Source organism: Harpia harpyja, chromosome 3, assembly GCF_026419915.1.
Source record: "Harpia harpyja isolate bHarHar1 chromosome 3, bHarHar1 primary haplotype, whole genome shotgun sequence".
NCBI lineage: Eukaryota > Metazoa > Chordata > Aves > Accipitriformes > Accipitridae > Harpia > Harpia harpyja.
Window position 1 is genome coordinate 15,260,334 of NC_068942.1, and position 144,179 is coordinate 15,404,512.

The window sequence follows — 144,179 nt, forward strand, 5'->3', positions numbered from 1 at the left end:
TTCCTGAGAGATTTTGCTGCATGTAAGTATGAGTCTCTAGGAAAATGGTGTGTAAGCAGAGGTCCCAAGAGCAGGGCGTGCAATTAAGATCGATTTGCTTATCCCAGGCTTTGACACTGTGTTATTTCTGTGCGCGTGATGACTGTTTCTGCGGGAGGAGGTGTTCAAGGAGATCACTCCTTGAGGGACAGCGGGGGCCAGGAGCTGGGGTCAGTCAGGAGTGCAGATGAGTCCTGTTTTTTGGGGGGAGAGCTTTAACGTGGGCTGGGGAGACTGCGGAAACTCCTGTGCCTGGAGGAAGGCTGGATGTGGCCCTGACGAGGGGAGGATGGATGCTCTGGACAGTCAGTGACCCCAGTGCTTGAAACCATGGTGGTTCATTAATAGGCGATTGCTCTGGTGGGACTCCTGCTATGGCAATCCCATCACCACGCAATTCCGTAAGGGTAAGCGTGCCTCGTGCCCGAGCAACTAGCAGAGAACAGTTGCAGCATGCTACGCTTTCCAAAGCCTTCTGAGAAACCTTTCGCATGCATCCTATTTCCTCTAGCCCCCTGATGAAGTGGCAGAAACCAAAATCTGATTCAAAGCTTCGGTTCGCTTGCCTTAATAGACCGGGGTTTGAGACGAGCTCGCATGCCACGCTGCTCATTGCATTTGACAGTCCAGACTTGCACCTCCAGGACAAGAAGGGCTGCAGCCTGCAGCCACTCTCATGATTTCACTCCAGTTAATAATGTCTGTCTCTGTCTGGGAGGCTTTTTTTGCATGGAAAAGTTAGGAAACACTTTGAGCAACATGATTTTCCCAGATACTATATTCATTATTTTCTCATCAATGTAATAGGCAGATTCTCCTGTGATATGACAGGAGCATTAACAGAGATTACAGCTGAACAATCCCCTTTTACGAGAACAGGCCCTTTATCACTGTCTCCTACCCCCTTCTACAATATTCTGTGGTTTTGACAGAAACTCAGTTTCTGAAATCTTACGGAACTGTATTAAATACCACTGCTGTGATTTCTTTTCACTGTGCATTCGGCTTCCTCTTTCTTATTCTGAAAAGAGAAGCCTCAATTCTGATACAGGATCTGCATAACATGAACAGCAAAGGGAGCAGCAAAGCATCTGGGAGAGGCTTTTACAGGTTTTTCCTCACATTATTCCCTCCTCCTCCTGCTTGAGATTCTCCAGGTGCTCTTCCACTTGCCATCGAATAAACAATCCTCGTGAAACTTAAAATCTGCTCTAAAAGCAAGGGCCTTTGGGCTAAATTAAAGTGTTAAATATGCTACCACAGCTCTGCTTAACTTCACTCAGAGTTGATTGTATAGATCTAAAGATAAAATTTCTTTTTCAACCTATATATATTTGAGACAGCACCAACATGCATTCTAAAAGGGGAAAAAAAGCTGAGGTTTTCATGTTATAAACAGTTTTTGGGAGCATTGCCTGAGAAATTTGCTTTTGTGCTCCACATATAGATGCTACCATATTAAAAAAGATGTTGCCATATATGTAATGTTCCTGGAAACATGACACAAAAGAAAAGTCAGGCAGGTGCCACCTATAATTTTTTCAGTCATTTTGAATCTTTGGAAATACCCAGATATTTGTGTTTTTTACCTCTGCTATTTCATCTTGTAAATAGACCTGTTTAAAACACAGTAAAACACAGGACTGAAAGTGTCTGAATGAAGGAAAAAACTCCTACTCAACTTCCCCCACTCCCATTTCTCCCAATTTCCACTTACATTTCAAAATCAAAACCTTCCTCTACCTCAGATCCCAAAGTTGGACGTGTTGAATTTTCCACACTTTGATTCATTTTCTTCTGTTTTAAGAAGAAGAAGAAGAAGAAAAAAAATGCCATGTTCTTGGTGGAGAGGTACAGAGTGGATATTATCTAAACTTCTAGTGAATCACAGCTGACAGTGTTGCTATTTCTAGGCCAGAGAATCACTCTTTGAACAAAATGCAATCGCTGTGTCTTTTCAACCTGCGCTTCAGCAGAGTGAAACAGCAGGATTCCCGTACTGTATAATAACTGTCAGAAACAATTTCTGCTCTGTAAGTGAGGTGAAGCAAAATGTCAAAATATTTGAATACATTTCATTGAGGATATCTTCTTTTAAATTAGTGAAGGCTAGAGGAAGAGAATCCTATTCTCTCGCATAATAAATATGCATGGAACAGTGGGGCCAAGTGAATTCTAATAAAGCTGGGTCCTCGCTCGTTAATGTGTTAGAGAACCACAACAATAAAACACAATAATTATTAGTTAAAGAAATGCCAGCATTGGCCTTTTACCAACACTCCTGAACATATAAATCGCAATAAATTTAGACTGTCTGAAGGCGCTGCGTTAATTACCATATTTTATAAAATGCCTTGGGTAGAGGGGAGCAATCACAGCAACCGAGAAGGATCCCAGCCCGAGTGCATATATCTTGTTATTAGTACAACTGCATTCCTTGGAAATCATTAGCTAACCCATGTCATCTTTACTCACACCCAGAGAAGAACAGTAAGGAAAGTTTACTAGCAACACCTGATAGTTTTGTAGGGTTTTCCATCCCTGTGGATGCCAAAACACCTGATGAAGAAAATGCTTGAGATTTTGCAAAAGCCTAGACTTGAGATACTTTCAATAATATTATCTTGAATTTGCAAACAATTCTTTTGTGCTCCCACTTAGTGCTTGCAAACACAGGCTGGAGAAGGCTGCACGGGTTAACAGGTCTTGTGCCCAGTGACAAGCAGCCATGAGAAGGATTTATGTCCAAGAGGATGGGTGAACAGATCACCTAATTCACGTGTCCCAAGAGCTGCCAGTCACAAAAGCCTTTCAGACAATTTAATACCAGATTCAAGAAAGCTGCAAAATGCCACAAGAAGAGAGCAGTGATGGTGAAAGATCTGTGAAGTCCTGCAATAGTGAGGGAGTTACATGGGAGCATCTCAGCAACTCTAAGATGTGGATCACTCTTCTATGCCATAGACAAGTCAGCTCCTTGTTTTTCTAGAGTCCCTGCCAATACGATGTGGTGCACCAAAGCACTAGGATCATGGATGTATCCAGCACATTTAATCTCTAGCTACAGCTGGTCCAAGATGATTTGGAGTAACGTGGAAAAAAACTGCCAAAAGCCACCTGTACATTGAGGAAAGGAAAAAATATACCCAGCCCCTGCAGGTCACCTGTGGAAACCAAAATGTCACACTAATGTTAAGTAAGAAAAAAGGCCAGTGAAATGTATATTTGTACAGGTATAATTCTAGCAAGAGGAATATGAATGCCCATAAAAACCCCCTCCCTTCAGTTTCCTGAATGAGTATTCTTGGTGACTGTATTGAAATGCTGAAGTGGCTCCATCATTAAGGTGGCAAGCAGAAATAATGAGCGCAATTTATAATGAGATAGGCACACCCCCCCACACACACCCACCCACCCACCCCCCCACACACAAAGGTAGGAATTCTCTGTGTCAGGGAAAAAAAGACTGGCCCTGGATTGATTTAGGATTCATTACTTCACAGAGCTCATTATGTCATATTATGAGATAAGAGTTCAGCCCTATTTATTGTTTTACTGCCATAACCCACTAAAGCATTGTTTTTTTCATTGATGCTAAAATAAAGCCCTTCTATAATAATTTTTTAACTTATTGTTTTTAAAAAAGTATTAATTTGAGTATTTAATATCAATGGACTGCTATCTAAAACACTGATCTTTCCATAAATTCCTACTCTGTTTGACATTTCATCCTTTGCCTATTTAGGACCCCTGGAAAAATCTCTCAGGAGGTGATCAGACACTGCTAATGAACAGGTTAATTCATATTACCATACTGTTTTGCAATGGAAACCAGAAATCTTTTTGTTAAAATTATACATTTACAGAAAAATGAAAAATAACTACGTTGTGTGGTTTTCTGCTGAAACTAGTATCAGTCAATAGCCTTGTTTTGAAATGTTGATCAAATTGGTTGCATTCCCAACCTCTGATAGTGAAGGAGATTAAATCTAGTAAATGCCTATCTAGATGCCCAGCTATCGGAAGGCATTTTGACAGCAGTCCAGTGCGTAATGACAGATTACAGCATATTACCTGTGCTGAACACACTCCCAGTTACACCAGTTCTACCAAAAAGCATTACTGTTAATACAGGGGATTTTGCATCTATCCAATGCATTTCTTCTGCAGACAAAAAGAGAATTGTGATTACACTTGTTTTTTACACTCTTAAGATGCCCAGGTGATTTTATTTTGAAGGCAAGTGATAGCAAATAAATATTGTTGTTTTCTTCCAGATAAAAACTTCCTCATTTGTGAGGATTCTGCTTGTTGATGTGATTGCTGGGCTGTATTATTTAAAATAATGTAGCTGGAGATTACAGGTTTCTCTGGTAATACTGGGATAAAATTACAAACCATTTCGGCAGTGTTCAGAGGAAGATAATGGCAACCCTTGGTAATGTACAGCGGTCTGCCAAAATTGCTGAAAAGAAAGAGGAAATTTCATCTAATCCACATAAATTGAGTGTGGGGAATATCAGGCACTCTGGAAAATGCTTGTTTTAGTTCTGGTGTGTGGCAGGTAGCTATCCAAGACGAAATATACATCTCAGCTCATCTAACCATAGCAAATGCAGGATTGGTCTCAATTGTGTGTTTGCAAGTATTTTGAGTAAATTTAATAATCATCATCGCCTTGTTTTCTTCATAGTTTCTTTCTGTTCCCTGCTCAGCCTAATCTCTCTCTTCTTCTTGTGTTTTCTCAACCTGGGAATCAAGGGTTTGTCACTAATATAGTTTAATATCTCCTTCATTACCCATTTTTTATTCTCTTCTCCATCCCATTAAAACTCTGGCTAATTAAAACCTCTTGTATATAATATCCCTTGCTATGGACTTCTTGGTAATTGTTCCTTTACCTGCTTACACTGTATGCACCCTGTAGCCATACATGCACCCCGCCCACATGCAGGGTGAAAACATTTGTACAAATTTTAATTAGTAAAAATTTGTAATTAATTAACATCTTCTTTTATTTGAAGATTACACAGGTGTTAGTGGTTCTGTTGTAAATTTCCTTTCTGGTCAATAGCAATGAACAACTTTAAATAAAAATTTGGCTTTCAGTTTTTAACTAGTTTCAGGCACACATACACAAGGGTAACACTTTGCTTTTGGAAGAACCAATACGGCATGTATTCAGATGGCTTACATTCATTGAATAGTATATTTTTAAGTGTATGAAAGAACATGCTCCTTGGTAAGCATTAGGGAGCACACCATTTGCAGTTCAGATGTCAGTATTTTTTGCCGTTACTGTGGCACCAAAGAATAGGCAGTGTTACAATAAGCCTTCCAAAAGCTTAAAATGTTTTGTTTTTCACTTATTTAAAAATGTTGATGGGATTCTGTTTGCCTTTTCCAGAAAAGGCTCTACCAAGGAGGAAATCAACCATATAAACATTTGGAAAGGTAAATATTTTGACAGTCATAACCTTTCCTTATGCTCTTACAAGAAAAAAGTATTACAGACTTGAATGTGGGAGTACAATACACAGTGGAATAAAGATGATTTTGAACAAAGATATAAAGGAGGAGGTACCGTAGGACTGCTGTTGCCTTTCGTGTAGGCTCCCAGTGTCATAAACCCCAAGTCCCTCTCAGAAGCCAAAGCAAGAGCTGATGAATATAATTGACCCTATCACAATTAAAATTTCCTGGCTGATGTGATGTAGAAGGTTTGGATCAAATCTATTGAAGCAGGATAGCAGGTTTGGATCAATGCTCTTTCATATTACTGTAACAGTTGAGCATCAAAATTCCTGTAAATATTTCTTGTGCAGTTGCCACAAATTGTCTGTGTAAACCACAAACAAATAGCTTTAAAATAATTTAAATCATGAAATCAGGTGCCTTCTCTAAGTTTCTCCCTCATCCTAATCTTTTTTCTTTCATTCTTCCCCACAACTGTCTGTGTTTCCTTCATCTCTTTTCCTTCAATCTTTATCTAAACATGTTTGGTTTTGAATGCCAGTCGTACCTCAGGTCTGTGGTCTCCATAGGGCCGTTCATTTAAGCGACAAATGGAGTGCAATGCATGGAAATGGAACTGTAGCTACTGGATCTATAAACTAATTGGAAAACATGTCATGTTGCTTCTTGGGAGAAGACTGGGATGAATAGCAACGAGTGGCAAAGTGAGGCCTTTGTTTTGGGGAAGATAATATTTTGCCTGTCTGGGACAGCAAAATCTTGAGGTGGTTGTGTGATAAGGGGCAGATGAGCTTTCCTTCAAAACTATCTCAGGTTCCTTGTTCAGCACCCACACGCGTGGGCTGTGCATGAGAACACGTGCATGTGAAAGGCTGTGACTGCACTAGCCTGAGAATGATTGTGGTGAGAACCTTCAGAGGACAGTAAACATATGCCAAAAGTTGTGTTGGTTTCCCAGCAGACCCTTTCGGTTTTTAACTTACTTCCTCATGGAAGGATCCCATGCCTTTGTGCATTTGCTTTGTAGGTCAGCAGAACTAACCACAACACACTACTTTCTCATTTCCACGAAGAAACATGGGGTTTTTCCTTTTTACTGAAGTCTTTCAAATAATCAGAATACTCTAGTGATTTGCAGTATGACCAGAAAAACTGCTTTGGAGATTAAGTACTTAAGTGTTCTGGTTAGTGATAGGATTCTGCAGCCACCTGGTTCCTGTATTCCGGTATATGCAGTCACCTAAAGACTACCAGAAAGGGCAGAAAGCAACAGCCAGCTTTCTGAAAAGTCCTAAGTTCAAAATCTGTTTTGCCAGGGGAATGTCATATTTCTGGTGAGTTGTATTTGTCATATATGTCATGTATCCACTGAGTCAAATGTCGTATTTCCAAGGATTGTGCTCTTACAGAAGACCTGGGGTTTGTCCTGACTCCCCAGAAGCATGAGCAAACCCTTTTCAAAACTTCAGCTGTAAGAGGGGCCCAAAGTGGAGCCAGGTACAAGAGTGATTCCTGTCACTTGTGTAAGTTTTAACTTATTGAGATGCAAAAGACAGCAGAGAAGGCAAACAAATTCCTCCTTCTAGATGGAGGGTTTTCTCTGTCTGACACAGATACACAAAGAATCCCAATTCAAAAATTTGTAAACTGCACAAAGACATATTTCCCTAATTGTGATGCATATTTAACTAGGAAAAAAAAAATGTTGCTGATGAAATTTATCCCTAATACAGATATTTTGAAGAGCAGAGAAAGTAGGAAGAAGTGGTAACTAAACAGAACTATCAGGAATGGCAAAAGGCAAATTAGCTATGAAACTGAGAATAAAAATGTTTATAGAATCTGAAACTGAATATACAGTAGAGCAGTACCTGAAGTAAAAAGAAAGTCTCAGACCCTTTCAGAAGGATTTTGTTACAGACATAATTCAGGAAAGAATGAATTCATTTAAGGCACTTCCTTAATCATAAGATTCTGTCTTACAGGAGAAATGAGACCTAAAAAAATAATTAGGGGCATGGAGTGAATTCATTTACAAGGGGAAAGATAACTAGTTATCTTTGGTAGGTGATGATTAAGAGTAGGAGAGGGATGCATAATAAGAATTTACAAATATTAGAGGCATAAATATACAAAAAGCAGATTATGAATATGCAGCGAAGTGTTTTTAAATCCAAGGACCAATGTTTGGGCTGTAGGTGACTTATTTGCTAAGGGAAAAAACACATGATATAAAGCCTTTTTCTAGGTAGGTTACTGGTTCAAATCTGTTCCTGGCATGACATGACTTTACAATCTAAAGACTATTTAGGATTCTGCTTGAAATAAATTTACTCCTGTTGCAGGAGAAAGTGTCTTCATTACAAAGGCTGAAGGCTGGACCAGCACTGCTGCTCGTTGTCTCGACAGAGCAGCAAATGGCACACGCAACCTCTTCCAGCACGGTGAAAGTGGAGTTTATTGGTGTGGGAAGTGGAGGGAGCCTTGCACCCTCCTCATGCACTTGCACCTTTACTGACTGCAAAAGAACTTTGTCCCACAGGAGCGTCAGGATCTCATTTGTGATACACTGGGCAGGTAGTTAGTGAAACAGAATGTGATTTTATGGACCCAGATTTCTGCAAAAAATTGCACACATATTAAAGCCAATGGGAAAGGTTTTGTAGGAACAGATTTTCATTTATTGCACTGACATATAGAGTTATGGATATGAAATTTCAGACAGATGAAAAAATTTATTATGTTCCTCTCTAATATAATCCTAAAGTCTAAGCATAACAGGAGTTTTGTGTTCCCCACTGACACCCAGACCAGGACTAGGATTTATCAAAAGGGTCTCTACTTACGGACTGATCCATCTGCTGCATTGGCCAATGCCAGCATGACAAAGAAACACCGCAAGCCAGTACTGTCCTCACTCGCCTCACTAGCCACGAAACAAAACTCTCAAATCTACAAAGCTCTAACCTGTTTTGTTGTGTAATCACAGCTGAATTGCATATATAGCCATATGCATACATACTGTATCACCTATATGGAGATCTAGAAGAAAGGCTAAGAAAATAATAAACAGCAGTAGCAGGTAGTCTGAATGCTTCTAGCAACACGTGTAAGTGAATTAACATGCTCTTTCAAAGCAGACTGGTAAACACTCCCTGTAGCAGAAGTAAAAGCTGCTTTTTAAGATATCTCATATTTGATAAAGGCAGTCTGCTGTGTAGACCCATACTAATCCAGGTGACATGAAATATCTTTCTCAGAAATGCTGCACATCAATTTGATTTAGAAGGGAGAGAACAAATAAGTAATTTGCTAAATCTGAGAGAGGTTTGTAACGTTTTCTTCCGTTGCACTAGAACACACATTGCATTAGGAACTCTTTCAAGTAGGTATTGTTTCAATGTGAAAGGTTACTGAAACTTAGAGTTTCAGAGAAAATGGATTTGATAATAATTAAATACATTCCAAGTAGGGATAAGCTTATCTCCTCTAAGAAATATAGTAGTATATTTAATTTCCCAGTTCTCAGGTTCCTTTCCAGACCATAACATGCATGCTCCTTCTAAGCAGCAATCTCCACTGGTTTGGGTTTTACTGTCTTTAATCAAGCAAATCCACTCCCTGCATCAATTAAGATCTGAAGAATTAGCACTTAGTGTCATAAAAGTATGTATTTTAATTTCATCTACAATGCATAAATTGATGACATAAGGCAATCTGCTCCCCTCATCTTCTGCCCCTCTCCCGCTCCCTCCATCCTCCCATCTGAGTAATATGGTTCAGAGCAGGAAAGGTTAGGATTTCAATACCTGTGCGAATGAAATCTTTTTTTAGTGTGATACAAGGTCTCCTTTTCTCATGATTTGAAAAATCAGAATAGATTTTTTCCTGTCTCCTCCTTCACCATAGTTAGCTCTTCTCAGTGTAAAATGTGATCTATCCATGTTTGAATTATCTTTATTATAGATAACAAAAGGTTTTTAAAGGGAAGATGGAAAAATACAGGGATCCTTGACTGCTACTGGTCCTCTAAGCACAGATTTTCTGGAATTCCCCTGAAATGCCATAGGGAGTTTGGGGGGGGTTGGTTTTTTGGTTGGTTTTTTTTGTTTTGGTTTTTTTTATCTTTCCACGAGTTACAGAGTTCAGGGAATGGGGAGGCATTATCCTCTGTCCCACCTGTAAGTGAGTGACTGTATCTGCTGGCCATGTGGGTTGAAATGAAGCTTCTTCATACTTCTTTTTCAGATCAGTCATTACTGTTTGGAGACTCTCTTTTGTTGCCAGATGCAGTTCTAATATCTATCTTACTAGCTGGTTTTCCTCTGCAAAGGTGGCAGTGAACATGCGTTGATGGTATAAAATGGCATACCTGCCCTGACTTGAAAAGAAGTTGCTTTACACCGGCTGAAGATTTACTGAAGAACAGCTTCTCTGCTGGTTTGGGGGAGGCTGGATGGCTGATAACAACCAGAAACAGAAATGTCATTACTCGTTTTGCTCTCCATTTTATCAGCATAATAATGCTTGTACTGTTCAAGGCTTCTCTTTCAGTCCTTTGCTGTCAATACATTTCAAACCCAGCATCTAGCGCTACAAGCCAATTAAATCCCAAATTCACTTGTCAGAGCATTCCCTCTATGTGTCTGCCATGTTCTGGAGCCAAGTTCTTCAGTTTCTTGGGTTTAGTCCAAGAGGAAACGTTAACAATAAATAACTATGAAGAACTGTATGCTGGGAATTAAAACAATATCTATTAAAGGCACTCCATGAAAATGATCTTGAAATGCATGATGTGAAAATTAAATAAAACCTGTAAGAATATTAAAGCTCCGAGGAAAAAAATGGAATGACTGCTGAGAAAAACTGAAAATGAGGTGCCCAGTGTTTTTAAACTGTTCAGATTTTTGGCAACTTGCACAGTAAGTAAATGCTTTGAATCAGAAAAATTCCAAACAACTTTCAATTGCCTTTAAGCATATTTTGGACTCAGTTCTCGGTGTGGACAAATGTCACGGAGGAGAAGAAATCTGGCTCAAAACTATGAAGTATGAATATTGAAAAAAACTTAAATATGCACAATATGTGACTTTTTATTATATTTTTAACAACATTTCAAGGTTGGATACATAATTCATGGCATTTTGGATATCTTGAGAGAAAGTACAGTGTTGTAAAATTTCTGGATCAGCATCTCTTGGCTCGGCAACGGACCCATGCCTCTGAAACTTTTTCAGTTCCCTTAAAACTGTTCTGAATGTAAAAATTCCAATGCTATGATCCAAAGCCCACTGAAAAAAATTAGAATTCTGCTTATCCCAAAATGTGCTCTGAATCTGCCTGCATTGTGTAAGGAAAGGGATTCATTCCTTATGTGGAACGGGCTATTTAGAAATATAAGGCAACAAAACAGCATGCGAGTCAGTAATTTCCTCCTTCAGAAAGTAGCAATCATCTTGCGGAAGGGACCACACTCTTTCAGAGGGTTTATTTGTTGGTGGTGGTTTTTTTCATCATGGCAGCAGTCGCAACGAAGGGGGGGGGCAGGCACCTTTGCATCCGCATCGCGCCGAGCCCCATTTTTAAGGCGAAGTTTGGTCAACCGTGTCCTGAAGCCACAGGGGGCTCCCACGCTGCCCTCGCATGTGGCTCGCGTGGCGTTGGCGGTGCTCGTACCTCTGTCTGAGACTCCTTCTCAAAGCATCTAGAAGGAAATAAACCTCAGTGCTAGTGAAGTCCTGTGTTCCCCCCCCCCCCCCCGGGTGGTTTGAATCTGTTTGTTTTTTGCTGTTGGAAAGGAAAGCCGAGTGGTATGGTTGTATACAGCTCCCAGTCGCCGCGGCGCTAGGGTCAACCTGAGCTAAAACACGAGTGGCCTCTCCAGGCTCGCCCAGCCAACAGTCATCCCGAAGCCAACCGAAAACGGAGCCCCGTGCAAACACTTGAGCCGCAACCCCTTTCATCCGCGCTGAAAGGCTTTCGGCGCGGTGTCAGCCAGCGTCTCCCGGTCCCGCCAGCGCCAGGCGAGTCTGTGGTCGTGCCGGGGCTGGCCGGCTCTCCAGGGCACTTCACCCCTCTCCCCATCAGCCTCTGAAAGCGCGGGGTCCCCGTGCCTGGGGCACCCGCCGCCCGCCTCCCCGCAGGGGCCGCCGGGGTTGCTCTTCATCACGGTCTGCTCGACAGTTGTCTCTCGACTGGAGATGCTCAGGGAGGCCCTTCAGCGCGAGACCCAGCCACGGGATAAAAGCCGCACAGTAAATAATAGCTGTTATTCTCAATCCTCTACACACAGAGTTTAAGGCAGAAAAGAAAAGAAGAAAGGGAGAGCGAGTGCTGTGAAAATAAGTAGTGTACTGCGTGCTTAAGACTTTTTAAAAAAATGCTCTAGAAATGAAAAGAAGGAGTAGGTAGTGTCCTCACGCTCAGGAATGAAATATTCTTTTAATAACTGTTTTCCTCATCTGCTCTTACAGCAGTTTCAGAGCCTTGTGGTCTTGCTGTTTTTCACATATTGCCGGTAGACTAAGATGAAACCCAGTCAAGTCCTCCCAAAGCCTCTTCCTTCCTTCACATAACCCCAGAACCAAGCCAGGACCTTGGAGGACTTCTGGGCCACCACGTCCCTCCCTTGGCGCTCCCTGTTCTCCCCAACAGACCAATTTACAGCTGGACAATATTATAAACATCTGCCCCAGAGGTTCTTTAATCCAGACCTTGAAGGCAACTGGACCCTCTGGATCTACAGTTCCTCACAATGTGCCTTACTTCTTTCTTGTATTGTGACGATAAGTAGCTGCAACATTCTCCAGGGCTCAGTTCTGCACGTTGTCCCCTTGCAAAGCAGGTCACCAAGAGAACAAGCCTGTCTGGGGCAAGAAGGAGATCACCTGTACCAAGACAGTTTGCTCGACTCTCTTCTAAATAACCTTCTCCCATAAGTACTGTTAGCGCTAGGGAGTGCCAAATTAAGAGCAATGTGAAATCTTTGCAAATGGTGACTAAATGATGGAGACAATAACAATGTAAATAACTTGGTAATTTAAATAGCTGGTTTATAAATAAACCAGAGTCAATATATATTCCTGCTGGTGTCTAAAGAAATTAGACCAGTAAATTCCTGTGAATCACAATAAGGAACATATTTTGTGCATTTAAAATAAATCTCAAAGCTGCATGATGAAGTACTTTTAATTATTGTAGAGTGGTACAGGCAGCAGCTTTATATATTATATCACACCAATCAATAACAAAAGAAGTGCTTTGCAGTAACTGATGTTGTACTTTTGCAAGAAAATAAGTTGTAGTTCAAAAGAAAAAGTCGAATGCTAACCTTAATTTGTCCTTGCTAGTCCTTTTATTTGACATGTATCTTAAAATTCAGTTGGTTACCTCATGAAGGATCACTGTGCTTAGAAGAATGTGGTGTACCTTAAACTGGGTAAAAGTTTGGTGGGTTTTGAATTTTAGTTGTAGCTGATAAGGAAAAAAATGCAGAAATACTTTTCTTTGACTTTATATCAACATGTATGAAAGCAGAGATAATTTCTCTAAACATTCTTTTTATTTAAAAAAATATGAAAGAAACTCTGCAAGGTGGGCACTTGAGAATGGTATTTTATTTTAAAAGAAATGAAAAAATGCTCACAGTAGGCAAAATCCCCAAATGGAGCCTGTAGCCCGTTGCATTCAGCAGGTAGCCTGGATGGTTAGCATAATAGTAAAACTCCAACAGTGACACTTGAAGCAAAACTTTATGCATTTTTAAAGACAGATTAAAAAACCCTCTGAATTTGATTCTTGCATTCTTGTTTTCAGACATGCCACTGGAAAAATAAGCCAATATATAGTCCTAGTAACTAATGTTAGCAGCCTGGACTTACCTCTGAACAAGTCTGTGCAGCGTGAACGCTTAAGAGATATTGGTCCCATCCAAGGTCACTGTAGATCCGTTTTTCAGAAAACCCACCTTGCTTATAGGTGGCTTCATGTTTAGATAACTACATCTGTCCTTCTGCGACCCTTTAGGTTCATTCTTTCGCTTTGCAGTCATTCCTCAAGCAAGTTTTGTACTCCTCATTACCTGAGCAAATACAGATTATGCTATTAGAAAGGAATAGCATCCTCTGAAAATGGTTTAGTGTCCAAGAAACTCACAGGAACACCTAGTTAACGTTACAGCTGACCACACTCAGGCGAACTGGGCGTACGCTTGGGGGTACTGGCACAGCTTGATCCAGACAGTGAGAAGGTGGCTCATCTCCAGACCTGCAGCTATGATGCTAAACTGCCTTAGCTTTCCTTCTCTTAGCTTGCTTAGCTTGTGATATTGGTGTGTATTTTGTCCTGGAAATGGCCACTATTAGCTATTCATTGCGCCATTTCACACCTTGGGTCTCTCTCAAGCTCCAGCTGTGGCTGTGGATTACTTCAAACTCATCGGAAATGGGCATTGGCTCAAGACAGCTTCAAAGACATTTTCTCCACTTAAACACCATAGAATATTTTGGCACCTGCTTTCTAATTTTCGTTGTGTTTAGCACATCTGGCAGGGTCGTTGCCCTCATAACAGCTGACATTTCAATGGCACCTCTGTGCCAAGGTATCCAAGGCATCCAAGGCATCCAGCAAACTTTGCAGAGAACATCCCGCTGCCCCTGGGGCAGCAGTTATCAGTGATTCCTCAACGGCACCAGGCAGTGTCCAGCCTGCGCTGCAAGGAAGGCTGGGGATGGGCGGAATGAAATATGCAATTTTAAATTGACACCAGGGCGAACATTATCCTGGGAGGAAGTCCTTGATAATTTTAATGTCTGTAGCAATTCAGGAAAAAGCCTCTCTATTAGCTCTCATTCCAGTGTAGCATCTTCTCAATGCTGCACTGAATAGCAAACGGCTGTGAGGAGGTGTCCTCTGCCCAGCCTCTCCATCCCAGCTCTGCCCCTGCTGCCCCTTTCCTCCCACAGGGCTCTGTGTGCCCTGGCACAGTCCTCCCAGGGATGGGGAAGGGGTCACCCATGGAAAAAGGGTAATAGGTGGCCCAAATATTCAGATACTTGCTCCGAATTTCTCTCTGTCCCCTGTGTCTATATTAAAATGCGCTGCCCAGGTCGGGGTGGGGGGGCAGTGATTTCTCATGAGAGGGACAGCAGCAAGGCAGCACTTTGCCCAAGAACAGCTTGGGTTTTGGCCGTTCCTGCGGGAAGGAAGAGCATTGATTTCAGAAGATGTATAGGGACGTCCACAGGAGCACCTTCCCAGCCCAGTGCATCAGTCCTCACTGTCTGATAGGGACGGATGCACCGCTTCCAAGTGAAAGAGAATTATCTCCTGAACAATGGTGCTTGCTGCAGCTCTCTTCCTTTGCCTACACAGCCTGCCAGCCAAATTCCTCACAGGATGACTCTGTTTGGTTGACAAGAGTCACTGTGATCACAGTCCAAGGCGACATGTTCACCATTCGCAGGAAGCCATGGGTTAAAGTACAATTGACCTTCAAAGCCCACCAGTCCCGGCAGCGCTTCGCTGAAGTGAAATGCAAGGCTAATTTATGAATGGGGCAACTCATCATAAGCATTTTAATGAATCAACGATGTGCCCATTCATTATTTTTCCATTTCCGAGTGTTAATAAACAGCCTGGTGATAATTAACTGAAATTCTACCTTTATAGAAAAGTGGCACTTCATAAATATCAAATTGTGTTATTAACGTACATATCTGCTGGGTTTCCATGAATATATAAATTCGGCAATTACCTCTGGAACTGTTTGTTAAAACGTAAAAGCAGGTTAGTGAAGAAGAGGAAAGTCATACAGCAATTAAAATTTGAGAAACAAACAAAACGTCCTCTTGATTCAAAAATTCAATGACAGTAAACAGGGCAATGCAATCAGGAAGGAAAGCCCTGCCCTAATCAGCAGAGGTGATTTTTCACATAACTTGAGATGTGCCTGAGCGAGCGTTGGTGAAACCTGCCTGCAATCAGCCGAGCGAGGATTTAAGGCACTGAGCATCCGAAATTCCTGCCCAAGGAAGCGGAGCCTGGAGTCGCACGACTATATCAGAAGGTCAGCTCTCTTTTAGAGAACAAACAGAAGCCCCCAAATTTTTGAGCCTTCCTAGAAAATTACCCTGCAAAAAAAAAATGAACTGACCTTTACCAGGGCTGGGCTTTGCACATCGCTGGGAGAGGTGTGAGCTGCTTCTTTCATCTCAATGAGATGCTAATTCTTGTACTGTCTTTCTGCAGGGAGACACCAGGTCCCACCGGAGTGGGAGGCTGTGGGAGCGGGATGGAAGTGGGGAGCGGGACCCTCCTTCAGCACGTGGGGCATCCCCGAGTGACTGGGAAAAAGGAGGAGGCGAATTTTCCCTGAATTTTGATGAGTTGCAGGGCAGAAGGGAAAGAGCTCTTGTCTCCTCGGATTGTGACTGCCATCCTGGTCTGTCGTCTCTTGGAAACTAAGCAAGAGCAGATGCTTGGAACAAGACTTCAGAAGAAAACGGAGAATACAGGAATTGGTGCAGGCTACCGGAAAGACAAGGGCAGCCGCCTGTACTCTCCAGCCCGCATTGAACCGGAGCTGTGCCTGGACCGGAGGGCACTGGCAACTCTGGAGCCAGAGCATCCCTGCGGTGGCCTCAGCTGCGCCGGCGGAGGTTGTGGCAGCACTGACTTGGTTCGGCTGAGCCCGCCGCAGCACGGTGCCTGGCTAGCCGCTTGGGTGTGACACCGAGACGCCATGCCCGTGCCCTTGGTTTGGTTGGTTCAGCATCTCCCTCATCGAGTGGGGTGGTGGGGGACACCTACAAAACTAGCGGCTAGTGGCTAGTGACTCTGGGGCAGGGGGGTGGCACAGACACGTCGGACTAGAGGATTAGGGCTAGTTTTTAACATGTGTTGCTCCTTCACATTGCAAAGAGATGCCATGCCCTCCCTGGGGACAGTGTTCCTTTACTGAGGGGAAAACCTGGACTCTCCCACTCCCTGATGACCAGAGGTACCTGAGGGATGAGGAATAGCGCTGAGACAGGAAAGGGGGGAAGAGAGATTTCTGTTTTTTCAGACACGCTGCGTAGCTTACCTTGCTATTTCAGCTGCAAACCCAAATTCTGACTCTGGGGCGCGGGGCGGTGAGTGCAGGGACTCCCTCCCGCTTCATACTTATGCGCACAAACTGAGCAGCACCGTGCTACGGCCAGACAACTACTACTGAGCACTCGCCCGTGTGCAGCAGTTTTCCACCAGCCTGGGCGACGAGATTATCTTGCCCACAGCAGGTGACAGTGTTGATTCATGGCTCAGCCAGCCGCGGTTGCTTAGCTATGCAGCTGCCATCCCCCGGCTTCCCACATCTCCATACAGTTCCTGAAGCCAAGACTACTCCAGCAAGGGAATGCACTGGGCCTAGAAAGGCAACTTCCTTTGATGAGGACCTTTCAAACCTCTTTGACCTGACCTCACTGACAAAAGAGCCCTTCAAAGAAGATGAACTGTTTCATGTGGCAGCAATTTCTCATGTCAATCAAAAAGATTTTTTTTCTTACAGCAACAACTCTCTATCCTTTCCCCACAAAATTATTCATTTTAATACAGCTATCCTCCTCTCTACAGCGAACACCCTTGGGTAGCATCTTCCACTGTCTCACAGACACACTCTTCAATTCGTATTTCCATATTTTATTTTCTTTAAAAAGGGGGGGAAAGGGAATGAATTGAGCTTTCTTTGATTAAGATTCTTCTTTTGCATTTTTAAAACACACATCTTCTAAAGAGCAAGTTCCTGTATGAGACCTGGTGGTCTTCTGAATATATTTTAAGAAATAGATGCTCAACTTCCTTTCTTTTTTTTTTTTTTTTTTAATGATACATTGTTTGACCTCTTGGCCTCAAATTTTTAACTCAGTTTTCTGCCTTAAAATATTGCTGCAGCAGTATTTGAACTTCTATGACATTGGGACATACAAGTCAAACAAATATTTCTGATGTTGAAGTAACTATTAAACTTCAGTGTGGATCCATAACCTTGAACCATATTTTAGCCAGGAAGCAAATAATATGGATGCACAACTCAGAGGAAGCCATAAAAGCTGCTTTAAAATGGCCTACAATAGATTTTCAGCACATAAAATTGTCCTGCATTGAAAGTCCATTTTCTCACATTCCTCCCAGGCTCAGAGGAAGCCTCAGCCTCCTCTGTGACTCTGATAACCTCTACATCTTTGGAAAGGAGAGATTTCCTTCCCAATGATATAAAGCATCTGTCCCGATCCTTGTGCAGGAAATACAAAAGAAATGCTCGAGTAGGTTAGTTTAGAAGAAAAGCCTTAATCTGTTTAGAGGTTTGGAACATCTCAAGAGCTTCAGTAGAGATGGATGGATGGTCAGGGAGTCAATGAGGTGGTCAAATACACATGCATGATTTACTCATATTGTCATTGCTCCAGGACTTTTCCTCGCAGTTCCACGCTCCACCATATGGCCATCATTACCCCAAATGTGTGATATGCCTGTGTGTTGAACATGTTCATAAACAAAGCTGCACGTAATGCCTACAGTCATGACTATATAGCCATTTCCACCTTGTCACCTGCTTCTAATTTTGTTTCTCTTTACCTCCTCCTTTGTAACTGTCAGTGTTTTCTCAATTCTGTAATTATTTATTTATCCATTTATTTGGAAAATGAGCTGGCTTAGGCATTTTTTAAACTTTAAAAAACCCCAACACCTTTTAAAATGAGACCAAACTTGTCAAAACAAACAGAAACTGGACATTTTTGAGAAAGAGGATGTGTAGGAGAGCAAAATGTGCTTCCTGTCAGCTGGTGGAAATTAGCTGTGATTTGAAAAAATGGGAAGGTTTTTTTTTTTAAATGTCCTTTTTTCGCACGCTCTCTGCATTTAATAATGTGCTGTGATCACAGCCTAGCGGTTCTGTGGGAATGCCTAGTGTAGGAGTATGTAAATCACACCCTGCTTTTTCTCAATGATTATTGGAGTTGTATGGAAAGCTTTCCGCTAAGCTGCCAGAGAGATGCTTGTCACTGCCTGTGTCCAAGCTTTATCCATACAACTCAGGAAATTTATCCATATAACTCAGGAAATTTTACATTAAATGAGGCAGAAAGTTCGATCTTGGGTTGTACCTCCTGAACAGCCCCAGGTGCCCTGGTGCTAACAGATCTAGGTACATGGCAGAATAGCAGAATTCCTGTCATTTTAAAGAAATACAAAAAAATCCATAGGAATTCTTTTAGAAGATTATTAACGTAGCAAAATTAAAGGTTCAAAGGCAGGAGGAAAAGGGTAGAAGTGGCAGCTGAACTCTAATTCTGGTCTCTGAATTAGGCTTTTAATTACGCCATCAAGCAGTCCTGCGCAGAATCCCAGGTTGCTGTGAACGCTGAAACCTGCTGGTTATTTCTCGCACCTTATCTGCCTCAGTTATCCCTGGACACCGTGGGATGAAAGAGTGGGAGCCTCCCGACTCTGCAGGTTGCAGTTAAAATGAAGAATACAGATACGAGCTGTACACGGCTGGCCTGAGCTGTACACACAGCTAGCTGCAGTTTTTACAGAGGGCAGCATTACTTTTTCCATGGCATACCAATGGCTGATGGAAACTGAGGCTGCGTTTTAGTTGTTGGTCTTTATTTATGTGGTCTTTATATTATGCCAGAATGTAGCTAACCTGCATATTTCTTTAAAGGGAAAATGAGCACTGAAAGAAGCTGTAGCTGAGGCCTTTGTTCACAGCTGTTTGTTGTAGCTCTTCTTTGAAAAAGTAGATACAGGACAGGAATTCCAATCCAGTTTTCCAGTTTTGCAAGGGAAAAAAAAAGACTTAAACCTGTACTGCCTGCGATTCCACCCATCCCATCCCTCATCATTTCTTTAATCTGCTGATGACTGATGTAAACAAGTTTTACCAACTGCAGCTCTCAGATATGTGAGTTTATTAGAAACTGTGAAAAGCAGCATCTGCAAAGGGAAGAGGCATCCAAGGAAAGGCTGTGCTGGAGATTTCCTCAGGGAGGAGCTCAGCAGCAGGAGCCTGAGCCCAGCAGTTATCTGTGGGGTTTGGTTGCCAGCTGGCCAAGCAGGAGGTGCTCACTGGCCAGCCGGTCGGCACCCTCATCCCTTCAGACCAGGCAGGGTGCACGCTGCTGCTCGGGTGGCACGGGGGACGGATGGCGGAGAGATGACAGCGCTGGGGGAGGCGGAGGGTGAGGGGATGAGGGGAGGATGCTGTGGGAAGGTATCGAGGCCATAGGGAACACAGTGAGGATTTGGGATGGTTGGTGGGGAGGAGGAGAGGAGGAGGAATATAGGACACAGTTTCATAGCAAAGTAGGCTTCGTTAATGATGCGGCTCTCAGAACTGCTTGTTTTCTAACTTGCAAAGAGTCTGTCAACTGCTGCCTTTTTTTCTCTCTTAGACTTTTCTCCTCATTACTGTGTTCTTTTCTTTATTGCCATCCCATGCTGTGACTTTGATTCTCTGCTCTGAGTCACAACATATCCACTGCCACTTTATATTTTGAAATGCCTTCACATCAGCATTAATATAAGAATGTATTTTGGCATAATAATTGTATCCAGTTATTGACCACATAATCAATAGTGTGGAGTTGGTAGAACCTTTGCTGCCATTTAAATCCAATCATTAACCAAAGCAATAAAACCCTAAATGTATAGATCTGTAAACGGTCCTAACAGTTGCTTTATCCTAAAGGGAAAAACGGGACTCGGAGTTGGGTTTTTTTTTCCTCCCAGTCATATATAAAGCTGCCAGATAAGATGATTTCATCCTTTTGTTCATCTCTCAAGCAATCCCAGGATTAGGCACAAATTACCGCAAGTGTCAGGCCGTGCTCCTGGGAGGCTGCGGGCAGCCGCGGAGGGGACTGCAGGCCACGTCACGCCTGGATTGCACCGGCAGAGTGATCTGGGAACCGCGGTCACACGTTGCAGCCCGCGGACGTTTCCGTGAGCCTCGCGCTTGCTCTCGAAGCAAAAATCAAGTTGTCAAAGGCTGCGTCTGTGCTGCTAAATAAAGCAGGGCTAGAGAGCAAGCTTGACTGCTGGCCATCCCGGCTACTTAGCTGTTAGCTCGCACCTCGGCGTGGTCTTGATACGTGCCGGCTTCTCTCCCTCAGGGAGCGCCAGGACGCGGCTGGCCCCTGCGCTGGGCTGTGGCCGTCAGCGAGGGCACACCAGCTGTGGGTGCCTCCGTCCCGCGGGCGCCCAGGATGCCTTCTGCAGTGCCGCTGCCCCGGCAGTCGCAGTACAGAGCCTGGGCGTCCTGCCGGGAACGCTCCACCGTCACGGGCTGCAGACTCTCATGATTCAGCGCGAAATACAGCCATGGCAAAGCCGGAATGCCACGTTTATATCCCAGGCCTGGAGGAGCATCCCACAGGGCCCAAGGGAGAGCCAGAGCCTAGTGCCATGCAGCTGGTTAGCCTGCGCCTTTTTGAGCCACAGAGCCAGAGAACAGCTCCTGGAGCCGTTTAATTTAGCGGTACAGATACAGCTGCTGTGACTAGGAGTGTAAACATGTCAGATGGAGGATGCTTCTGCAAGGACGTATGAACTGGTGTGAGGTGATGCGCTGAGCCCTCTCATCCCATTTGCAAAGGTGCTTGAGCCTTGTATTTTTTTTAAGCTAGATCAGCCTTTCAGTACTGAATTTTGATGTCTTAAATGAACTTAATTTTCAGACACTGTTAACGCTCAGCATTATGGAAACTGAGACCTTTTATAGAGCCTTACGCCAGGCATCTAGAAACTGAGGAGCTTCAACTCACTGGTTACTTTTGAAACTCCTGGCCTGAATTTCTGGCTCACTTGCTCTCTTCTCTTCCTATGTGATACATCATTATGATATGTAAGAATTTCTCACTGCTGTACTTTCTCCAAGAGCCTGACTCAGTTCTTGCTCATTCCAGTTTAAAGGAGAATTACTCCCACTAATGGTAAAGGGGTTTCATCGACATAAAGTTTCAGTACCAACGCACATGAAATTAGAAGCAGACGGCCAGAGTTTCAGAGGTTGAGAAGAAATCACGCTGGCACTGGTACTCACCTGCCTGTACTCGTTGTCAAACTGATGGCAAGACAGCGCAATATTGTTTTGCACTCTTTGCAGGGTGTATTGGCTATGACGGACGTGTGCACATCCTTAAAACACCTCCGTGCCTCTGAGACTACTTGTTTGTGTGGAGTGCTTTAGGAAGGTTGTGTTTTTAAAAGGCTGATTAGAGATATTTGAGAAAAGAGAAGACAATGCACTGCTTTGGTTCCTTTAAGTCTTCTCTTTATATAACAGAGACAAAATTGTTTCTGTTTAGCAAAGCCAGCCTTGCACTGTGAGCATCGCACCCACAGTTCAGGCTCTGTGACCTCAACCCCTCAGCTGAGATCTTGTCCTGATTCCCGGCTCTCCCTCCTCCTCCCCTCCTTTCCCCACCTCTAGGGTCAGCTGAGCGAAAGTTACACCACAGCCCAGCAGAAAGGAAAAGAGGAGGAGAAGCCCTCAGAGATCAGCTGCATGAGGGCAGTTCATAGCTGCATCCCAGGCAGAGCAGCTCCCAAATCCCCCTCTCAGGTGTCTCTCTCACCTCTCCTCGTTTGGCCTCTCACCCCGGGGCTGCATGAGTTTTTCACAATTCATCTGAGGCTTTTATAGTCAAAGGGTCAAATCTATAACTCAGATGCTCATTTAATGTACTATGTAAATGTAACCTGCAAGTATAATGGAGAAGCTCGAAGTCTGGACCCTGATCTGAAACATTTTGTACGTGTGCTTTTAAAACCATAAGCAGACCACAAGCGGTCCTCCCCTACTGGTTCACAGATCTTTTTGAAATCTGACTGTAGCATCTGCTGGCAATGTTGTCTACATATATGTAAGCTTTGTTTTTCATGCATATTCATGCAGTAGGTCATTTATACACAGCATAAACAATAACAGACCAAGGACTATGTCTGATGGACCCCAACAGGACTAGGCTGAAAAGAAGATTTAGTGCTTCTAGTAACAATATTTTGTTGGCAATTTGACAGCTTTGACCTAAGCCAAGTGACAGCGTTAGGTGATACACAGTATGCTGACAACTTATTACATAAAGTATCATGGTTGGCTGTCAAAAGCTTTCTTGGAAACCAGAAATATAGCTCTGGCCAATTTTTATGGCAGTGAAAATGTGTTCAGTAATTTCTACCAAGGCAGTTGTTGAGTGGGGAGGCTGAAAGACAGGACTGATGGAGAGTTATTTGATAACAACAACAACAAGTTGTCCACCTGCAATCAGGCAGGTTTATCCACATGGTTTTGTAACCTTCTTGGCAGTGACTCAGACATTCCAGTACAGTCCGGAAAACTCCTGTTTCTTTCTGGGGAAAAACACAATCCCAGCAAAAATAACGTGCTACCTATTTCCTTTTTAATCTCAAAATGCATTGGGAAGGAGTAGCAGTGCATGGGAATAATAAAGCAATGCCAGTTGGATTCTGTGCTTCAGAAATACAGGGCACTGCATTTTATGCCTTCAAACTGTGAGGACTCCGAGGGCCAGCGGGCATTGCTCGCTCTTGTATGGCCCTGGGAAGCTTCAGGGCATTAGCAGAGCCAAGGATTTGGCAGACCCACAGGTCTGCTTCTTCAATAATGATTTGGAAATACAAAAATCACAGTTCTTCGTATTCTTTTTCTGAAGGTTTGCTTGCAATAATAAAGATACGATTCTTAGACTATGATGTCATGCAGTTTTGTGAGGAGAAGGATTGATATGACAGGAATGGTCACTTTTGGGCAGCAAAAGCCCTCAGTGGCTTTCCTGAGCATCCCTCCCTTTGCCCCTGTTAAGGGAAGGGATCAGCACATGTCCAAGTAGCTGGAAGGACATGCAGTGTTTTGAGAGAGGCAGAGAGCTGCACTGCAGAGTGTAAGTCAGCAGGCACATGACTCACATACTCATCAGCTCAGGTATCCTACCAGGTCTGCTCAGATCTGGGCTGCTGCTTTTTGATGTGGCTTTTGCTACAGTGGTTGCATTCTCTGAGTTACAGAGGTTCCCATATAATTTTAAATGCAAATCAAGCATAGCATAATAGACGTGCGCTCTTATTTACAAAGCTTAATCTTGTTTTGACCAATACAGCAATTGCTCTTGTAGAAAAAGGACATTAGCCTAGGGAGTTAATTTAAATTAGTGCAATTTAGGCTGGGGAAAAACCCAGGAGGATCCACTGTCCGGGGATGCATCAACAGGCAGCTGGCCCCCAGCTTTGGTCCCCTGGGTTTGATAACTCTGCTTCAACCCGGCTTATGGGATGCGGTGGGGAAGCAAAGCAACATGACCCCCAACTGAAGGGAAGGCACTGCGGTTATCGGCGACGGCCTTGCCTTTATGTGATGCCGACCCATCTCGGTATAGCCTTATAAAATGAACCGGTGCGACGAGTGAAGCAACCACAGGCAAACGTTTTTAACCGCCTGCACGTGATCAGACACACAGACCCCTTCTTCTGGCATGTCTAGCACAGTCTTAATTAAGAAAGTCAGGAGCTGGAGTTGAAAATACAGTATCACATTTCCCTTAATGTGCTAATTGATGGTTTCCTACAGTCAGCGCCGACAAAAATCTTCCCTTCCTCCAAGTTCAAAGTAACTGTTGAAGATACAGATGGGCTGTATCTACACCTTTCCCCTCACAGGGAAAAGTGCTTTAGATGATTAAGGATTTAAACTGTATTGTGAGCGAGAACCTTAGCCATTTTAAGGAATAAGGGTTTCCTTAGAAACTGGGAAAAGTAGTTTAGGAGCAGACGTTTATGAGGGCGAATATGTACACCATCAATTAACACCTTGTTTCTTTCACAAGTTCAGTTATATTTACAACACTGCTATGAAGCAGTGAAAGCAGACAGTTTTGTATGTGCATCAGGGCTGTGAAAGATAGACTCTGTGCTACCAGACAAACAGGGATTCACACCATATGGCTGGTTCAGGAGTTTTGACCGATTTAGAGCAAATGCATAGTAATTTCCCACCGGGGCCGGGTTAGGATGAATATTAATACAGATCAGAAATGACAAACAGAGAAATGGACAACAATTGTCCCCAGATTACACACCACCACCACCACCCCCCAGCCTTACAATAGGTTTTAAAGCTGTTTTCTTGGCAAAGTCAGAGATTTGCACCTGATTTCCATGGTACTATACTTACATCAGGTCTCCGTAAAATCCCACCAAATGTTTCCAGCTCCAAGTGGCAGATCATCGGCTGCAATTTGATATCCAGAAGAGTTCATAAGGCTGAACATGTTTAAAAAGCAGCCAAACAAGCCAAGAGCTCAACGGTTAACAATGTTGAGGAGGCTGTAGACACCAAGCTTGGCACTGACAAACGCTGCTGTCATTCCTACCTTTAGCGCCAGTTTTATCCAAAGAAGGTTTTAGATCAAACGCAGTGCTGGAATACCAGCACATTGCACATACATATCCTGAGAGGCTGCAGTACTAATACATTACAAATAACATAGCAGTTCAGCTGACAAGCACAAGAGTAAACTATTGTGGACCCAGCTGGCATAAAATTAACCCTGGTTTTATCTTGCTTTCACTGAAGGAGATTTATTCCCCTTCTTTGCAAGAAGATAATTTAGAAGATAGTTTATAATTGCCTACAAGAGTCTCCTCAATTCAATTTCTGATCAGCTTGTGTAGTGGAAATAATGAATAATTAGTTTTGAGCCAAAACTTGAGTTCTGTGTTTGGTGCTAAAAATGGATGTTTTGAGTTGTAGTCCTCCACCTCTCATTTCAGAGATGCAGCACCGCATTCAGCTCCATGGAAAGCAAAGGTGCCACCACTTAAAGCACTGTTCCTCAGCTTCTAGCAGAAAGCCCTTTTGGAGATGATGACTGAATGGGGTTGTATCCCAACAGCCGGGTAGATCCGATCTGAGTACTCACCACCTGCAGAAACATAACAGTGTAAGCCCCAGCTACGCTTAGGATATGTTGATACTCTCTATGGACAGATTCTGTTTTCATCTGACAAACTGTAACTGTGTGAGTGGAAATTTTTCATTCAATGGCTTATTTCAGGATGGTCGAGCTGAAAGAATTCAATTCAAAATGACTCAGCTGATTCTGAGGACAGGTTAATAGAATGACTGTTTTCCTATGTTAAAAAAATTCATTTATTTGAGGAACTCTCTCATGCAAATGCTCTGGAGCAGTGCCTTCAAATTTGGCAGGATGCTTGACTTTTCTATACAAGATTTGTTTTTTTGCAGTTATTCTGAATATTCTCATGCATAGGTCTTTCAAAAGCTGCAATTAATACATGCCCTCTAGTATATGAGTCTGGTTTTTTTTAAACTGAATTATTAAGCATGTTGATATGGGGATTTTCTTGTGACTTCTTAATTTTCTTTTTTATTCATTCTCTATTTGGGTTTTGGGTACCACTGAGCTAGAGTATTTGTGTTGTATGTATTTTGCTTCCAAAGAGAATATATGAAGGAGCATTAAGTTATGAATTCAAAACTTAGGTAATACCCTAGCTTAATTTTCCCTTGCCCACCCAATGTACATAACAAATTGGGTGAAGACGACCAACTATCTCAGCAACTATGTGCAGTTTAGTTTCCTCTCCCTTGTTTGGCATGCTTTATTTTCTATATGTTGTTGTATTTTCTAAATGCTGTTCACATTCTCGTCCAAAGGCAAATTTTCTGATTTTCTCATGGCTTGCAAGATGTTCCTCATGGGTCTATCTTCATGTTCCAAACACAAACTTAATTTTTGCAACACTTGGCATCAAAGAAGACTGAAAAGACTACCACAGCCTGGAAACCATCTCTTCTTGAGATCCACTGCTTCATCACTACCCACCACTTCCACAGCAGAAGAGGCAGAAGTCATCCAGAGACTTGCCTTTTTTTGTTTTACACAAGCTTGTTTCAAAATCTGTTGGCTGACTGTAGCATCAGTCTTGTGGCAAAAATGCAGCCATGTAAGTAATGCTTACTGCAGGTAAATATGAGGAATTCAAATTCAGGGTTTTTCAAACAATCTCAGCTGTTGCATAACCTATTTTCCAGAGTTTGATTTTCCCGCCTTTGAAATAGTCTCATTCAATGGTTGTGCAACAGGTAGACTGTTTATCCATTAACAAAAGAAGAAAACACAACAGACCTTAACTCCATGTCCTCAGAAAAAATGTCTGCACCAGCTTTAAATGCCAAAATGAAAGGCAATTCTGAGAGACTTACAATAAGATATGGAAGAAAAAAAACCAACCATGACCAGGCTGCGGTTTCTTTTGAGCTACTGCAAAATTGCTCCTTGAAAATAAATGCATGTAAAGGGCCTCTTCCAGAATGGGATCTATGCAACTGCATCTTCTGACCTTTTGCAAACTTGAGACCTCAGCCTGTGCAAAATACAGTAGGCTTAAAAATCTGAGCAGCCTATCACAGTCCGGCTGAGACAGACTCCGTGAACTGCAGGACTTGCGTTTCATCAGCGAGGCCGGTGTTCACCTCCTGAATGTTTCAATCAGCCCTCTGGCAGATGTGCTCCCATACAAGCCTGCACGCTCAGCCCCGCCATGGCTTCCAGCATTGTTTGGCAGCACCGCGGCAGAAGCGAGACAAAGATAAATGGAAGTGTGAAAGCTATATTTACACAGCATTTAAACACACTGTATACTGGAGATTGAAGGGCTTGCTGATAGGTGACACTGCGGGTTTCAATAGCGAGCACATCTAGTAGAGCCCTTATGCCTCACTCAGGTCATGCGGCTCCCATGACTTTACCTAAGGGTTGTTGTTTTGCCTGGAAAACAGGTTTTTTGTAGGTAAAATCCAGAAAAAAAGTGCAGTTTGATCCCCGATCAAACAGCAAAGCAGCAACATTGCTCTCCCAGAAATGTTCTTCAACTATTCAAAGATCATCCAATCTAAAGAGGAAATAAATACGAAAAGGAGCATACACAGGAAGCACAGATCCAGCAAAAATAGTTACTTTAAAAATACATTGATTTTGCTTCATAAGCCAAAAGCATGAAGCAAGAATAGAAGCATTACATTAATTTTTCATTATTTGCCATTTAAATAACATCCCCATTTGGCATACCTTTAGACATTAGTCTTACACTTCATAGAGTGTTAATATTAAAGGTGGAAGAACATGAAGCTGCAAGTATTTGTAACAAAACAGATTTTCACTGAGATAGGTCTTTTTTTGAATTCACATAACATTGGCAAAACTGGAGTAAATTTACGATATTTTGAAAGCTGTCAATCCATTTTTATCATAGGATAACTTTGGAATTTTATGTTGAAGACTGGCATAAAGGAGATATCAAGAGATATTACAAGATATGTCTTTAATCAACAATATTTTGTACATAGATATAAAGAAATTGCCACACTTACCATGTCTCCTTTCAAGAAATCCTTTGGTTCTGTTGTGAGTCACTGATGAAGAATACAGAGTATGAATGGCAATAAAAAAAGTGGTATAAAATAATAAATAACTTTTCATTGTAAAAGATTGTTTTAACCAGGTCTTCTTGGCTGGTGGATGGAATAGTTATGGAACCAAGGCAGTCAAAATCTTGATGTTACTGCTCCGCTAGTGCAAGGGGTGAAGGACTGTTAATGTTACCAGCATCTCTGTTAGACTATTACATACAGAAAGGGATGTGGGTCAGGCATGTTATTTGTACAAGTAGTGCCTAAGCACCTTGAAGAGATGTGTCAGTTGTTCCACCACAGCAGATGAGGTGGGGTTCAGCTGCCTGGCTGTTCCCTGCAGGCAGGTCTGTAGAGGTTTGTGAGAGCTCTGGCCATAGTTATGGGGTGATATCTTTTCCCAAAAGCCAGTTCTGATCCTCAGAGGATGCAGTCCTGATGAGACTGCATCCCTGGAGAGATGGGGGGATGACTACGGAGAGGTAGACCTGCTCCCCCATCATATGCTGGGGGTTACAGCCCCTTCGGCTCCCGCTATTCCTCCCTGCCCATGAAACTGTGCCTGCCTTATTGTAGTGCAAAATAATTCGGCAGAAATAAAAGTAAAATACTTCAACCAGATGAAATTTAACTAGTATAAAATTGTGATTTGTGAAGTGAAACTGCTGAATGAGTAAAAGAAAAAGAAGCATGAAAGATTTCGTATCAGTTTTCTCATTTCAAAAGGCTCACCTGTAGAATGACCCATCCAGCATTCTTCAAGCTTTAATTAATTAAAAGCAGGGAGAAAGTTAGGATTTTGGCACAGGATAAATATTCCAGACTTGAACAGAAGATGTTGCTTTAATGACCTGGACACTATCCAGGAAGTACGCAAAGGCTAGCAGGCACTTCTGACAGCTAATATATCTGATAAAAAAGAGCATTCTGGCCAATTAAAGAACTGGGGTAGAAATAATGGTTTGTCACCAAGTGTGTAACTGAGGCCAATTGGTCCAGATTAACCAATGGGTTATCCTTTGTAAGTGAATTTAAAGGTCACAATGAGCTGTCTTGGTGGGTAAAAGATAAAAATGTTAAATTAATACGGTGGCAAAAGATTTTCAAATGTGAGACGTGGAGATAAAAATTAGATTTGCAAATCATGCAAAATCACCTGGAGTGGACTAAGCAAATTGCTCTTATGGCAGAAGGTCATTAAGAAAAATGTGTGAATAAAAGTATGAATTTCTATCCACCGTAGAAAGCAGAAGCTTTCTTTAAGTACTGATAGGCAAATGTACTCCTGAAGGACTTTATTACAAACTAACAGCTGGGTGCATATACCTCTGTATGCTCGGGGGAAGCGAGGTGGGGCTGTTTTAGGGCAATCTAGTTTCCACCTTCTACAGTAAAACAACTGGTTATATCATTGGTAGCTGACCTATGGGATACAACTTGACCATGAAGAGATTATCTCTAATCTAGCTGTAAATGTTATCGTTTCCATGTTGCAGACTGTCCTGGGGACAAATCCCACTGAAGAGGATTTTTCCAGCATGTTTTTCTCTACAATCTTCCATTGCACAGAGAGGTAAAGTTTGACACTGACTCTGGACAAAGAAGATGGTCACAGACTTCAGGATCCCCATGAGACCTATAGGAAGCTCTAGGATGTCCATGGGGATGGAGCTTTGGTGTCCCTGGTTTGGCTATGGCAGCCTGTGACAGAGCAGAGTCCCTGGGGTTACGTTGCCTGAGTATCCCAAACTACAGCCAGGCCCCTCAGGAGAGACGACTGAACCCAAAAGTTTGCGCTCAGTGCTGGAAGGTGATGTCTGTTCCTCCCAGGCTTGCTCTTGACCTTCTCCCTGCTCAGTCCTGCTCTCTCCCCACAGATTGATGTAGGTGGAGACGTGAGTGGCCACTAACGGGATGAAAGGATGTTTACACTGTAAATGACTGTCTGGCTTCCCCAAATACAAAAAAGCCTATTTAGACAGAGTGTGGTACCTCACTGAGGGCTGAAGCCTCTCCAAACTTGACTCTCCTTGTGGGGGCAAGGTAAGCTGTCCTGCCCACATGCCGACCCCGTGCCCGAGGGATGTGGAGGCAGCCTCACAGCTCTGGCTCTCACCTACCAGCACCGCGGGCTCCTGGCCAAGCATCCAGCCCTTAGGTGGTGCTGCTTGCTGCGGGCCAGCCAGCTGCTCCTCCTGAGCACCTCTGCCCCATCCCTCTCCAGAAAGCCCTGTTGTGCTATTACCATTAGAAAGAGCCTGTCCACCAAACACTTCTGATTTCATGTGCATCACGGCCAGCAACTGTATTCAAATGGCTCTGTTTGTGCTACTTGAGAGATAAGATTCCCCAAATAAGGCAATAAATATCCACAGTGGCTGTTGCTTATTTTTACAAGCACCTGCAATAGGGAGGCCCCACATCACGACTGCAGTGCATAAAAATGTAGATGTTTATAGCAGGCCAAGTCTAGCCAGCCCCGTAGGGAGGCCTTTTGGTGCTCACAGCCTCCCAGCTGGGCTTGGCGCTTCCTTCCCACCTAGAGGGGGTAACCCCAGCCCCCCGACCGGGGGGGATGCCGCCTGCTGCCTCTTCTGGGTCCCTCTTTCAAGCAGACGAATAGCTTGGGAAGGAGCCTGCCTGCCACCCACCCTGCCCGGGGCTGAGCTGCTGGGGACGGGCAGGCGGGCATTTCCCTTCTCTTCCAGGGCTGCCGGCGAGGAGAAGAGGAGCAGTGACAGCCCGAGCGCAGAGGGAAAGGGCAGGGCCAAGGCGGCCGCAGCTGCCTGCCCCTTCCTTCCTGGCACAGTGCAAATATTTCGGTTTTAGCCCCCTGCTTCCAGCCCCAGGTCTAACTGTGTGTGCAAACTGCTGTTGCGGCAGGATTTTGGTGGCTTTGAGGCCACAGAAAACAGAGAGAGCTCAAGCACTGTTAAAAAGCATAGAGCTCTGTTCCTCCACATAGCGCTGAGATACTGGTGCCAGGCTGTGAGATTTCAGGACTTCAGAAATGGGTTATTGCAAGTATATAACCAGTGATCATAAACGGCATTTATTTTTCTTTATGTGAGTACCTAAAATACCCAAAACACACATAAAGCAGCTATTTATTTCTCTGAGGAGCATTTAAAATGCTTGTTCTTCCATGTGAGTGAATGAACTTAAACCACTAAACAGCTGATTCTGAGCCAAATTTTCAATGGATATTAAAAAAGATGTACACATACCTAGGAAAGTGTGCATTGCCACACAAGGTAAATGCATGCAAATGAAGATATCCAAGTACAATGGCCATAAAGCATTGATGAAAGGTATTTTAGTGACACTGAAGTAACCTTGTTGAATTGCAAATTTTGGCTTCATTTCCTTTTCTGTAACCAGTGCAAAAGCAAAGAAAGGATCTGATTTCCTGGAAGCAGGTTTGTCTTATCTGTTAATATATAGTCCCACCTTCTACACTGGCTGAATATATTTGTATGTCCTTGGTTGGCATAATTTGGGATGAAAAGGAGGCGATATCTTGGTTTTTCAGAGAGAAGTGGCTATTCTGAGGATGAATTCTAGGGAAGTATTCTGACATTTCTTTAAAGAAAATGTAAAAGCAAATCATGTCTAGTCAGAGCATTAGCAAATTGCCCTTCTAGTGGAAGGAATTACAGTACTGAAACTTTTAGTACATGGTTTCCTATAGGTAGACTACCTTACAGTGTTTGTAGGAAGTGAGACACCCAAGTTGAAGTTAGCTTGTACATGAGATTCCTTACGATGGGAACTTCAGAAATACTGAGAGGTGCATGAGTTTTATTCCCATTTTTGACAGAGACTGAGCTTAGAAGCATGTGGCAGCGCATGCTGGCAATGGCGTGGAGAAGCCTGATGGCTGCTCCAGCTCAGGCTGCGACAGCATCTGCCTGGGTCTGCCTCTGCCTGGTGGTGTCTGTATGGCTGTGGCAGAGCTAGCAAGCTCTTCTGATACCTGCTGGTGAGGTTGGTTTCAAGGCTGTGCTCATGTGGTGCCATTTCAGGGATTGCTACACCATACTTAGCTGCACTAAGGTCCCATCGATTCTCAATTCAGTGCAGGCTCCCCCATCCCTTACTCACTTTTGAAGACTCACTTTAGAAGCTTCTGAAACTTTAACCTTAAGTCTCTTTGCTGACACCCTGAGAAAGTGAGGGAGCATATGCGAGTACCCATGTACAATAAAAATATACATATTTAATATTTGAAATTTCAATGTTCTGTTTAGAGATAGCACTGTCCATTCAAGTGCTACAGTGAGAAGCATCTCATCTTAAACCCACAGAGCTGGCAAAATCTCCTTCTGAAATCATAGTATTTCTTTCATGAGATGCAAAATATGGGGAAATAAAGCTCAGTCGAACTTTTCCACCACTCTTGGTAAGTAACATGTAAAATAGAAGAAAAGCCCTACACAAAAAACGAGCAGAGCCTTCTTGACCCAGCTGGCTTCACTAGTTGGTGCCTTGTTTTCTTCCTTTTCCTTAGCTGTCATTGCATCTCGCCCCCTGTAAGCAGCTCAGTCTCATTAAGAGCAATGTGGTGAAACTAGCCACATCATTATACTCACTTAGATGGAATTCTTGTAGCCAGCACTTACCGTTCATAATAACTGCCACTTAGGATTTGTGAACCCCCTATTGGCACCCTTCTGGAGGTTTGTTGGTCTTTTTTTTTTTTTTTGTGCGTGTGTGTCTTACTTTGAAATTTACATGTCTTCAGAACAACTAAAATTCGCAAGAACAAACTAATTAATGGATTCCAGTTTTGACAGCTACAAGAAGACAGATGAGAAAGTAACATGCTTCTGGCAGCGTGTTATCAATTGGGAGGCACCAGTGCATCGCCTCTATGTGGTACAGTGAGCTGGAACCGACACTGACAGATGACACAGCCCTTGACAGTGAAGCCTGTACAAGCTGACAGCTCCACTTGCACTCAGGCAGGTCCACGCTCGGTGCTGGAACTGAACCAGCTTGATGTGCAGAATATGCTTGCTTTTATCTTCCCCCCGGCTGTTCAGTGGGCAGGCTAAACAGCACTGTCAGGTGGATCCCAGGTCCTACCTTAGAAAGGTACAACTGTAACAAGTGCTAAGATTTTAACAGCAAAAATAAACTCAAACAAGTAACAAGTATCACTATCTTCCAACCGGTGCTTTGCTCTCCTTTTTGGAAGCAGGGTGGCTCCCTGGCCAGGGCGACTAAAGGAGCCTGGTTCCCTACGGAGCAGTGGGTGTCTCTGGTTGGATTCTCAAGTGTCTACTAAGGGGCTTGCTCGGAGCGAGCCTCTGGGCACCCCCAGCCTCCCTCTGCCACGTGGATTCTCCAGTGTCGAAGAAGGACTGAACGCACATGCCTCCCTTTGTTTCAGACCCCTCTGTCAAATTTGGTCAAAACTGGCCAAAGGTTTAAGTTCAGATGGTGCTGGGGGGTGGAGAGAGGATGCGGATGTGCATGCAAATACAAAGCGTGACAAGGCAGACCTAATTTCCTTTGAAAATAAGGGTAATCCAGCAAGGGTAGAGTTTCTTCACACTATACATTCAAGACATATATCTACAATCTTAAGATTAGGTTGAGTCTGAGTGTAGAGGCCCTGGAGCCTTATCTAACTCTTCCCTAAGGGGACAGGGATGCTAGAGGCACCTGCGTAACTGCTCCGTGCTGTGGTGAATTACAACCCTACAGCAAGCATCTCTTCACACATTACTGCGATATGTCTTTGTTCCAGTCCTCCTCTCTTAGAGTACGTAGATGAGCTCAGGAAGAGGCTGTATGCATTTAAAAGGAACAGAATACTGGAATCAATATTCTCTCACGGATTTAAGAGAATATTGTCTTAATGAAGAAACAGTCTGGTCAAATTAGTTTGAATCAGCCTAGATCTTCAGGAAGCTTCCTTCATCTCTAATGCTATAATTTTTTTCAGATCACATTACAGAGGAACTGAGAGCCCTATTAAGGGGAAAATCCAAGTTTTATGGCTCCAGCGAGGGGATTTATTGCAGCCAACACATCTCTCTCCCTTGCTCCTTACAGCTCCATGTGGCCCTTCTGCATGCTTCCCTCCTGTTCATTACAGTCTCCTTTGGCCCTCGAGAGCAGCTGCCAGTGCTCCCTTGGCCTAACACCGGGGTGACACAAGCAATAATATCGGCAGAAGCCAGAATGGCATTGGACATACTTGTCCACATTCAGCAGCTGTCAACAGGAGCTGTTTGAAAGACAGATGGGGGTTTATATGGCTTTGTTTGTGCACATGTGCCTCAGAATAGGGCGCTTAACTAGAAGGAACATAATTCCACTAGCTTCACTGGGACTATTCGCATCCCTAATATTATGCTGATGTTTTAGGGACTTTGCTGAATCGGGACCTAAATTTGTGAAATTTGTGTTGTGTGCACATCTGCCTGGATTTCTCTGTGCTGTGGCTACCTATGCATGCTGTCATTTCAGCTCCTCAAGAGCTTGGTAGTACTATGTAACAGGAGGTGCATTTCACACAGTCTGTTTTCGATTGTTTTAAAGTGTAAGAAGAGAAAAAAGTTCATTAAAGATTGGTCTCTAAAAAGACAACTGGGCAATTTTGTTGAAGTGCTTTTCCCTGTGAAGCTCTCTGAGGACAAAATTAAGGCTTTTTTCCAGGTATTGATACTTTTGCTTACTGTTACACATCTATGTGATCCATAAATAATAGATCTGCTGGAAGTCTTCAGAAAAATTTGTTTAATGAGGATCAAGATTAACAGAACTTCCCTTTAAGTCAACAAGAAGGAATTTATATTCCTTTTTCCAGGTAGCCTTTGTGCATCACATTCCCTTTCGCTAGAAACCAAACAAAATCCATAGCCTGAGTGGCTCCAACTTCTCAGGTGGATCATATCACTGAGAAAACAGAAAAGCATGTAAGCATGATCATTATTTACCTTATGCTAATGCTTACATACTCTTATTACAACTTCACAGTCAAGGAACAGTGAGGCAAAGAGGAGCAATTGCCTAAAGCAGCATTGTGGTCCCACGTTGAGCCTTGAAGTCCCCATTTCCTCTGAAGCAATGGAAAGCCACAGTCATCTCCACTTGGTCCTTCCTTCTCCTGTTGAGGCACTCCAGATGCCTGGGTGAGAGCGTGACAGCATGCAGGCGCTAGCTCAGCCAAGGCAGCATGCTGGAGGGCAGCACTGCAGGCACTGCCTGGCCGAGTCAGGCTGGTCATGTAGGGGTGAAAGGCTTTGCTTTAACATTGCAGCAGCATGCTATAACTATGTTTGAGCAGACAGTTATTGCTAAGTTCTTGCTTTCAAGATCTTACACCTACCTGAAAAGTTACCTTTTAGAAAGAAATTCAAATAATTCTTCTTAGCCTAAAACAGTTTGGAATCAACAGGATACAGAAAAGCAGTGATTTTCACTGTAAAATTATTTCGTAGGCAAAACCATTGTATTTCCTGTATCCAGATGTTTGAATAGATATGTTGCACCAGATAATTTTTTAAAGAAAAAGCTTATAGAAAAGATGAGCTAAGGATATGTGGCCAGAGTTCTTTCTCTCTTATTTCATACTGATGAAAACTGATTTTATATAAGCAAATAGAAAACCATCACTGGTATTCTTAATTTTTAAAATTAAAAAAAACCCCAACCTCTCTGGAGATAAAAATATCTTATGGATACTGCTTTTGATTTAAGAAAAGTCTTCCCAAGCACAGAACAAACATACCGTGGGAGGTGCTCAATGGCATTATAACTGAGTGCCCTGGATGGTCTTCTGCAAAGGTCAATAGAAATAGCTATTTAGAAACCAGGCCCTCACTTCAATCCCTCTAATATGAAATTGAGCAGTGAATTGACTACCCTTCATAATGCACCTTGCAGCAAGAATCTAGGGTGTTTGACTATTCAGAACTGAAGATATTGTCCTTCAGGTATTTTTTTTCTTTGAGTTTTTTTGCTTCTATATTGGTTGTGAGAGTCACATCCTTACACACTTACAAAACAAAGCAGGATCACTGAACAGGCAATTTGTGAACTCTGCCTATCTAGGTTAGGAGCTGAATCCAAATTCAAACTAGATCCAGATGAAATATTTATGAGTATGCATAGATAGATATTTACACAGAGAGACATGGATATAGACAAATTCAGATTATCTGTTTTTCTCCCGCATGATCAGACTGTTCCTGGATTGCTCGCTTAGATATATTTTAAATGGCTTGCATTTATATTCATGGTGTTGCACATATCTGTGTTCTTGCTGTTTTAGATAGATTTTAAAATATCATTCTGAAATTTTATGGAGCCTGATAAAGTTGGATAGCAAACTTTCTTAAACAGAATGAAATTGTACTATCTAACATCATACAAGGCTATCCAAGATACTCTTTAACTTCTTTAAATACAACATAGAGCATGCAGTTCTTTTTCTTTGACATTTTTTGAGCAAGTTCTCTTCAAAAACCTCCATCATTTATATCTGCAACCCAAGAATACATGCAATATTTCTTTACAGCCTTGTTTATCATGAGAATCTCAAGCAGAGGAAGCTATGGTGAGCCAAATTTTCTGGTGGTGTAAGTGGGAAAGCTCACTGACCTCATGAAGGCTCTGGCCATTTATACTACTAGAGTCCAACTTTTCTGGATAATGGAGATTAACAAAATATACTTAAAATTTCAGCTGAGCATGTACTGTGATACTGTCAGCATGAAAAAATGTGTATTCTATACAAGGAAAAATGAGCTTAAATTTTTCTTGACATTTTCACTCCACTTACTCCATCCTGCATTCAGACAGGTAAATGTAGAGTGTCTGACTGTTTCTTGTTTCTGTTTTGGGGCCATCCATGGAAGAGAAATCCACCAAGGGCTGTTAAAAATGAAACACTTTCTCCGGCTCAGAAAGCCCCTGAGATGCAAATTTGTGGTTGCTAGGAGAGTATTTTGGGGAAATATCACTATGTGTTTTCTCTATTCTCATACTTTTCTGTAGCCATCTGCCCTCGGACACTGCTGAAAACAGGGTCTTGGGCTAGATGGACCTTATATTCATTAGAGTCAAAGAAGCTAGGAGCAGACATAAACCCGCACCAGTTTAAATTCTCGAAGTTGTCCTATAAGTAGAAATGTTTGCTGATACTCAGAGTGCATTAGATTCTGATAATGACACTTTCCTCTTTTCTAGATGGCCCTGGTTCTTTTCCTCAGAAGTATATGTTTGTGTTTCTTTCTCAGAATTTGTGATGAGTAATCAGACAAACCCTATTCAAAATATCCTACTTAAAATGTCCTCACAGTGCCCCTTGTCCCTGCCTCTTATGTCTGGGAAGGACTAGTGCTTCGCCTTTTGTCACAATATCATACCTGGCATATGAGAAATGAGGTTGCATTCCATGCATGGATTTTCTGCTGTAACTCTGGGAGACAGAAATGTGGAGCTGAAAGTGGTGAGGGCAGCAAGTGGGGAAGAGTTTTACTCCTTTGAGGGCATTAGACACTAAATAAGAAACTAGAACTGTCTTTTTTTTTTTCTTTTTAAATGGTGTTTTTTCACAGTAAATGAAATGAGGAAGAGATTATCCAGTGGTTGAGTAACCGGGCTGAGATTCAGGACATGCAGCTTCAGTTTCTGCCCTATCCCAGCAACTTCTTGCATGTCTATAGGAGTCTGCCCATACTACTAAATGAATGAAGACCAAAGAAGAAGTTTTCACTCTGGGCCCCAGTTATGACCTGCTAATTGCTTTCTCACTCCTGGTTTTGGTTTGGGTCACTGCAGACAACTCATTCACAGGCAAGGCACAGGTAACTTCCCTGCTCAATTCACTCCCAGGTCTGTTCCTGAAAGTCAGTATTAAGGAGATTGCATTAGGTCTGGCTCCTTCTGCCTGGCACAGTTTTCCAGCACTATTTCACCCACTTTGCACCCTCACATCACCCTCCAGGACATGTTATGTGAAGCCCTCAGTTTTGTAAAAACATTGCTCTAGTGGGTTGCAGTGCAGGTTTCATATTATTCTAGCAGTTCAAGTTGAAGAAATATATGGAGGGAGTCATGATCACATCAAAATCTGCAAAGGCACCACTTGGCCCAAGAAGAGATCCAGGTGTCGTGTGGATGATCTGGAGAGAGCTGAAGGGAGTATCTCCTGCTTTCCTTTCTGAGAAATCTGAGTCAGCAGCTGTCTTTAACAATATTTTTTAAAGCAGCTAGATTAACAGCTGGAATCTAAGCACTACTGTAAGCTTAGTAAATAATAAAAATGAAGCTACCTTTTTGATAAAGCAGTTCTGGTAGGAAAGAACAAGATTGTCCATTACTCTTTCTGAATGCGATGCCTTTAAAGGATGGCTCATCGGAAACGTATACAGCAATCCTGTTTGAAGACACTCTCAAGATTTTCCTTAATTAGCCATCCATGTTTACTGTACTTGTTCCTTATAATATGTGCAGTGTTATACTTGCTATCTGTAATCTCTTTGTTGATTTTGATTTTTCTGAAATGCATTTTTCCCCTCAATGAAAAATACCAAAAGGGCTTTCATTCAAGAAAATATGCTCGGCATCTGAAAGTTTGGGATATGTGGGAGTCACATCCTTTTCATACAGTTTCATTTAGTACAGTGGGAGTTTAACTCCTTACTGTCTCCTGCAAAATGAAGTCAAACTTACGGAGCTTGCAGTGTAGGTGCTCAGAGGGAGGGGAAGGTTTCAAGGGAAAGCCCAGCAGCTGCTGCTCTCCTGGAGAGGGGGCAGGCGGGAGGGAAGGAGAAGAAGCTCTACCTGCGCTGGCAGTGCTGTGTCCAGGAAAGGCAGAGCATCGCTCTCACCACCGCAAAACAGCTAGTGCAGCTGTACAGCAGCTGTAACTTTGGTGCTGGATAGGAAGGACTCCCTGGAAGCACTTACCTTTCTGAGGCTGAAGGTCTCTGCAGGCTTAATAGGCTGCATTTTCAGTTGTTATAGATCAGGTTTTGTACTGTTAAGGATCAGGCATAATATCTCCATGTTAAGCTTTTTACATAGCTCCTCTTTTATTTTCCAGTACTGTTCTGACTCCAGAGTCACGTTAAAAGTTCTAGAAGCTGATGAGAAAGTATTGGATGCTGGGCTGGAAAGAAAATAAACAATATTTTGATTTTGTCACCTTCTTAATTCTGGTTGATCTGTGGGCCACAGGGACTTCTCCTCTCCCCACCACCTATAGATGTTCTGCTTTCACAGCCTTGTACACTGGTTATGGTCTGTGCCACTATGCACACTTTGCACATTAAATACATTTTCTCCCACCCATGAGCCACCTTCTCCCTCTCTTGGCTACATTTGTTTGGCCAAGACTATATGGCACAGGCATAAGAGCAGTACAAATGTAGGAAATGTTGAGACTGCAGCACCAGAGAGTGCTTCCCAGCTCCTAAACTGGCTTAGCATCCGACCAAGGTCTGGACTGCACAGAAGCAAGGGACCTATGATGCTCTCGAGCAGGGCCCCTGAGGGCACCTGCCCTGTGGTAAAGGCACAGCCATGGGGCTCATTTACTCTTTTTGCACCTGAGGAATTGCCAGAGATCATGACAGGCTTTTTACTTTGCAGGAGGAATATAAAAGAAGGCAGGAACCAGTATTTGGCTCACTGACAAAAAGATTTCAGGCCAAATGACTCACCTCTGGAGGAGTCAGACAAAGCTTTTCAGAGGACGTGACTTACAAGGGAATTCAGTAGCTGGGATTTATTTATTTTTCAGGACTTGTTGAGCTTTTTTTAGCTCTTAAACAGTAAATCTGTGCACACAAAGAACACAGACTTCAGACTCATGAGGTCTGAGGACAGACTTCATAAATGGTCACTTGTTGTGACTTACCCACAGAGGAAGAGAAAGCAGGTTTTAAAATCTTATTGTTGCCCAGATCATAAGACCCTGATGTTTGTTTTTGTGAAGATCGCAAGCTGAGCATTTGCCTCTGGTTATAAACACATCATTTGTGAAAGCATCCATCCTGAAAGAGAGGTGTTTGCTTCTTATGAGAACTGTCTCCTTTTTCCCTTGGTTCTTCAGCTGAAGCTTTGCCAAAGAGGTCAAGTAGACAGTGGTTTCACAAAACTGAGAGTCACCTAATGTACTTGATGTATTCATAACTCTAACGGTTTCTAAATATACTGCTAGAGAAGGACCAGAGTGTTCAGGAAAAGACCACACTGATAAAAATGTGAACGTCCAGTACAAATAGCCAGACACAGAGTAAGATGTAATACAATGGACTATTTGGAGCATAACTCTAAAGTTGCATTACCTTGAAATTCTTCACATTCTGTGCAATAGTTTACACCTTAAATCCTTCGAGCATTTACCACAGCATAAACTATGTATGTCAGAATAAACTCACAACTCACTCTGGATATAACTGAAAATTAACTAACTAACTGGTGTGTTTGCCTGAAATTGAGGATATTATAATATGTGGTAATTCTAGTGAAATGTTTACTTTTGCCATAATAACTAGAAGTGATTATACTATACAGTTTTCAAGAAGAACCTCTCCAGTGAATTAAAAGGATAGGAAATTGCTTAACATATATTGGTATTTTTTTCCTTTGAGAAGTCATATAACAGATTTGTTGGGTAGTTTGTTCTGTAACACTTTGTATCTTCAGAACAATCCCTTTTACATGGGACAGAGAATGCTTTGATACCTGCTTGTGATAAAATTACAGGCTGCATAACATTGTTGCTTCACTAAAACATGACTTGAAATAGTCTGAATTAAACTCTAAAAACAACAGTTCAAGATTGATAGCTTTCAGGTACTTTGCAAGTCCATTTTTAATTAACAAATTTTGCTATAGATAATATAACTGCAAACAAAACACATTTACAGAAAGCTTTTGTGTTTGGAATTCTAAATCTACCAGTAAAAGCCTTGCCAGGGTATTACATAAAAAAAAAAAAAAGTTGCATTTTTCTGTGCTATGAGTGTTAATTGGGACTTCCTTGTCATAATGAAGGGTAATACAGAAGGTGATCTAAAGAAACTTCTTATAATCTACGGTACTTACCGATGGCACTTCCACTACTACTACTGGCCTGATCTACTCATTTCGCTAGGTTTGCATAGTATTTCTATGTTTATCTGTTGCAGAAGTGAAGAACTGTCATAAATAATGTAGGAAGTCTCCTAATTATAAAGAAAAAAATACATAAGAAATTAAAAAAATATTTAATCAATGGACTACAGCTGCATTTTACAATTACAAGGAATTGTAATGGCTTGATGAGCTAAATCATGTAGCTTGTCTAAGCACAACAAGGTGAGCTGGAAGAATAAAAATCCTTCTGTCTGTAAATAGTTCTTCTACTGGGACCATTCTCATGGTCTGCTTCAAGGTAAAATGGCAGCAGCAGAGGAGGATGAGTGGGGAGATGCGAGGAAGGTGGTAGATGCCCAAGAAGCTGAGGCATACCTAAGTGGTCTTCTGTGCGTTCTTTTCCTGCCAGCAGCAGTGTGCAGAATTAGGCAGACACCTACGCCTAAAGCCAACTCGGCTCAGGGTGCTCCAGTTTTGTCAGATCTGGGACTTTCAGCATTTCTGGATTTGGAGACCTGAGGAAGGATTCAGATCAATATTAAGATACTTTTGTTTGGAGTTGCAGGCATGGGTTTTGGTGGCATCTTCCTTGCACTAAGCCTCCAGCTGTTGGTCCAGAGGGGTGCAAGTTGTTCATAGCCCTATGCAGATGCCTTAGATACCACAGAACATCTCAAATAACACCAAGTGCCTATATTTAGGTAACTAAACTGAGCCTTAGGTGTCTACATGGAGATTTCTACAGGTGATCAAGGTATCTAATCTTCCTTTGTAACCTGTGGAGATCTACTCTGTACAGTCAATGGAGACCTGAGTTTGTTCTCCATGGTCCACTGACAGTATTGACAGGGTGTCTATTTATCGAGACAAGAGCTTACATACCTGCCTCCTACGCAGACATCTAAACATATGCATCTATATCTAGAGCTGAATCCCACTCCAAATTCTGGCTTAAGTTCTCTTTTGTTTTTTTCCCATCGAAACCAGCCATTTTTTTATTGCTGTCTAAATTGTGGTGATGTCTAAGATGTATGCAGTTTGAGATTAAATAACTCATTAATCAAGTCGACTTTAAAGTCTAGCTTGATGGTGGCAGAAACAGCACATTCACCTGTGGCATGTTGGCAACATGGTAACAATGTGGTCTACTTACTGCAGAAGACTGCAGAGAGCAGACTATGAATGAAATGTGAGTGTGCAGGTTCCCTTCCTGTTGACATGTAAAATGGACTGCGCTGGAAAGCAGTATTGCTTTTAACTGAGCTTTTCCTGTTCTTCACTGCAAGATAGCAAGCTCCTCTCAGTCTGTCAGAACATGGGACTACCAGGAGGTGTAGAAAATGTTCTTGCAGTCGGTCATCTGTACGTGGCTCCAGCCAATTCTGTTTGTTCCTTCGCTCTGTCAACACCAAATTTAAAAAAAAATATATCTGTCAAAAGTGAATTATTAAGGGATTTCTTAATTTCCTTCTGATGTTGTACCTGAGAAGCCAAAAAGGAAAATGAGAAACAGTCTATTTCATCTAGGTACTGACTACGGATTAGAGAAACAGCAGGAGGAAACAAAAAATAACACTGGATGAGGCCAGGCTTGTATGGCCTTGGCTGGATGAAGAAGAAATGCCCACGGACAAACTTGAAAAGCTCAAAGACAGTGTACAATTTATCTAAGTAACTTTATTCACTTGGATTCAGCTCACAAAGCTTGGTGCTTAAATAGGATATATAGTCACAAATTTGGGTGTTGTAATGGGCAATTATCTTTGGGTGAATAAAAATGAGGCAGAATTTGTGCCTCCTACTGCAAATACCTAAGTATGAAAAGTTGGGTTCTAAATATTTGCCTTCCTGGCTCAGAACAATTATCAGACGTTATATTTTAAGGAGTACACTTTATAGCTTGCAAATAACAGTCATGTGTTTTAATGTATTTAATTTTACTGGCCTGACTTTCACATATTTTAAGAGCTCTCTACCTCTCCTTGGCAACATAAGAAATTTATCTTGCCAGAGGGATATAAAGGGTCTGTAAATGAAAATCGGGGCTCGGTTATTCTACATCTAAACATCAAGGTCTCAGGTATTAGGCTTTTTGATATTATTGTTACCTACCCTACCTTAATGTGAAAGTGAAATCATGCAGTGAAGAATGTGCTAGGATGAGTGAAATATTTCCCCCTTCTGTTGTTGTGTTTTGTTTCCTTGGAGTTAAGAGAAGCATAAAATATGCAGTTGAATCCTGTTTGGTTGATATTAAGATAATAATTTCACACACATACCCATACAAACAATGCTGCAATGAAAACTGAATACATTCCTGCAACCTATGTAGTAAATAGCCCTACTCTAAATTAAGTAATAAAACTTTTCTAATTACGCATGGTAGAAAGGGTAAAGGAGAGTGATAGCAGGAAATTCCTTTTGCCTCATGCTATGGGTTTGGAAATGCAGTGACATCATTCCTACTGCCAGACACTAGAGGAGATCATAATGGGATATAATTGTTGCTTGCTCATTTGATTGAACTCCAAAACTATATCAAATAACACTTAATTATACACATAGAATATCATTACAGAAGAGAACTCAGAACTGAGAGCTCAGTGTAAGCAGAAGCATTTAATAATTATACAACTCCTGTAGATACAAATAGATAACTTGCCACTAATTAGTCTGGAATTTTACTCTCACAATATCCTAAGTAAATCTAGTGAAAATTAGTTGGGAGCCTGAACATACAGTTTTACTATAGCTCCATCTGGTACGTGCCCTCCGATTACCCAGCACATTGGCTAGCTGTTTGAGGGACACATTTGATATCTGGCCAAGTTTAAAGGTCTGCTGGAGGTAAAACAATGCCCACCCTTTTACAAGGGGATCATTGTTGCTCAACAATAAAGCTCTCTGGCTTATTTGAATGTCAACAATTCAGAAAAGTTGATGTTTGGAGCCATCAAATAAAATGTTTTTGTGAAACAGTTTATTATTTCAGTGGTAATTATTTGAATCATTCATGGTAAAGGATGTTTGCTAATGAGAGCTTGGCTGCTGTAAATTCCAGGGAGACTGAATGCTCTTTGTGCTGACAAAAAGGCCCAAATCACTGGAGAGCGACTGACTGGACAAATCATTCATCTATGCAAATGCCAGCTGAAATGGTCAGATGCATTTATTACCCTCCTCATTATAGTAAACAAGGCAGAAATCGTGACTGGCAGTTATCAACTTGCCCTGAAGTGTGATTTGTTCTCCTACCACTATTTAAATGAGAGGAAGAAAGGCATGCCACCAGGGACTTTGTCGGTTTATAAAAGAGTAAATGTCACATAGCCCAGTGCTTAAAGACTTTTGATTGACAAATGTTTTATTTGACATATCAAACAATAATGGTTTTCATATCAAATAGTCCATATTTGTTAGCAGAAATTTAACCCTTGGAAGAGTGAGAACGGATTTTTCAGAATCCTCTGAATCCAGATGGAAAGTCACAAGTAAAAAGAAACTCTCTAACTGGGTGGACTGGGAAGACTCACACAGTACTGTAGAAAGATATTTTTAATGGAGGCTTCAAATGAACTGCTGTCTTAGTTCCTTCAGGAAAGCATCTTACATCGGGAAGGCTAATAACATGTAACAGAAGGAAATAAAAGAGTGATTTATTATTTTTTTTTTCCCTAAAGGAAATACAATAGCAGCTTGAGAGATCTAAATAGGACCTGCTCCATCCTGAAACTATGTTCCTGGGATACTTATGCTTGTATAAGGATAGGATATAGCCCTATTTGTTTGAGGAATGTATGGGTTTGATAACTAGAAATATTACTGAAAATAATAAAAACAAATGAAAGACGCAAACAAGAACAAAAATCAGAACTCTTATTTGTATTAGGAGTGTGTATTTGTTGCTGCCTTTCATTTTAACATGCACAGGCTTTTGTGTTGGTGATCTGATGTTATTGAATATGAACCATTTATTATATAAGTGGCTCTAAGACCGTGTATAAATATTTACAAAATCATATGTCCTCTGGTATTAAACAAGAAAGAAATTACAGGTGATTAAATGATGCTCCACATCATTTGCTGATGATGGCTTTCCACCTCTGTTAGTTGGTGCAAGGACTGGATGGAAACAGCATGTATGCTCTATCCAAATGGGAATGTACACTTTGATTGTTTGAGAATGATCCTTTTTCCCACTTTATAGAAGCGGCAGGACAAACTCTGAGTCAGATCCTTTAAACCTTTTCCATCCAGAACAGTAAACTGGGTCTCAAGAATGAGATCCTGAGGCTGAGAAAAAATGAGAGATCATTAGGTATTGTAAGAGGAGAATAAAGCTCTTTGATCATTACTTTTGGGGGGCAGGAGGGGGACATGATCCTACCTGCCTATATCTTCTAACCTATGCATACTGTTGAACTGACATTCTGCAATCCGGGTAGCCTGGAAGAGAAATACTAAGTGGAAAAGGAGCAAGAAAAAGCATATCAGAAAGATGCTTTGGGTTATCTGGGAAATATAATGTGATTTTAATAATAGTATGAATATGAATAATACTGCTTATTAGCTAGCATGATAGAGGGAGGAATTAAAAACAAACAATGTCTATATAATGCTTTATGGCTCTTGTGAATCAAACATTAACTGATTCATTTTCTCATTAGCTCTGTGAAGTAGCATCATTAATCCTCCTTTGTGATGGGAGAGCATCTGCATGCATAGATAGGTGATAGATATTTAAGGTCACTCAGCTGGCTGCAGCAGACCTAGGTGTTACTACCTAAAGCATCTGCTTTCCACTTGTGTGGACAGCTATTACTGTATGCTAGGAGTACGTACAGAGACATTTCCTACGTGCTGAAAATGGATCACCACAGCATTAACTTGTACTGCATACCTCTGCTATCAACATTAAAGGTCCCTGCCTTTTAACATCATAAAAAAGCACTTGTCATCGTGACTATCACCACTGTCATTAGAAATACAGAATTTTCTGTTCCAACCTGAAATAATGATTCTTAATTCCAGTATACGGTGTGTGGAGGGCTGTGCTGCCTTGCATATGGAAGGAAAAATCCTCCACAGATATCCTGGAACCACAAGGACATCTGGTGAGATATACCTTGTAGACAGAGGACTACAAACATTCTTGCTGATCACAAAATAATCCAACAGTAGTATTTGATTCTGTGACATCATGCAAAGATGACTGTCAGAACATAATTATTGCAAATACAGGGAAGAAAATATTGCCCCTTTTTTCTAACATAGCTTCTATTATTAGATCCAAGTGCTCCCTTGCATTCTGTTCCTAACGTAGTCTGAATACACATATAAAAAATAAAAAGTCATTTGTTACCAGCATCCTCTTTATAGGCATTTTGAGATTACCCTTCTGTCTTGGGATCCGGCCAGCTCTTATTTATGGGAGTCCCTGCTTCTCCTCCCTCCTATGCCCCCATATTCCCCTTTTATCATCCTCATGCTCCTGATTTCTTCCTCAGTCTCTCAGAAGCTGGTGTGTTTAAATGCTCCCATCGGTCCACCATTCTAGCTGCCATAAATCTCCTTCAGACCTGCCACATCATTCCAGAGCCGCTGCTTCTGCAGGTCTTGAGGGTGCTGTCACAAGGGGCTGATTTAACACGGTGGAAGAGGCAGACAAATGGTTAGCTGCAGAGACAGGACAGGCCAACGGAGCTTTGTAAAAGCTATAAATAGCGTTCTTGGTTTTGAGGATTTTGCAACTGAAGAAGGCAAGGTGCTAATGAGGCAGGGAGGAGCACCTGCTCTTCAATGACATTGCTGGCCTCCACCTTCTCCACTGGAGAAAAAGTTAAAGGAGTTGATTAATATAGTTCAGGAAGGTTTCAGGATTAATTTTCAGGAATGTGAAGTAATCAACATTTTCTCAAGCAGTTAGTATGTTCAGTCAATAACAATGCCACCTTCAGGACTAACTATGTGCCCAGAATAAGTGATCATCAGAAAGCCAGGGACAGGACAACACTCAGTCTAAAGGGTTATAATAATAGAAGAGAGAAAAATCTTACTAACAATGCTGAATATCTTTCATTAATGCATACTGGAAGCTAACAGCAGGCAGAAAAAAAACCTGTTTCATTTTGCCAGTTATTCCAAATAACTTGGTGTCCCCTGCATGGAGGTGAGGGGGCTGCAGCTGCATGCACATAAGCAATTTTCTGTGCATCCTGAGCCTCCTTAACCTGTGCAGGAGCTGCAGATATCACTGCAGTTTCAGGCTTGGACTGATGATCCCTAGCTATGTCCTCCAAACAGTAAGGAAAGCTTTTGGTGCCAGGAAGCAGAGACATCAATACATAAAAAAAACAGATTCAACCCAAACACTACTCTTCTGGCGAAACTGCTGTATTTAAAAGCTAAGAATGAAATCGCTCTGCCATGAAAAACATATTCCAGTGATCTTAGCCACTGCACACTGTTTCCTTGGTTTTGGATGACCTAATTAATTACAGTACCAGTAACTCACTGGCAAATCTCAGGCATGATGTGTCAGAGGAAAAAGCTCCAGGAAGAACTGACGTACCTATGATCTTCCTTAATAGACTTTATAATGGGGTAATTCCAGTCACTTCAAAGGAGTTACCCTCGTTCAGAATTGTACAAATCAGTACAGCAGTGGGCCAAATATTTTATATATATTTGTAGTTGTATTGGTTTTGTGTGGCAAGGTTTTGGTAGCGGGTGGGGTTACAGGGGTGGCTTCTGTAAGAAGCTGCTGGAAGCTTCCCCTGTGTTCGACAGAGCCCATACCAGCCGGCTCTAAGACAGACCCACCGCCGGCCAAGGCCGAGCCAATCAGCGATAGTGGTAACGCCTCTGTGATAACATTTTTAAGAAGGAAAAAAAGTTGGGACGGCGGTATTCGGCAGCCGGAGAGAGGAGTGAGAACATGTAAGAGAAACAACCCTGCGGACACCAAGGTCAGTGAAGAAGGAGGGGGAGGAGATGCTCCAGGCGCCGGAGCAGAGATTCCCCTGCAGCCCGTGGTGAAGACCATGGTGAGGCAGGCTGTCCCCCTGCAGTCCATGGAGGTCCACGGTGGAGCAGATATCCACCTGCAGCCCGTGGAGGACCCCACGCCGGAGCAGGTGGGTTCCCGAAGGAGGCTGTGACCCCGTGGGAACCCCGCGCTGGAGCAGGCTCCTGGCAGGACCTGCGGATCTGTGGAGAGAGGAGCCCACGGAGCAGGTTTTCTGGCAGGACTTGTGACCCCGTGGGGGGCTCACGCTGGAGCAGTCTGGGCCTGAAGGACTGCACACCGTGGAAAGGACCCATGCTGGAGCAGTTCGTGAAGAACTGCAGCCCGTGGGAAGGACCCACGTTGGAGAAGTTCGTGGAGGACTGTCTCCCGTGGGTGGGACCCCACGCTGGAGCAGGGGAAGAGTGTGATGAGTCCTCCCCCTGAGGAGGATGAAGCGGCAGAAAATAACGTGTGATGAACTGACCGTAAACCCCATCCCCGTCCCCCTGTGCCGCTGGGGGGGTGGTAGAGAATCCGGGAGTGAAGTTGTGCCCGGGAAGAAGGGAGGGGTGGAGGGAAGGTGTTCTGAGATTTGGTTTTATTTCTCATTACCCTACTCCGGTTGATTTGTAATAAATCAAGTTAATTTTTCCCCAAACTGAGTCTGTTTTGCCCGTGACGGTAATTGGTGAGTGATCTCTCCTATCCTTATCTCGACCCACAAGCTCTTTGTTATATTTTCTCTCCCCTGTCCAGTTGAGAAGGAGGGGGAGTGATAGAACAGCTCTGGTGGGCACCTGGCATCCAGCCAGGGTTAACCCATCACAGTAGTCAAAACCTATTCAACAGTCAGAATTATGTGAAACCATTGGCAGATATAATGAACAGCCTGAAACTGAAGGGAGAATGGAATAAATAAAACAAACTGTGAAGACATTTCTACATTAAAAAAAATGTTCCTTACCCAGTCTGAACTGTATCCAATACAAAGATATTAATACCACTTTTCATTATTCAGAATTCTTTCAGCAACTGCATCCAAATTAACGTAACCATCTATTTCCATGTGAGCAGGAATTCATGCTAATTGTACATTAATTCCCAGGATGAATAATTGAGGTATCAGATGCAACAGCTCAAAAAACTAAATCTTGTTTAGTGCTAAAGTAACAAGTTATAAGCCTTAAGTTAATCAAGAAAACTATACATAGGTCTTCATTAACATACCAGGAATCAATCCACAGCTGATAAAATCACAGACCATGCAGGTTTAACGGTGCGTGACTCTATCATACCTAACTCAGTCTGAACACATCTGTGTCTTGAAAGTTTCACAGCACTGGTAATTTTATAGCTAGGAACCATCACCTCCCATTATGCTATGAGTCCTCTTTCCAAAGCGATAATGATGTGTGGATGTGGAAAAGGAATTATTTTAAAATGATGCCTAGTTTTTCTTGTTTGGGATCAGCTAGCATTTACTCCTATTTCCTTGTATTTCTCCCTGGCAATGCTGCACAGAGAACTTATATGTAGATGTCCTGCCCATTACGATTCCTCTGTGTACTAGTATGACACTATGTTGCTTGATATTGCTTGCCTATTCACCCTCTCTTTGTAAATATTACCTAGATCACAAGCCTGCTTATCAACTATGGAAACCAGCCAAATTCCTGCAAGAAAATACGATGATTTCAAATGCTAAAACATGCAAAATAGAAGGGAGCTAGCTAAATAAACTAATTACTAAATAAACTAAGGCTAATTACTATACTAAGGTTGGAGAACTACTTTTAACTAACAGCTTGCTTATTTCTGACTAGCTGTAAGACAGAAATAGAGCATTCAGCCCACTAAGGTAGAAAACTCCAGTATAATTAGTAGACAAGAATGAAAAAAACCCATATTCTTGGCTTTTATATTCTGATTGTTTGAATGCCAACATGGTATCCATGCATACTTGAGAAGTAACTTGGTCCAGTTGTTTCTATTGCTGTAGCAAAGTCATTCCTAAACAGAGAATGCTCGAGTCAAACATCTGGCTGTGTTATTTTGTGTTTGCACCGTATCCATACTTAAGGGACTTTCACAAATTAAGGAGATCAAAAGTGTTTCCTGCAATGGGGGCAAGCTGCGTGTGTGTGGGGGAGTGTGTCTGTGTGTGTGAGTACACATACGCATATTACAAGCATGCATACACAGTGTAACTTTCAGCTGTTGGTATAGCAGGGAAAGGAAGGTAGCTACAAGCTTCTAGTTAGAAGTTGAAGCTCATTAAGTCTTTCCTGAAATTGGCTGCTAAAAGCTTATATATTTAGGGAAGTGACAGTCTATTTTCATACACATTATCTGCTGGAAACAAAAAGCAGAAAGAACACAACTAGAGACTTCTTGCCAGTTTTACACACCCACCCTAGCAGTATGAGCCCCCTTTCTCAGCCCATTCTCCTAGTTTGCTCTACCTTCTGGAAAAATGCTTGAATGACAAACTCAGCTGGATGACCTGAAGCCATTTATCCTCAACTCTGGGAGGACTGAACTTCTGCTGATGAATAGACCTTATCTCTTTGAGAAGATAGGTTCCTTTTTTGTGCCCTTGCCTGCTGAAGAGGACTCATTAGGTTAACCAAGAGGTCATTAGGTCATTAACTGCCCAAGTTGTGGTAGATTTCCCATGACTTTTCAGGGCTTGCATATATTTAGAGCTCCCAGACTTTCCTTCACTAAAATTCAGGAATAATTTTGTTTTAGAAGGTGGCAACAAAATAAGATGCTGAATTCTAATACATAGTCTGAACTGTACCATCACAAAATAAGCTTTGCAATGTGCTTTGTATATTTCCTCTCCTTTTTTTTTTAAATAAAACACATCAAGCACTAAAGCCTCCTTAATTTTTTATGGGTACATTTTCTTATAATGTCTTTTAATACATCGCTTCTACTTTTTATACTTGTGCAATATCTTTAGCAGTGGAGAAAGGTACTAAACAAGTGTAAGTTTTACTGTTGTCATATTTACATGGCTGAAAGCAGCTTTTCTGCATGCAGTGGATGCACATCTATTTCTGAAAGAAAACTTGCACATCTGGTCCATCGTGTTGGAAGCCTAAGACATCAGTTGCACCACCACCCACTTCTCCATTCATTGCCATTGATTAGAATGCTTACATTGATCTGACTGGAACAGCAATATGAACTTCACAGTACTTTTCATAGTTTTCCAGGTTTCTAACCCATGGGTGGAATCATCTTACTGTTTAGCATCTGTAAGTCTTCAGCTGTGCTAAGCTGTGATTTGACTGATCATGCCATTGTGAAATGTGGCAGCAGTAGATGAGCCACGGGCAGTTTTGTAGCTATGGAACACAACTGACCTATAAAAATATCTCTGGTCATGTGAACATATTATAAAGGGTTTAAAATAGTTATGTGATGCTTGATGAAAGGCTAAGAATGTCTCTTTGTGAGGCTAAATGACATCTCTCTATTGAAATCAATATGGCTCAGATCCGCAAACACTGAAGTACTGCACTGCAGCTGTACCTATTCCCTTGGGTTTTGTGCTAAAAAACTGCACAGTGTGGACATTACACAAGTCTATCTCAAAACTACCAGTCACCTGCTCCTTGCTGCCAGTCAGTTCATACAGCTGTTATGCAAGAAAATATAAAATGGCTGATATATTTCTAAAGAAAAAGTACTGGCATGATAAAGGAGACTTGAGCTGATTAACAATTACTCCCAATCAATATCATAAGCCTGATAAAAGAGAGTCCCACTAATTATTAGAATTTTCCTTTCATCATGAATTTACAGTAAGACCCTGTGCAAATGTACCTTGCAGCTCTCTAGTTGTTATGAAGAAGGAATCAATTGTCCCTGTTGCTTGAGAGTACATGCCTGTGATACTCTTCTGCACTCCTAGCAGGCTGCAAGGAAAGCCTAGAGACTAGAAGCAGCCGACAGTGCACCAGAAGCACTTAGCTTTAGAAATCTGACATTCAGAAGGTTAAAGCAACGGGTCTGGTTTGAAGAAAGTTGGTGCTTTGCCAGAATTGCCTCTGGGAAAGTTTTTATGGCATAGACACCTAGAGCATTTACTTGTCTGCTGGAATAGAAAAATGGTGGTAGCCCAAGGGCTAAGGGAATTTCCTACTTACTCTTTCAATTGTTATTCAGGTTTCAATGTTACTGTATATCTTGCTAAAATGTTATACAGGTTTTACATTCCCACTCTTAAATTTCAATTGAATGCAGTAACAAGCTGTGCAGTGTCAACACAAAAGCTTAATAAGATTGTATCTACCTCTGTCTCTCTAGATCCCTATATGAAGCCTATTGCTGGTTAAAATTAGCATATTATCCTTACTGGATCCTATTGCTGCTGACAAAGGATTCTGATTTAAAACCTGTCTGAAGATTCTTGCACAACAACCTCCCTGTGTACAGTAGATTTTACTATCTCAGATTCCCTAATCCTCATTAAAAACCTCATGAAGACTTCAGTCAGCACATCCTTTCCAGGCTTTAGGATTATTGCTCATATTTCTGCAGAAAGACAAAAAGGAAAGAGGAAAGATTTTTAACCACGATATGTCCAGGTAATACTGTATTTTGATAAATTAGGATTTTCTCATTCTTTATCCTTTTTTCTTAAAGCTTAATTACATATCATGCAGAGTGCTTCCACAGTAAGGGCAGTGCTTAGCCACTCAAATGCTGAAACCGCTATTGTTATATAATCTGATAATGTATACTAGGTACTTCACAGGAGCCATAGCAAGACATTGCCCTTGCCCCAGTGCGTCTATAGTCTAAATTGTGTGATCTCCTGAGAACCAGTGCCAAGCAGCAGAAACACAGACAAAACACTGCAGTAGTTTAATTGTGTATAAAATTTTAGCAGATACTTGTACTATGGCACTTTCTTCTCTTTATCTTTTAATAAAAATACAGGAAAATAAAGGTAAAATGCAGCAAATATGATTAACTATGCAATATGGTGTTTTCATAGAGCATAGCAGAGAGAGGATGCTATGCAAAATATTGTTACACATCAAAAAAGCCCCACAGGGAATAAAAAATTTCCTCTGGAAAAAACAGAGTTCAAGCTGACACAGAAACCAATGACTTGTTAGGCCTGGCTCACAGAAATACCTACAAACATGTTTAAATTTACTCAGTGAGGAGTCTCATTGACTTAGTATACTTTCGCTTCCACTTCAAAGAATATATGTAATTTCACATATCAAAAAGCAGTAATGCTGGCCCAAGAGGCAGTGAGGTGTTTCCCGTGCTGGGTTAATATCCTGGGATGCAGAGGAAGCCAGAGAGAACAACTCACACCAATGGCAACGGTGTTATGCATACGCACTCAGTGCTGCTTTGCAGTTAACACTTGGCTAAGTTTGTTGTATTAAAAATAACTCACTGATTAAAATGATTTCGGTTTTTTTTTGGGTTCAGTTTAACACTTTAAAATACAAAGCTTTGCAAAGTGATAACAAAATTCAGATCAGTTTCCTGCTGGGAGCAGGAACTGATGACTTACAAGCCAGGTAGTTTTTTGCATGATTTGTTTATTTACAAAATGTTTTCTCAACCAGTATGTTAGAAATAGCAACACAGGCTTCTCTTTTTTTGCAAACTTAACTAAAGTGTTACCGTGTTTTCAGGTGGAGCTGTCTCCTAACTCTTTACCCAAGGCTCAGGCAAGCTTCATTGCTTAATCAGCAGATTTTGTTCTCACTAAAAATCCCTTTGCTACATGTGCTTTTTCAACGACCGCCTTGCCTGGAAGAGTGGATCTGGACATCTTCTGGGGGTGCAGAATGTAAAAGAGCCTTGGAGCTCCAACCACCAGACACAATAGCTGACGTGGTGGCACCTTTACCTCCTCCTACGGAAACTTTCCCTCTGGACATTTTTATCATTCATCACAATGGCGCCTTGTGGTGACAAGTGAGTTAAAATACCTGGCCGTGGATCCAAGACCCAGCCACACATCTTGGGAGTCAAGGGTAATTGAAATGTCACTAGCCATATCATTCCCTTATGTGCCTTTGGTATAGACACAGACATAACTTAATCACATTTAACCATGCCAGTTACGTGGCTTTTCTATTCTTTACACCTAATTTTGAAATAACAGTATTCCTACTGACTTCAGTAAGATTTACCCCTAATGAGCAAGCCATAGGACCGCTTACCATAACGAGCAAAAGCTGAATGAGGAGCAGGATGCTGTTAAGACATGAATTTGGCGATTACAAAGTTTGATTAGCACACAGAAGATAAGTCTCACTGTTATTTTACAAACGGAAGGCTTCCTGTACTGTTCTACCAGCGTATTTCCTTTCAACACGGAGGACCATTTCTGGAACATATTTTATGCCTAGTTTTACTGCTGATGTGTATATAGAAATATGTATAAAGTGTTTATGTGGCACAGCTCACTGGAAATTATCCATCAGCTCCAGATGTGGATAACTGTTGAATAAAAACAGATCATCAATTGATTTTTACAAAGGCTGCGGAATGACAATTTGACAGTAATTTGGAGCACATCTTGAATGCATATAGCTTGAATGCGAGATAGCAGCCTAGACAAAAAGGACACTGTCACCCAATGTCCTCTCTCCCCTTCAATAAATACTAGTCTCTCTGCAGTTTTAAAATGCTACCTGCTGTTGGACAACCCCTGTGAATAACGATGAAGTTGGTTCTGTAATTTGTCTAGCTTGGTAAGGATGTGTTCATACACAGCACATCCTATTTGCTGTCTGAAAGATTGGGGATGGTCTGTGCTAAGTGGAGAGAGGTGTACCTCCAAATGGCGGTATCTTCTGTGCATCTTCGGCACCTGTCATAGGAGTGAATGGGATAGGCTGGATCACCTGGAGGTATCCATGTCTCCCCATGGATTATAGAATAAGCCTAGCAGACTAGATCAGAGACATAACTTTTATAAAGCTAAATTTAAGTAAGATGAATCTGTGGTAATTCCAGCCTCTGTGAGCTGGCAGATGAGTGGACTGAGAGAAAAACTTTTCATACCCGTCTGTCTTCTGCACTGATGCAGAACTCAATCTCAATACAGTCTTAAAATAAACACAGGACAGGAATGATTTGGCCAAATGTAGACATCTGTACAGCTATCTCAACTAGTTTCCTGCTTTTTCTTTATAGCAAATGGACAGAAACTCCTAGGTTCCTGTTCTTAGGTGATACATTTAATGCTAAAGTAGAGGTCTTAAATGGGTTAGGTAAATTGTGCCTTCCAAGTGTTCCCTTTCTCTTAATTTCATTTGGAAAGGGAGGATAGCACGATACGTACAAAACCTAAAATGAGAACAATAACATACACAAAATAAAACACAAAAATTCAGCTTCATGCCTAACCTATTTTCTGACTCACCAAACTTATTCATAGTCTTATTTCCTTTTTTTTTTTTTTTTTGTATTACAAATTCAAATTTTGAGGTGGCCACTGCCTGGGAAGGTAGTTATTGAAAACACCTTTATAAGCGCTCGGCACCTAGCACCTGACTGTAGAAGCGAGGCTGAACGATGCAGAAAGGCACGCTACACCGCTGGCACTGGAACATGAAAAGCCTACCTTCCTCCTCCATAGGAGCAGTGCCTTAAAAGTTGGGGCTTAAATTGTTATTTTAAAATGGTACAGTGGCATCTTATGCATATAAAAAAATATATGTATGTGTATTTCTGTATGTGCATGCAGGTATATGAATCGCCTATAAACTGGGCACCCTGGCATGTCTGCTTGCAGAAAGCAGGGCTGTGCAGTGGCCTGTCTGCCACTGCGGTTAGCAACAGAGAAGCGCTCTATCCTAAATTTACAGATTTCTGCATTTGGAATTTGCTACAAATGTATAGAATTTAAGCATTATACAGAAAATACCTTAGATATCAAGAATTTTGAACCTTTTCTGGCTTTTTAGAATTATTTTTTGACCACCTAGTCAAAGTCAGCTTCGCTGTTTTCTACGGTAACTGAACAGTCCCAGGTAGCATCCCACACGGACCACGGCCCGAGGCACGAGGAGAGCAGACGGGCTGACAGCAACTTTGGTGATCATCACAGGGGCTTGGATCAGAAGCGGCGGTTGAGAGAGAAGGCACAAATGCTTGGGCGTGCGTACCAAATTAAAGGCTATGGAAGCAGAACACGACACTTCCTTTGCAGTATGCCAGCGAGGGAGCCAAGAGCCACTTTGATTCACTGGAGCAAGTACTCATTAAGATCAATTAAAATCAGGGCTGCCCTTATGACACGCCGGGGACTCGAAGCACCACGTTGAAAGCATGACGCAGGTGGTCTGGGGCTAGGGCGAGACCTACAAGCCGCCTGTCACAAATCTTCGGGAGAAACCAGGCCGGGGCTTGCCACGGGCAGGCGGGCTACCAGAGGGCGGCTCACGGCGCCCGCCCCATCCCGGCCTTCCGCGCCTGCAGCCGTAAACCGGCACAAACCGGGGCGGGGAGGGCTCGAGTCACACGCGGTAGCCAAACAATGACCCTCCGCCGCCTCTTCGCTTGAGTTTGCAACTGAAATAAAGGCAGGACCGACGGGACGGGCCGAGGGCTCCTCTCAGGCCCCGCAGCGCGCGCCGCCGGCAACGGCCGCCCCGCCCCGAGGCGCGGGCACGCGCAGCCCGCCGCCCCGCCCCCGCGGCCGTCCGCCGCCGCGCCTCTTCCTCCGTCGCCCCGCCCCCGCCGCCGTGCGGGGTTTCCGGCGGCCCGTGGCGTGGCGTGGCGTGGCGTGGCGGCGGCGGCGGCGGCGCGCGGCCCGAGCTGCTCCGCCCTCCGGACGGGGTAGGGTGGCGGCTCCGCTCGGGCGGGGGAGGGAGGGGCGGGCGGGGGAGCCGCGCTGCCTACCGGGGCCCCTCCCCCCGGGACGCGGCCTCGGGGAGGGGGTCGCCTCGGAGAGGCCTCCCTCCTCCTCCTCCTCCTCCTCCTCCTCCTCCTCCTCCTCCTCCTCCTCCTCCTCCTCCTCCTCCTCCTCCTCGCCGCCTCCCCCCCCCCCCCCCCCGGCCCGGCGTGGCGGGTGCCGGTGTGCGCGGGCTCCCGGCCGGCGGAGGAGGGGAGCGGGCCGCAGGGCCGGCGCGCCGGCGGTGGTTGGCGGGGCCGGGGCCGGGGCCGGGCTGCTGCCCGCGCGTGGGTGAGGGCGCCCGGAGGGCAGTGGCGGCACCGGGCGGTCCCGCCTGCCGCGGGGTGGGGGTGCCTCGGCGGTGCCCGTGGGCCCCGGCGAGACCCCGCCCCGGGGAAGGTCCCCGTCGGCAAAGAGCGCGGGTGCCCGGGGTGGGATGACGGGGTGAAGGGGGGGCGCGGCGGGAGGAACGGCCCCGGGAGCAGGCAGGGCTGCGGCCGGGTCGGGGCAGGGGCCGCGCGTCAGGCCCTGCGCCGGGAGAGCCCGGCCCGCTCGGGGGGCGCCGGGGTCTCCCCCGGAGCGAACGGCTGCGCGCTCCCCGGTGTGTTAGTTGCAGCAGTTACACCTCGTCACCCCCGCTGCCCGGTCCCGACACGAGAGAGGCGGGGCAGGGGCTGAACGAGCAGCGTGTGTGTGTTTGTGTGTGTGTGTGTGTGTTTGTTGGGCGGGCAGGTGCTTCGGGGCGCTTCGGTTGGCGTGCGGCGCTGCTGTTGAGCGTCCGTGCGGGCGGTGGGCGCCCCGCGAGGCGGGCGGCGCGGCCTGGCAGCCGCGGCCGGGGCCGCTGAGCAGGTGGCGAGCGGGAGGTGAGTGCCCGGAGAGGTGGTACAGCACTGCCGAGGGAAAAAGGACACCACGAACGCTCTCGAGTTGCTCACTGGAAGTAGCGTTGAACGGGGATGTACCTTCCTTTTGTTTTGTTTTGGCACGAGGAGGAGGGTTTCGCCAGAGCTGGGAGGGCGGTTGGTCAAAATGGAGTGGGGTAACGCCGGTGTCTTTAGGCTTTGTGCAGAATGAGTCATTTTTAAGAGGGGCTACCTGATGGTTTACCCACATTGCGAAACAGTTTCTGTTGCCTGTCAAGACAACCTCCGGAAGGCAGGGTGGTCACTTCCAGCATGTGATAGGTGCCTAAGGAGTTTTTGTCTCTGTTACACTGCGATGCTAAACCACGCAATGAGTTCTGGTCCTAGCAGGAAGGAACAGGCAACCAGTGAAGTAATCTGAAGTTACTGGATTTTGCACGTTTTGATGTCCACGATGGCAACGCAAGCAAGATTTTAAATACATAGAATTGTCGTAACATTCCAGGTTTTTTCAGACTGTCAATTTATAAGTTGCAAATGTGTAAAATGGCTGTGTCTTTAGTGCCAGCACACATTACAGGAAGAAACATAGTGAGCGGGGCCCGAGTTTAAAGTATGCTGTAAGAGCTTATTAATTTTTAATTAATATCAGCTTCCAGTTTCAACAAGTTGAGTGTAGATGTTGGTGTAATCTAGGTAATTAACAGTGAGAGATGCTAACCTGTGGTAAAAATACTCTGTTTTAGCCTGTAATGTAAGGACCCGGTATTCCCTCAGTGCATTAATGTGCAAAGATAATTAAGAGATTTCCCGTTTACCATCTTTTATCTAAGACACGTGTATTAAATTGCATTAATCTTTCTTCAGAGATAATATAATCTATTGTTTTTGCCATTTAGATGTTCTTTGTAATTTGTCAATGTTGCATTTCTTTTATAGTCAAATGAAAGAAAACTCTGCACAGTACTCCCAAGTGTGAGATTAGCGAAGCTGGTGTAAAGAGGAATTATTACCTCTCTGGCTTTAAAAATCAAACCTGGTGTAGACATGACTTCTACATACAGCATTTGCTCTCTTGAAATAGTACGAACTCTTGTCTAACACGTGCGTTGCCAGGGACAGCTCAGGGATGAAATATGCCATCTTTCGGTTTTTTCTGTGTCTAATATCCGTTGTTATGTTTTTACACACATCCTTCACTTTGCAGCCCCTCCAAATCCCCAGTATTTTTCTGTGTATTTCCCACCTTTTCTCAGCAGTCTGGTTGGTGGATAACTACATAACTATGTCTTGTTTCTGCTCTCATGGGATGAAATTGTGAATACTGGGGAGCTGCATTTGCAAAAACAACTAAAATGAATAGGTACAATAATCATTAGCGGGATGGGTTGCTTGGAAGCTGGAAAATAGATTTGTATACATAAACTCCTTGTAAAAAGAGGCAAAATAGACTGAAGGGATGTAGTGCTTTTGAATGCTTTAGTTTAATTAGTGCCTGTTCCCATGAAATCTGTACAGAAACCATAAGACATTTTCCTTTATCAAGGTTTGTTGTGTTTGAAAGAAGGAGATAGTGAATTACAGTCTTAGAAGGCCTTCTGTTTTTATAGCACGAAGGGAAGAAAGGTTAATCGTAATGGAAAAAGGGAATTTGCCCATATAATTGGAATAGTTGTCAATTAAATAATGATCTGAATGGGAGAGATTGTAAATAATATGATGGGCTCTAACATATTTTGAAAGAAGGTAGCATCTGTCTCTCCTAGGAAGGGTTTATTCCAGGTCTAGTCCGAGCTGGCGCTCTGGAGTCCTGTCTGTCTTGTAACACTGGAGGTAACATTTCCGTGGCCCTTTGAGCTGGTCCGACCTGGGGCTCTTGCAGTCTTACAGCCCCCCTGAGCCAGCGCTGGCTTCATGTTAACAGGCAGCCACTTGGTTTGGGGAGATGAGCAGACTGAAAAGTACGCTTGCAAGAGTGGCTGGCGTCTGGCTGGACGAGCCCTGGGGCTCGCCTGGCTCCCCAGCAGTGCCGGCTGGAGAGGCGGCCGTGGAGCAGAGAGGGACGGGTCTGCGTGGGGCAGGGGACGGGAGGGCAGAGCTCAGGCGGCCCCGGGAGAGGCCGAGGACGGGATCCGGTCTGGAAGTGCAAAATGGGCATGGAGGCATAGGACAGCACCTCACAACCTCACTGTACGTTCATAGTGTGTTGCTTTTTGTTTCTACCCAAACCCTTAACGCTCTCTGTGCTAGTCTGTGGTGGCTGCTGAAGGTCCTGGTATTTAATAGCGCCATTTCAGTCCATTTAATGGTATCTTGACAGAAAAAAATTATGATATGAAAGAAACCAAATAAAAGAAGTAGAAGGCTGCTGCCTGGGAGGAGGATAATAAGATATATTTAAAAGAAACCTTTATTAAGCTTCAGTTTAGCATAACTATACCTGTATGAAAGAAAATGAACAATATACAACAGGCCAAAGATGCTGCCAGAGATTGGAAGGTATAGTTGTGTAGGCAAAAACGCAGATCTCTTAAAAATAATCAAGCAGTTTGGGGGACGGGGGCAGTTTTCCACATAAACTTTGCATGTACATGAACTGCTTTGCTCCAGAGCTGTTTATCTTGATGCTTTGCATAGGCCTGAGTCTGCATTTTTATCTTTTTTTTTTTTTTTTTCCGAAGTTAAATCCCTTTAATTGGAAATCGGCTTGACCTGTGGTGGTTGCTGAAGAAATCTCTCTATATCATCCGGCCCTACTGATCTGTATTTAATGTAATTCTTTCACTAGCTTATTATCCTTCAACCTCCTGAGCAATTTTTCATTGGTCTTTTAACTCTGCACGATTCTTAATGCTTCTTTTAAAATGCCAAAAGAAGAGTTCCTATTTGTATTGTAGTCCTGATGCTTGTTTATCCTTCTTTTATAATAGTTTTCTCTTTCCTCTTACTTGTTACAAACTACTAAATCCTATATTGCTTTTAACTCTTTAGAAGTAATTTACCTTCACTTGTATCGTTTAGACTAATACATTTTTATAAAAGCTGTATGCTCTTCCCTGTTTCTTCCTACTTACTTACTTTTGAGCCAGTTGGCCAACGTCAGCCAAAATTGACAACGTGGCGTCAGTGTCAAAGATATCAAATTTTTACAGGTTTTATGAAAATCATCAAGTTGGTAGAGGGGGAATGACCCAAATTAATGGTTCTGCTAATGGAAAATCTGCAGCATGATTTCAAGTTATCTGCTCCATTAGACGTGACTTAAACTGGCCAGCTAGTTGATGTACAGCTCTGAACCAGCCGGCGGTTATGCTTCTCTTCGACAAGCTGATAGGGAGCACAGCTGGGTTTGACAACAGTGCTGTAAGAGCTCCGGGTTGTGGCCAGAGGGAGCCCGGAGTTTGCAGTGCTGATGTGAAGTTGTGAAGGATGCGTATGTGAGATAAGTGATTTGTACCTGATCTTGAAGTACCCCAGGCTGAATGATTCTTGAAATTGAGCTCTGTAAAGCCGTAATTGCCATGGAGCAGCCTTCAAACCATGCTAGTCAGTGAAATTTTGAGTTAGAAGCTGGTGTATGTGCTGGTCTACCTACACATGATACCAGGGCTTGACAGCAGTAAGTTTGTTGAAGTTTAATGTCTGTTGGCATATTATGTAAATAGATATTTACTTTTAAGAGGGAAAAATCCAGAAGGAGAAAGTATTTGTAATCTTCACTTATATCTTACAGCAGCTCCTCACTGAAAAGATAAAATAACAATTTTCAGTTTGGAGTTGTGGTTTTTTTTTTTGTTTGGTTGGGTTTTGGGTGTCTTTTTTTAAGGAGGGAAGATTGGGGTTTGTGCTGCTTTTTTCCCAGTGCCTTTTCTAAAAGGTGGTTGAACAGGACGTTTGGGGGAAATGTGACATTGTTGGGTTTTGGCATTCCAGGAGAGCTTGAGGTGGATCCAGCATATCGTCTTATGCATTCCCTTCTGCACTGAATGTCAGGAGTAATTCATGTTGTTGACAGCTATGTCAACATGTGAAACTGAATGAAGGACAGGAACTAAACAAAAAGCTAATAATAGAAGAGGAAGAAAGTGAGAAGTGAACGCTTTGTTGGTAAACTTTCTTGCTGTCACGAGTAAGAGGGTCAAATAGTGCAGCCTGTCCTTATCTGTTACCACAAGCGCCTTCTTGTTGGCAACGTTCAAGCGAAAGAGAGCTGTTTGTACATCTCTGTGCGTTTTGTGAGTACGGGAAAGAAGCAATTTACCCAAGAAACACGCACAGTGGATTTATGTAGAGGCATACAAAAGTCACTTTGATTCATCTCCATTTGTCTAATTATTTACCCTACTTTAACCTTATGCTTCCAAAAACTCTATTAAGTATGGTCTCACTTGTACCCATTGCAAGCATTAAATATGTGGTTTGTCTGCCAGGCAATGTGAGGCATTATGTTAGTTGTTTTTTGATGCGTCTTCTGTGATGGAAGAGTCACTTTTGTTGGTTCAGTGATTACCACAGTATGTATCCTGTGATAAACTATCTGGCAACTCCAGTACAGGCTGTTGAAGAAACATTTATTGTATTTTGAGACATGCATAGTCATCCCTGTTTTGGCCTCTAACAGGTTATGGGCTTTACTCCTTATTCTTCCCTAGTGAAGCTGATGAACAAGTTAATCAGAAGGCCAGCTTGTGAGAAACAGTTTGTGGTACTGGAGGATGTAAATTCTGGAGTGCTGTGTTACTGCCCAAGTGTGTTGTGTACTGCTAGCAGAAATCGGAGAATACGTCTCACATTTCGTTGTGTGTTGGTAAATCTAACAGTTTATATCACACAGGTATGGAGCGGCTGCTAAATATGGGACAAGCATACGTAAGAGGATCTTTATTAGTAGAGAATATGATACAACCCTTCTGTGTCCTGAAGACAACATTCAGCTATCAGTATTTCTTCACCATTGTAAATAGAAAATTTTAGTAAAGAGATTTACCTTTAATTTGGCTCTTTCTAATTGTTAAACCTGCTTGTTTGTTTTACTTGTGATTTGGTGTAGGCTGTGTAAAACACATCAGTATCCTTAACTATTAGTATGTTTTGTGTTGATTTTTTTTAGGTGGCCTGGCAGTACACAGATCTGGTACATTTTGTGTTTATCTGAATTGTTACATAAATGAAAATATTTTCTCTTATCAGAAGTAAAATGCTTTCTATGGAGACTTCTGCTTCTGATGCCAGGACTCTCTTGAAAACTTACTTTGTTGCTTGGCTTAAAGGAAGATGATGTCATTAATGAATTCTGAGCATCCTTCAGGAGGCTGGTGACCCTTCTATCATTGGTGAATGCTGTCATGGACAACTTCAAAGGGTAAAGATGGTATTTTTGTGAGTCTATTTCACACTAGTGCTCTGATATAGGAAACGTGGGTTAAGTTTTTGGTTTAGATTAACTGCCCAGAGTTTACTCTTTTCACTCTTAGAACCATTCACAAATTATGGAAACAAATTAGAGGAAACAGTTTGCTGGAGTATCTGTCCAACTTTCTGTATGAGCTGTCTTTGAAGGGTGTATTTACTCTCCAGATTATAATATAATATAATATAGATATACTTGAGCTAGCTTTAAATGAACTAATTTGGGTCTGGGAGCAGTCTTACCGCAAAATAGAAGCAGCGAAGTAACTTAGGTTTTGTTGAGCTGTATACTGCTGCAGCCTGACTAGGCACCTGAGTACTTTGTTTAAAAGTCAGTTTTAGTTTAAGTATTTCAAAATTATACTACGGATAATTTTAGCTGTACCTTCAGATACTCTTCTACAGTTGTTTACTGCAAGGGACAGATTTCATTTCATACTTGATTTCATTTCCCTAAGTCAGTGCAAGATTTTCTTCTCTTAATAAATCCCTGAAAATAATGCTTAATTTAACCATTAGTCTTTTTTTGTTGCTCAAGGGCTAGTTTTGGCTAATGTTTGTTCGTAGTCTTCTCTTTTTTTAAACACAGTAAATGGGAAGCCACACTTAGTAGCCTCCAACTAAATAATTGTCTTAAAATAAAATGTAATAGTTTATTATTTTAGTAGCAGTACTTTGTTTAAGAGGATATTTGAAAGAGTACAGTTTGCTTTCTAAGAATGTTTCGTCTGCTCACTGTGTTTATTCATTCTGTTTCATCAGCTCTTTTCCAAAACACCACAAGCAGTTAGTGCACGTTATGAAGGACTCCCGACCTTTCTCATCTTCCTAAGTCATACCTAGATGTCACCAGTGTTTCCCATGTTAACAGTTCTGAGCATGTTTTACTATATGTGCCTTCGGCGCCGAGCTAGGACAGCGACGAGAGGAGAAATGAACAGCCGGAGGGCTATTGAATCAAACACCCGAGCCTTACCTATCAACGTTGAAATAGTTCAGTATGCCAAAGAAGTGTTGGATTTCAGCTCTCACTATGGTAGTGAAAACAGCATGTCCTATACCATGTGGAACCTAGCAGGTATTCCAAATGTGTACCCTAGTTCTGGTGACTTTACTCAGACGGCCGTCTTTCGAACTTACGGGACCTGGTGGGATCGCTGCCCTAGCGCTCGGCTGCCCTTCAAGAGGACGCCACCCACCTTCTGTAGCCAGGACTATGTGGAACTTGCTTTTGAGGAACCAGTTTATCCCACTGCAGTGCACATTCTGGAAACGTATCATCCGGGAGCTGTGGTCAGGATTTTGGCATGCTCTGCAAATCCTTACTCACAAAATCCACCAGCTGAAGTAAGGTAATTTTTTTTTCTTCTCCTTTATGCTTTCCTGTAAGATGTTAAATGCTACAAATAATGTGGCTTAGCGAACTTTACTTCCTAGTATTTCTCTGCTTTGTATCTGACCCACTAACGTTTTCTTTATTTCTGCATGTTTTTAAAACTGTGGTGACATGTTCTTATAGCAACTTCAGAGCTGTGGATTTTTTTTGTAGGAATTAATGCAGATCCTAATATCAGATTTGATTTGTGTAATGATAGCTTTTGTGTTGGAATTTTTATGAGCAATAATTACTATATATGTACAAAAATCACTTTTGAAACGGCAGTTCTGAGTTCTTCTCTTTCTCCAATAAGAAAAGCAAATTGTGTAGAAGAGGCTGAGGATTCATGGTTGCTGTATCATCCTGCTTCAAGTAGCCATAAACTCCTTCTCTCTGCATGCTTTAGGCTCTATGTATAGTACAATCAGGCACTATAACTATTCATATGGAAATGAGGCCAAAACCAGAAGCACAGAACAGTCGGACAAAAGATGATGCCATTTGTCTGATCTTTATTTTTGGTCTGATCAAAGGGTGTGAGCCGCACTTCATTTTTACACTAGCTTCATAGACTAAAAGAAGCTGATTTGATCCTGTTGGTTTTCCTTATAGTAGGAACTCCTGATGAAATTCCAGTTGGGGGGGGGGGGCAGGAAGATGGGGACCTGGGGAATGGTAAGATAGTAAAAAACCCACTCTGTATGAGCTGTGGAGCTCTTAGTGAGGAGGTGAGGAAATAGAAATGGAAGGAGAAAGGGAACAGGTAAAAGCACATAGTGGGGAAAAAATTGGGAAAAGCTATCAGTATATGCAATCAAAGTATTCCATATACATCAAAAAGAGATGAAATTATACCAAACCCATAAAGGAAAGGAGAACCGACAGAAGAAAAACTTAACAAAATATATCCTGTAGAAAATGATATGCCACCAAATACTGTATTCCTTTAAAATGCACACTTTGGTGGTATAAGTTTAGGTTTTGGTTCTTAAAACAATACACTTTAGTTTTGTGTAAAGACCAAGAAGTGTTGAAGGAAAGCTCTAGAAATGTTAACTGAAGGACCTATTTAGTAAGGTGCACTAAAAAAAGAGAAAATTGTTCAGAGAGATAAAAAAAGATGGGAGTGAAAAGACTAGTATAAAATTTACTGGGATGTGCTTTATGACTTCTCTTGGGGTGTGGTCAGAGTGAGAGCTCAGACTTTCCCTTCTTCATAAGAAAGGATGAAGTTTCTGTAGGACCCTGCTTTTGATGTGTAGGCAGGAGAGTATCTTCTGTTCTGCCTACCTAGGTTAACAACATTTTTGGTTAGAAGAAGATTGTCTCAGGGAGCCTCAGAACTAGTTGTCAGTGCTGCATCTTCAGTACTTGCCAGTCTTTATGCTAGAGAAGTGTTGGAGGGACCTTTTTTTTTTTTTTTTTTTCTTTTGGCTTACCTTTCCTCAGCAGGACTTGTCTGTTCAGAGCTGCACATTTGGTTTGTCTCCTCCTTTCTTCTGAAAGAGACAAACATGTCTTATGCATCGTGTCTTGAAGGCAAGATGAAGGAATGCTTTCTCTACGTGAGGTATGCAGTATTTTTTCTCTGTTCATTTGCTCGCCTTTATGAGGGGAGTATGAAGAGTTGCAAGAACACGGTCTCTTTTCTGCTTCAGTTCTTGTTCCCTTGTATTCATGTCCAAAAATTCTCTGAGGTGCCAACTAAGAATTATTTTTTCGAAGGTGGAATGCTGCTGGTAATCTCAGTGTTTAACTGATGTCTTGGACTTGAAGAACTGCCATACTATTTTCTTCTGTTAAAAAAGGCCATGTCCTAGTTACTTGAAAGGCACCTAGAACCTTGTTCGCCTCTTCTGACTGTTTTGATACTCAATTTTAAATCACCTTATTACCTAAAAACCTTAAAGTGCTGCTTTGTTTTATCTGCGGACTCTGGATCTGTTTCTTTCTGAACACCAGTGTAGAAAGGGTAGGTCATTAGAAAGGTTCCTTTTCACCAGTTCTTACTTTGATATAAAAAGAAGGCCAAATTAATGGTGGAGTCAAAACTGTTGAGAGGAAAAAGTCTGTTGAGACTTGTTTAAATGTTATGTGTAGTGGATTATACTAGTCCAGCTGAGTAATCGTTTTTTCTCTTTGTTTAGTATTTAAAACATCAGCTCATCCAAGACTTTGGTGTGTGCAAAAGCTTCTAACCTACAAGAGGCTCTGTAAGGACTTGGTGTACTGCAGTCCTTGCTCAAGAGCACTGTATATGTTCTTGTAGAAAAATGGCAATAGCCCACATAGTTGGCCAATGTGTTGCTTTGTTGCTCACTTTATGCTTCAGTTGCATGGAAGAACGAATTATGCAGGTTTTCAGAAAAAGGTCTTTAGTCATGTTGCTCTGTTGCTGGTGGATTGAATACTGCTGTCAGTTACAGCTTTGTATGACACTGTCTCAGATCAGCTTTATTCAGAGTCTTTTTAGAGGTGGGATCAGGTCTTCATGGAATGGGAATAAGCTTTTATTTTTCAGAATGTAATGTAATTGTTCCTAAATAACTCAAATGCTTAAAACATGACAGTTAATTTGAAGTTTTTTCATTATGGTTTAACCAGCTTCCAGCAATTTGAGGATTCTCTGTCCTTTCATGTCTTTTGCTACTTTAAACACAGAAGAAATTACATCACTCTCCTGCGCATAAAACAATTTTTAAAAATCCTAAGTGTCAGAGGAACTACTGTCTTTACGCATGGAGACCTTTTGTGCTTTTCATTAGTGCCACTCACACCTTGGCTGGTGAGAATTTCTTAAACTATACTAACATATGCTAGTATCCATGTACAAATTTGTTACATGAATTATCTGAGTGCAGAAAGTCCAAGCAAAAATTAATAATCTGGGATTAAGGGAATATTGTAGCATATAGTCTCAGTTTTTATGTGGTGAAGAAATCCCTCCCTTTTTTGTATTGTGTTGTGCTTATACTAGTGTAGCCTTGAGATTTTGCACTGTGGTGCACATTCTGTGTACACAGGGTTTGGTGACAACGATGAGTCCCTCTTCAGCCAGTGGAAGAGGCAGAGCTCCACACAGATGTGATGGGGACACTGCACCTGATAGCGGCGCGGCTGAACCCAACCAAGAGAATTTTCTTTGTTTCTCGTAGTGTATTGGGTTGATGGATAAGATATAGCTAGCTTCTGAGATGAGGAAAATGTTTTCTTTCCTGTCTCTTTCCTCCTCATTTACCTGGAAGGCTTACTCTTGGCGATTCCCTAATGGCTTCTTTGGTGTCAGCCCTTTTGAAACGTTTTGATACTCCTAATAGTTAGCTGCTGTCACAGAAGAGTTTGTGTATGTTTAAATGGGAGCTTTCAAGTCAGAAATAACTTTTTCAGAAGTTTTCCAACTTCTTCCTTTTACAAAAATAACTTTGCTTTTTAAATTTGGAATATAAAAGAAAAAGTTGGTCCCTGTTCTTCTGTCGGGGTCTTTTTTTAACTTAATTTGACAGTTTCTTTTATCTCATGTACATTATAGTGACACCACATATTCATGTACTTTTATAAAAGCTCAAAACCAGAGATTCCTAACTAGTCTGGGATGTATGGCGGTGCTTGGGGTGATGTTTCATAGCATATGTCCTTACTGCTATGCGATGATTGCTTCTGTAGTAGATTGGAGATTGTTTTATGATTATTTTTTTTTTCTTGTTTTCCACAGATAAAGTGTAACACTGATTAGGTTGTTTCTCACAGGTGAGATACCATGATCATTTGACTGGCTAGGAGCAGTTCCATTCTGCCTTGTGTGTTCCTGCCATTTATTTCTATTTAATTTCATTTCTTTCATGTCGTTTAGAATTTTGCTAGATGCTCTTTTGAGCAAAATTCCGAGTTTGATTTGTAGATTAACAGTTTGGCTCAATATTTCCTAGCTTAGCTGTGTTTGCTGCATGTGAGGTTCCTTTCTGTTTCTGAAGGTCTTGAAGCCTGTAGAGGCAGAAGCTGCTGCAACCAGAGGAGCAGGCTAAGGAAGATGGACAAAGTAAAAGGCTCCCTCTCCTTCCATTAGGAAGTTCATTGTATTTACGCAATACAGTGCTAATCCAATGTTGCAGATTTGTTTGCTGGCACCCAGGATAGGGACCAAAATGTTTGATGAAAAAAAATGCACCCTTCTGATAAAGGGAGTCAAACTAGAAAGGCAGTGTACTGAATGTAAGATATCCTCTTTTGCTTGTAGAGCGTGGCATTCAGATGGTTCTTTCATTCTACCTTTTGTTTCTTGTGATTCTCAGCTGAAGGCACCCAAAACACTGCTGATACCATCAACACATTCGAGTGTGATAAGGGACCTTCAGGGCTGTATCTCACCTATGTGTAACACGCAACTTAAGTTCTAGTCACTTGTGTCCTTACTTATAACTTGTTTTGACATCATCAGGGAAACAGCTTTTTCTTGTCCAGATGACTGTCATAGAAGAATGAATTCTGGGTTCATGGGACACCGTCATTTTTGAGAAACCCATAAAAAAAGCTCATGTGGACAGGGCAGTTATTTCAAATACCTTTTGCTATTTTAAATGCCCTGAGCATTCTTGGAGTCCTGTCTGCTCACTCTGGTATTTCGGAATTCAACTCTCAAAGTGGAAGTGAAAATCTACTGCATATTCCCCCATAAGTAATTAGACTGCTGTGAACTCTGCTTATCACCTTTATCTGAATGGTTCTAAAATTGTTCTCATATCTTCCTTGCCTTTTGTATTTATGAACTGACAGCTGTGGTCAGGGGTGCACTTTCCAGGTTGTGTTGAATCTAGCGTGCTGGAGCATCCCCGGCATGTTAAGAGGCAGGAAACATTTACTTGTAGGTAGCCTACAGATTATTTACAGAGTACTTGCTTGGATAAGAGCAAATGGGATGTATTATAATCACATATCATGATTATAATTGTTGCAGAAGTTGTAATTTCAACAAAGGTGTGGTCATATTAGTCTCTGAGTTTCCTTATGTTCTCCTTGTTGGTTTATCTGAAACTTTCCCTTCTTTTGGCTTTTAACACAGCTGTAAGTTTCTTGGGACAGGGCATTTATTTTTTGTGCTTGAATCGCACATAGAGCTTTATTCACTTTCTACACTAATCTCAATTTTACAGTGCAAGAAATCTCAGCAGATTGCAGGCAAAATTTAATCTTGTCTTGCCGGAGAGAAATCTGATTACTTTTCCTAGGACCCACTTTCCAAAGAATCTTTATTGTTATATATTTTCTTCAGAAGTAACCAGGTCTACTCAGGCGTTACCTTAGCCATTAAAAAGCTTTCCAACAACGTTAGGTCAACAAAAAATTAAACAAGCATTAAATATGTGCTCTCATTTGACACAAACCTTGCAAGTATGTTTCTCAGCCTAAAAATCACTAGACTGTATTTTCCTTCATGGTGAGGGAGGGAGAATGGGAATTTCTTTTTTTTTTACCACATAAGTGTATGGAGTCTTTAGGATCAGAAATTTTAGCAGAACAAGTTCCTGGCTATCTTCGTGAGGTAGAGAGAAATCTAATGGAAAAACTGAGTCCATTAAAGCTGAATGGAAAAACTTCACTTAAAGTCCTCATTTTCTTCAATCACTAGAGAATGAATACGGATGTTACTGCCTCTCATTCAGGCTTTGCATGGCAGTGTAAAGATTGAGGCTTTCTAGCACATTGCTGGTGAAACCTTCTTATCAAAGCACTCTCATCACAACATCTTTGATCAGCTGTTACTGTATTATCTGCAAGACTTGAGGACAAAAAATGTCCTACCTTCAGTCATTTGATTCTGCTTGATTTTTTGAGAGCTACCTAATTAACTCAAAGGGGAGACAGGGGGAGGAAAATTCCTTCAACTTCTTTACAGGTATTTGTTGGGATTCAGTTTCTCTTTGCTTTGGGTTAAGTAGTTTATCGAACATCTTAAGCTTGGAACAAATGCAGACAACCTTATTGGGGAAGCTGATTTTGGTACACACTCTCAAACCAGGACTGACTGTCAAAATGCCTTTCTTCTGATGGATTTTGAAATGGATGACCATAACAAAAAAATGCTCCAGAGCAGAAGAAATGCAGTTCTTACTGAAGCCTCTTGGAAGTTTAGACTTTTTTGGTCCATTTCCAACTGTGGAGTCTTCACTCCCATTCAGATTACATGTAGCCCGTAAGTGTCAAAGTGCTGATCCTAGATTAAGAGACTGCTTCCAATAGTAGTAATGGGTGTATTAAGGGTACGCCTACACTCAGGAAGAATTTGCCAACCCTGACTCAGAGCAATTGCTATGGCCTGTTCTTGTGTGCGGTGCCACCAAGGCACAGAAGAACATCAAATCAACCTGACAGACTTGAGGTTTTCCAGTTAAACCAATAGCTAACTCCTTTAAAGTTATATTGGTGGGCTGTTGATGAAAACAGTATGACAAGGACAGTGGGAGACATTCACCAGTGGTCTTGTTCATCAGCACTTGCTATGTAATGTGGAGTTTCGCTAGACTGTAAAGTCATGCTACATGTCCTTCCTTTTCTCTAGTTTATTACAAAGACTGGAAACTAGAGACACTGCTTGCTGAAGGAGGTTATTGCTCTGCAGTTTGATGAACCTCCAGATGCATTGTTTTTTTCCAAAGCTCTGCTACTGCTAGATAATCCTCTCTCCAGGGCACCAAAGGAGAAGTCAATAACTGAGACACGTTCTGTTAAAAGTTGGTGGTCCAGTGTGTGCTAAATTAGTGAAAAAATAGCCTTGAGTTTCCCTAAGGATACTTTGAGTGGGTATATCAAAGTGTCTAAGCAAAATGTCAGATGGTGATCTGGATGTGTTCAAGAAAGGTCATGTGCATTGCCAACATTAAGTATTTGCTTAGGGAATCGACCTATATGAGAGGGCGTGACAGTGGGACTACATCTCTTTTTGCCATGAGTTGACATTCATTTCCTAAATGAATGAAACCTTCTCTTAGTAATAAGTGTCTCTTAACAAAAACTGTTAACCTTAGAGTAGTTGTCCACCCTCCTATGTTGGTACTTTCTGGTGTGCCATACATTCACCAGTCCTGCGTGTTTGGTTTTAGTTCACGACTTTTTTTTTTTCCTTTGACAGAAGACTTCTGCAGGCTTCCCGTTCAACTGTAAGGTATTTGTGGAGACTGGCGTGATGTAGGATAGGAAAATTTACCTGTGCATACCTGAAAATGTCCATTGTGAAATGGAAGTTTCAGCCGATGTGGATTAATTTTCCTACCCTTGAAATAGTAGCAAATATCAAGCTTCTAAGCCTTATTTATACTGTGTGCTATGTTTTAACGAAAGTCCTTATATATTTTTTACTTTCTGTCATGATGAACAAAGTTTAAGCATTTGGTTCTGGAAAATAAAATGTTTGTTTTTTGGTTTTGTTTTTTTCTTAATTAATATTTTTCCCCTGTGTGTTCTGCAGTACATGTCAGTGTTGAGCAATACTTGTAAGTTCAGAATAGTGGTATCTGGTAGGGAAAGCCAAGATGCTGAGGTACTAGGGAGCAGATACAGCATTTCTAAGACCCGTGTGACAGGACAGCCTCAGAAATCCTTGAAGCTGGGACTAGGGTGATCGGAAACAGATGGAGTAGATGTGGAAGCGTCTGGGTTATGCACACAGGGTACAGAGATGGCTGTAAGCAAACTGTCAAAGGGAGTAGCAGCAGTGGCTGCTGGAGGCATCCTTCTTTAAGGAATAAACTAGACTTGAGGGAGGAAAAAGATGGACATCAGTGACTGAAGGACCTCTAAAATCCATTCACTGGATGAGGACCCATGCAGATATAAAGAGCATGTTTCTGTTTTCAGGCCTTTTATTAGGTCTTCAGTGCTCCCTGACTTACCAAATATAAGACTTGATTCTGCAGATTACTCAATTGGCAGCAGGTTTCGCTGTCATTTACTGGAGGAGATTTGAGGGGTGTGTGTAAAAGTAAGGGTGTATGTAAGGAAATTCTGTGCGTGCCTTGAACCTCCTTCTGTCACTGGACCAAAGCAGAGAAAACTTTTTAGTTTACTGGTTTGGAAATTCTAATGTTTTTTGCAAAGGACCCTTTCAAAAATGACTTGGAAGATTATATTTTCTTTGGTAATTTGACAGTGAATTACTTTTAAAAGCAATAATTTGCTTGCCTAGACAGATAAACAAAGTAAAGTTTAGATTTTTTTTTTTTTTAAATAATGTGCAATGCTGCAATTTGAACAGGTTTGTTGCTAAAGAATCTGAGCTGTGGGGTTTTTTTCTTTTTCATTTTTTTGTGAAAACCTTCTGTGGGAAATAAGAGGTGAGCTGACTGTATATTTATTTAGGTTACATGGCAAGACTATTCCCTGCATACTTACACTAACACACCATCATTGTGAAGACATCTAATCCATTTGTTATGATTACCTTACCTGTGAGGTGTTAGAACAACTTGCATGTGAGTAACAGTACTCTAACACAAGTGCCTGACACTGAGTACACAGCTTGTTTTGTTAGTTAGCAATGCAGAGAAAATATGCTAAGGTCATGAATTAGTGTGCCCTGTTAAATTAATCCTTAGGATATTTATGAAATCTAGGGAAAACAATTTTCCTTGTCTTTTCAACCATGTTTCTCACTTGTTAAATACTTCTGACAGAGAAGTGCTCTTACTGTGTTCAGGAATTGCTTTCGTAACTTTGACTTTAGTCTGTATACTGTCTGTGTGTGCAATTTTTCTTTCACAGATGGGAAATCCTTTGGTCTGAGGCACCTACAAAGGTGAATGGTCCTCAGGCTCGGCAGTTCACACCTTGTATCAAACAGATAAACTTTCCCACAAACTTAATCCGACTGGAAGTGAACAGCTCTCTTCTGGACTATTACACTGAATTGGATGCAGTAGTACTACATGGTGTGAAGGAGAGACCTGTGCTTTCGCTTAAGGCTTCGATGATTGATATGAATGATATTGATGAAGATGAGGATGAAGAAAAATATGGCTGTGGAATGGACACCCTTAATAAGCAGTTCAGTGTTGTCACCCTCAGGGAATGGCCGACTAACGGATATTTTGATAAACTGCCTTATGAGGTAAGAAAAGCATGTTTATACTCAGTGTATTTGTCTTGATCGTTAAGGGTGCCAAGGTGCTTTATAGGGTGCTGGTCAAGATTGTTATTTTTTCCAGTTAGAGTTGCTTGCATTCTTTTGTGAATCTCTTGCAGCTATTGTATAGTTATGCCTGAATTATGTAAGTCTGTCTACTTCCATGGATGGATATTAGCAAGCCACTTTGCTGGTATTTGCATAGTTATTGCACTTTTATTTCTCAAGAATCTGTCCACTCAGTGTTTACACCAGTTATTCTAGCCTTGAATTTCTAGTTCTTGAATTTAGAAGCTTCTGGCAGTTTTCCAGTAGTCTTAGTCCTCATGCTTGATGAAGAAGATAATATAAAAGAGAGATGAAAAGATTGAATCAAGATCTGTAAGTGGAAATAGTTTGTAATAGGCTAAAAGCTTCTTTTCCTGTTATCTCTCTTAAAAAAACCCCAGAACTTTGTTCTTGAAACGGCCATAATATTTTTATATTATTATGAAATAAGCTTCTTCCATCCAGCTAAGTTTTGAATCATGGTGCAGGTAAAAAGCGTTATAGCTGGACTTCTGTACACTGTCTTGTTTTGATGTTTGCACAGAAAACAGTTGTGAAGAAACTACTCCTTTCAGATCCCCTGGCAGTGGGGCAGTTGCAAGTGTGCTCAGAGTCAGTGTAGATAAATATTTTCTTTCCTGTAATTTCCAGTATGATGAGACTGTGAAGTATGATTGCTGAACATTGTGTGCAGGCCAGGAAATTCTCAGTGGGGTGTAGCTGTTCATGGAGGCTAATACCCTAGTTAAAGTAAGAATTGAGAGATGAAATCATTGTCTTCACCTCTCCTGAAATAAACTGGGTTTGCACATAGTAGAAAGGACCCTTTACTTGCCGGTCAGACCTCTGGTCCTGGGCAGAGACATGATTGTTCCTGCTCTTCAGTGTACTGCAGTCTGGCAAAACTGCAGTAAATCATCAAATGCTCAAAGTGCTTGTGGCTTGAATCGGAGGCGCTTTTGAAAGCAAAGGGAGGATGGTGAGAGATGCTGTCACCGATTGCAGGGCACTTTCAGAAATACGTGATCTAATCAAATAGTATTTTGGTTTTGTTGCATCTTTTGTCTCTAAGTACCCCAATTTGGCATGTGAAGGCCATGGTTGAGTGACTGTGTGCCCTAGTAACCTGCACAAGTTTGCTGTGCTTGTAAAGAGGAAGAGTGAGGAAGAGAATGTAACAACTCTCTCCATCTTTCTCCTGTGTATTTATCTTCTTTCTTAAGTCTTCTTCAGTTCTTGAGTTTGTTTTGGTTTTTTTGTTGTTGCTGCAGTGGAATAATAAATGAGGGTACTAACTTCACCCTGAGTTAGCTCTAGTGGTTTTTTTTCCCCCAGAGTCCATATAGTGTTTAATACACTGTCAGTGCTTGTGTATCAGTACTGAAGTAAAGAAAGTACTTGGCATATACAAAGGTGCAGTTGATTCCAGAACATCTTAAAACGTATAACTGTTTGAAAGTTTGCAAATGTGTTGGTTTTAGTCATTCAACGAAATTGATTGTAGAGAAAACTTGATTTCAATCTAGGAGGTCTTGTATGAAAAGGCTGGATAAATTGATTTGTAGTATAGTAGACTACCAGAGAGATTGATTAATCTCTCTTCTGTTCCATGTGACTATGTATATTCAGATTATAATTTAGGAAGTATTTGTGTAGTCCCGTTACTCCTATGAACTTCTACCTCCATGTACTTTATTGTGCTTTTCTGCTTTCCTGTTTGTGTACCAGCTTCCCTTTTTATCCATTTTTTAACAAGTTTGGTTTCATGAATGTATTTATATGGTCTATCAATACCAAGCACATTCTTTTTCTTCTGCTTTGATATAAAGAAACTGAAAATAGGGGTAGAATATTTATCAGAAAACTACAGGAGACTATTTCTGGACTGGTTTTGTGACAGCAGAAATCCCAGTCCCCTACTTTCTTGGTCCAGCTGGAAGGTTTGGGTATCAGAACAACAAAAATGTTGCACTTTGTAGTATGACAGTTTTTTACCGCATCAGTTATGGGAACAGTACTCTGCGTGCTGTCTTCAAGACTGACAAGTGTCAGATTTTTCTGGGAAGTGTTCGAACCTTGTAATGATGAAGTAAGGCAACTGCTGACTCCTTCCAGTTTTGATTGATACATTACATGAAAAATTGTATCTTTTTATATGTTCATGTTGATTGTGAACATGTAACTGTCCTAAGTCTTCATACGTATGCATATTCCTTATCTGAGCTGTTTCAGGCTTTTCATACTACCCTCCATAATTCACAAAATACGCAAGCTGAATGGTCTTCTGTGCTAATCTTAAAGTAAGCAGCAGTTCCTCCAGCCTTTGTTTTGCCTTTGTTGTCTTTCTGAAACTTCCATAGACTATCCTTTCATAGACTGTGTTGTTCCTCAAAATGTCATTAGGAATGGCTTGCTGCAGTGTGAGCTCTAAAACCATTGTAAGAGTCTAGATTGCTCCTGCCAACAAAAGAGAAAAATGCTCGACTCCTGGGGCACAGAATTCCTTAGAAGAAAGTGTGAAATCTTATATGACCTAGGTGAGATAGTTTTCCTTCCCTGCTCATGGATGGTGTTAACCAGCCCTTAGTAGCTGTTCTCTAGAATTACCTTAAAATTGAGGAAGGGTTTTCTAGGAGACACTTCACGTCCTTGTCTTTCTTCCCAGTTATCTTTGACTAACTTGTACTGGTTGTAAAGTGGAAGGAGTAAGGCCTTAGTCTTAGTTGGCTTTGCAGGAATGCTTGAAACCTGAAGGCCTGAACAAGTTAAAAGCCTTTGAGAAAGGTGAAGAATACCTGCCACAGCATACCTGTTGTGAAATTTGAGACTCGCCAAGATGTGCCAGGTACCAAGAACCTAACTTTTGTTCTCCAGAGAGTAGAGTCAGGAGAAATCCTGCATGCTGCAGTCCAAAAGATATTTTTTATATAAATTTTGATATAAAAAGATACAAATGACATCTTTGTCATTCCTTGAAGCCAAATTTTCCTAAAGCTGCCTACAAGATTTATGAGCTGTTCACGTCTACTGGGGAAGTGAATTTCACCGCTAAATGTGGATTTGGCACCTATGTTCCAGGAAAATGGGTCTTGAATGCAAGATCTGCATCCCTTAGATGGAAGAGTCGGAGCAATAAGCAGGAGCATTTTTAAGTGTCACACACTTTTTCTCCCTCAACAGTAAACTTCTTGCATCTTTCCAGAACAAATATTTGTAGGCTTTCAGATAATCTGCAAAATTTTATGTCTTGCTTTCTAAAGAGAAGCTCATGAGGGTCTTAGAAGCTGTCTTAACAGCTAATAACCATATGGCACAAGATTCTTCTTCCCTTCAGTTAATGGCCAGTATACTGCCAGTTGCTATAGCAGACTAGGCTGTGAGCAATGGCACGTGGAGAAGATCTCCCCAGCTTTAGTCCTCCTGGAGTCTCAATTATTTGATTGTGCAGTCTGTCAGTAAGATCCTTTTCTGTTCTTTGAATCAAGAAGGAGCTTAGAACCTTTACAGCCTTTCATTGCTGAGAGGATCAGAGCCTATAGCCTGGTGATGTAAAGCCCCCTCCGCCAAAGCATGTTACGGGAGTAGAATAAAGAAAAGAGAGACTTAAATTGTTTTGGTTTTGTGAAACAGTTGCAAGATCCACTTTTCATGTGTTCATGTGTACTATTAAATGTGTATGCATTTGCTGGTGCAAGCTATAGGATCGTGCAACTAGGGACTTTGTTTTTTTAAACTATGTAGAGAAATGTCAAAAGCCCTAGAATACCGTCTTCTCCTTCCTGCCTTCTCTCTTTGCCTTTGTTGTGGTTCAACCCCAGCCAGCAACTAAGCACCACGCAGCTGCTCACTCACTCCCCCCCCCCCCCCCCACCCAGTGGGATGGGGGAGAAGATCGGGAAAAGAAGAAAAACTCGTGGGTTGAGATAAGAATGGTTTAATAGAACAGAAAAGAAGAAACTAATAATGATAATGATAACACTAATAAAATGACAACAGCAATAATAAAAGGATTGGAATGTACAAATGATGCGCAGTGCAATTGCTCACCACCTGCTGATTGACACCCAGCTAGTCCCCCAGCGGCGATCCCCTGCCCCCCCTCCCCCCAGTTTATATACTGGGCATGGCGTCCCATGGTATGGAATACCCCTTTGGCCAGTTTGGCTCAGCTGCCCTGGCTGTGTCCCCTCCCAACTTCTTGTGCCCCTCCAGCCTTTGTGCTGGCTGGGCATGGGAAGTGAAAAATCCTTGACTTAGTCTAAACACTACTTGGCAACAACTGAAAACATCAGTGTGTTATCAACATTCTTCTCATACTGAATCCAAAACATAGCACTGTACCAGCTACTAGGAAGACAATTAACTCCATCCCAGCTGAAACCAGGACAGCCTTTTTGTGCACATATCCTTTGTCCTTTATCTGAGCATGTCTTAGTATCAATTCTAATTAATTGGAGTCTAAGCTGTGGCAGCTCTAGCTGCAGAATGAAAAAATTGCAAGTCATTTGTGTGTTTCTGAATGAGTGGTTTGCATAGGCCAATGTATTTTCATATTGGAGGGACTCACATTGAAGAACTGAAAGAGGAAATGTGTAGAAAGTGCAGATATTCTAGGTTTGACCAGCATCCAAGCATTATTTTCTGACCAAATCAAGTTCTGCATTATTGTGCTCTACTCACAGAAGGTGTTTTATTGGGTACAAATGGTTATTGCTTGCTGTTATTCAGCAAAAAAGCTTAAAAAAGCTGGAGAAACTTTTGGGTAGGTAAGTACTATTAGGAGCTACACTGTTGGTAAAGTTTTACCCCATGTATTGAAGAGTGTGGTGGAGATCCTGTCTGAGCTTATAAGTGAACTTTGCACTGGGTGAGATGTCTGGTTTTTTAAGATGTTATATTTTTTAATTGGTAATTCAAAATATATGCATATATGTAAGATGCTGCAATCAGGGACTATGATGATAAAATACACACGGATCAGGATCTATTTTGTGCTCAAACAGCACACAATGGATTTGTATACTGCTGTTTGTTGAATTATTGTGGAGAATTATGATTTGGAAACCTCCAGTTTTTGGAGGTTTTCACTGTAGTGGGTGTTGCTGTCACCACATCTCTAAAGCTGGCATGTGCCATGTTTGCCTTGGAAATGGGAGAGAAAGTACTTCTGTACTTTTTGTCCATCATAGCCTAAAAAGGTGATCAGTGTTGTATAAATTATATTTTGTTTTCCTCTTTATACTCCTTTGTATTGTTTTTCCAATAATTTTTGGTTTTTCTTGATCAATTTAAAAGAAAGTGTGAAACAATAATGGTTGTCATAATTTTTCATAAATGCAGAGTAAACCCAGTTGTTTGCGAGAAACTGTGTTATGAAATTAGTTTTCAAAGCAGATACTCAATTCTGCAGCATTTTTCGAATCACCGTGAACACGGTGTAGCACAATACAGCACATCATGTCACATACTTATTATGGTATCAAACTGTACTTTATGCTAGGTTACACATACAAAAAAAGCAAGTTTCTGACAGACATCAGACTCCAGACTAATGACGGTTAATGGTTATTAGCCTGTAGGTTTGGAACCTGTTATCTTTGTTTAATCAAAAGCCAGAAAAAAAGTACCTCATATCTTAATGTCATAGTAGTGACATTTCGTTGTATTTTTTCATTCTAGATATTATGAAGTAGCATAATTTCAGTAAAAAATAAAGAAGCATTATTTTTTCTGATTAAGACGTTCATATTGTGAGATTTCATCTCAGGTGTGGAAAGATTACAACATCCTGTATGTTATGAAATACTTATTGAAGTCATCGGTGTAAAGGGACATTGGCGAGGCATTTATAGTTTCATTCACCATTATCTTTACTGCTCAGAAGTTACAAAATAACTTCTTTTTTCCATTGAACAAAATTTGTGTTACTTTGTTTTTATCAGACATTATTATACCACATTAATTTTAGACATAAATTCAGCTAACTGTGCAGCCTTTATTGCTGACCTCTCTGCTCTGGAAAACTTATTAATAAGCTTGGAAAAATCTGAGGGAAAAGATATTCATAAAATAGATATTAGGTGGCTTACAGAGTGTGGAATATCTAAAGATTGCAAAATAGTCTGAAGCTGTCTTTCAGAATATTGAAAATTATTTAAAGTGAATTGATGGTCTTAGAAAAATAGGTATACATTTAGGTATCTACTATTAGAATGACAAACAAAACTGTGTTAAGCAACTTTTAAGCTTAAATATGGGTCTGAGCCAAGCAAAAATCAAGATATTAACTTGGGATTATATCTATGTTAGCTCCTAGTTATTTTGCTTTCTTAGATACCAAAATGCGGACAACCTAAATGTCAGTTGGGAGCGAACTTTGTTGGTTATAATATATTAACCGCAGTTATTATATATGTGTATATATTTTATATATGTATTGCTGTCACATTGAAATGTCTATGCAGATCCTCTGCATCAAGCTGAGGTGAGAGTTCTAGGCACCTGCAGAAACAAAAAGCTTGGGCTGTGTTTAGGGGAAAGGAGGAGCGAGGAGAAAGGGAGAGGGAAGGCTTGAAATCAAGCTTGAGAAAAACTGGAGTATATGCAAATGCTGTATTTTGGCATTAGAGTTGAAGTTAAATTTTTTGAAAAGTCATATATCGTGTTTGAAATCCAAATACTAAATCTGGAGCTGAGTAGGAAGTAACATTTTTCATTTTGCAGGAAGTTGGATTGTTTTCTTATTTCTTCTCTTCCAAAAATGAAGGGGGGAGGAGGGGAGGTGGAAGCTAGCTGCATAATAAACTGGTACTTTGGAAGTACAATCTGTTTGGATCTCACGAAAAGCTTCATTTTCTTTATGTCAAGCATTTTATTCTCATTTTTGGCGGTTTTGTCTTATGAATCACTATAAGACATTAAAATGAAATATAAGACATTAAGGTATTTTGAAAGGGCCACAGGACTCTCTTCAGTTTAAGCTGATTTGTGGGGTTTTGTTGGTTGTTTTGTCTTGTTTTGGTTTTGTTGTTTTTTTTTTTTTTTAATATACACTGATTCATTTCAGTGAGTTACTGTTTCCCACTCTGCTTGAAAACAGTCAATTTTAGTTACATAACTTGAGTGCAGGTACTTACAGCTGTTAAAGACAGCCCTGGTAAAGTAAACATTGATTTTTTTAGATTTCATTTTTCAAGTGTATTTTCTCTCAGTTTCTAAGCTAAAGGAGACTTTTTTTTGTTGTTGAGCGTTTTTGTTATTTCTTAAAGTGAGTATTTGTGTGTCTGTGTGTGTTCATTTTCCTTTAGAAAGGAAAACAGACCATGATAGGAGATGGGATATTTTTTAATTTCTGAGTGTGAGATAGTCATTACAAAAATATGTGTAGTGGTGCTAGTCAGAAGGGCTGGTGATTATTCTGAAGCTGAGATGATTCAATCTGATAAAGGTAAAAAGGGGTTTTGCCTTTCCGATTTGACTCTGGCATAGAACAGAAGTGCTGTCAAAAGTATTACAGCAAGGAAAAGATTACTTTGTCAGAGAAGATGTGAATATGTTGAATTTTTTACCTAGTTGCATAGTCTGGCATGGATGGGAAAGGTTATAAGGTAGAAGACAAAACACTGATTTTTTTTTTAAAGCAGGGAGCAGAAGAGTAAATCTAAAATCAGTTCAAGGTGTAGGGAAACTGGGACGTAGTATGGTTTTTTCCATGTACTCTGCAAATATGCTACCATCTTAAAAACCAAATCTAGAGAAGAAGGAGGATGCCAATTCAGTGTTCTCATCAATGGCAGTGCAGACATTGTGAAGGGAAATATGTAAACATAGTGTTTACATATATATCACTGTTTAAATTAGCATGGGTAAAGAAACTTCTAATTTGAAAGCTTCCTGTCACTTTCATATGCTGTTCTGTTTTTTCCTTTCTTGTTTAATATGTTGTCAAATCGAGAAGGCAGTGCAGTCCTATTTAATAGTTAATCAATGATTTATTTGCAAAGTTACTTTTAAGTAAAAGGATTTACTTTTCTTTGAAGTTAGAACATCTTTTCTTATTCCTTTGCAGTCTTCCCTTAACACTTCAAGTGCTATATGACCATCTGTGACTTTTTTTCTGTTTTTAATATAGCTCATCCAGTTGATTTTGAGTCACCTTACAGTACCAGACCTGTGTAGACTAGCGCAAACTTGTAAGCTGCTATATCAACATTGCTGTGATCCTCTACAGTACATTCATCTCAGTTTACAACCTTACTGGGCAAGGATTAATGACACATCTCTGGAATACCTACAGTCTCGCTGCACTCTCATCCAGTGGCTGAATTTATCTTGGACTGGAAACAGGGGAGCCATCTCTGTTTCTGGATTTAGCAGGTCAGTGCTAAATGTACAGAAGTATTTTGACAAGTTCTGTTTGCAGAGCAGCTGCACAGTAGTTTCACTAAGTATTTGGAACCTTTTTAAAAGACAAGAAATGTCTTTGATTTACTATAGAGGGTGTGATTGTTATGATGTAGAAAAAAAAAACCAGCTAAAACAGTAAGAGATACTAGATATAGCAGCGGAAGTCCGTTTCAATATGTAGAGTCTGCGTGTGCCAAACTGCCTGTGACTGAAAGGCTTCTTCCAGGGGGAGCAGTGTTTTGCTTTCTCCTGGGCTTCTAAAAGACTCCACTAGAACCAAGCTGTCAAAAGTCTGTCTCACGAAGAAAATGTTTGCGGTTGTTCTTTGTACAAATGAGTCATCAGTAGGACTGTATTAGAATTGCTGCAGTAATAAACTGATTACAGTGCATGCTTACAAGGTATGGGCCCCAAGTAATCACTGGAGTGCAATGTAAATGCAAATATTTTCATAAAAATGATTTAAAACATTAGCCCTGTTGGGAAACAGGGGGTTTGCATGTGCATCTTCCACTGAGCTGAAAATACGACTGTGCTGTAGGTCATTAAAATAGCAAATTCACAGGGATTCTTCTCTGTATAACAGCCATGTTCTCTGCTTTCTTAACATATCATTTCTTGCTTCTTTGCTCGTTTGCATTAGTTAAACAGCATCTATCAATGCATTTCATTTAAGCAGAAATTGCTGCTTCAACTAAGAGGTAATCAGCAATGGCAGGTGAAAGCAGAATTTGACTGATAAGAAACAGAAATGTTTAATATATCTAAAAAAAATTGTCTTAACTCTCATTTGTTTTCTGAATGAAAAGGTTAAATCAAGTATTCGAACATTTTCTTTCCTTTGGTGCCTGGGTGCCTTCCCTGGGGAAGTAAAATAATTTGAAGAAATACTTTGTCAAGATGAGAATGTTGCTTCCTTTTTTCCTGACCTTCCAGTATAATCCAGGAGCCCTATGCTCTTTTGTGTTTGTTGGTAGAAAAAGGAGATAAACATCAGATAGTTGTTGAATGGGGTACAAACATTTCTTCTAAATTTGGATTTCATATTAGGTACATTAGGCAGAGGATAAATATGCAAGCTTTAATTGAGAATTGAACTCTGAAATCATGAAGTGCTTGCTTTCTGATGCTTAGCTATTAAATCTGTCATTTGAAAACTTAAAAGTATGTGCATCTTTCATGATTTTTTTTGAACATGCAGTACTGCTAAAAATTTTTGTAGTCTTGAAAGAAATGAATGTCTAAATTCAGAGAATTGCAAACTTTGCAGTTCTGGCATTTCTGACTTCCACTTAGTTGAAAATGGCTTTATTGCTAATGACTTTTTTTTTTACTTCAGTGCTGAACTAACAGCAGTACTTACGTATAGTCAGCATTTCTAAAATAATAAATATTCATTGTTTGACTCTTAATAATCTGTGAATAAGCATGGTCAATTTATATTCATTATAACAGGTGATATTTATTTGTAACAAGGGGGAAAGTGTTCTTGGACATTGATACAATTGTGAAGTTATCTGTATTTCTAGGAAAAAGTATTTCTTGGAAGAGATACATGCAATCTGGGAATGGGAGCTGCAGTTCAATCGTAAATTTTTGAAACAAAGTTGTAAGGTAAATAATTTTCAGGTGTGACTTCTGCTCAGAATTTTCACTTCTGAATCAAAAATTCTCCACTGTAACTAGGTCTCGTTTTGAAAGTTTTCTTTTACCTAATACAGAAGTAATTTTGCAGCTCAGTTCTGTACAGGTGTCTTTTCTAGTAAAATTTCCAAACACAAATTTTCCTTTTGACATTCTTCATCAGCATGTTTGTCAGATTTGCTGGCCCCCAGGAAAGGAAAATTTGCTACTCATTTGCTATGGAAGTATCTATTAATAAAGGAGACTTACTAGAACAACACTTACTTTTCAAAAGCATTAATGTAACTTTCTTCAAAAAAAGTAGCTTCCTGGTAAGAGATACTGTTCCTCAAAGGAGCAATCTGTCAAGTAATGTTTTAGTTCTGTTGCCCTGGCTGTCATTACGATACCACCACCACGACGTGGATGTTGCAGCATCTGGGACATGTAGTCATGAACTCCCACAATTTTTCCTTTTGAACTTCTAGATGTTCCTCACTCAGCCTGACTTTTGGGAGATATTATGCAAAACAGAGTTTCCAAAGAACTTTGATTTTTCTAGGAATTCTGTTTCACACTTAAATTTTCTTTCCAGTTTAATCTTCAGAATATGAGTATTGCAGAGGAGGTTCTCAGTTGGCTGGGGAGAGTGTGTTGCTGCTCTTATCAGTTACCTGCTGATGTTAACTGTTACTAAAAACTTAATCAGATTTTCAGACTGTAATTGTTCTTTGCAGAAATTAAATACTTACGTATTTCTGTATGTCTCTATACATAACAGTAGAAGACATGTATCACTACATTTATTAGTGTAAAATCTTCTCTTGCTGCCTACTGCGTGAACATTTCTGAATCAGTTTGTTGGCTTCTCTTTATCCTGCTCTCTCTGGCTCCCTCTCTGGTCTTGGTATTCTCTATTTCTTTCTGCAAAGGAAATTTTAAAATAAGGCAATGAGGTGTGCCTATAGAGTACCAAGCTGCATCTTTTATTTTGGATTTAATTGGTGAAAAAGTCTTGTAACTTGAGATTGAGTTGAAACGAGCCTAAATTGCTTGTTCCAGTACTTCAGGTTTATAAATTTTGTGGTAAGTTGCTGCATAAGCGACCAGGAATGGCTGTCAAGCCAACTCCTTGGAGGTGTAGAGAATTCTGCCTAGAAGTAGTAACAATTTGAAGGACTCTGTTATGCTGTTTTTAGAAGGCCAACCTACATTTGTCAATTCAAGGAAAAAAACATTATTTGCTAAATGAAATTTGTAAATAACTTCACAAACATTACAAATTGCTGCAGTATAGAAATGGCAAAATGCTAAAACTGAAATACCTTATCCTCATAGTTAACAGTATTTCACTTTTACAGGGCCTTTTTTTTATTTTGTTTTCTTTATTTTTGCACTTTTCTCAGCATTTGGTGTTACAGTTGGCACTGTCGAATTCAAAACTGGTAGAGTTAGTTTCATTGGTACAACTATACAATTTAGGTTATGATTTTTGCAAGCCAGGGCACCTTTAAATGCTATTCTTGCTCAAATTTTATTTTGGCAAGTATCTTTCAAAAATGTTTTTATCTGTGGTTTCTTATGACAGTCTTAAAACAAGTAGCTTGTGTAAATTTGTGTGTTGCTTTAAAAGGTTCATACAGACATGATGGTAAGAAATAATTGAAAATATGTTTTCTTGCAAAAATGTATTAAAGTAGAAAATTTTTTAAAAGAGTAATTTTAAGAAATGTGACTGAAGCAAATACTGTATTATCATGAGAAGATAAAATGCTTCGGGCATATGAATATCCCGAGGCAAAGCTGAAGGTATTTTAACTTATTGATAATGTCTACTCCTTAGGGCTAAAAATGACTATCATAAATTTTTCATTTCAGCATATAATAGAAATTAACTAAACTTTATCATTTAGATTGAACTAAAAGTATATGGAACAGTCAAAGACAAATGAAATGAGTATCTGAGCAGTCTCAAGTGTCTGGAATGCAAAGTGACAGGGAATAAGCAAAGATTTCACAGCAAGCATTACATAAGCAGCGCTGCATTTCTCTTGGCGTTAGAGGTATGGTGAATTTCTTCACGCCAGGGGAATATCAGCGTGGGAGGGTAAGACCTATGTAGGAAAAGTGAGGCAAGTTGATTGGAGGTATACTAAATATCGAGAAGCTGAATAAATGCGCTGAGGTTTAAACAGCTCAAGGACGATGACAATTTAAAAACAGAGTTCTGCATGGAGATTTCTTTGTATCACTGATAATGTCATTAGCTTGTTTAAACTCCTTTGCTTTAACTATCTGAGGTATTAGGATTTTTATTTACTTCTAACATTTTATACTGTGAAAATGAATTAATAGTGTTTTATTTTCAGGTTAGTGATGCAGAGTTTGCATGTCAAGCACATCCAAGAATATTTCTTTAACAATTTTGTTGTTAACATTTGAAGGCTTTAATTGCTGTTTAATAGAGGTGTATTTTGACAGTGTTTAACTTGATGAGGCTTTGCTACGAATCAAACTAGCAGGAAGGTCATAGAAATTACTGAAACATACATCTAATAGTCACAGAAAGTTTGAGTAACGTGTGACTTTACAGGTATTCTCAATTTAAAAATCATGTCTGTCTCTTGCTTTAATTTCCACATTTTTTTAATAATACCTAGGGTTGCTGTAATCGAGATTAAGTAATAACGTTTGTTTTGCATGTTTCTACTGAAATAGTTTAATCTGTGTTGAGAAAAGCACAAGATTGGGGATTTAATATTCTCCTTACTTGAATGCAATGTTTTAAGGTTTGCTGACCAAAAAAAAGTGTAATATATGCTAGAGGAGAAAATAACATTGTAACAATTAGAATAGCTTAGAGGAAGGGAAGGTGGCTTCATTTTAAAAACAAAATTATTTTACTCAGTCTCACTCTCAAGCATGCATACTCGCATGCACCAAGGCAACTGAGACGTGTGTCCAAAGCAATTTGTCTAGCGTGTAGTCTCACCATCCTGTGCCATCTCTGTCCTTCATCTCCTAATCTGCGTGTCCTGAGAAACTGCACATATATATGTTCAAGGATCTTGATGACCTGCTAATCTGACTTCCACCAACACACACCGCTCTACCAGCCTTTGCATTGCCATTTGTTCTTTCTCATGCTTCTACACCTGTATGTACCCATTTGTTCTCCAGTCATACCAATCTTAACACTTTTATTACAATTATCTGTACTAGATGGTGCTGCTGTTGTGTAACACAGCAGTCCTGAAAGGAAAAGCATCACTGTGAATGTAAAAATATCTGAACGTGACTTTAAGAAGTATATTAAAATGTAATTCCACAAGTCATTGGATTAAATGCAAGACTGTAACTGCAGCACAGGTTGAGATTATGAAGTGCTCTGCTGAGTTTGTGTGAGTAATCATATAGATAGAACTACGGTAATAAAGAGAAGACCTCAAGATCTTAGTAGTGAAATGAGGAAGAATAAAATCCAAGTGTTTTTTTGACAGTATTCTTGTCTGGTGGCAGGCTCCGAAAAGCGTGAGACCTGAGTAGCTGGAGGGAGTGTGTAGTTGGCTTGAACCAAACTGAAATGGGTGTTTTCATGAAATACTGGTTCTAGGAGGGAGATACCAAGGAAGGTTAGGCAAATGAGGCAATGTTGTATCTGTCAAGTAATGGAGGTAACATCCCTGATCTGGATGCTAGCATAAGGCAATACTACAAGGGAAAGTGCTAAAGGAAAAAAAAAATCTATCCAACCCTATGTTGTTCATAAGTGGAAGTTGTTCCCCCCCCCCCCCCCCCCAAACACCAAATGCAGTGGTTTATATGTCAATAACTAAAAATTTAGTACCTAACATTTTCATTGAAAATAGATTTGGTAAAATCAGCATGATTGAAACCTGTTGGGATAATTGTACTAAAGGAACATAAAACTAGGTAGCTATTTGTGTTTAGGAAGGAGGAGTAGATGAGAGAGAACTGAACTGTGATCCCTGCTTGTTGTAGAGTTTTCAGTAACTTTGAACCATGGGATATTGAGTAAGTGGGGATCATTATGCTAACAGTGAAGTGTAGGTTTTGGATCCAGTGCAGTTCCATTAGAAACCATTGGATCAAATGTGATGTGTTCAGTTCTCTCATAAGCATATGTCTAAAGATATTTTGCGAATTTTGTTTGGGAGGTCTTATGGAGCCGGTTCTGACATAAAGGGTGCTATCTCTTGTATCTTGATATTTTAATTTTGGATCTTCTTGGGCTCATGGGATATGCTTATGATACAGACATGAATTACAAGATTGGAAGTTGTTAACAGACTAAGTGGCCCCGTGATCATGATGGGTTTAACATCAGCATCAGTAAATAGTGTCCTAACTGCTAGTAGATATATTTGATGTTTCAGAAGGATTTCACTAGGACTAACTTAATTCCCAAAAGCTGAAGCTGAAGGTGGGGAAAATGAACAGCAGTTCTTGAGAGCAGGCAGAAGGTGATAGAAAGTGAGATAGCTTTTTGTTGTTGTTGTTAATTAAAAAACAAACAAACAAGAAACCCCTAAACCGAACCAAAACAACCCCCCCGCAAAAACCCAAACCAAACAAAAAACAACCATGCCCCCCCCCAAAAAACCCAACCAAAAAACCCCCTGAAATACTGCAGTCTAGAACAAGGATAAATTTAGAGGGAAAGGCCCAATCCAATGTCCAGCAAAATAAATGTACATGTTCACATTATTCTAGGTTTAGTCAGTCATATTTCATAACAAACATGAAGGGATGAAGGGAAATGACTTCAGAAATTGTGTGTATAAAATATTGATGATAAAAGCAAAACTGAAGGGATGGATGACTGTGCAGAAAGGAGGAGAGACTAAAAGGAACCAGTCAATCCTCAGTGATTAAAGGAGAGGTATGTGAAGATATGTTGATTTGGGTAGAAGGTGCTTTTTGGGGGGTGGTTTGTTTTCAAATGAGCTAAGTTAGAGCCAGGCATTCAGTGTCTGTTAAGTCTCAGAAGTATGAAGGCCATGCCACATTCATTCTGAAAGCATGAGAACCCATGTTGTACCTTGCTGTATGGCTTTGGAGATCCATGTAGAAAGACGTTAGCAAAAACCTCTGTCCTGAGCAGCCTGTTAAGTGCAAACGCAGATTGGGGTGTCTTGATCATTCAGAGAACTCTGCAGTTCTGCCTAATGTTCCCTGTCCTGTGCTGGTTGGTGACTTCCTCAAATTCCTCCTCCTGTTTCTGTTCATCTCTTTACTTCATGCCTGTGAGCTCGTTCTTGTACCCTGCTGCATGTCCCATATCCCCCTTGCCTTTCTATTTAATGTCTCCTAAATAACCTTTTCCAAAAAGGTACCAAAGCCATGAAGTGCAATGCTCGTTGCTATTGCTGTGTTTGCTCTGCCTGTGTGTTTCAAGTGTAATGAATGTAAATAAAATGTTATGAGGGTAGTAAGTCCTCAAGTTGGTGAGCCTGGAGTTCTTCTCCAAGTCTAGGGGGTTAACTGGGTGTTTCCCTGACTTGGTAATGTTAACTTTTAAGTCCTAGAAGGAGAAAAGCATTGATCTGTACCAACGTTTGTAACAGCCAAACCCTGTTAAATTATATGGCAGTTAACCTAACATCCATTATTGTAATGGAGTAATTCATAAAATATTTATCCGTTAGCAAATTAAAAGCTAGAGGTATAAGTGATGATTGACAAGGTTTTATGGAAAATACCACCATTCAAACAAACCTGATAATTTGTTGATGAAAGCAGCTGTGTGAATGTATTGTTAAACCACTCATTAAATAGAGGAATTGGCTAATTGGTAATCAGCAACGAATCCATATGGCTTGACTCTGATTTCCAGGGGATTTCCATCCTGTGTTTCTCCATGGCAGTGTTGAACTCTGTTGGTAGTCTAAAATAGCATTTTAATGTTTAAATACCTGATGTTAATTGTTGTGAATTGTCATGTTGTTTCAGCTCTGACACTCGCGTAAGAAGGCTTACCAGTCTAGGTGAATTCACTGTATCCAGCATGAAAACAGCAAATAAGTCCTTGGTGTTTGATTAAACTCTGATTTTACAAGCTAAAATATATTTTAGAGGGAGACTGCAGAGTTAGACAAAAATAGTGGAAGAGTAGATTTGAAGGCCATAGTTGGCAGAACCCTTGTGGCTCTGGGGCTTATGTCTGCCCTTCCATGTCTCAGATGCTCTCTTTGTTTCTGTTTGCATAGGCTCATAGAAATGTTGGATGTTAGGGACCTCTGAAGGTCGTCTACTCCAAGCTCCCACTTGAAGTGCCAGTGTCCCCAACGCTAGATCAGGTCAGTCAAGGTTTCAGGTGACTCTTGGAAATCTCTAGGGATGGAGATGCCACCCTGGAATCTCCTTTCCCCTCTGTATTGTGTAGGATCTGCATAATCAAACTAAGGCTGTGTAATGTGCAAGATAAAAGGAATAAAGAAAGGTGATGATGAAGGGCAAGTATGACTTGAGTGATGAAAAAATAAGGAAAGGAGAAGGTTTGAAAACTTGGATCTTGAAAGATGGACTTCAAGTCCCGTGCTACTGTTAGTGTCATTGAGGAATGCCTCCCTGAATGTGTCTGCTTTTAAGACCAGCAGCTATGTCATCCTAAGTTTCAGCAGGAGCAAAGTCTTGGGAAGGTTAATACCTGTTTAGTTGTAGCAGTGGGAGTTTTTGTGCAAGCAGAAGCCTTGTGTCTCTCTGGCATTTATTTCTATTGTATCAGTTAAACCCAAGAAGCAATACTAACTAACTGCAGTGAAAGTGTCAGAACCTAAAGCTACTTTGTCTGCTTGAAGGTTTTTGTAGGCTAGAACTGGTAATAGAGCAGATCAGAATATTTATTATGAGAAACTAATTCATGCTCTCTCAGAAGTAGCTCCATTATTGTAGGAAGTAACAAGAGGAATTCATTGCAGCCCATAGGTTAGGAACTTAAGTTTTTTCTACTGGAGAAACTATTAAAATAAAGTATAACAAAATCACGACAAACGTGGCGGGGGGTGTTTCCTATTAAATATCAAACTTACAAGCCTAGTGATTTATTTACAGTTTGAACATTATCTTTGCAACAAAAAGGGATATAAGCTTATGTGTTTTTAACTAAAGCTTGGATTAGGTATAATAGAGTTTGAATTTCTGACACAAGATCTCTGACAGAAGGTGTAATTTATGCAGAGACCATCAAAGTTTCTAAATTTTGGATGTTTTGTCTTCTGGTATCTTCAATTTTTATAATTCCAATGAGAGTCATATGAAATATTCCTTAGCAATCTCTGTGTTCTAGAACAGCTACAAAGTGTTGATTTCGACTTACTTGTTAATGAAAGAAATGAGATGTTTTTGTGAAAGTCTTAAAATACTTTTGAGTAGTTCATCCATTTAAAACTATTTGTTTAATGTCATCTTGACACTTGCAGATTTTTCTGAGATAAAGATAAATATTAAATTATTGGTGGAAACTTGCAGGCCATTGTCAAAATTGGCTTTGGGGACTGTTTAAAACCGTTTCAAACATTAACTGTGTTGTACTTTGCTCCATTGTCTCAGAGTAAATGGCAAGAACAAAGCATGTTCCAACTTTCTAAACTGAAACAGAGTTTTCAAGACTGATGTTAATTTAATAAAACCCCCTCTCTATACTGTTCTCACCCCCAAGGATTTTTGCAATTAATTTTCAAGGTAGAATTGTTTTTTAAGACTGCTTTAGTGACATTAGCCTCCTTATGCCATGTACAGCATTATATAGCCTTCTGTGTTTCTTAAAATGTAGTCAAATATCTCTTTGTACAAAACATTGTGTAATATCTAGGTTATATACAGTATCAAGTCAATGTTGATGAAACAGCCTTGATTCTCAGACTACCTCTGTTTTTTTAATACTGCTCTCTAACTCAACACCTAATTGGTTTGGTCTCTTCTGGATTTGCACAGATTTGATTCAGAAGTAACTTCTTCAGAGTGGTTATGATTAATTTACTTTAACCTAATCATGTTTTCTGTTAGTTAACTGAGCTGACATAAGAGCTGTGGTCTGTAGGCTTTTCATTGTTGAAAGGAATTATTTCCTGGTTTACATGCATAAGGTTTTGACAGTATTCAGACTCTCACCTGAAAATATGTTTATTTTTCACTTAAAATGTGTTTTTTGCAGGTTCTTGAAAGTTTGTGGCTCTGAACTAGTACGTCTAGAGTTGTCTTGTGGCCATTTCCTCAATGAAACATGCTTGGAGGTCATTACTGAAATGTGTCCAAATCTTCAGGAATTAAATCTCTCATCATGTGATAAAATACCACCTCAGGCTTTCAACCACATAGCCAAAGTGGGCAGCCTAAAACGTCTCATTCTCTACCGAACAAAAGTGGAGGTAGGAACAAGTATTTTTAACCTTTGCAATAAATACTTTCAATCCTGATAAAGTTGTAATTTTTTTTCCATTAATGAAGTAGTGAATTAGAATTTTGCATGTAAATTCAAAGGTAAATTCAGAAAATTCGAAGATAGTTTCAAAAGCCATAGGATATTTTTATTTTCTAAATAGCTTGTGGATTTAACAAAAATAAATAAAAAGCCTCCATGTTTTTACTTGCATGGAAAATTGGTGACTTTTCACCAGCTGTTTTAAGCAATGTAGTGAAATCACAAATGTGAAATCTTTTCTCTTGTTTTGAAGTGTACTCCAGTCAGACTGTATTTGGCAATATAATTGGGAAGTTATCATGTTTAGTAACTTACTGTAACTCTCAACATTCTTTCCTTTAGAGTGCCTTGCTAATTACTAGATTCCTACTGTCTTTGTATAGTAGTAGTATGTGAGACATGGAACACAAATTTTTTAAAATGCTTTTCATTTACAGTGTAAAAATCGCTTCTTTATACAGTTACTCAACTGCCCGAATCAGGGTTGTTATTGTTTGCTGCAACACATTTCCTATCTAAGATGGAATGGTTTTACATGCTACAGGTTTCTCCACTGTTGTAGTTTACTACATTTTAAAAATGCTGTATCCTAGTAAATTCAGCAGTTTGAATCAGAACCAATTCCATTCCTTCTCACTAGCTACATTACTTATGTATTACAACTGTACTACTCTGGTTTACGTGGAAGCTCTCATACTTGTGCTTCTCTTGTTGCAAACACTACTGCTTAGTAGGCCTCCAAAATGGTGGGGGGGAAACATGTCTCTGCAGTTTTTTCTAGCTTTTAGCTCCAGGTGAACATTTTAAGAAGAATTTTCTTGTGTGTGTTACTTCTGCTTATGCTTTTGATACACAGAAGTGAGGTTGTGACACTGGATTGTGTGGGGTTGTTAAGCTGTAGTGTAATAGAAGAACTGAAGCTGGAACGGTAGGTTCTGTCTACTAGATGTCCAAGGGTTGTCTGAAGTTACAGTACCTCATTTCATTTATAAGCAGTTCACACCTAACACACATGCTACAAAGTTAGTTGCATCTTGTTGTCCTTTTTTTTGGTAAATCACGTGTACGTTTGTGACCAAGCTAGCTATCTGTAATTGTGATTTCATAATGCAAGGTAGTCAGATTAAAGGGTAGGCTACCTGGAATGATGGGCATTTGCTGTGGGGCATGCAGGCAGTCACCATGAAGCCAGTGCCCCTCAGTAACTTGTTACTTTATGGTAGTTGCTCTGTGTATTGAAGCAGTTATTATTTTCTACAAACTAAAAAATAAAATAAATTGGTGAGCCCTGCTTTTAAGTGCCTTTTGTATAGAGCTGAATCAGTGGCTTGGGTGTATCTGTTCTGTTTCTAGATCACTAGTCTTTCTGTAAATCTTGGAGAAATCTCCTAACCTCATTTTGACTGTGGGCTCTAATTCACAAGGCTTTTTCAGATCCAAGAAAGATCATTGTATCAGAGGTAAAGATTGTATAATTTTATTTTTTTCTACTGTTGATCGATCATAATCTTCTTGATTCTACTCAGATAACTTCTAAAATTTGAGACTTCATGCTTGTAATAGTGCAGCAGCTGAGGTATACTCTGAAAATGATTGGTAACTGTCACTTCTCAGCTATCATTTTGCTGAACAGAGCTTGAAATTAGATTGAATGTAGATGGTAAAGATTTCCTGACTTTGAAGCCCTTACATTGTGAAGATTCATTTCCGCTTTTCATGTGTATGGACATGCATCTGCTTGTAGCTGACAAGAACATTGATTCGTAATCAAGCTTACTTAAGATTGTGCTTCTATTTTATACATAAGTATAAACAAAAGACACTGTTCCTAACAAACCATGGAAGAGAAATTTCTAGAAATTTAAATAGGTAAATTGGTGAGGATGCTTTTGTGTTATTTGTAAATATGAAACCACTTAACATATACGTTGTGCCTCACAGGTGGAAAAGTAAAAGGGAAAGAATGAAAAGGTAGCGTAGGATTTGAATTAGAGGATTAGAGTTACAAAAGTCACAGATTTGTAGAAATAACATTACCTTTCTCAACATTAGCTTCTCTTAATGCAAATCTTTGGTTTTCTATACAAAATAGGCTGCCATTCCTTCTGTATTCTTCAGCTGGTACAGAGATGCTAGGTAGTAACTGGTATCTAGATGCAAAAAAGGCAGGATGGATTGATCAAGCATGCTCTGAAGTGATTTAGACTTCTCTGAAACTTGTCAATGAACTGTAATACAGTAGTGTTCTTGATTTTTGTGAAATTTCTGCTACTACTGCATCTTCATTGTTGGAGTTTCTAAGGAGCAAACAATGGAACAATGCTAATGTTTAATCAAGAGCTTGATGTTGTATTGTTGCCAACTGGACCTGCTCAGAGAAAACAATCTGAGGCTGTGAATCTACTAAGGAAAACTGCTGACTCATAACAAGCATGTGATTATTAAGAGAAAGAAAGAAGGGCGAGAAGAACAGAGCTGATGTGTGTGTTATGGTCCTCTGTAAAAGTTCTGTCTCAAAATCCAAAAAAAAAGAAACCAAAAGAAAAATTCGTTCATTCCATTTAGCCCATCATCTTCCTAAATGAATCAGTGGTTTGCTTTTTTTCTTAAAAATAAACCAAAGAACAAACAAAATAAAGCACCAAGTCTCTTGATCTAAATTTTTTTCTCGCATCATATTCTAGAATGGCAAATGTACAGGTCCTACCCTAATTATCAGTGTGTTGTCATTTTTTGTGGCAGAAGGATGGCATCCCTGTTCATCCTGTGTTAACCACCTTGATATAAAAATGGGGTAATATGTTTCTGATATTATTGGAGATTTTGAGGTAGTTGCCAAAATGTGAAGAGGGAATGAATATGCAGAGAACAAATCCGTAAAGTTGACCAAAATCAGTTCTCCAATGGAATATCATAATATTCTTTTTGTACTGCACAATTAGAGGCAGTCTTTGGAATTGAAGCATAGTAAAATTAGATCAAATTAGGAGGGAGACTGCCTTTTATGCTTGTAAACAGGCTGATTAATTTATTGTTACAACTGACCAAGGTAAACACTTAGGTTGATTTAAGTGAAGTGAACATATTTTTTAAAAGGGGCAACGCTAAAGAGAGCAAGAAAAGCAAAATAGGACTTAATGCTGTAATTGACTTTTAAAGGAGGGCCCTTCTCTACATGTTATTTGTGATGCCAGTGAAAAAGGGGTCATTTTCCTACTCCACAGTTGTCAGTCTCTGTTGAAAATGCAGTGTTGTGTTAGGGCACATCTGGGTAGATAGCACAACTTGCTCTTTTGGTTTTGAATTTGGGCATGTGATTAAATAACATAGGATATGGGATGAACGTTCTCCATCCTTTTTATCAGTATGTGTTAAAGCTGTTTCTGTTTTTGTATGATGCTTTATAAAGTACAGCATTAACACTTTAATAAAAGAAATAGTATTTTGATTAAATAAAACCAAACTCACATGTACCTGCCCAGGGGTAGGATTTCCTTACTCAGACTGTGTCTTGCAGTACTCTTGCCTTTTATTTTATTGTTTTTTAATGCTAAAAAAAAAAAGAGAAAATTTGCTTTTAACATTAAATTTAAATTGTTTGTTGTACTTTTTCTGTTTGTATGATTACTGTGACACTAATGGGATGAATTCTGAGAAAATACTCTGCAGAAGATTGACTACTGTTAATGATTTTTATGTGTTAGATACAGAAAAACAGATTTTGAGGAAAACGGAAGCTTAATAAAATTGACAACATATTATGTAATCATCTGAGCATTTGTTATGACAGTTTCTTGTTATTTTAGCTGTTTTCTTTGAATAGGTTTTGTATTTAAACATATTCCCATTGTCTCTCTAATCAAAGCTCCAATTTTTAAGTGTACATTTTTAGCGAAATGGACAATTCTGGTGTTCTGCTACTTACTGCACTGCAGTGCTGTTTTGGAAGATAGCTGTACCATCTGGAGGAGTTTACGGTCTTTGGTCCTAACCCTGCTGATTCTTAAGGCCATATATAATGTTATTTCCTTGACTTACTGAGTGCAAGTTTCTGTGTACAAAATTGGTTTCAAACCTCTGAATTGAGGCTTCCAACACCCTTGAATTATTCAAACCTCTCTGTTACAAGAAGGAAAGTCCAGTGACTTTCAGTAACTTGTTCCAGGCTGAACAAGCAAAAAAAAAAAAAAAAATATTGTCCTGCATTGCTATACTCCTCCCCACTAAGTGCAGCTCATTTTTCTGGTGCTTCAAGTTCATTGTTAAAGGTGCCATTCTTAAACATTGTTCAATTATGTGTATGCTTGAAATAATTTGTAACTTGCTTTAAGAAACTAATCTCAACTTTTTATAAATGTAATATCTGCTAACTCAAGACCACTGTTATACTTGTGGGATTTTTGTGCTGGTGGTTTTGGTATTTACTGATACATGACTCCTTAATATTTATTCATTGAGAGTGTATTCACAGCATAATTTAAACACTTGTTGGCATTGATACATTTGAAGAATACAGTGAACAATGGAGGTATTATTGTATACTGTAATTGACAGTGCACATCTTTATGGTTTGAGTATGAATATTATCTTGATTTAATGTTTATCATGAAGTATTCCATCCATATAAATAATGTAGCCAAAATTGTATTTTAAAGAAACCGAAGCCACAATTACAGTAGGAGAACTTGACAGTCTCCTTATTGCTGGGTGTAAATTTTAATGTAAGATTCTGTATTTCATGTTGCATGACATCTGGATTCTTTATAATGTGCGAAGAAAAGGTTTTTAAAGTTTTTGTATTACAATTATAATTGAAATAAAAAATGAACTAAATTTAAATCAAATTACAATGGACAAAGCACACATTTTAAAGCAAGTGTTGTATTTGTAAATTTTACCTCTGATACCTTTGACCAAGAGCAAATTTGGAACTTGGGCACTGTATGAGAGGACACTGGAAACTTTAGATACCAAGAAGAGGCATAAGAATCTTAGCAGTAAATGTAACAGCTCTTATTTTCTTATGCTATGAGCAATGAAAGAGTTAATGCTGCCATAAAATTGTTCTACAGAGTTTTCAGAAATAACCTGTTACGGGTCGTGTTACACTTCTGAGAGTCGTCTGAGGTTTTTCAGCTTGGATGAAATTTCATTGGCTTGGGTACAAATCTTTAGGATTAAGAGTTGCAAGCAAACAGTGGAAAAAAAGTGAAAACCTCTAGCTAGAAAGTGGATTCTTGTTAGGAGGTTGAGCTGGTGACAGATAATCATGCAATACAGGGCCTTGATGGTGCCCTTCTGATCCCGTGTCAGGCTCATCGGCTGAATTTGGTCATTTGAGCCTGTAATGTGAAGAGTGAGGGGGAAGAATGAAGGTGTAAAACAGATTTGCAGACATAAGGGAGGGTGTAATTTGACCAAATGAAGCAAACCCAAAATACAGCAATTGAATTAACTACAGAGACTATTACTTTCATCGAATTTATTCAGTAATTGCCGTGTTCCTGTGTCCCAGTCCCTGCTGTGTCCCTGGCACTGCCAAGTAGCTGTGGAGAACAGAAAGGTGCCCCTGTACGTCCTGAATCCTAGCTTGCAAATTACACTGTGCCGATTTGTGAGGAGGCAAGAATTTTGACTTTTGAAAGGCTACATCTGCACTCAATAATAAGGTTCATTCCACTTTCATTTCTGTGTACTCTTGTTCTTCTCTTACCTGATGCTCATACGGTGTTCATATTGCATGTTTTTAAACCTGTGTCACAAAGTTTGGAGGCAAAAGTTTGATCACTGTCCAGTTCTTATCTCAAAGGTGGTCCAATAATCCGAGTACATTGGGGTGGGGGCAGGAGGAAGGAAGGGGGGAGCTGATTTTTAACAAATATATTCCGATTCTCACCCTTTTCATCATGTTTCTTTCAATGTTGTATCTTCCAAGGTGATAGCTGATGGCTGCTTGAAGGGAGAACAGCCTTCCTGTTCTAATGCCAGCTTATAATGTACAGGAAAATGTTTCTCCTGCCATATTTATTTTGAATCTATCAGTGACAATTGTTTGCATTAATGTCTCTATCCAGAAGGCATCACTTAAATACACTTGTGATTGTGGTAATAAAGGGCAGTGTGGGGGGTTATCCCCTTCTGCAAACATCAGTTGAGAAGGTGTGAGACTGGCTCCTACATCTGTTGACAGCTTTTTTCAGTCTGGCTGGAGAGGCCAGCGGAGCTGGAGCCAGCTGGGCTGGGCTAAACAGTCTCCAGAAGTCCCTTCCAACACTCAGCTCTTCTGTGATTCTGTGACTTGGTGGTGATGGCACTAACTGAGGACTTAGCCTATGAGCTTTAGTTCTCCTGAGCTGTGACCGGGGCAATGGCCAGTTGTGAGATGCACCGTTTCTGTGCGCCACACTTTTCCCATCAGTAAAATTCGCGTAGCAGCAACTTTCTCATTTTGTAGCTGTGGTATGAGGATAGATATGCAGAAGACTTTGAGATTCTCTGATCTGTATGGTACTATATAGGGTACTGTACGTAGGGGTGTGTATAGGGACTTAAAATGCTGTACCTTGATAACATGCTTTTCTAAGTTGCAGGAAGTTCAGTTATTTAACAAAGCTCAGCCTTTTTCCTGTGAAAAAGTAGAGGAAAGGATTGCTAAAGAAAGCTTGCTTATAGAGGTATAAGCATTTCTGTGAACTAAATGATTGGAGACTTTCAGTGGTTATCTCTGTCTGGGACTATATGGGTATCTTGTTCTTCCTAAAGGCCACAGAAACTACCTTGTAAAGGATGAGGTGACCTCTTCTATTTGCTTCCTCGTGAAGTGGCACCAGTTAGCTCAGGGAACTGAAGGACATAAGCATAAAACAAATTTGGCCACCATTTAGTTCTAATTTGGCATGTGATTCCCTGCCATTTTCTGTAATTGACATTTTCTGTAACATTTCATTTAACTGAAAACTAACATACGGAGAAGTGAAAATAGAAACCAAAAGAAGGTGAACAACTTGAATAACTTTGTAGACCTCTGGATTAAATTTTAGTTTCCAGAAACAGTATATTGCATATTTTGTGTGTTATTGAATGTTCGTGTACTGTCCCAAGATGGGTTCTTTCTGTCAAAAATAAGATACTGAGGATAAGTATTTATCCTAAGTAGTAGTCTGAAAGTGAGTACTTTCTGGGAAGCCAACAGGTATGAAAACTTTTCCTGAAAACTAAAGCTAGCACTGTATAAGTATCTAAAATTCATTTTGTGTTCTTTAACTGGTTAAACCAATGACTCTCATGTGTTTATAAGCACACATACCATCTCATCTCTCTCAACCTCTCAAATTCCCTGGTATCTTTAACATAGTTGTTTCAAAGTATCATAGTACCCAACAAGTATGTAACTGAAATGGTCTTGATGCCTTAAAATGTCATTGGGGGTGGAGGGAGGGGAAAAATAAAAGACCAGATGCATATTTTACAGTTTCTTTACTGGAGCAGATTTAGATAGGAATTTTATTTCACCATTACTATACCTTTTGTTTCTGCATTATTAATGTATTACATTCTTCTTTCTGTGAGAATAATTGCTTTTGGGGACTATTGTAGGTTGGTTTTTAAATGCTGAGGTACAATACCTTGAAATTCATGAAGTAGATTTGTTTACCTTGTTATAGGCAATATTGATTTGCCCTGTTGTACCTTTCAAAATGAACGGTTTAATAGAAGTTTACAGAATTCTGGCTTTGCATCTGATGTGTTTTTTAATTACTGTATTAGAATAGCAGATGCCAAGTAATTTCTGACATAGTTCTTTCAGAGACTGTGCCAAAAAAACCCCCACACCCAAACAGTTGATATTTGGCTTTCTTTTTGTGCTATATAATGCCAAAGGAAGAAAAAAAAATGTATTCTGAATTTATATAGATTTTGAATTACTTTTGACAATCTTAACAAGATTACCTTTTACATTTGCATGAGGTGTTTGTAATTACAAATATTTGTAGCAGTAGTGGCACTCAGATTGAAATAAAATTGTCTGCTTTCATCTGAGGTTTTTGTTGTTCGGTTGGTTGGGGGTTTTTGCCACAGGTAGTTCTAGTATGGTAAAACCTTTTTTGGTGTGGTACATATGAAACAGAACTTCACTGGCTTAACATGAAGACTGTGATAAATTATAAATGTATATTTTCAAATAGTTGATGGAAGACACCAGTAACAATGTTTCTGCAGTATTTTTGCTGCTAGAAGCCAAAATGGGAGGGAAGAACTTTGTTGCTGAGCGGTGTTACTGGTGGGGGCAGTATTGGTTGTTGGTTTTTTATTTTTTAAGGAGTCTTACTAGAACCTCCTTTTACCCAGTTTTACATATGGAAATCAATTGCCATTCCAAAGATACCTTAGTCACATATAGTAATAGCTGTAGTCTTAAAAAAATGAATCAAGTGATGTGCTGCCATCAAGATTCCTTGCAGTTGTTATTCACTAAGGTATTTCTGGAAGTCCTAAGACAGAGTTAACATTTAGTTAAGAGTCTCAGTTATTTTCCCTGAAATTAGAAGTAATTTGGTTCATTTTCTGAAATATTTTGGCAAAAGTTGTATCTGTCAATTTGTAGTAAAGTGAGGGGACGCTGCCGTACAAAAGAGGACAGTTCGGGATGTTTCCTGTGGTTATTGTTTTGAGGAGGGGCTCTCTCCAAAGGCTCGGCCGTAGACCACAGCAGCCTTTTTCTGTCTGAAGGGTTCATGTTGAGAGACGTGGGGCTCGGCAGGAAAACTCCTCCTGCCAGCCCCTGCGTGAGAGTGCCTGCCCCGAGAGAGGTGAGTGGGCTTCAGGGCAGCTCGCTTTCCGGGTGGTGGGGCCGTGCTCAGCTGCAGCAATGCTCTGCTCTCTGTTACTTCTTTGGCCGTTGCTCGGGCTCTGCTGCCAGTCGCCTGGTCTTTTGCTTTGCTAGCTGTCATTATTACCTTGTTTTTGCATCCTTCACCTTTGATTGGTTTGTCTGATTTTGAGGAGGATAGTGATAACGATGGAGGTGTAACTGCCCTGAAAGAGGCAGTGAGGGTGTTACCCTTAGCAGGTTGCTGTCAGGCGTTTGGTCTTGCAGATGAAGCAGCTGAATTTGGTTAGTGGTAAAGCAGTATTTCTTGTAAGAATTCAGAGTGGGTGCGTGTACATAGGGACTTAATGCACAACACTGAAATACCCAGAGACCACATACGATGTGGATGATGTTTTGAAGCCAGCTTAAAAGCCATCACATCTCTCAGGTGATGATCACATCATGTGTGACCTGTCTGTACTAACCAGCGTGTATTTCTTAGGTCCCTGCACGTGTCCCCACTGTTACGTTAATTCTTATAGGGGAAAACTACTTTGCTGCCTGTGGGATCACTAACCATTGCACTTTTCAGAAACACATCCTTGGTGAAAAGCAGGATGTGACTGTTGTTAAGTAGGACGGGTCTTACCAAAGGAGGCTTGAACTGTCGGTGTGAAATTTGGAAGGGGATAAACTTGTATTCGCTAGTCTGCCCTTCAGAAAGTTTGGCCTCGATTCTGGTAGCCAGGCTGTTCTGTAAAAAATTCCATGTACCCTTTTGAGTCAGATTACTCAATCCCAATAAATAACTAGTGTGAAATGATTATCTCAATGTCAAGTGGTAAGTACCACAGGCATGATTTCTTTTCTTGATTTGCCAAGAGCTTGTTTGTAGTTTTCTTAAAGCAAGTCATGGTTTCCTTCCTATCTGCTTTCCCATCGTCTTGATAGTCAGCTTTTGGTTTTACCATGAGGTTCTTCATGTGTGTATGTTGAGCATTAAGAGGTTTGGTTCTACTTGTGATAACTTTGCAGATCTTTTTTACTATTATTTTAAGGAAGGAGTTCTTAACCTGTTGGGCATGTTAACTTGCTAATTTCTGTATTGTCTTTACTTTGTGACTGCATGCAGAAAAACATGATTTAGACTTCTCATGTCTTTTGTATGTGTGGTGTGTCTCACTTGGTTCTTCAACAGGATAATTCTAGTCTGTGGCATGCTGGAGGCCTTGCATTACCTATAAGGAAAATTCCCAAAGTCATTTTGTACACAGTAATGTGTGTGCAGTAATACTTGTGTGCAGGATAAGGCAATTGCGCAGGAAGGGCGTTTGTCTCCGCAGCGGCAGAAGTAGCATTCATGATGTGCGTGCTGAAGTTTGAGATGTTTTGAACTAATCTGTTCCCACAGTTGTGTGTTTGTCTGGCTGAGTCACCTGGTCCCAACCTCCCTTGCTGTAAATTTAAACTTTTGGGGAACAAAAGGGAAGCTCCTGCCCAGATCATGAACAGAGGAACTTTCCTGTGCAGCTGAAGGTTCAGCTTCTGAGAATATGGATGCGATTGATGGGCTGAGAGAAACATGGAAGATTTCATTGACCTGGCCTTGGTCTGTAGTTCTCCAGTTCTCCTTTCTGTCTGCTTCTCAGGTTCCAAGAATTTTAAGGAATTCATTCAAAAGTCATTAACTATGACTTTTATTAGGAAGACAGAATATTTAAAGTACCCTGCAGAGTTACCTCCTTATTACCACATTCACCCCTCCTCATTCAGGCAAAGCTGAATTTTCTGTCTTTGATTTTCACTCAGATTATTAGTTGTTACTAGATGGAATATATCGTCAGGTGCTCGGGCAGATAAACAGGCTCCAAAAATATAACTGCATGGTATCAAATGTATACTGAGTGTTTGGTGTCCTATAGTAATTCCTAATTGCTGTATCAACTTTTAGCTAAATGTGTTGAGAAATGTAAATTCGATTTGTACACAAACAGCATGTGGCAGCTGGTGATTGGGTACTGGATATTCAGGGTTCCACAGTTCGTTCTTAGCAGGCTGATCAAATGTTTTGATGCTTTTCCTGTTTGTCTTATGAAAAGATGATTGTTTGTGGAATAAGCTTGTCTAAATATGTTATCCAGTACAATTGTTTAATATAGTCCTAAAGACCCTGATTCTAACCTAAAAGCAAATATTTTTTACAATATTTTAACATAGATCTGTAGAGTAAGATGAAAATGCAACCTAGGAATGTGGGTAAATACTGTGATAGAACCTGTTATTAAATGTAACAACCTAATAAATGTATATGCAAAGGCAACTCACTGCAAAGGCTCTTCAAGATGTATTTTTTGATGGAGAGATAAGTAACTGAAATATGAAAAAGAAATTGTGGTCTTTAGGAACGTTGTTATATTAATTCTTTGATATTGTGGAAAAATGCAATATTCTTGTTGTGGTGAGCTTGCAAATGTAGGCATGTTCCCTGATATCTGCCTGCAACTAACGTTATATAAGTATTTGAACATAAGCGGAGACAACAGGGTTTGGGGGGGATAGGGCAGAGAGGGCTAGAGATGAGGTTGTCATTTGGAAATGGTAAGAAAAAATAATACAAATTTGGGTGTCCTCTCATGTAATGCAATTGGGGGGGGGTTATTAAAGGAATTTTTTTTTTCTACACCTAACTTAAATTTTTAATGTTAAAACCCCCAAATTTAAGGCCTGCATAATTAATTTTTTTCTTGGACAAAGAGGTTAACTGGAGAATTAGTAACTCTGTGATTTAAAATCAGAACAAGCAAGGGAAACCATATTTAAAAAAGGGAGGCAGCAGTCTTTAATGAGACTTTAAGATTACTTTCAGCATTCATTTAATTGAAAATTTTGAAGAAAAAATTGCAGGAGAATAAATGTCTTGTAAAAGATTCAGGCTCTCAAGTTGTTTCATTGAGAGGCTGGAAGAATTCCTGACTTATGTCAGACATGGTTCTTCTGAGAAGGGGGGAAAAAACAGCCCGTTGTTTGTTCCCAGCAAACAAAAGTAACAATTTTAAAAGTAGTTTTTAAGATTTCTCTATAAAAATAAAGTTTATAAAAAGGTGCAGACTGTTTCTTCCCTATCCCAACCCTAAAAGTAAAACTTTGTTGTTTTTCTTAAGCTCTTCCTTTAATCCTCCAAAGGCACACTGTGGTGCACTTATTTTCATGCCTTTTATTATAGTGCAGCCTTCACGTGATAGCCATATTATAGTGCATAATTGGTATTTTTTTAAAACTTTTGTATTTTTTTTTTAATCTTGGACTACTTGACAATGAAGCTGCAATGAGTAAATGGTCAAATGTTTAAAGTGCATCTTTCACAGGTGAGACACATCTGGCACAGACAGAAGGGTTTTCTGTTTGAACAGATACTGAGCTCAGGCTCTCTGTTGGATGCTTTCCTCATCATACTAACATCAGAAATTATTTGCGTTTCCTGCTGGATCATGAATGCAAAAAAATCCTGAAACAAGTCAAGCAAGACTCAGTCTTGCCAAGTGTATTACTCTGGCACCAGTATTTGGTTTCTCCACTGATGGGTGGTCTGTTCAAACCAGCAACGCTCTTGCAACACCTAAGTCAAAACTTATGTGTGATGTCTAAGGTCTTTACAAAGACAGGTAGGATACAAGTTAGTCCAGTATCAGCTATTTAGTTGAAATATACACAACACACAAATGTCTTCCAGGCTGGTCTGTATCACAGAGTGGAGGACTTTCATGTTTGGGGAGACAGCTTACTGGTCTCATGTGGACTAAGTTAGGATTTTAAGCGGTAATCTCATCTCTTCTCTCGTCCAAGGCAGGATCAACTCTCTTGATGTCCCTTCAGACAGATGTTTGTCTGACCTGTTCATAAAGACTTCAGAGACTCTTCAGGCAGTCTGCTTCCCTTTTCTGAGGTTTAGGACTAACTGCCATGCCCTAAAATATTTCTATCATCTGCTCTGTAAGGTTGTGTTTAGCAGCAGTATCATATCCTTCTGATCAGTTTGACATCAGAGTCTTCTCTCTTAAAGCAACTCCTGCACTGTATGTTTTCCTCATCTGAAAACACCTTTCCTGGGAATGGAGGACAGGGTACACCATTTTATTTGGCCCCTTTGGACTCTTCCTGTTGTCTGTGCCATCTTATAAAAATGAGTATTTTAGTAGGTTTTGTTTTGGGTTGGATGGCAGAAGGAATTTAGACCACTGAAGCCATGCCATACATTGCTCCACAAAGAAAAAGTAATTCTTACCTTAAGTTTGTTTCTAGAGTGGGTTGTTTTGTTTTGGTGGGTTTTTTTTAATTTTGGGGTTTTTTTTAAATCATCCACTCTTTTCTCAGTCTCTGTAAAGGGAAGCAGGTTCAAAGCCAAACCTTACCTTTGGTTCAGGGAAAACTCAAAAGATCTCCAAACTACACGTCTTGGCTACTAGGCTCAAGAATGGTATTACATGGGTAGTTTTGATTTGACTGTCTCTGGCTGAGAAAGTGAAATTAAACTCTCTTCAGGTTAAAGCTTGCTGATCCAGAATTTAGGTGGCCTCTTGGTAACATCTGAAGTTTGGCCTTCAGGTTACAGCTTCAGGGTCGGGTGATTGCCTTGCTCCTCTCCTTTGCTTAAATAGGAGTGTTATCACTCATCTTGTATTGCAAGTCAGAGAGATGAATTGTACAGACAGATGGCTTGAAACAGACAGGTTATTACAATGATAGTCCTTCTATATGTAGTGCATATAGATTCTGTGGGCTGCCATTCTCTCCTGCTATTTTCATGTCCTTTGCCACATGGATTCTCAATTGACTGTGGCACAACTAGGCACGCATAAAGGACTTTTCTTCTTTCTTGACATATGCAAACCCCACCTCAGTTACAGAAGAACAGACACTGCTTCTGAAAGAAATCTGAGTTGTGTGTGGGCATGTATGTGCCCCAGAAGAGGAATTAATATAACCGGTATAATTACTGTTGAGTAAGCAGTTGTTTACTCTTGGGCTGGACTTGGCACGATTTGTGATGGTATGACATGGTGTTCTACCAAGCTCCCTTCTATTACCCACATTCCTAGTGCTTTTTTTAAAGTTGATTTTTTTTTTAAATAATTGTTTAAAATAATACTTTAGGTTTTATAGGTTGTGAAAAGACCCTTGAAAACGTGGACTCTGCACATCAATACAGTAACGACTGTCTCAAATTAGAGAGCGACTAAAAAAGGTATTCTGAGCGATGTGTCAAATTCCTGTTCAAGTTAACAAAAGTAGCTCAGTTATCTAATCAAGATAACTATGAATATCTGTCTTCCTACCTATTTCACTCCTCTCTGAAGAAGAGGGAGTGTGGAATTGATCTCACATCCTACAAGCTGTTCAGAGTGACTGTTCACTTTTGCACTGTTTGTGTCAATTAAGGAAAGATATTGCTGCTTCCCAACCTTTAAGGCCAGTGTTTAAATTCCAGTCTGGAAACCATTACTAAAAAACATGGTGGAATGCAGCAAAGTATTCAGCTTTCCTGTGGAGTCACCTGAATACCTGCAGAAACCCTGTTTAGTACTGTGTGTGTGGTCAGGGACTGATTTATTTAGCTCTGATATTTAAGGTTTGTAGAGAGGGGTTTGAGGATTTAGCTTTTAATTTGTGCACCTGAGTAGGTTCTAAAGCTCATAGCTTTCCCTAAGTTAAATAGTAAAGACTATGTCTCATTCTCTTGGAGTAATTTGTTTATTCGGGGTTAATGATCCAAATGTAGCATTTGCTTAAGTATGTTATTTAAAACGTATTGGATATTTACACATTTACTAGCTTTAAAGTGTTCTTAAGTGTTACCTCTTTAATAATGACGTCTTAATGCTCTTGTGTTTAATTCCCTAGCTACTTTTTTCTTTAAAAACATGAATGAAAGTAAAGCAAGTGAGCGGACAGTGACTTTTAAGACCTCTGCAAAGATACATGTGAGGAAGGCTTACTCATAGCATCTACTTTTAGGCTGCCTTTGGGAAATCAAATCTTAGAAGGCCAAGTTGGAAGCTGAGGTTCTATACATGTCAAGTGTTGGGTGTTTCTAACTGCTCCCTGGAGACACCTAAATTAGATGTCTGAAATGGTCTCCGTGAATACCCCATGCTATGTCCCTGTTGTGTATCTGCCAGACTTTCAGTGCAAGGGATCAGATACTTCTTCATGGCGGTATGACAAAGGGTCATGTTCCTGCCAAGTTTCGTTGGAATATAACAAACAGAGGAAACTGTAAAGCATTTAACTGTAAACTTTCTGAAAACAATTTATAATATTAAATTTATATATATATTATATATATATAAATTTATATATATAAATTTATATTTCAAAAAACCAGTATAAATTATAATACCCACGCGTACAGATATTGTTGACTACTGTTGTTGTAGGAATTCCACTTATTAGCAGTAGATTATTTTGTCCCTTGTATATTGCTTGGGTTTTTTCTGCTAGAAACTGTTGTATATCCTGTAGAAACCCACAGACTTTTATTGTTAATACATTGTGAAACTTACTCCCATTTTCAAGCTTGTACAGATTACAAAGTCCTAACAGTGATGAATGTTTTAAGTATGATGCACAGCTATTTGTGATGTGAATCCCAGACTACGTTCTTTCTTGCACAGTGTGTATTTCCAGCTACAAAGCAAAATATGGCTACAGAGAATGCAGAAGAGTCTTTTCTGTATCTTTAGAAGCACAAATAAAAACCCTTGAAATTTCCCTTGTTGTGGAACAGAACAGCCATGTACTTTACATTTTGTAAGATGCATCTGATGTTCCAGTCCAGTTTCAGGCTGAGCAATGTGCAGTACTTTCTGAAAAGAATGGCCATGTTAAATGGCAGGAACACGACTGTAAAATACACATTGTATCTGTTTCAGTCTGCATGCTAGTAGTGACAGGTGCTCAATGGTTGTCAGCATCCTTGTCAGCACGGAGACTCCTTTGACATTAAAGTCCCCAGCTCGGTCCTGATGCTGCGCAGCTCTATTGGCAGTTCCATCAGGCTGCAGCTGATCGGCGAATGTCAGAGCCTCCGCTGTTCTGCTGGTATGTCGCCAGCCCTCTGTGTTTTCGGGCTGGTCTTGCCTGTTATTTGAACTTGCCATACTTCTTCAGCAGCTTTCCTGTGGGAAATGAGCGGATAGGTCATGGGTATGTAGGTATCTTCAGGGCAATGCAAAACCACATCCAAAGTGACTTGCATCAAGGTTTGTAACGATTACCGTTGCTTTAAGCCAATCAATGGGTAGAGTACCCAGGGACTCATTAAGTGGCATTTGTGGTGTCTGTAACAGAGCTTTGAGCTGTATTTCAGGAAATGTGGTGACAGCCTTTAATGTCTAATTGACCTCTTCTCTTTGTTTCACTTTCCATATTTTCTTCTGATGTGTTCCCCTGTGGCAGCAAACAGCCCTGCTCAGTATTCTGAACTTCTGCTCGGAGCTGCAGCACCTCAGCCTGGGCAGCTGCGTCATGGTGAGTACTTACACCGGGGGGGGGAGGATGCACGCACACTTGCTTTGGAACTCAGTCTGGGTTTATGTTTCACAAAGACGTGTTAAATGCTGGGTTGATATTGTACTATACTCTCTTGAAAGGTCCAAGACGAATGCAGCTTAGTCATATACTTAAGGGTTACGTACTAGTTTAGCAGGCCTAAAACATAGCTTGTAGGCTTTCTCCCAGTTCTTCAGCCTTTTCCTAAATTTGGGGGCATTCTTTATATGCATAGTCACTTTTTCTTTCCAAAACTAATAATCAAGACTGACTTATTTTTATTCAGACCAGGTCATCATGCCTAGAAGATTAATGCTTGTGTCTAACCCTACAGTAATAACCACAAGAGAAATATTTTCAGCAAAAGCTGTTTGAGTCCTGGACTTGCTGGGCATGCTCATTGGTTTAAAGAAAGAGAATACAGGGACAGCAGCAGTCCCTGCAGGGCACTCGTCTGAGCTGTACTGCACGTGCGCGTCAGAGCTGTGCGTGGAGGGATTCTGGCTTGCTGCTGTCCCTGCTGGTCGGCACGCCAGGTCACTCCTCAGGGAGACTTAGCTGACCTTCCTCCTAGGTCAGGAAGGAAGGGACAAAGCAGAATTGGCTCAGCCTTCCCTGCTTTGACTCATGGACAGAAGAGGAAGACAGCGTGACTAGGTTTTTCCAACAGTCCTTGTCTTCCTGTGGTTTCTGATGGTGGATTTCATTCCTTCTGCCTGTGTGGTGGGACCCTGTTTCAGTCCCTTTGGCTTGCCCAAGGTAACTCATAAGACTTCCGTAAGAAGATGCAGCAACTAATCAACCCAGAATGGAAATAAGGACAGTCTTTGGTCTGCACGTGCTTATGGTTGCAGTGCTTATGGTCATAAAAACAGTTTTAATCTTATCTTTTAAAGGAAAAACAACTGTGCAAAAAAGAAGGGCTTTTCAAAGAAAATAAACTTCTCACTGCATTTTCACTGATCCTTAGTATTAAGTGAATTTAAAAGTACCTATGTCTGGGGGTTGATAGAAAAATTTTTATTTTTGTCTTCTGTAAAAGTAGACCTCGCTGTACTCTACAGTGAATAATTTTCAGAGCTCTTTAGAAATGACAAATGCTTAAGACGGATCCATAGGTGCGTTAGCAAGCAAATCTTGAAACACCTATGTATGTCTGGAAAGATGGTATACATGACAAAGTGTTTGCTTTCCTTGCAGATTGAAGACTATGATCTTATAGCAAGCATGATGGGAGCAAAATGCAAAAAGCTTCGCAGTCTGGATTTGTGGAGATGTAAAAACATAACTGAAAATGGAATAGCAGAATTGGCTTCAGGCTGCCAGCTTTTGGAAGAACTTGATCTTGGCTGGTGCCCTACATTACAGAGCAGTACGGGCTGTTTCACAAACCTTGCACGTAAACTCCCAAACTTGCAAAAGCTCTTTCTTACAGCCAACAGGTCTGTGTGTGACACAGACATTGAGGAGCTTGCGGCTAGCTGTACGCGTTTACGGCAACTGGATATATTGGGTAAGAAAATGGAGGAATACTGTTATTTATCTTACTGTGTCTCAAAAGCCTTGCAGTTAAAAAGGAGTCCTTAAGACAAAACTGTCTTCTAGACATATTTTTAAATAAATATTTCTTAAAATTATGGTTTAGCATATGAAAAAAACCGAGGGAAGTTTTACTCACTGCAGTGAGTTTCTGACTCAGAATCCAGTGGATTTACACCAACCATGTAATTTGACTGCTTAGTATGAATTGCTTAAACTGAGATTTAAGTACAAGATTTTTCAATAACTTTTAGTTTCATGACCATTAGTTTTTTTAACTGAAATTTTTCTCTTGACTGTTGGAAGATCCAATTTCTTATTCTTCTTTCTGCTTTTGTTTGTTATTTCTGTGAAGTGTGACAAAGTATATGTATAGTGCAGGTCTGTGATCAATAAACAGATTTCTGCTTTTGCACAATACAGATACACCAAGAAATACTGAATTTCTTTGTCACTTTTACCAGGAAGTGAATTTGACTCATTAAAGAGGAAAAGGTAATTAACAGCAAAACTTAAAATGCACTTTCTAGTAAGTTGAGAAAGAAGTGTTGAAGGGCAGAAAGCATAGCTAATCTTAAATTTCTAATCCTCTGCAGCTTCTATAGCTAAAAATATTTTTAGAAATCTAAAGTAAATATACTTTGGACCCTTGAGTAAGGACTTTGAGAAATGTAGTTTTGCGTGATACTGAATTTATTCTTTTGATGGTGGAATATGAGGTTTTATTTTTAAAGTAATGTAGGACAGCAGGGATATTTGTGACATCAATGTGGAAGAAATTTCTTCATGCTTTTACTGACTTATTTTCACAGGGTTAGTTGAAAAAAGATGATCTAAATGAAAGGGAATAAAGTAGCTGTACTGTGTATTTTTAATATTTAACAATTTTAATGAAAATACTACATTTAGTTTGAGAGAGATGCTGGAAAGAACTGAGAGCCCTCAACTCAAATAATGTTCCAAGCAAGTTTAAGGCTATCAGCGTTTCTCATTACAAAAAAATTTACCACATAGCTTCAGATTGTCACTCCAGTATAGCTAGCACACTCTTCTATAATCAAATACAGTTTTACTCATCTCTGACTGAGAAAGTTGCCTTCTGACCAACAAGGGAAAGGAGGATGAACTTGACTCTACCTAGTACAAATTGTAGAGACTTGATGTATATGTCCACAGGAGGCAACATGTTTTGTGTATCCTTAAGGGAATCTATTTTGTAGCTAGATTATCAAGAGCGCATTTCCCTATTCAGACAAGAAAAATTTCCAAACAGCACAGTGAATGAGGTCTTTCATAAACACGTATGTTCTTCTGACCACCCACTTCCATGCATTTCTATTACAATGGCATTGTGTCTGCCCACAAAGTGGTCTGACCTTTTCACTACACCAGAGGCTGCCCAATGAATAGTTTGGCTGTGTTAAGCCTATGGACAGTCTGCTGCTTCTGTTGCCTCTCTGCCAGCAGTGAAGGTTTGTTGCCATACTTCTCTAGCATTTGAATTCACGTTTGAATTCAGTTTGACATCTTATTGATGTTTTTGTGAAAAAATAACGTGAACGTGGTAAAGGAATTTGTTCTGTTCCCTGGGTGCTTACCAGTGTTCCTGAGCCAAGTGGATTTGGAGTCAGCCTTTCCCAGTGAGACTGCACGTTCTCCAGGGGATATCCAGTTGAATTACTTGCAAGATGCTACCAAAAACCTTAATATCCACCTTCCAGACTTCACTTTCTTCCTTCAGAGGAATACTTAGTAGGGTGGAAAAAAGGTTGTCTTCTGCTGTAAATGTGTCAGTACAAGGTAACATGATATATGTGAAGGAGTTACCCAGCTTTTTTGGCAACAGGGAGGAAACTGTGTTCATTTCTTTGAATGCGGGAACCATTATAGTCTGTGGTTAAAAGAAAGAGTTGTCAAGTAGAACATCGGGTCATCTGGAGGTAGAGTTGCCAGGTGTTCCCATGTAAGTGCAGAAGTCTGTGTTGTCTGAACTAAAGAGCTAGTGTCTCACAGTGCAGGAGTACCAACAAAGTCATAAATCTCTGTATGTGCTCTAACTTTTGGCAGCTGATGTGGGGCCATCCTGTTACTCTAAGCTACATAAATGCTTAATATGTTTTTGTCCTTCTGAAGAAGTGTGACAACAGGTCTGAAGCTGTTAGAGGCCTGAGGTCAGTGCTCAGCTTTGCAAGAGTAACCTTGAACAGTGGGTCTTCTCTGTGATGTGAATGAACGAGAGGTGCTCTCATTATATCCTTTGTCATCTCCCAAGTACAGAAATGTCTGGCTTGTACGTGCATTGTAAAGAGTGTAGAAATATTGCTGCTAGGTTAGCAGTGCATGCTGTAAGGGAACTTCTTTTGCTTCAACAAAGCCATGTAAAAGCTTGAGGGTTTTTTGCTGTATACAGGCACTTACCTAAGTAGTCATCAGCATTGACAATACTATGCTGGTTTCTCTCTGCAGTTGTTAGAACTTACAAACTTGTCAGGGAGAAATTCTTCTTTCAGTTACAGATTATTTATCACAATAGCATCAGGACCGGAGGAATCTAAGCCTCTGAAAGAAATCTTGTTGAACTGTGTGTCGTTTGTTTAAGTATTACAAAATGAATGTTCTGTGTACCCTGGATGCTGTTTTCAGGTGGTAGGTCCTGCGGCTTGCTACCCATCTGTCCTTTACGTAGCCTTTCCATTGTTGTTTGGCAATTTCCTTATTGCAGAATCAGAGGACTCTGTAGAAGATGAAAATTGCCAGTTTCCAAGGGCTCCATAAACTTATTGGCCCATGTAAAGCATTGTATGATGAGTGGCTGTGTTTGTGGTGTGTAAAATGTACTTCAGAAAGTAAATTTCTGTTTAAAAAAATCAGTAAATCATGGGTTGGATCTACATCTGCTGTGTTATAATACAATTTGGAAGAGGAAGCATGTTGTAAGTGTGTCACTGAGTACATGAGTTCAGAGCTTTCTTTTACCCATTACATACTGAGCTGCCTGCTTACAAGTATCATTTTCTTCTCTGCCCACATCTTTTCCACTGACTGACATGGCAGGTTTCCACCCTGCAGTAGCATGATCCAGCTGTGATCATCTGACAGTTTTGTAGTGATGGAGTACGTAATCCAGTGCTATCAAAAGTTAAGTGGACACCTCTAGACCTGTAGTTAAAATCTAGTCTTCAAACTGTGATCAGCATTGAGCAATGTGACAAGTAGACGACAACCTGAAGTGGCAGTGCCAAAAGCTTTTCTTGTACATCATATCAGCTGCTTAGATCTGTTGCTGTGGGGCTACCAGCTGCTGTCCAGGATGAAGAATAAGTCTTCTTAACCTCACTCCCCTAAAGTCCCAAGTGCTTCTGTCCTGCACAGAAAGAGTAGTGAAAAGTAGACATCCTTGTTACCACAAAATTCATGTATTCCTATCTACATACCAACACCTCCCACACCTTCCTGAGCAACAGAAAACCCAGCTGCCCCCTTGCCAGCTGTCAAAATTTGCAGCTTTATCTTGAGAGCATCAACACGTAGTTAGTCAATTCAAACATGAAAATGTGTAGCATGTTAAAATTTTGAATCTGAGTTGTGTGTAGACTGAATAAAATATAAAGACTAATGTAAAGAATGTGAAAAATGTAAAGAATAAAAGGCTAATCTGGCTGGTCTAGGGGAGGAAAAGAAAAGTAAATGTTTGAGGGAATAGTGCTAGTTATTTTCATGGTCTCTACTGTTAAATATTATTTGGTGTGTAGTAGTATCCCTTGCCCTAGAAACTAGAGCTCTGGCAATTTTTATAGCCATGATACACAGGCCTCCTGAACAGCTCTAGAATTTGAAGACTTGGATGTAAGATAGGTATAAATGAAATCATTTACAGCTAATAAACATAAGTGTTCTAGCAAAGAAATCATTACTCAAAAGTGCCTTTTACCAAGAGAATTTTTACAGAAAGTAAACTGAACAACAAAATTAAATAGCAGATTTTAATATACTGGTTATGTATTTATTCTGAGAAATGGCCTATTATTCCATGTAGGAAAAGTTGTAATAAATAACAAAGGTCCCAAAGCCTCCAAACTCCAGAAAAATGCACTATATAGGTAACTAGCAGGATACATCGTCAGTCTTTCAAAAGCAAAGGAAAATATGCTGTATTACACTTCTGAAATGCTTTTGGATGTGCTTTTAAGAAAGATGCATCATTAATTGTACATGGTATAAATAAAAGAAAGACTGCAGATTATGTTTGCTTATCCCGTGGTGTGAATAACCAAACCCCAGCCAGGTTACTGGCCTTTTTAGCTTTTAGAAAAAGGTATTTCCTAACACGAAATTTTAAGTCTGAGGAGGAAAAAAGAAACAGGTGCAGTAAAACATGCAATTTAGGATGTCCTACTTAGTTACAAATCCATTAAAAATCTTAGTCTTAGATGAAACGGTAGGAGAACTGTCGAAGTTCAGGTAGGAAGGAATGAAGAATGTCCTACACAAAAATCTGTGGCTAGGCATCTAGATCTAGCATTTTTGTAGAAACACACATTTGGATCTTGAAGCGTAAAAGCTGTGATGCGTAAATGAGACTGGTTTTAAATGAAGGTACTGATGCAGTAGCAATTTTAAGGCTTGGTAGAAGAAAGATGAGTAGCATAATGTTTTGCTCCTAGAGCTTCAGTTGGAATGGTAGAGCAGATCCTGATGGTAGAACAGTGGTACTATGGTAAAATTTATGGTCAAGTGAAGTGAATAACTAAAGCGTATTACAGAATTTCTGTGTATGGCCATAGGGACTGTTACAGCAAGCACCAGTCTGTTGTGGTGACAGTGATCATATAATGATAAGGGAGTTAACAATAGTCACAATAATAATGACAAGCTTTGATTAGCTCCATGTGGGTGAGGTAAAATTTGGGGGCATAATAGCAAAGACTGTTTTTGAGTGACGTTAATGATGTCCCAAAGCAACTAATCTGAGAGCCTACCATAGAAGAAGTGAAGACCACACTTAGATACACCCTTGCTTATGCAGAAGAGTACAGGAGACTGCTGAAAACAGAGGCATCTTTCTGGAAATGAATCCTGTTCAGGGAAGGAAAATAGGAAGATGAGCTCTAGAAAGTGAAACAAAATCACAGTAAGGCAGTATGAGATATTAAGGAACTGTTGACTAAAGCTAAATGCTAGAACTGTGTTTCAGATATGTTAGAAGTTTACAGGAGAGTTACTGAGGTTGGTGGATATTCCAGATGTGAAGGATCCCTCGGATACAAGAAGGCCATTGCAGAACTGTTGTCTGTCCAGTAGTGTTCATGGCAAGGGGGATCAAGTAGGTTGCTACATCAGAGCCATTCTTTCCAGGAGATTAGCCTGGAAAGCTGCCTTAAATTGGAATGCCAATACAGAAAGCTTTTGAACAAATCAATACATTGAACAATAATAAATTGTTAGGACTAAATGGTATTTATGCAGCGGTTCTAAATGAGCTCAAATACAGGGCTGTGGAAATACTATTTCTGTCGTGTGATCCGTCACTTAAATCAGCCTCAGCACTAGAGGAATGAAGGGTTACAAACATGGCACAATCTTCTGTAAAGGGTACAGGTTAGAAGCTACAAAACAGTAAGATCGTCTTTTGCTCTGTGTAAACCAGTTGCAACCATAAGAAGGTCAGTGGACGCAAAGGCTGTTACAGTATTTTGAAGGAGAGCTGCATCCCTGTGAGGATAGTATAGTTATGCCTCTCTAGTCTTTTAGAATTCCTTGGAGTTCTTGGTGAAGGTGAGCACTGATCCAGTCCACAGGGGATTGGATTTTCAAAAGCTTTAGCCAGGGTTGTTCTGCTTTTGTAACTTAGCTGTCTTCTCCTGGATTATGAGTGTTTCAAAGACAGCAGAGGACAAGAACATATCATCTCTTTTCGCAATGAAGTTACGTCACGACTGTGGTCACCAAGGATCTGTACTGATCTGCTTATAAGTAATCCAGGCAAAGGGGTGAATAATGCTGTACCGGAGGGTAATACACAGGTATTTGGGGTACAAAAATCTTAAGGTGAAGAAATTAACACTGAAAAATTGCAGAATGATCTTACAATACTTAGTAAACAGATGATAAAGCAGGAGAAAAACTGTTGCATCAAGTGCAAAGTAATTGTATGAGGCAAAATAACATTAACTAAGCATATGGGGGGGGACGACAACACTTTATATTAGCTACTGTTTTGTAGGAAGGAGATCCTGTGGACAATTTTTGGAAAACATCAGCTCATTGCTCAGTGTCATTTTAGTGGGCAAAGAGAAGGTTAGGATTTCTTAGGAAAGAAATGGAGAAAACACTATAAGACTTCATTATACAGTTACTTTGTGCTCAGTGCACTGTATAGTTCTGGTCATCTAATTTCAAATGTACTAAACTAGTGCAGAAACAAGACAACAGGGGTCATCTGAGATGCAAAAGAGTCTGGAAAACAGGCAGCCTTGAGGGAACAGAAGAGAAGTCCATAGGACTATGAATGATGTGGAAATAGTGAACTGGGAATGATCTCTCGCTGCTTCTTTATTATTCATTGCCCCTTAGCTGCTGCAATTAATAGGCAGTGGGGGTTTAAGGCTGATTTTTATTTTTTTTTAACATATAGTTGAACTGTAGTAGCACTCATGAAAGGTAGCTTCAGAAATCCTTAAACTGATAATTTTTGGCAGTTGAAGATCCACCAGTGAAAAGCTGCTTTAAAAATCTGCTCTTGCTTTTTTTTTTTTTTTTTTTTTTTTTTTTTTTTTGTGTAAGCAGTATCGGCCATGGCCATAGACAAGTTCGTGGACTAGATGGCTTTTTGAGGTGCAATTCAGCTCAAGATGGAGCTGTGTAAGTTGACGTGTCTACCAGCAGGTGTCTGCAGTCATATTGGATGTCTAAACTCCTTTTAGAGCCGGGGGAGCTTGATGAGCCATTTAGCCCACTGCAGACATCCAGGCTTGGTTCACTTGCCCGGAGTAACCTGCCTGGCTTCCAGCCGTTCCAGTAAGACATGGATCTCCTCCTCGGGGTCCAGTGTCTTGTCTGCCAGCTCCGTGTGGATGTCCTACACGGTGTAAGGAACCCCAAGGGGCTCTAGGCACTTCAGGCAACTGAATCATACCCCAGTGCCCAGTCAGCTGAATCATGTGCTATGCACCATTGACTGTACTGACTAGATTTCCATCACCTATAATGGGTGTGTGGACGTGTGTTTATAAACACCTATTTATTTGATTTCTGACTGAATCCCATGCTTGATCTGACGCTGTGTGATGCTTGGGAGTTCAGTCACTGTGGTCACTTTTTCAGCAGGGGTAAGCAGTGTGTTTGCTGTTACAGTTAGCGCATATATAGGTACGATTCCTAGTCTCTTGAACAACTGCCCGTGCGTGTGCGTAATACCCACTCGCTCTAGAGTCCTAGAAGCCCTGCTGATGTGTTTGGAATTGGAGTAGCCCACAATAGTTTGTGTGCTGTGCTGGTCAGTGCAGTCAGCAGAAGAGTCATGAGAGCATGAGTGTCGCATGCTGTGTTGCTTGCTGCCAAAGCCCAGCATCTGGTCACTGGGAGGTCTTGTGGCTTTGGGTACTTGGTTCTGTAGTTAGAGATTCCCCTGAAGTTGTAAAGTTGCCCCCCAGTAGAAAATGATGGAGTTACTTAAGCTGTTAAGAAAATAGAATAAGCTTCTTAAAGATGAAAATTTTGCACTGTCTCTGAGAAGCTTTTCATTTGAAATCTAATTGAAATAATCTAAATAAAAATTGTGTTGTAGCAGCATTTTTTCATGACACAGTATTAGCAGCTTTAAAAAAAGCTATCATATTCTCAGTAACTTTACAATTTGTTTCGTTTCTTTTTTTCTTTTTTTGAACAGGGACGAGGATGGTAAGCCCTGCATCTTTAAGAAAATTGCTGGAGTCTTGTAAAGATCTTTCTTTACTCGATGTGTCCTTCTGTTCACAGATTGATAATAGAGTTGTCCTAGAACTGAATGCCAACTTCCCTAGTGTGTTCATAAAAAAGAGTTTCACCCAGTGACTCCCTACATATGCTGCTGTGGAATTTGTTTGACAGAGTTGTTTCCTGTGAATTTGTGCTGACTTTTTTTGAGAAGAATATAAATCCCCTATGAAATAGTGGAAAGTATTAATTATCTACACAAATGGGTAAAATACGTTTAAATATATTATGCATTTCTTAAAGAGTTGATATTGTACCTAAGAATTGTTTTACTCTGTGTTAATTGGTGGCACTGCATGTTTTTAAATACCAGCCATATGTGTGGCTTTAATGAGAAGAAAATTAATAATGTCTTCTTAAATGTCCCTTTATAGGGTGTTACACACAATAAGCTATGTTAATATCCAGGTAAAAGCAGAAGTTCAATATTTAGCAGTAAGAAAGAGACGGGTGCTTCCTCTTTATGTATATGTGTTTGTGTGTGTATATATAGATGTATACAGATCTATTTGTATATACATACACAGATACTGTAGCATTCTAGTTTGGCCTGCAACATAAGATCTTATGATCTGGCCTATAATCAGTTGTTTGAAAACCTGTTTAAGCTTGTATAAGAATGGATTGAAAAGACACTTTGTCGTCTTCAGTTTTGTGGCAATGAATTCTATCTGATACATTTTTTTTTCTTCCTTCCTCCACCTGAAATAGATGTAGTGATGTTTTACAGTCCAGCCTAAGCAACACAACAGATAAATGCAAGAACCTTTCACCTGAACTTAGAACAGAAACAAAAGAGAAAATTGGCATCTGCTTCTTGGTATTGGATATAAAGTTTGAGTCAGGTACTTAGTGTTGTAACTGGTAATGTGTAGAAAACTCCAGAGCAATTTTCTTTTCAAATTTCTGTCATGGTCAAGACTTGATTTGTGATACATCTGGTTATCATGCAGAGTACCATAAAAAATAGAACTTAGGGTAATGCATTAGCAACTGTCCCTTACACTGGCATCAAATCTACTGTCAAGTGTAAAACCAAACATCTTTGTTCAGTAAAACAGCAATGAAAATATAGTGGGTTTGAAACAAGGGCAATATGATTTGGTGATTTAATAATCACCAAACCTTAGTATTGTATTTGTTTTGGTTTGGGGTTTTTTTGTTTTTCCAGGAGGTGATGGGTCAAAGTACTATTGCACTCTCTCTTTTTAACACTGATGGACAAATTCTAGAGGTTTCTTCCTTTTGCACTTCCTTGGATGAAGTTTTTCTCTTTTTTTTTTTTTCTTGTATGTTGTTATGTACAGCTTCAGTTTAGAATTTTACCTTTTAGCTATTGTTGATGAATATGGACCATGAAATATAGCCTGTCATTTGATATTGGTTCCACTGTTCTTGTACTGATGGCACTTATTACCTACTGGAATAAGAAGAAAAATATTTTGTCTGGCGAAGTACATTACTGCACTGAAGATCACTGGCAAAGAATACCAGTTTATGCAGTAAATAACCGACCACTACTAGAGGACTGCTACGAATCATTAAAGATTTGACGATCTCTGTGACTCCTGAATGAACACTTTGAACTCTTTGTGCTGGTGCCAATACTTTATAAACCATGTCATGAAACAGCTACAGAACATTTATCTGATTTTATAGAAAGACCTTTCTCTTCAGATTTTTAAATTTTACAGAATCTTTTGGGAATTCCAGATCCAAAGAAGGGCATGCAGAGTTGGCTTTTTGATTTTTTCCTCCACACAGATGGCACTATGGGATTTCCAACTAGATTATGCCATTCCTTTTTTTTTTTTCTCTTTCCCCAGAAAACTGGACATTGTCAGAGATCTTTAGATTGATTTACTTTTTTTTTTTCCACACTAACAGATGTCAGCTTTGGTGTGATTCTGTGTGAGACCTCATTTCTTTCAATCAGGTTTGGGTTGATCTATTTTTCTGGGAACTTAACTTCTGACTTTTTTATCTACAAGTAATATTTTTCATTGTAATTGAGTATTAAACATTGTTCTAGTTATAGGAGAACACAGGTTCAGATAATGGGAGTTTACAAAGAACAGTATTTCAAAACAAATGTCTGTTGTGAAATTTCACTTCTCAGGGTGCATCTGTGTTTATCTCCTTTTTTTTCTTAGAGATCCTTCTTGTTTGTTTAGATACAGATTACAGATTCTGTAAATAGAATGGGATGTGGATGAAGTGATAGCCATTGTGCCTTCAAACTGGTAAACTTGGTAAATAATACAGTTTCACTTCCACAGCATCCGTGAATCAAATAAGTATTTTTGTAATCATGTCTGTGTAAAGGATTTCATTCTCTATTGCTTTTTAGGTAGTATAAAGGAGGTTTAAATTGACATTTTGTTCATAGTAAAGGATTTTTTTTTTCTTATGCTGTGCCTTCTGTTTGAAATTGGTTTTGTCAGGAATTCTCTATTGTCCCTTGAAAGATAAATGGAAGTCTACTTTTTATTTGGACTATTTAAAACTTAGCTATTGCTAACGCATAATTAATTCAAATAGCTGAGAAATAATTGGGAAAGACTTCCATCTATAATTGTAGACTTCAACCTTCAATCAGGGTAAGAAGCTCTTTTAGCTATGGCTTTATACGTCCAAGAAGTCTTCCATCAAAGAGAGGATAGAGCAGACTTGACATATCTAATATTTCCAGGAAAGAAAACATGCTTTTTTAGACCTTCCTTATACGTCACAAAAGCAAGAATAGATCACTGTCTTTTTAGTTCTGCTATTTTACACTTATGTGTGTATATCTGTTTATACATATGTGTGTATATCTATTTATACATATGTGTGTATAAATTATATATACACACATATGTTTGTGTGTATGAAAATTTTTTGTATGTGTGTACATACTTATATGTATAAATCTCAAAGTTTTTCATGTAGGAATTACTTTTGTGAGGTGAATGTAATACCAAAAGATGTTTCATAGCAGTTCTGTTTTCAACTGTTGCTTTACTGTACCTGGAGACTGAGTTCCTCTCCACCTGTGCAGCAGGAAAAGCCTGGACAGGAGGTGTGCTGGATTTCCTGTGTTGCTTTGCCAAAGTGCCTTTTGGTTTGTCTAAACGTGAAAGGTATTATAGGGTATGGTAGAGTATGAATGCAAAGTCCAATAACTACTGTGGACTGTCTCCTTGTGAAGCAGTCATATAGAGGGAAACTTTAGTTTCATTAATCCAAAATGAATGATGGTAGTTCCTCAGTTGGAGGAATTTAATTATTCTGGAATTGGGTCGTCATCTCCAACACTAGACCGTCCGTCAGTCATGTTGTCTAAATTCTGCTTTTAAGGATATTCCATTTTTTTATCTCGTCCTTTGATCTTGTCTGTCTTTCTGAAGCATTGTAAAAGATGTGCTTTGGCAACAGATATTAAAAAAACATTGCTAACATGTCCAAAAAAAAGAGGCTTGCTCTGAAGTGTTCCTGTTCTTAAGCTAAAGGGGAGCTTCAGTACTATCTGTATGAAATTGGTGTGGGATGGCATGTAGGTAGATACATCATTCTTTTGGTCATTTTAAAAATTGGTATGATAATTTTACCATTTAAAGCATCTTCCCAACTCTTGAAGGCTTCAATTCAATAGTGTACTTGCTTGTATTCATAATTCTGAGCTGTCTGGCTAGATAGCTCTATGGAAGTGGATGGGGTTTCTGTTGTTTAAATCATGCACATGATTAAATACATTAGTGAGCAGGATTTATATGGAAGAAGAGTTTTGCATAGGAGTTTGGACCTTATAATCCCCATGTACTTGGGAGGTCCAAATTTCAGACCCCCAAAAAAACCCAGGAAGACCCTTGAATTTACTGCCTGATTCTTTCCTTGGAGCTCTCATGCCAACTTTTCCAGATACAAGATGTCCAGTAATTGTGGTACACAGTGAGTGGAATTCATCTCACTGAATGTTAGCTCTCTGAAAGTTAGACATCTAGTTTAAGGGAGGAATCTGGGCACCTCTAGAGAGCTATTAATCTCCTCCTAAGATAGATATTTAAGGAAAGTAGAATGAATCATGTTCTGGAGAGCCTCTCTGGAGACTGTGGAAGCTGTGATTTAGCTCAGGTTAGATACTTGGCTTTAGAATACTAAACTGAGATTAATTCCATCCAGTGCTGTACTACCTGTCTTGGAATAGCAAAAACCAAGACTGGAACAAGGTCCATCCCCAAACCTCAAAACCCTCCAAAATCTATCTAGAAAGAAGCAAATTAAAGAGATGCTGACAACTTGAAAAGTCAGTGTTTTAAATGCCAGGATCTACTTCTGCCCCTGAGTCGTTGCCAATGCCTGTGGTATGTCTGGTGAGGTTGGGGGGGGGGGGGGGGGGTGCAGAGGGGCAATGTGTCCCCCTTCCCTGTTCTGAAATCTGATATACCTAACTGGCTATATGTATAGTTCTGTTAATGCATGAAATTAACGGGCAAACGTAATTAATGTATTGCAGCTATTTTGATAATCTTTCATATTGCTATAATTAAGACTATGACTAGTTTAACTGCTCTCCTGTCATCAGAAATGTTACCCACTGTGCACTTGCAAAAATTGTGTGTTTAGTCCTGGTTCTTACTGTGTGTACTTATTGCATCTCATGGGATATGTTTCCCACGTCACATCTGCAGAACTACTAAATTTACAAAAACTAGATAAAATGTAGCATTTTATTATATGGAGTATGGGGGTGACTTTATGTATTGATTTACATGTTCATTATTACTCTTTTGCAATGATTCCGTAAATTGTAGCTTTTGAAATTACTAGGCTAGGAATTCCTGGTTTAATGCATCTGTATATGCCGTGGTGGACACAGTCAACATTTTTCCCAAATGAAGGCATTTGTCCTTCACTGAGATGACAATTTCTATGATTTTAGATTTCTGACTTGATAATGAAATCCAAGAAGGGCTCTTTAGTAAATATTACCAGGCATGGGACAGGTTGTGATAACTAACATTAGGAAGGGCTGAGGCATGAGTCCTGTGTGTTACAGATCCTCACGTTCTTCAGAGAAGGGCCTTGGCAAGAGGTGGCTCTTTTTAAGAAGATTCAGCCTCAGTGATAGCAAGCAGTGGTGAGATTTTCCTTTTTAGCTAATGGACTTAAGTACTGTTATTTTAGTTTGAGTTATGTAGCTCTGGTTTCTCCCTGTCTTGTTTTCATTTAAGAATGATAAAAGGCACAGAGCAGAGATCCTAAATTGAAGGGGATCCTTTGTGAGGAATTAAGTTTTTCTCTTGCATGTTTTGTTCCCCTTTTCTAAAAACAAACAAATAAAAAACCCTCCTCAACTATTTGAAAGTTCTCTCTTTTTCCTTGGGTACTGAAGAAATGCAAATGTCAAGAAAGTTGAGAACAGAAACAAAGGGGACTTATCCAGATTTATCTGGAAACTCATGAAAGGGTGGCCAGAGCTATTTCTAGACATAAGTAAGTGTATTGTTCTAGACCAGCTGTTATCTTTCCCAGAAATTTAGTTTCCCATATAATTTCACATGCTCATACTTCTCGGTCAAGATTTAGCATTTAGATGCTCTTAATATTGACCTTTCATATACATGCTTCTGCAGTAATTCCTGGTGTCTCATTGTTTCATTTTTATGAACTACATAAAAATATTTTTTCTTCACCTACCACTGCCCAGCTGCATTTTTTGTTAAACTCTGAAATGATTTTGTGCATGCACACACAGATGCGCATAAGACTTAACTGCTTAGGATTTTTGCAGTTGGTCCTTTTTTGAGGACAAATAAACTGCAGTTTTGGGGTAAAAAATGGTGAAGAGAAGGCTCAGGGGAAATCTTAGCAGCGTATTATAGGAATACCTGATGGAGGGGGTGGAATGAAGAAGATGGGAGCCAGATTCTCAGTGATGCCCACGGACAGGACAAGAGGCAATGGGCACATGCTGAAACATGGGAGACTCCATCTCAACACAAGTTGACACATTTTATGGGAAGGGTGACCAAGCACTGGCACAGGCTGCCCAGAGAGGTGGTGGAGCCTCCCACCTTGGAGATACTCAAAAGCTGTCTGGACATGGTCCTGGGCAACCAGCTCTGGGTGGTCCTGCTTGAGCCAGGGGTTGGACCAGATGACCTCCAGAGGTCCCTGCCAACCTCAGCCATGCTGTGGTTCTGTGATCTGAGACTTGCCCTTTGGCTGTTCTGTTTGCTTCAGTCTACTGATTGCTGAAGGTGGTAGGGAGGGGAAAAAGAAATAGTACGTATCTTAAGAAACCTGCAATGTTGAGAACAGTCACAACCGTTCATTTGCTTTTTTTTCTTTTTTTATTTTGAGAGGTAACATTTTTCTTGGTTTAGGTTAGTAGGAAAATCTGAATGTAACTTATTAAAATAAAATTTTGGTAATGTTTTTGACATACGGTTCTGTAATGTACAACACATGATTAGTTTACAGGAGTATTATTGTCATTCTGAAGTGTGAAAGTTAGACCAAGGACTAAGATAAATATCGCTATTCTTGGGTACTGAAACAATAGTTTCTGTTTAGAAACTGAGTTGTCTATAATACATTAGGAACTGTTTAGTTTGCATATTTTTAGTATTTGTTTACATAGATCTTATAATAAATTGGGATTACCATGGTTTAGGTGCCCGTTGTTTCTGCTTACTCTCTTGGAAACTGAGTATAGTATATGTTAACAGCTTATAGTGTCAAAACATGAAAATTTGAATTCAGGTGAAAAAGAGGACAAAGTTTATGAAACACTGAACTGTCTGAGCGTTTTAGGGAGATACTGTGTATAATTGTGGTGAATTCTCATCTGGTTTGTATTTATTTACTGTTATACCATTGTCAGGGGCTGCTGGGTAGTACAGTCCTCGCTCACCATCAGGAGATGGGTTCTCTCTATTAGACATTGGTCTCTTTAGATTTATTTTCTTCAGGGCAGTGCCACAGATTTCTGCACATATACACTGTTCTGAAACTAATAGAGACAAATTAAAAATAGCTGGTTTGGTTGTGATTTGAAAATTAATGGCTAGTCTATGCTTGGAGTTATTTTGGAATAGTTAGTGAACTAAAATAACTAGGAATTGCTGTGTTCGCAGGGGGACCTTGCACTTTCTGATTTAACTTTCACATACAGACAAGTCCTAATTACCAGCTGTCCCTTGAGCCATCTTAGTGGAATTGATGTGATGGTCTCATTCTGATTCTTCCTAGTGAGCACAGAGCCACTGCAGCTCTGGAGCATCTTGTGGCGTTTTGCATTCCTCTCCTGTCCACTGGAGCTGGGCTGTGCCGAGACCGGCCTCATCTCTGCAAGTGAGGTGCCTGAACTGCCTGGGAAAATTTCCAGCTCATATGTATTCCTGTGTGCGGATGAGAAGGAATGGCATCGCCAGGCGTTCAAATTTAAATACCTGAACCCAGCACCTGGATTCATTTAAAAATCATAGGTCTCTCCCCGCCTCCCCCCAAATAACCAGCAACAAAATACTTGTACTGTATTTATGATTGAATAGTATGCTCCATTTTCTGCCACAACAATAGGAGTTTGAGTAATGTTACAATGAACTCCTAGAGCGTTACCTTTTAAAGGGACTAATTTATATAAAAGATGGAAGAGCAGCAGTAGAGGGAACAGTTCCGGACACTATCTGTAAATAGCTCTGCTATGCATGCTATGCCAGTAAGCACCAGAAGCAAGTTATGCCTTTTTTTAATAACAAGTTGAGAAGGACAAAAGGGATAATTGCCTCTAAGCACATTTTCTATAGCTGGAGGATATTTGTATCATCTAATTTTAAATATCTAGGGTAGGTACTAAGGTTAGGAAACTGGTCTCCTAGGGTCCCTTCACTCTGGGTAGATAGGCTCTTCCACAGGGTAATTCACATCAGGAGATCAATCTTAAATTGAGGTCTTGAATTGACCCCTGGAGAAGCGGAGGTCCACACAGACAACATAAAACTTCTGCTGGAAACTAGGTTCCTGAACTATACGTGCTATCCTAGCTATCACGTGGGGATTCAGAGTAAGAGGTTGCTTACCCCTTGGTGCTCCCTCTTAGCCCCCGGCTTCTCCTGCTTCCACCGCAGGCCACCAATTTCTTTGCTCTGTTGGTTGAACTGTATCTGATTGCTCCCTACAAAATATCTTGGCTAAAACTAGGAAACCTTCTGTTTTCTAGCAGTCAAATGCTTAAAGGTTGTTTGGGTTTGGGGTTTTTTTACCCTCCCAAGTTGGGTATTAAAGCCAGCAGAAGAAAGAGGGCATTTAACTTCAGTGAAAAGAATAACAAGCAGCAGGTGGGAACATACAGGTTGTGCAAATGTTTTAATTCAAATTAGCATAAACAAGGATAGCCACTCTTGACTGTGTTCCAAGGCTCCTTTCATCTCAGTACTGTGTCGCAAAGATGTCCAAACCGAGGTGGTTTTCACCTCATAATGGTGATGCAAGCCCTAAAATATAAAATGGTATTGTGAACATATGAGAACATGCAAGTCCTAACTGGCCTCGATATATTTCCTAACTAAGGTACTTTAAGCAACAGACATTGGAAGGTTTAGATTAGAAAGGCTAATAAGAGCATATTTAAAGCATGGTGAAGGCAGTGGTTAGTAAAGCCAAAAGTGGGAGGTGGGGGCAGCAGTTCATGGATGTGTTTTTCAGGACTGTTGCCTGATTTAAGCTACATGGGCCCATGAAGCTAACATCCACTACATTGCACCGCTGCAGTCCTAAATAGAGTCAGTATTCCAAGAGCTGTGCCTGTATGTGCAATCTTAGATCCCAGATCTGTTCTCTGTGCTGTCATTCAATAAGTCATATGCATTCAGCATTAACTCCATTTTTTGTTTTGTGCTCCTCAGTATACTAGCAGTGTTTACCTTAGCATCTTCTGTATATTTGTTTTTAATATTCCCCTCTAAGGCTTGTGCATTTTTTTTTTATACTTATGCAAGTAATTGATTACATTTCAAAATTAGGGGTTTTTTCCTCTCTCAGTATTTTGCTTGACCAATAGTAAACGGGAGGTACATTTTTAGTGTATTACTTCTGTTCAGATTTGACTACTGCGTCTTCTCTCTTGGTGTAAACTCAAAGGTCTGTGCGTATGCAGACACAGCTCAGGCACAGATACTTCTTTCCTCTTCGTTTGAATACCTTTGACTCATATCACTTGATGTGTATTTGTGGTATAAGGTAAGCGATTACTTGAACACCCGTAAAACAGAGATGTTAGCCCTATGTTTATAAATTATTTAATTTATTATGGAGAAATCATCCAATGCCTTATATTGCTAACTTAAAGGTAGTTTCTTTTTATCTTAAAGTTGATTACATATTTACACTCCAGTTACTTCTATTTAGTAAATTAAGCCTGTTTTATTCTGACACATTGGATCATTTTAAATGCCACAATACTGTGTTTTACAGTTTTATTCTGTTACTGCCAGTATAAAGGAGTTGAAGTTCATGTCCTCACTGAGTTGTCAGTGTCCGCTCATTCAGAGATGACAGAAATGTGTTAAAATATATTCAACCTATAATATTTATTTTGCTTTGCACTTAATTTGTTTCCCTTTGACTGTGTTGCAAAATACCAAGTGTACATAAAATAATGAATAAATAAAACAAAAATAAATTATTTGTCTACATTCATTGACCTTTTGTACATTCATTTTAAAAAACAGCGTAATAAAACACAAAATATGATGCATTCAGAGGAACAGTTTGGGCATATTTTTATCAGTGTTCATTTTGAAATAAGCTACCCTGGATGTTTTTAGATACAAATTTGTGAGCTAATTTTTTTTTAAGTTTGTTATTGTTTAATGTTTACCTTATTGTAGCCCTGTGAAAGCACACGGAACTAGGTGCATTACACAAAATAAATGTTTCGCTGCCTGAAACAGTTTGTGATCTAGGTACAGAGCGAGAGGTAACAGATGGGTACAGACAGACAGGATATGAAGCAGAATATGGAGATTACAATGTACCAAGAAAAAGATAATTGTTGAATTTCTTTCAAGAATAATTTCCTACTCTAGTGCAAGTCATGTTACCATAACGTATTAATCCCTTTAATTACATCGGTAGTGATGTAGTTGTGTTTGGATGTTGTGGAACTCAAGTAATACGATAAACTCTAGATTTAGCAAAGATTTTACAGAGTTCTGCAGCTTTGAAAATGGGAACCAAAAGGGGACACGTGATCGGTTGGGCTCGACTTCTCCAGAACAACCCGAGTACTGAATTGGAAACGAGTAACTGCTTTGCTAGGCTTTGTCCTCCTGTTTTCGTGAATTGTCTAGAAAGTTTGTTTATTGGTTTGGAATTATTTACCAAATCGATATTGGTCTGATGAGTGCCCATTTTCTTCTAGACAGAGTTAATGGTTAGGTTCACCTGATACTGTTAATTGTTCAAGACAGCGCTCCTACTAAAACAAATAGTAAGCTTTGAGTTGTTTTCTTTCATTTCAAGAAAACTTTACTTAAGACTCTTTTTTCATCTCCAGTACCTGCAGAAGTGTTCAGCATCATTTATGTGCTTTTGTAGCACAGCTTTGCCTCAGGCCAGTATCGTTTCAAACGTGCTAAAACTACCTCCTAGCACCAATTTACAACTGCTGGTGCTTCTGATTATCAAGAAACATAAGGACAAGACTGGACCTGGCTGCTGTGCATCTTGGAAAAAAAATACAGCTGATTTTTGACACGTGCTAAGTACAGTTTCAGATGTCATTTTTGACTGCCCTGTTTTTGACAGATACCTGTTTCTCAGTGCAGCTTTCACAGTATTGAAAATACACACATATAACTGAAAATTGTCAGGTGTCTCTGTTCCTCTGTGTGGTGCTTCTGATCATGCAAATGGTTTAAAAAACACACAGATAAAGACAGATTTGAAAATATTTCAGGATTTCCAGACTTTAATGCCCGAGAGCCTGTAATACACTTTATTACATTATTGTTTGGCAGGAGTGCATTATTATTGAGGCAAGTGAAAGCAGCTACGTGTTCTCCGTACTCACGTAGTTTTACATATTATATGACCAGAGGGATGGAGGAGAGTTTAGTGTTCTGTGAAAACATTCAAAAATGTTAACTTATCTCTGTTACTTTAAGATGCAATTGGCAATCTTCATTGAATTTAAACAGAACGCTGTAGATCGGATGCCATGCATGCTGCAATTGTTTATTCACTGGTAATATCAAATGTCATCATATACAATGCAGGCATTTATTATTACAAACAGATTTTAACATAACACTTTCCTTCACAATTTTGAAGAGCTAGAAATAAAAATGCCCTGATGCAGTGACCAGGCGGTTTTGAATGGCCAGACATCTTTAGGAGTTAAAATAAGTGCAGCAGCGTTTTTGTAACAAGGTCATGTCTATCTCTCTGGATACAAATGCACAAAAAATTTAAGTTCATACTTCAGGCCAGTGGGTCTCCGAGTGCGGTTGGAGCCCAGTGATACTGTCCGCATAGTTCCTTTGTAAAAAGGATAAATCGTGCTTAGAATTGGCCTTGTTAACTGGCCGCAAGCTCAGGGCTTGAACAAAGTCCACCACAGGCAAAAAATAAAAAAAATGAAGATAATAGACATGAAATAGCCTATATTTAAAAACTATGCCGAACGTGACAAAGATGCGATTGGCAATCCACTTAGTTTATTTTTCCTAGTACCCTATCCAATAGTAAACATGACAATGTGGGCAGCTGTTCATTTAGCACAGGAGGCCTCTCATAGAAGGATCAAGAGCAACTGTCTAAATTAGTCATTTTAACCATTGCTAAAAATTATCAAAAGCAGCTCAGAGCTAATGAAAACGGGAACGGGACTTAAAATAAGAAGTTGCATTACATCTAAGAAAGCGTGACTGATGCAAGCAACTCTCGGTCTTGCTTGGAGATACTGCTGAAGATGGTTGGGGCTGGTGCCTGCTGTTGCTTCCCAACACCTGTTCCCGGGATGCTGCTGCTGGGAGCAGCTGTTCCCTTGCAGTGACTACAGCAAAATGTCAGCATGCTAAAATGCTTAATTGGGCATTTTGAAAATATGTAAAACGAGTGTGCTTTGGGATGAACTTTAGAGACCTTACTGTGCGGAATCTGTTTAGAGAAATCTTTACTGCGTTTTTGCAGTCACTTCTGTTTAGTAATTGCAAAGGGTTTGTGTGCAAATTATCTATCGAGTTCATTGAAGGTGATGACATGCTATTTTCAGCATTTGTATATTTGTTTTTTTCCATACAGTGCATTGACAGACTTGATAGGATGCTTTGCAGTAACTTTCATTCCTCCAGCAGACATCTTTTCTTGAAGGTCTGCAACCACTACCTAGTGTTGAGCATAAGATACTCATCTTTTTTAACTGGTCAGGTAAGGGAAAAAAGGTGGTGGGTAGGTGCAGAGCCTTCAGATAGGCACCCTGGACCGTGTTGCTGTCGGTGCTGTGCCTGCCCATTGTCCTGGGGACGAGTTACTGAACTTGTAATTCACTTTCCATCTGTGTGTGATCAGGTAATATTTACTGTGTCTCATACTAATGAGATCCACGGAGAACTTAAATGTTATGCAAAAGTAAATCATTATCTTTGAACTGGCTAAGAGAAAGGATTTGTAAGAGCAAAATACAGTGGGTACCGAACAAACCTAGAGATCTACAATGCCGCTCTGATATTTTTTATATGCTTTTAAATAATTCAGTCTTTTCAGAGAATGACAGCAGCTTTCAAGTTGAAGTATTGATCCATGGGTGTTCTGCTGCTCTCCAAAAGGCGCAGAGGCTTTTGCATCTGTGCCTCCACTGCTCAAAGTGGCAAATCTTTGGAAAGGAGGCACGGATTGAGATTAATGATCTCCAGCTAATGATCAGGTGCTATCTGTCACCTGATAGCAAGAAGTCAGTTGCGAGGGGGTGGCGTGATGACCCACCTTTTTGCGTTTCCCTTACATATACGGTCCTTAGGCAGTTTTTACATCTTTCAGTTGGCAGGAACTGAACCTGAACTCTGGCAGCTAGAGCTGCCATATTCAACTGCGGCTCTGGACTGGAGCAGTTTAGTGCCACGCATCAGTAGATGGATCACCTTTGTGCAAGCAGTTGATCTGTGGCATGTATCGTACCATACTTTCAAGGTTACCACAATGTATCATCTAAAATTGTTGAGCGCAGTTTTATTAATAAATAGATTTTTTCCTTAAACGCTGTAAGAGACTAAGTAAAAATGTACACTTTCCTCTTTACAAGAAAGCAAGCATACTACTGTGCTGGTTTCGGGTGGGATAGAATTAATTTTCTTCATAGTAGCTAGTATGGGGCTATGTTCTGGATTTGTGACCAAAACAGCATTGATAACACAGGGATGTTTTCATTGCTGCTGAGCAGTGCTTACACAGAGCCAAGAGCTTTGCTGCTCCTCACCCCACCCCACCAGCGAGGAGGCTGGGGGGGTCACAAGGAGTTGGGAGGGGACACAGCCGGGACAGCTGACCCCAACTGACCCAAGGGGTGTCCCAGACCATAGGACGTCATGCTCAGCATATACAGCTGGGGGAAGAAGAAGGAAGGGGGGACATTAAGAGTGATGGTGTTTGTCTTCCCAAGTAGCCGTTATACGTGCTGGAGCCCTGCTTTCCTGGAGATGGCTGAACACCTGCCTGCCCATGGGAAGTGCTGAATGAATCCCTTGTTTTGCTTTGCGTGTGTGCGTGGCTTTTGCTTTACCTATTAAACTGTCTTTATCTCAGCCCACAAGTTTTCTCACTTTTACCTTTCTGATTCTCTCCGCCATCCTACTGTGAGGGAGGTGAGCAAGCGGCTGTGTGGGGCTTAGTTGCCAGCTGGGGTTAAACCATGACAACTACCTTGTTCCCTAGCATATCTTTTTCCTCAGAACAACAGTGTCTCCTTGCAAAAAAACTTTTTCCCAGCAGTCTCCTACAGATGATGAGTTTAAATTTGGAAGAGTGAGGGAACTCCAGCTCCTTGCATCTTTCCATCTGCCACACGGTTAGTACCTGTCATGGCCCCGCTCGCACAGAACAGCAGGATCTGTCCAGGGAAGGCAGAGAGGCCATTCCCTCTGGTTGAGAAATAGCAATGCTGCGTTTTGTCTCAGAACTAACAGAAATGAGAAAATGGGCTGTATTCACTTGGGATGCTCTTCTGTATTGGGTAACAGGTTGGGATTGTGGCATTTCCATGAAGCTGTTACTCATGTTTTACAGCACTCGCCGCTGTCACAGCCACTGCCTCGAAGGACTCCTGCAAACTCCACAGCGCGTTCTTCTTACCCCAGTCTCTCTGGAGACTGCTGAATGTGATCTTAAATAGAAAGCATTTGGGACCTCTAAACAACAGGGCTTCCCACGGCCTGTAACAGCCTGTGGCTGTGTGTTTAGGCTGTGCGTTTAGGACTGGTAGGTGCTGAACACCTACTGCAGCTAACCTGATTTGACCTGGGTCCAAGTCTGGTGGTAAAGCATCACTAGGATGTGGGAAGCCTTGGATTCAGGCCAAGGGGAGCTGGAGGTGCAGCTGAGGCTTAGGCACTGGGTTATGGGTTGGTCCCGTGGGTGACCCCCCCTCTGCCCTTTCCCTGGAGATGTAGTGGCAGGAGTGCAAGAGTCACGGTGCTGGGCCAGGCAGGGAGGAGGGAGATCGATTTCAGCCTTGCGGGTCGAGCCAGCGGGAAGGGAAGTGAAATCTAACCTACCCCTATAGATACGTAACTTAAAGTGGCCTAGCCCCTGCTGCGGGTGGGCTTGTATTTCTGAACGGTCAGCTGGAGAGGTGGCAGCACTGAAGCTGAATGGACCGGCTGTCCCTCGGTAGGTCCTCCGAAACACCTCCCGCCCTTAGTTGCCTACACAAGGCATGTGGGCAGGCTGGGTTGTCCATCCTCTTTGTTGCCCAATTCAAAAGGCCAAACAGGCATAATTTTAGTAAGGGACTGCTTAAGTTAAGGGCCTAGATTCCACCCCAAATTAAAGCTGTCTGGTTTGGGATATGATTTATACACTGAGGGTGTTCAGCAAAATTAGTATGCAAAAGGTCAATGTTATCCAGCTCCCCAGACCTATTAGCAAATAAATCAATCCTTACTTATCTGCCAGTTTAGGAAATGTCCCTGAAACAAAGCCAGCTTTTCCCTTTAGAGGCTGAACCTTCATCATGGCTTTCTGCCCACTGCGAACAGATCTATCTCCACAGCTAGGACTGACACAGGCTTGGTCTGCAGTGGAAGGCGTAGCCACTGCTTACCTTTCCAGTTCCAGCTGTATGCATAGCATCTTATTTTTGTTATCTGAACAGGTCCACGATTGATGTTCAGCTGGAAAACAGGTTATTTTCTCCCATGTCTGCTTAGTGATACAGTATTGGCTGTCTGTAGTGTGATTACCTCTGTGCAGTACGCTCATTTCTTTCTAAAACTTAATCTTTCTTGGGTTTTTTGTTTGTTTTAGCTCAATTTTCTTGTTGAGTTAGCAAGAGACTCTGAGATCGTGATATGTCACTTATCTGTTTTCAGTGCACTGAAGTCTGCTGTAGCAGAATGTCTGAATGGCTTGGGTTCTTGATATTCACAATATTTTAACATTTTCACCACTACTTACACAGCGTGGCAAGCGGTAGTTACAAAACCGGTAGCACTGAAACAAATCCAAGATGTAAACCTGTACGGTCTTACCAGTCAGTGCTGCTGCTGGGGTCTGTAAGGAGCCGAACCCCTGGCAGCCGTTGAGCGGCTTGGGGAGGGTGTCACAGTCCTGCCGGGAGGCTGTCGTGGTGGTGGGTGAAAAGAGAGAGCACCCAGCCAGCGCCAAAGGGCCCCACGGGAGACCTGGGCCATCTGTGGTTCTCTTTTCCTGGGAAATGGAGGCTTCACCCAAAGGGGAAGGGTTTTCGGGGGAGGTTTTCTGGAGGCCTTTGGTGGTGGTCTGGCATCTGGGATGGTTTGACTTCAGCAAGAACAGAAGCCATTTGGTGAAACGGTGGGATTTGAGACACATACCCCCCCAGAAGAAGGGGGCCGGGTGGGGAAGGCGCTGGCAGAGGTGTGCAGGGATGCATCCCCGGCGGATGCGCGGCGGGGCGGGGAGCGGCCCCCCCGGGGGCTGCGGGATACCTGGCGCTGGGCTTAGACCTCGCAGCAAACTTGGAGGGCAGCGGCAGGAACGACATCCCCCCCCGCCCACGCAGGAACAGCCGAGGCCCCGCAAGTGTCCCCCTCCGCGGGTGGCGGGGCGGAGCGAGGCTCCGCGGGCGCGGGCACCACGCGGGGCCGCTTCCGCGCCGCGGAGGGGAAGGTGGCGTGGGTTTGTCCGGTTAACCGACACGGCGCTGCGGAGCTGGAAGAGGGGTCGTCCGTCGGAGGGACAGGACATCCTCTCTCCCAGCCTTCGGGGGCTTGCAAATGAGCGGGGTGGGGGTTTGCTGGTTTGGTTTTTGTTTTTTTTTTTTTAAATCGCAGACGGACGGCGGGAGAAGCAGCACGTTTAACGCGGGATTTTGCTGCTGCTGTGTGTATATTTAAAAAAAAAAAATAAAAAAGGAAAACCCGCGGCGTCCAGCGACATCTGAGGCTGCCCCTCAGCCCAACCCCGTCGTCTTTGCGTCCAAGGAGGGGGGAGAAAGGTCTCGGAAAGGGAGGTCGGGGGGGGATTGGGATGATGCTCCCCCCCGGCCCTTCCCGGGGGAGTCCCCGCCGCGGCGGTGGCGGCGGAGGCCGCTAGGGGGCGCCCGCACTCCACGCGCCGGCTCCGGCTCCGGCTCCGGCCCCGGCCCCGGTCCCGGCCCCGGCCCCCCCGGAGGGGGGGGCCGGGGCCGGGACCGGGGCCGGGGCCGGAGCCGGAGCCGGAGGCCAGTGGCGTCTTCCCTGGACCCCCCCCAAGACCCTCACGACCCCCCCCTCCTCCCCAAACCTGACCGCTGTCCCGCTCCCGTGTCCGCCCCCCCCCCTCCCTTCTCCCCACCACCGCCACCACCTCGACCCTGGGAGAAACTGGTTCCCCGGGCAGCCCAGCGGCGGAATTGTTTGTCAGAGGCGATGGGGAAGCCGTCTCGCCCCTTTGTGCGTCTTGCGGGATTTCTCCTTGCAGAGGCAATTGGCAAAGGTTAGGAAGGCGTCTTTAGATCCCCTATAATCCCAGTTTAAATATTAAAAGTATAAGCAGCCTAGGCCCAGTATTTACCCATGTAACTCCATAGATTTCCCTCCAGACCTGGACTTCTAAGAATTTACGGGACGGTTTGCGTTTCTTTCCACCCCCCCTTTTTTTTAGGGGGGGTGGGGGGTGGGGGTGGCGGTGGTGGTATTTCCCCACCACCACTGCCCGTTGGTATTTATTTAACAAACTAGCGGGAAGACGAGGGGGGAGACACCAACAATAAAAGCAGTGTTTTTATGACCGAGAAGTAGCCAGTCTCCCTGTCTGTAACGTGAGAGGAAGGCGAGATTCCGTCCCCGCCGCCTGCTTTGTCACCGGCTGGGTTTAAGTGGCCGGCACATCAACACAAAAGGCAAACACACACACATCCCAAAACTCGACATAAAACCTCTATTGGCTCAATAGTGAAGACGGGTATTTTGATAACGAAATAACCTCCCCGCTCTGGTGGGGTCTGGGGTCCGCTTCGTACCTCCGCCGTGCTTCAAACGGCATCAGCCACGGAAAAGGGAAAAAAAAAAATCCCTCAAGAAAGTGTTGAAGGAAAAAAGTAAGTCCCAAACGGGATTAAGGTTTTAATTACAATTCCCTATAGAAGTAACATGTTTGATGAACTGATCTTATCAATTAATAGTAACCTTAATTTAAAACTTACGAAAAAGATTCGCATCAAATAAACCTCAGACTCCCTTTTTTTGAGAGGGAAAGAAAAAAATGGTAAATGCTACAACCATAAAGTACCAAAGCACTAGCAGAAGAAATTGTAAAGAAGAAACGTGCTGCTTTGGCTAGAAATAATTATTTGTGAACGCTTTGGGGGCGGGGGGGGGGAAGTATCTGTCTGCTGGGGGGGTCTATAAAAAATGGAAGCTCTTTTAAAAGGGGAAAATAGATGAATCTTTCTACCCGCCAACGGTATCATTTCATCATATTTTGGGCCCGCGCTATATTAAAGAGAAAAACAAGGTAATTGGAACATGCATCAACAGTTTTCCATGAAATAAGAGTTAAAAGAAGTAATAGAACTAATCACTGTCTCCTCAAATCAAGTAGAAAACATTTCAATGCACTAATTAGAGTAATTAGAATAATAAGACTGCCTATATGTGGTAAGACAATGTGTACAAACAACTTTATTTAATGTATACTGGTAATCAGCGATGCGTGCGTGCTTGAATGCTTAGTGCAATAAAATTCACCCCCGTCCGCCCAAACAATCAAATACAAATTAGTTTAATGATTGTGCCTGCTTGAACGTCTTAGAAATCCACAGGCAGAGGGAAATAAATAGCACCATCCTTGTTTGTACGTCTCCCCTACTGACCAAGGAGCTGATGCCTCCATGGACTTGGCAATGAATGACTGTAGACATGAATGAATCGAGGAGGGAAAGGGAATTAATGAATGAGTCAGGCTGGCTAAAAACAAGTCCTAACTTTTAGACGAGCGCCTCTTACAACTCCCGGGACGGGAGGGGACGGGACGGGGACGAGGAGGAGGAGGAGGAGGGGGAGGAGGAGGAGGCGGAGGAGGGGGGGAGAGCGGTCTCGCCGGCCCTTTGACGGAGCTGCCTCTGCCCGGGTTTTCCGTCCAGGATTTACCGCCCTGCGAGGAGGAGGGGAAGAAACACCGGCCGCCAACTTCCTACCGGCCGGCTCTCTTTTTAATCCCTAAAAATGACACCTGGGCGGCCCCCCCCCCCCCCCCCCCCCCCCCCCCCGCCCCGCAGGGGCCGCAGAGCGGTACAGCTGAGCCCGCCCGGGCGGGACGTTGCGGGGCCGCCGGGAGAGCCGCAGCCGGGCCGGAGCTGCTGCCCAGTCCCGGGACGGCCCGCACCGCCCCGGCCCCGCCGTGGGAGCGGTGGGCTCCCCCGGGCCGGCCCCGCCGTGGGAGCGGTGGGCTCCCCCGGGCCGGCCCCGTCGACCCCATCGCTCTGCAGCTCTCCCCGGGGGGAGGCAGCCCGCCTGCCCCGGGCCGGCAGCGGCTCTGCCCTGGCGGAGGGACTGATCCTGCGCACGGAGGGGGCCAGGCGGACACCGGCCAAACTCGCCCCCTCCCCGGGGCGAAGGGGCCCAGCGCCCCGGCTCCCGCCCGCCCGCCCCCCCCCCCCCCCCCCCCCGGGGAAGGGCGCAGCGCCCGCCGCCGCCCCGCCGCTCTTGCAGCGGCAAAGAGTTTCGGCCGCTCCTTCGCCGCTGCCCCTCGCTCCATCCCTCTCCCTTCCCCGCCGACGGCAGGGCAGGATCTGACCCCTGCGTCCCGCGGGGAGGCCCGGGCTTCGCGGGGGGCAGCTGCGGGGCCGGGGGAGGAAGGGGGGGGGGGCGAGGGGAAGGGGCTCCCCGCCGGCACAGGCGGCCTCCGCGGCCCCGGGGGCTCTGCGCGAAAGCCCGGCACGGCCGGGACGCTTGGCCGAGTTTCGGAGGTGCTCACACGGCCGTTGCAGGGAGGGATTTGCGGTTCGAGGAAAGCGACTTGCAGCGTGGGCCAGGCCACGGGCTGAGGCCGGCTGCGGCGTGGAAACCCACGCGCTGCGGCTCGGACTCGCCTGTCGAAAAGCCCGCTTGTTTGGTTTATGATCTGATGAGAAGTCGGGTCCGGGAAGGAGTTCTTGCTTTTTATTTTACCAGTTCTGCTAATGCACGCTTTGATTTTGCTCTCGCTCCTTTCCCCCGCAAAAGTACCCGCTCCCCAAGTACCGCCCGGTGCCCCGACCGCCCGGCCGAGCCAGGGTGGAACTCGCCTTCTTCGGAGCATCTTCCTACAACCCCGACGACAACGTGGCCGTGCCCCGAGCACAAAAGTACCGACTTAGCGCCCGCAACTCCGAAAAATTGGTTTTGATCTTTTCCATCTCGAGATTAAAGCCGGAGCGGCAGCCCAGGCCCCCGTCCCTTCCCAAAGACGAAATAAATAGATGACCCCCGTAGGAGCAGAGGCCGCGGGAGAGCCACGTTTTCCAAGCCAGACCACAACGCCCAGCCGCCGTTTTCGAGGCAGCAGAAGGCCGCCGCTGCCCCGTCCACCCGCCGAGAAGCCGCGGACAGCTTGCCCCCTTGCTCCCACCCCCCCTGCCCCGCAAGACGCTGCCCGGGCTGGGGCTGGGGGGACACCCCGTCTGCGCGACCCTCCCCAGGGCTTCACCTAAGCCCAGAGGTTTAAGCCGGACTAAGCCCAGCGCGCCCACCCGCCGGTGGCCGCTCTCCCCGCCGCCGCCGGGCCCCATCGCCCACCGGGGGCCGTCGCCTCGCGTCCCCGGGCGGGTCACCCGTCCTCTTCCTCCCGCCGCGGAGGAAGCCCGCACCGACGGCACCGGCACAAAGAGCCATCAAACCCCCAACAAGGCGCCTTGGGACAACTCGGGGGCCTGCGGCCGCCCGGGCGGGCAGGGGCAGGCAGCCGGGGGAGGGGGGCTTCCCCCAGCGGAGCAGCCGGAGGAGGATGGCGGCCCCAGGCTGGGGGTCGCGGCCGGGAGCAGGAGGCCGGGAAGGTGCAGGCAGCCGGGCCCGTCCCGCCGCGGCCCGGAGCGGGCCAGAAGCGCGCCCGGGGGACCGGGCACTGGAGTAGGGGGTCACGGGCAGGGGGGGGAACCCCGAGCTCCCGCCAACAAAAACCGAGGGAGAAAGAGAGAGAAACGACGGGGCGGAGCCGGGGGGCGACCGGGGCTTCTGCCCCCGTCGGGCCTCTCGCAAGTTGCCCGGCCCGAGAGCATCACCTGCCAAGGTACCGGCCCGGCCTGCCCCGCAACCTGGGGGGGGGGTTGCCGGATTATTTCCCCTTCCCCCGCTTCTCTCTTTCCAAGCCCCGGCCCCCCCCCTCGCCCGCCCTCGGGAGATCTGGCGGGGCTGGGCGGCGGCGGGAGCTCCCCGGGGCGGGCAGCACCGACCGCTGCCTCTCACTCCTGCGGAGCTGGGGGGGGGGCGTGGGGGGAGGCAATCGCGACTCAAGGGCTTCGGGATACACACTTCTCCTCCCGCCTTCCAGTTTCGGCCTCCGTCGGAGGGAGCGAGCCGAGGAAACAGGGCTTTTGTTGTTGACACCTGATCTACGACGGAGAGTCCCTGCTGGGAATGAGGGTGGGGGAGCCCAGGGAGCTGCCGCGCACCCCGACATCCATCAGCAGAAGGTGCATCCTACGGCTGCTCCGTTCCCCCTCTTCTTCCTCTTCAAAGAGAGAGAGAAGGAAAAGGGGAGAACGTCCGCCCAGCCGGCCGGCCTCCCCGCAACCAGCCGGGGAGGACCAGAGAAGTCTCTCCCGTCTGGTCAGCCTCTCGGTAGGCAAAGAGCCCCGGCGGAGCAGCCCGGGGGGGTCTCCGCCGGCGGCGGCCCGGCCCCGAGCAGCGGCGGGACTCGCCGCTCCGCCGCCGGCTCTGGGCGGCCATCCCCGCGGCGCCGGGCCTGCCCCGCCGGGCGAGGCCCCATCCGCGCAAGTCACCTCCTGTCCACCCGACACGGGAGCGCTCGCCGACGGCGGGGCCCTGTCGTCAAAGGCGAAATATTCCCCCGGCGCCCACCCGAGTGTCCTGCAGAGGGCAGAGGCTGCTCGCGTTCCGCCGCCCGTTCCGCCGGCTATTGACCGAGGGCTTTTAAATCCATAGCCGGCTTCAGCATTTTACCCGTCAGCACGTCTGCGGTCAGAAAACACTTCTTCTTTCTGTCACTTCTCTTCGAAACTATTGATAAGATCATTTAGCTGAATCTGTTCGGGATGAGTGTAATATTGACTAGGAGTTAGGAAAGATGATTAAATCTAATAAGCCTAGAAACTACCGTGAGGGACGGCGGGGAGCGGGGGGGGGGTGAGGAGGAGAGCGGGGTACCGCACTTGGGAAACCGAGCCGGCCAAAAGGGCCTGGGACACACCGCCGCCTCTGCGAACGCTGCCCAGTTCGATGCCGCTCGCCAGCGCGCCCGCCCCGCCGGTCCCCAGCCGGGACCCCTCCGGCTAACACCGACCGGCTCGTTACACACGCGGAGCCGCAGAAGTCCAACGGGGAAGCCCCGGCCCCGCCGGCTCGCCGCCGCCGCCGCGGGGCCCGGGGCCCGGCCCGGCCCGGGGAGCGCCCGCCGCGGGGTGCGCAGCCCCGCTGGGCAGCCGCATCCTTCCTCCCTCTCTTAAACAGTACTCCCCAAAACGAAGCCCCGCCTTTTTGCCCTTTTTTTTTTTCCTTTTTTTTTTTTCTCCTAGCAGTCAGACCTGAAATTGCCCAAAGGGAAGGAGGAGAGGAGAGTCTCCTCTCCCCCGTGCCTCCCGCCGGAACGCGCAACTAACTTGAGGAGCAGATCTCCCCACCAGCACCAAAGGCAGGACACCCCTACCCGCACAGAAACCGATGCTTCAAAACACACGGCTGCGGTTCATCTGCGGAGAGACACAATGAACACGGCTCCCGAGGCTCTCCTTCAAGACCCTGGAAGTTATGAGCGTGGAACCTCTCGGTATAGGCATCAAATTTATTCCAAAAATTCCATGAAATATAAAGGAATGGCGGTGCTTTTACACAGAACTCAACTCAGTATAAGTACTGGGGTGTTCTCCCTCCAAATCTTAAGAACTATGCAAATCTGTGCTATCTTTAAAAATAAAATAAAGATATTTCAATAATTAGAACAAACTATGAAGGTATTGTGCATTTCTGTTTTATGTAGATAATAAAATATTACTTTAACATAAATATATAAGGATCTCTGCGTTTTTATTTTTCCCCACAAGCACATCCAAATGTACCAAAACAAAGTATTTTTAAAGAGACTGAACCAAAAAAAAAAAATTACATCCCATATAGATTTTGTTCACCTACTCATTTAAAGCTACAGAAAAACAGTTTCCAGAACCTGTTTGCTTTAAAAGAAATAAATATACATTGAGGCAGGCCACTTAAAAATGATATGAAAATATTTCCCTGGGTAGCATTTAAAAAAAAAAAAAAAAGAAAAAAAGACAAAGAAAACATTGAAACTATTTCTGCATTTCAAAGGACAAATATTAAACATATATACATAGTGGTAAGGTTTGCATGGTAACTTTTTTTTTTTTAGTAAACCTATTTGGAGTTTGAGGCTTTTCTCAAACATCCTCTCGACTCCGTTTTCTGACCTTACGCACGTATTAATAAGTGTCTGAAAGTTCATTTCCTCCCTTTACCACTGGATCTGCCCTGATCTGATTCACTTCACTAGGCGCTAGTCCTCAACACTTTAAATAACAAGCAGCTCAATACATCCAAAAAAAAAAAAAAAAAAAAAAGAAAAGAGAAAAGCTTGGTGCCCGTATCTTTGTAACAATTGTTGGAAAACCAGGAAAAAGGCTAATGCATGTGCCTCTTAGAAATCATCATCTGTCTTACCAAGAAGAAAGAAAGAGAGAGAGAAAGAAAGAAAAGGAGACAGAAAGAAAGAAGGAAAGAAAACCCAATGTCACAGGCGCTTTAAAAGACAATGAGAAACATACTCTAAAGCCTTAGCTACTGAATGCAATATTTATAGGAGAGTTCTGCGAGAGAATGCTTCACTGTTTTTTCTCCATAATTGTCCAACACTCAACTAAGTAAACTTTTAGATTATAAAAATGCTTTGTCTCTATAGCACCCGTTTGTGCTGACTAAATGATCCCTTTATGAATTTATAACTATCATAGTTTAAAGTTCCTCTAATGTATATGCATAGCTGTGTGTGTGCATAAGTACACAAACACACGCACGCAGACACACGCACATACATGCGCTGCTCCCAGGTCCCGCTCCTCTGCTTCCCTTTAGAGCTTTTTGTTTTGCTTTTTTTTTTCCTTTTTTTTTTTTGTCCCCGTGGGTTTTTTCTCTTTTTTTTGGAAAGTTAACCATTTCCCATCAAGATAATGTCACGAAATGCACTTTAAAACTATTAACGAAGGGGGGAAAAAAGACGGATTGAAAAATGGCATTTTTTTTTTTCCCACTTCATTTCATTCCCCAGTGAAAGACACAAGGCTGCCCAAGTTAAAACTGGTCCTTTCCTTCAATAAATTATACCGCAATCTGACCAAAGGATGGGGGGGGGGTAGGGGGGGTGGGAAAGGGCAAGATACGAATAGAAAAAAAAAAAAGACGAAAAGTAAAAGCGAAAAAGAAACGCACACGGTCTCTGCGGAGGGGAGGGGGCAGCGTGTGTTTACACGCAGGTGTAAGCACCCGGCCCCCCCCCCCCCCCCCCCAGCCCCCGCCCCGGGCCCAGCAGCTCCTCGGGCTCTCCCTGGCTCTGCCTTGATGCAAAACTGCTCGATGAAAGAAAGTTTTGGGGCTGACACGGGCGCGGGCTGCCCGGGCAGTGGGACCAGGGATGCCAAAGGCACGCACGGGGAGCCTCGGGGGGAGGAGGGGAAGGGAAGGGGGCTGGGAGGGGTGGGGGTGAAGCTAAATAATCCCCTTTCCCTCTGAAGGAAGTGCCACTTTCTCCGGGAAAACTCTGGAAACGTGTTGTTTCATCTCCGCCTTTCCCACACCGGGCCTCGCTCGCCCGCACTGACACAATCTGGAAGGGCTGCACATATTTTTTTTCCTCCCCCTCTGGCTGCGCCTCGGCCCCCGGACACACTGCCTGAAAATGAAGTTTACTTTGTCGATTTGCATTATTCTCCCTTCTCCAAACTCGACTCTTGCCGTTGAAGGCGTATATTAAGCAATTACGAGAGTCACGTCTCTGGAGAACGGAAGCTGGCGGTGCGTATATATGTGTATATAGAGAGACATTATATATATGTGTATGTACGTACGCCTATGCACGCATGCATATGTATACATACATACAGATATACGCATTCTTTTTTGCTACGGTAAAAGGAGAAAATAAGCGTTACACGTATTTAAGAAGATTTGTTTATAACAAAAGTTCACATATACACATAAAGCAAAGGCTAAAACACAGTAACATATTGTAGACCGGTCACTGGTTGACTAACGCTCACCGTGGAAAATGCAAGTCATTTGCAAAATTAAGGTCGGAAAGGAAGGAAAAAAAAAAAAGAAAAAAAAAGAATTTGTTTATGTAAACTTCGATTTTCTTGCAGTGCAAATTGGTACGTTTAAATACTGTCTACATCAAAAGGGATAGCTTTTCCTTTCTCTTCTTTTTTTTTTTTTTCATATATTCCTACAGGGGATCCACAGAAAATAAACACAGCAGCATGTGCCAACACCGAGCGACATTCCACAATGCAATCTGCCTTTGTGTGGCGGGAGGGGGCTGCGGAGGGGACCCGAGGTGGCTGAGCCCCCCCCTCCCCTCCTCGCCGCCCCCCCCACCTCCCCTCCCGCCCCCTCCCCGGCCGGGCAGCGCCGTTATTTTTTTCGCCAGCGAGCAAGGGAGTTTTGTGCGAACCGCTTCGCCCTGCGCCTGCCCTGCCGGTGCCTGCCCCTGCCCTGCCGGTGCCTGCCTGCCCTGCCTGCGCGCGGTACTCACTCCACTCCGGTGCACGGGCACTCGCCTGGAAAGGTCAAAATACAGCATCGCACCCGCTGCCGTCTAAGGGACGGTCCGGTGCAGGTGCTTTGTCTGTCTGTCTGTCTGCTGTGATTTGCGCTCGCCCTCTCGCTCGCTCGCTTTTTGTTTTCTTTTCTTTTCTTTTTTTTTTTTGCGCGTTTTTTGTTTGTTTTTTGTTTTTTTGTCTTTTTTTTAAAGATAGGAGAAAATAATAATTAAAAAAAAGAAAAACAAAAAAGAAAAAAAGGAGGACAATCAAAAGTTGGGGGAAGGAGGAGAGGAGGAGGAGGAGGAGGAGGAGGAGGAGGGGCCGGGCGCCCCCGCCGCGAGTTCACTGCACGGGGGTCTGCACC

General features: G+C 41.6%; 2 protein-coding genes across 8 annotated transcripts in view; one reads left to right on the forward strand and one right to left on the reverse strand.

The window, feature by feature from the left end:
* Window positions 1–56,873: 56,873 nt before the first annotated feature.
* FBXL4 (F-box and leucine rich repeat protein 4) lies at window positions 56,874–120,577 on the forward strand. Of its 7 annotated transcripts, none has more exons than XM_052781456.1 (9): window positions 56,874–56,957; window positions 63,066–63,237; window positions 64,047–64,636; window positions 73,414–73,759; window positions 81,954–82,198; window positions 92,028–92,241; window positions 108,562–108,633; window positions 109,855–110,167; window positions 118,082–120,577. In XM_052781456.1, exons 3-9 carry the CDS (start codon window positions 64,128–64,130, stop codon window positions 118,243–118,245), a joined length of 1,863 nt encoding a protein of 620 aa, XP_052637416.1. In that variant the 5' UTR covers window positions 56,874–56,957; window positions 63,066–63,237; window positions 64,047–64,127; the 3' UTR covers window positions 118,246–120,577. The 7 variants fall into 7 exon arrangements, 6 of the variants coding, with proteins under 6 accessions (XP_052637416.1, XP_052637419.1, XP_052637421.1 ...); XM_052781459.1 differs by having other exon boundaries at window positions 56,901–56,957; window positions 62,986–63,237; XM_052781461.1 differs by lacking the exon at window positions 56,874–56,957 and adding an exon at window positions 110,617–110,688 and having other exon boundaries at window positions 57,988–63,237; window positions 118,082–118,206.
* Window positions 120,578–143,674: 23,097 nt separating this feature from the next.
* POU3F2 (POU class 3 homeobox 2) overlaps window positions 143,675–144,179 on the reverse strand; it is a 2,146-nt gene continuing 1,641 nt past the window's right edge. The window contains exon 1 of the mRNA XM_052781463.1: window positions 143,675–144,179. This exon is cut by the window's right edge and continues 1,641 nt beyond it. Within this exon, the coding sequence (XP_052637423.1) occupies window positions 144,158–144,179 (22 nt within the window). The 3' untranslated portion in view covers window positions 143,675–144,157.

Coding starts and splice junctions, on each gene's coding strand:
- FBXL4 (XM_052781456.1), top strand. CDS start 64,128: ATGTCACCAGTGTTTCCCATGTTAACAGTTCTGAGCATGTTTTACTAT. Junction 108,634..109,854: donor GCCTGGGCAGCTGCGTCATG/GTGAGTACTTAC, acceptor CTTTCCTTGCAG/ATTGAAGACTATGATCTTAT. Junction 110,168..118,081: donor ACGGCAACTGGATATATTGG/GTAAGAAAATGG, acceptor TTTTTTGAACAG/GGACGAGGATGGTAAGCCCT.